The sequence below is a fragment of the Tachypleus tridentatus genome, chromosome 13 (assembly GCF_004210375.1).
Source record: "Tachypleus tridentatus isolate NWPU-2018 chromosome 13, ASM421037v1, whole genome shotgun sequence".
NCBI classification, from domain to species: Eukaryota; Metazoa; Arthropoda; class Merostomata; order Xiphosura; family Limulidae; genus Tachypleus; species Tachypleus tridentatus.
The window spans coordinates 69,320,328-69,464,506 of record NC_134837.1 but is presented as its reverse complement, the minus strand read 5'-3'; the positions used below and the strand labels follow the sequence as shown (position 1 = coordinate 69,464,506).

Sequence of the window (144,179 nt, the reverse complement as noted above, 5' to 3'; positions counted from 1 at the left end):
GTAAGTTTACGGATCTGTTTGTCCTTTAAGAACAAAGCTGTAAGCTTACACTTCCATTTGTCAGTCAAACACAATGTTCCAAGTCTACGTGTATTCTTATTATTTATTCTAGTAACAATTTTGTTCAGGAACTAACATACAGAAGCTATGTTCACCTTCTGATTATTAAGATATCAGATGAAGATAACACTTAAATCGCAATTGATATTTCGTTCATTGTAGATAATTCTGTACGAGCCATATAATATTTCAGTCGACTGGTGGGCCTATGGAGTTCTTTTGTACGAAATGCTAGTCGGTCAGGTAGGTTTTGGTTTTCATTGTTATAAAATTGTACCCCATATTTCTACAATGTAAACAGTGGTCAAAAGGTGATTAGTCCCCCCCCCAACTCACACACGCATAGAAAGCCTCCAAGAGATATGAAGCAAGAAGGCAAAAGAAATTAAAACAACCTTATAGAATACATATTATGATGGTATTTATAAGAATACATATTCAAAGTTTTGTTTGTTCGTGTTGAATTTCGGGCAAAGCTACACGAGGGTTATCTACGCTAGCCGTAATTTAGCGGAGTAAGATTAGAGGGAAGGCAGTTAGTCATTACTACCACCGCCAATTCTTGTGCTACTCTTTTACCAATAAATAGTGGGGTTGACCGTAACATTATAACACCCACGGCTGAAAGGACGAACAGGTTTGGTGCGACAGGGATTTGAACCCGCGACCCTCGCACTACGGGCATGCCGGACCCTGTTAAAAGTAGTCTTCAGTGGTGAAAATAGACTCTACAAGTAGGGATCTGTGAGTGTTGGGTGTATTTACCTTTCTACCTTATCATCAAAGGTTGTACGATTCTGGTTGTTGTCAAAACTGCTGGTGACGTTTCCATGGTTACAGTACATATTTAATAAAAGTTTATAGTACGTAATCGATTCTATTAAAAGAAATTATCTAGGTGGTTAGGTTCTCGCCCTCTCCTCCCAGCTGAGTATTTCCACTTTAATCACTGATTGTAATAGATTTATTTACCAAAATCCTTGAAAATGCAACTGATAGATTTTCTGTAATTTAAATCTACTTATAATAAAATATTTTAGAATATTAGTGCTGCTCACCTGGTGTTGAACAATTAAACTTATAAGTAGCTATTTATATAAAGATTATATTTATCTGGTAGAGTTTAAACTTGGCGAACTTAAAACAAGTTACTCCCTCCGTTTTCTTTTTCACCGATAGGGGTACTTATTAATATAAAATTTGGGATAAATGTTTGTCACATCACGTTACATATTCTTTTTACATTGAATAAAAACAGTTAAACAGTATAATTAAATATATGTAAAACAGTGTAAAGATGATAAGCGTCAGCTTCTTTATCAGCCTCCCTTCGATGGAGAAGATGAAGAAGACTTATTTGCTTCCATCATTGACCAGAATGTCTCGTACCCAAAGTTTTTATCAAAAGAAGCCAAGGATATCTGTAAAGGAGTAAGTTAATGTGTGTGTGAGAAACGTTCTGAACCTGATTGAATATTTCCAGATTTTTTTAAAATATTTTACCCAAAGATACAGAATTTAAAATAAAATAATATGAAATTTACACTGTAAGAAACAACACAAAAATTACCAGTATCCGTTCCTTAATTTCAAGGTGTTAAACCACTGTGGTCTTCGCGCCCTCTTTCATTTTCTTTAATTTCTAAATCTTAAACCACTGTTATTTGTGCTTCTCTTTCATTAGAAACCGCTAATAATTCGTTGTTAGTTTCAAGATATCAAACCACTTTGTTAATATGTAACAAATTATCATTTTTTTCTTTGGTTTTAACAAGCTTGTTTGTAATTTAGTTTTTAACGAAAACTCCTTTGAAGAGATTGGGATGTGGGCCTACTGGGAAAGAAGATGTTCGTAATCATCCCTTCTTCAGGAGGATAGATTGGCAGAAGATTGAAGATCAAGAAATTCAGCCTCCGTTTAAACCTAAGATTGTAAGTTCTGAAAATGAACAGATGACTGAGGGAGGTGTAGCTTTATTTGAAACATTGAGTTAGGATTTAGTTTGGTTTGGTTTGAATTTCGCGCAAAGCTACAAGAGGGCTGTCTGCACTAGTCGTCCCTAAGTTAGCAGTGTAAGACTAGAGGGAAGGCAGCTAATCATTATCACCCACCGCCAACTCTTGGACTACTCTTTCACCAACGAATAATGGGATTAACCGTCGCTTTATTACGCTCCCATGGCTGAAAGGGCGAGCATGTTTGGTGTGACGGGGATTCAGACCTGCGACCCTCAGGTTATGAGTCGAGTGTCTTAACCACCTGGCCATGCCGGGCCTTTGGGTTAGGGTATTGTACAATTAGACAAAAGTAAACAATCCACTATACGCTAAACCTAACACTATCATATTTTAGAAATATCAAAACCTAAATAAAGATGTGAAAAGACCCTGCATTAAAACATAATTATTCATTACTTGATACTTCAGACAATAATCTAAAATTTAGTTATTTAAAATAAATTTTAAAATAGAAGTGAGAAACTTCTTTGTAAACAAGATTGATAAGAAGCAAAGTGATTGATATCTCATTTAAATTTCAGGCATTTATTGTAGAAAGTGACTTTATGTACAGAATCCTACCATTAGTTTTTAGCACGTTTCAATCTACTGGAATTTATAAAGTAGAATATTTGTAAGTTAAAAATATATACAGAAATCACAATACTTACTTGAAGGAGATGACTTAATAATAGATAAAGATATACATACAGTCTGACTCTGCTGCTACTTCATAGTTACATTCAAACATGAAACTCGTCCCATCACACTCCTGCAGTTTGAACTTGGAACAGTCTGGTTATATCACTTCGTTCCACATTGCTTCAATCCATTCAACATGTCCTTTGATCCAGTTGAACTTCATCTTGTTAGTGAGGGTGGGGGGTCTTAGTTGGCTGTCTTGCTGGGAAACTGATTGAACACAGGTAAGACCGCACAATGTCGCAGTGACAGTGAACCCTGGTGTTTCGTGCCATGCTGTTTTGAAGCCAGTCAAATATATCTACAGCCTCATATATTTCAGAACACGATTTAAGGAAGCTTTTTCCTATTCCTTCTCTCCTACTCTCTACACAGCCAGCCTCTCAAAGCTGCTCGTAGTAGCCTTATTAAATGTATTTCTTACAGCAATGTGTCTTGTCAAAAGCTGACCTCTTCTACAAGAAACAATGAGTGCTTTCTTCTACGGAATTAATTCTCAACCTCTGTCCGTCGTACTGTTACCCATACACGTTATAGCAGATAAGATTCTAAACTGACTCTTAATACGAATTTATATTTATGAGTCACAAAACAGCTGATGCAATGCCGAACAGCCTATAAACCTGTTGATGTAAAAATTAGAAAGTACTGCATCGTCCACGTAATATACTTGCACCTATGCACCTACATGCGTTAGGGCCTAAAACAGGCCTGAAGATTGTGCAAAATTGGGTTATTCAATAAATATTTCCCACCACTGTAAATAATGTTTCGACCACAACAGTGTTTGTTGTATCCTCTCTGGCGTGACGAGCTCTGTGTTGAGTGAAACGCGTCGTCGACAATGAATATAGCAGACTTAGTGTATTGAAATACCAACATGCGTTCTTGATTTTCATTGAAAAACCCTCAGGGATTGAATTAGCGATGTAGTGTTAAAAATATAATAAGAGTAATGCCAGTGCTTTATGGTGAGTATAATTAATTATAACTATGCTTCGCTGGCTTGGAAAAGGAGTTCACGTTATGGAAATTAAGATATTTTTTAATTTATTGTAAATAATGAAAACACACAAAAACAAATTATTACATTCGACTACAAAATTAGAAATATATTTGAAATAATAATAATTCTCTCTTGCAGTAATTGATCATCAACTGTGATAAACTGATCCACTTAGATATTCTCTTCAAACTGTTCAGTAACCAAGCGTGTTAAGGCGTGCGACTCGTAATCCGAAGGTCGCGGGTTCGAATCCCCGTCGCCTCAAACATGCTCGCTCTTTCAGTCGTGGGAGCGTTATAATGTTACGGTCAATCCAACTATTCGTTGGTAAAAGAGTAGCCCAAGAGTTGGCGGCGGGTGGTGATGACTAGCTGCCTTCCCTCTACTCTGACACTGCTAAATTAGAGACGGCTAGCGCAGATAGACATCGAGTAGCTTTGTGCGAAATTAAAAAACAACAAAAAACAAACTGTACTGGCACTCTAGTATGTCTTCTAATTATCCGTCCTCGGGTGGAACGGTGGTAAATCTACGAAATTACAAGGTATTATGAAGTAAAGTTTAATGGTGATTAATATTGTAGGCAGTATAACATCAAATATTGCTGTTGTTTGCATTGTTTATATTAATATAAGAAAAGTACCGCTGCAATCAGTATGTATACATATTGTTTTGTTTGACTAATCCAGAAAAAAAAAAATCCTAAATATTTTTCAGCATTTTTATAATACCTGTTAGCACTGTATCAGTGTTGATAATATTTTCATTTTTATAATACCTGTTAGCACTGTATCAGTGTTAATAATATTTTCTTTTCTTAGAAAAATCCAAAAGCTGGGGAGAACTTTGATCCAACCTTCACTAATGCTAAGGTCACTTTGACCCCTGCTGACCCTGTGGTGATCAACAACTTGACCGGAAGCGAGTTTGAAGGCTTTACATTTGTTAACCCTTACTTCAGTAAATGCCAGTAGCTCTCATATTTTACGCTTTAAGTGTTTGTTTGTTGTGTGAGTGATATATTTACATACCCACACAAATATATATATATATATATGTATGTTTATGAACTTTTGCTATTATTCTTATTTGTACAGTAATCTAATTATTTTTCAGTGAGGTAACTGTCGTAATATTTGTTATACAACTAATTTCTTGTCATAACATTTTGGTGTCTGTCTCTGCCAGTACAGCTTTAAACGTTAAAATCGACTTACTTCAGGTGCTCAATATTTAAATTAAATTTAAATTATTTGCGTCTTGCGTCATCTATCATTATATTTTTTGTGTAAAATCTTTATTTCATTTTTAATTTAGTACGTAATATATTATTAAAAAGTATTTTGCTTTAACTATTACTTTTGTTGTTCAGGTTGTCAGTACTGAGACAATCATAAAAATGTTATTTATTTTCCAACACATTACAATTTACAACTTTACAATTTAATTCACAGATGGCAATAAGCAACACAGTGAGTTTACACGCTTTTAGACAAACAATGCTAACAAGGTTGAACAAATGTAAAAAATAAAATAAAGGTAAATATTTATAATACCTGACCAAAAAGTTCAAGATCCAAGTAGGTGAAACGTTTTTTATATAACTCTGTAACATAAACAGGAAGGCGACATTTTAGTTTATTCAGTTTAGGCTAATAATTTCATACTAACTGAAAACAAAAATTTATCATACTTGAAGTTTAGACCTAGAATTTTAATAATGTATTAAAATTAAGGAAGTAATAGGAAATAGTGAAGATTTTATCTAAATTATTGGACAACAGCTTGTTAGTTTTTAACCAAATGTTTATTATTCCAAAATATCTTAGAAATTTTGATTGGAACTTGGAAAGAAATTTTGGTAAAATATGACATAAAAAAACATTTTGTACTGAATCACGTACACTAATGGTCTTATTAAACACAGAAATGTTTGAATTATTATTTTTTCTTTTTATTTTGTGTGTGATAGAAAGAAATGACGAGACAAAAGAATGTTTTGTATTTCACTTAAAACGGCTATTCTCTTCAGTGTCATTATTTCCTTTTGGTATTTAGCGTATGAGAATATATAGTATTTTGTTTTGCCTCTTAAACCCTACGCCATACAAATAGTTTTCACTTCAGTTTTCAAAACCAAAACTTGTTAATATAAGGAATTTTATTTTGGTGCAAAACTGCTTCACTGTATTTAATAAGCGATAGTCGTGAATAGGAGTGGTGCTGACTTAAGTTATTTTATTACATGGTTTTAGGCTTAACATGAACAGTCGTGTACGATGCATTTAAGTTCATATTATTTGTTAAAAGTACTTTCTTATCAGGAAAAAGATCTAGCGTTTAAAAAGGTTACATGGAATAAGAAGCCTAAGCAATGTAATGTATAATTTGTCCGTGTTCTTAAAAACTTGTGTTGTTTAGAAAACAGTCAAATGTTAGGTTAAGCTAAATTGTATCAAATATCACATCAACATTTTTTGAAAGCATGTTTGTTTTGTTTATAGTTAAGTAGTTTTTTTCCTATTTGATTAAATAAATATTTCCAAAATATACGCTTGAAAACTTGGATACTTGTAACGTTAAGTTCATATAATTTATAGGTACTTTAATGAACACTTTCAGGCTCCCTTTAATAAGTGACATGAACTCTTATTATGATGAAGATTTAAACATTATTATGAAATTAAGAAATGCTTTGCTATTACGTCCCAAAGTTGTACCTAGGGCTATAACTTGCAAGAAAGAAAAAAAGTATATGCTGTTTAATAAAGGTTAATGTTTCGATTCTTATCGTTTTGATTGAATAAGTATATAACTAATAATGTTTTAAATCAAGTCATTATCTCTAATTTGTTACATACTCATTTAGTGTTCTAAGTCCCTTTTATTTGCCTGGCATGGCCAGAAGGTTAGGAGCTCGACTCCCTAATCTGTGGGTTTCAGGTTCGAATCCCTATCACACCAAACTTGCCCGCCTTTTTTAGTCGTAAGGGCGTTATAATGTTACGGTCAATCCTACTGTTCGTTGGTAAAAGAGTAGACCAAGAGTTAACGGTGAATGGTGAAGACTAGCTGCCTTCCCTCTAGTCATACACTTCTAAATTTGGGACGGCTAGCGCAGATAGCCTTCGTGTAGCTTTGTGCGAAATTCAAACACAACAACAACCCTATTTTATTTTGTTGTTGTTGTTAGTTGCTTGTTTAACAAAACAAGCTACAGAATTTTGAATATAAAAGTTATTAAAGATCAAAGGTTAAACATTCCAGCGACGTGTGGAATTAAATTGTACAATAACTATAATCAGAGCTTAATTTGTAGAAAATGAAGGTACCAGATCCTGTTAGTGGGTATGAAGGGATTTTGAGTCCTGACAGACAATTTAACCGTTATTGAGCTATTATTTGAGATGGGACTCGAGTGTAGCGATGTAGTTAGTTTACTACATTGGTCGAATATCAGTCGCAATGCAGCAGAGGAAAACGTAAATTTAAGTATAATGTGTCAGTCTTTAAATAAATGAGAAAAAAAAGTCCAAACAAGTTTTGTATCTCGGGCCCTGGGAGATCTAATGGATAGTATGCAATGAATTTAATCACTTTCTAACTGCAGACCCGAGACTGTCTAAACTGCTTCTGATAACCACGACATGAAATTTAGTTTAGAAAAATGGCATAAAGCAAGTTTTTAAATGGAGTATTCTCTTATGCATAATTGAAGTAATTAATCCAGAAACCTGAGATATGTTTGTCATCATTGGATGTGTGAAAACAAGTGTACTGGAGTTTAAAAATGAATTTTTTGTGAAATACAAAACAATATATATGTATACAGTTTTCCTAAATCTATAACATTTTGAATTATTCTAATACACATGAATCAATGTTTTGAAAATGTATATTATATAACTTTGTAAGATTTACTTGAGGAATAGTTGATTGTTATATTCAACAATAATCAGTTTTAAAGACCTCTGAAGGTTATGTCAGATACCTAGAGGTCAGTTTAAGGTATATGACGTGATCTAGACCTCTAAAAAAGTATTATTTTTAAACATCGATTAAAAGCATGTTAATTAAAGTTTCTGAAAATTCCACTCAAACAATAGTACTTGATAAATCAGATTTAATAAATTGTATTATCAGCTCTGATGTTGTCTATTGTTTACTGTTATTTAAGTCTGAAATTTGTACATGTTTAGCGTAGCACAACAAATCACATATCACGTGAATACCTATTTACACTGCAACAAAAAATTGTTATAATCTATATTTTAATGCTGGAATTTGTTTGTTAGTTAGAGGCCATATAATGCCTAGAAAGTTATACGGACGTGACGTTAAATTTACCTGGTATATTCTAAGCTAGATTATAAGTACGATATAGTTGTGGAGCGTATAAACGTTTTTGCAAGATAGTTAAATTCAGCAGTTTTTGTGAGGTATTTGGGCCTGTTTTATCGCACTTAAAGAATTACTTTGTGCAACTACATTAATTTGATTCGATCAATCAACATCCTTTGTACCTAGGCCTACAGCAATTTGTGTTAAAGGAGTAGGTAAACTAATTTATTATTATTATGTTGACTCGACGTTCGAGTATTGTCATCAGATAATTTGATAAAAACTGCCAATGAAAGAAAAACGTTAAGGTGTTACTTGATTAAAACAATGCCAATCCACGTAACGATAACGAATTGATTTATTTCTTCAATAACGTTTGCTATAAGCTATATGGGTTCACTTTGTCGCAAGTCGTAGGCTTAGGTTCACAAAAACAACAACAAAAAACTTCAAAATAAACAAGTTTAACCTTACTGATGGTGCCCCTAACTCTCAAAATAAAATTATTTACAGAATTTCCTCACTGATAAATGCGATAAATTTCACTATTAACACCGACCTGAATTATAACTAGATACGTCTCAGAAACTTATGAACACTTCACTCGTATTCATTACACAAATTTTGCAGATTATAACGTCTTGTGTACCCTAGCAATCACTTGAGTTAAATCATTAAAAATATAGCATACATTAATATATATAGAGAGACACACATAAATTTTAAAGTTGCAGTTTTAAAATCGTTACTACAATCACTTGTGCTGCCAATTTTACTTCACTATCGATTTCTCAAGAGTGGTGGTGATCGGTGTTCTCTTTGAGCTACGTGGTTGCACAACAACCAATCAAATGTCGCGCAGATCCTCAGTAATGATGAGGGATCTTAACACGTTGACGTCCTTAAAAACAATGGCAGTCGATAGGCCTAAAGCCCAAATAACCACCTGGTAGCATTGTAAAGGCCCTAATGATCCAATATGGTCGATGATTTTAAGATATCCCCCCTAAAAAAACGTGGTAGCACACATACGCACATTGCTTTGATACTGGTGCACATTAAAATAATTCATTCTGCATATATAATGAAAAAATTGGAGGGAACGTTGCTGGTAATAGTTCCACCCAGCTCATAGCCAGGAAAGCATCCATGAGAATAATTACCGTATTTTACGCCTTGTCAGACGCTACATCGTGGAAGACGCACCCTAATTTTGGAAAGAAAATTCTGAGAAAAAAAATATTTTGACCCATTAACCAACACTTTGATGTAACCTTGACTTTTTTTCAACCTACTGAGTAAATACACAGTCAAATAATCATATTCCTCACAGTATATCGACAATATTAGCTAAAATGAATGTTTTATGCAATTGAAAATACTTGTAATTAGTAAGTAATGAGATTACGATCTGTATGAGAGGCCATTTTGAGTAGACTCAAAGCTAACCTCTTTCCCTTAACCCACCACTTTTCTCTTGGAAGACGTATGGGGATTTTTCAAGGTATTTTTAAAGAAAAAAGTGTGTCTTGCAAGGCATAAAATAATGCATGCATACGGTTACAACATTTTGCAGGTTATTGGTAAACATAACAAGGTTTTCGTATACAAAATATCAGGTTTTAAATTAAGTATTAGGATTTTTTTTAATTGTTTGTTTTAGATTTCGCCCAAAACTACAAAGGGCTATCTGCACTTGCCATCTCTAATTTAACAGTAGAAGACTAGAGGGAAGGCAGCTAGTTATCACTACCAACCGCCAACTTTTGCGCTACTCTTTTACGAACGAATAGTGGGACTGATCGGAACATTATAACACCCCACAGCTGAAAGGGCGAGTACGTTTGATGTGAAAAGGATTAGAACCCGCAACCATCATTACGAATCGAGCGCCCTAATCACCTGGTCATTGTGTCGTTGATATTTACTGAACTTTCAGCCATGCTTGGGTGGCATTACAGAAGTTACTATGATGTGGTGCACGTGCATTCATGTTACTGTATCCAAGAGTATAAATCTGGTCTTTATAAAATGACCTGCCTTGGCTGGTTTAGCGGACTAGTATTTCGTAAAATATTGTGGCATTTAAGTTATAAGACATTATATATGTACATATATTATTATTTACAAATAAGTTCTTACATTTCAGTTATCTTCCTAAACACACAGAACAGTAAATACAGAATTTTAGAAAAGAATTATATCTACCAGTTACGAACTTTGTACTCGTTTGCTGCTTGCCGAAAATTGCTAAGCCTTACCAATAATTTCACACGTAGAGGCTATATAACGAAATAATTTTGTATGTTTTATATATGCATTTTGAAATAACCAAAAATCATAAATTATCCTTTTAAATCCACGGGATACCACTATAATTCATCATTCAGTAACTAGATATTTAGGCCTAAAAATGTGAAATTTCGAGCTAACTGAATGTTTACCTTTCTCCTTCAAATTTAGCATTAAAATAACGAGTTGGTCCCCGAATACTTCAAAAGGCTGAAAAAACAAAACAAAAAACATTAGAGTACTTTCTGAATTTTGATTGGTTATTCTTTCGTTATAGATAAATTAATATATGCAAGTTTTTCCAAATATGGACAGAGGGGGTGAAGCTACTGTGTTTGATTCAGTAAATTTAGTGTTATCTCAGCAAATCGAAAAGATAGAATGTTCTTATTTTATATTCTAGCGTGTCAATATTGTTAATTTAAGCTCCTAATTCGTAATAAACTATATACTTTGTGTTTCAATAGCACAAATGTCTAATTTGAACCAATGCTGCATTCAACACACCTAGAAGACACACAAAAATTGATATGTAGGATTATTTATTTACTTTTAAATTAAAACAAAAATTAACTAATCTATAATAATAGTATTTGAATTATAATCTACAATTTGATACCAAACTTATTTGCATACATTCATAAAATAGTAATTTAATAAAATTTTGAACGTGAGTATACAAAAACGATGACATGACATTTGACCCGTGACCATAGGAAGACCCTTAGTGGTAAGGAGCTTAATAACTAGCTTTGTTAGATAGTCAAACATGTAACTCGCCTAGCAACTGAATAACAAAACAAACTTTCACCAAATAAGCAATTACCAAACTTTTCTACTGGTCTTAAAGTGTCCATAACCTTGTTCCTATATACTTCACACAGCCTCTTGACTGTTACATCATCATTACCAGTGACGACTTCTCCAACAATTAACTAAATTAAAACACTGAAAACTTTGCTTGAAACAGCATCTTACAGTACTTAAAAATTTGATTCAAACAAGGTTTCAGATTAATGAAACTGTCTTTTGAACAGCATTATACAGTAGTGAAATTGTGTTGAACAGTTCTTTAGATTAGTGACACTAGCGTTTGAACAATTTTTCAGATGTAATACTGTTTTTGACTATTATTTTTCTGTGGTGACACTATTATCTTGGACATTAGAGAATTAAATTATTATTTTAACAATATTTTTCAGTCGTAAAATTATCACTTGTTGAACATTCGACATTATAAGCATTGTAAACCGAAACAATACTTTTCAGGCATAAGATTTGTTTTGAATGACACGTTTCACGGAAGTGGTAACAGATGAGCTACATTCAATGTACTGGTTCCTGTACAGACAGCTAGCAGCATTAACCCTAACAGTTATCTTTCTAAAGTGGGATGAAGTCCCGTTGTTATTCAGCAATTATGATATGGTCGTCGCATGGTAACCAAAACCAGCATACTTCTCATATTGGTTTCACCTGATTTTTAAGTAAGTACAGTTACTAACATCTGAAATCAATATTCGACATAGGTGAGACTGATAAAAACAGTTTGAACTAAATACAGTGAAAGCAACTCAGTTACTTGTTTATAGAATGTGATATCAGATAGCAGATTTGGCTGAACGACTGTAATACAACATCACATGCACACAAATAATGCACATCCAATCACGAAAATATCATTCTGGTTTCCTTGAAGCTCTAGAAGTGTAGCCAGTGTTAGGATATAGTGGATGTTAAAGGATGGAACCATAGAGCTTTTGGAGAGCGCTTGGTCATCTCCAGTAATAAATGTAAGAAGATACGCCTAGGCCATTTATTGATTTTAGTTAAGTTAACATAGTAACTCACATGGACACCTTTCCCTAACCACAAAGAGTTGAATGTCTTGATACCTTGGAAAGTTTTTGTTCATTCAACATTTTAAACTTAAAAACCAACTATAAGCAAGACGCCCCCTCGCTGGTACAGCGGTAAGTCTACGGATTTACAACACTAAAATCAGAGGTTCGATTCCCCTCGGTGAGCTCAGTAGATAGCCCGATATGGCTTTCCTATAAAAAAAACACACACACATTAGCAAGACGAGATGGATTATATAAATAGGCTTAAAACTGTAGGATTGTTTATATGAATTTGTGTTATGTCTTTCAGCCTTTGTAACACACCCCCACTTTGAAGAAGTTAATGTAGTTTATAGAAAAGAGTTGTAAAGGAAGGAGTGCCTGATCTGTGTTAGTGATATTTTGGTGTTTTGTCACATGCTCGAGCCTGTGGCTAAGAATCTGAAAATTCAGCAAAAAAAATAATAAGCTGGAATGAAAGTCAAACCAGTGTTTTCTCGTGCATTAAAGTGAAATCTCTCGATCACGTTATGTGTTGAAATAGAATTTCCATGGTTTATGTCAAAATAGAAGTGGTGCAAGATTAGTCTTAGTTTATAACCAACTAAGAAGTCTGCAATTTCCTCAGTTTGCATCATGTTATTAATAGCTTGTGACTATCTTTTCCAAGATTGTCACATCTTTACGGCTCTCACAAAAATTGAGATGCAGAAGAATTAAAGAATCATTCGAGTCCCTGAAACATGTGTCAGTAAAAGTTACAGTATTAAAGACAAGACTTTGAATTCAACTTTGAATTGGCAGTGATAGTGGAATTTCAGCAGCGTTACAAGAGTTCCTTGATAGAGTGTGTGATAATGTGGTAAGTATTATCTATAATACAGTGTTGTTAAAACCTGTATTATAAAAGTGCCAATTAATTATATTGTCTTTTAGCGAGACCATCTCCATCTGGAAAAAGTCATGACCCTAGACACTGTGTAAGACTTGAAATCATTTGTGCGTGTGAGTGACAAATCTTACTATAGAAGATTATACTGGTGAAAGAATGTCATAATTATTACTTTAGAATCTCTGGAAAGAGCAACTGGAAGACTTCGATCTGAGTATGGACATCCATTTTTATGCAGTTAGGTAAAGAAAGCCCCATCATCTCAGAATGAAGAGTGTAATGCGGATACACAAACAAGAGTTCAGAGGGGTGTGATGTAACATTGTTATTAATCATCAAGTCAGGGTTTTCAACCTGGATGCATCTAATGGTCCCCAGAGTTGATTCTTCAATCTGTGTATAACAGAAAGACTGCAGGATTATTTATGATAATATACAACAGTCATTTTACTGATAATAATACAAGTTGAAACACTCAGCATGGACCATCCAGAGAAAAAGCCAACCTAAAGAGGGTAAACTCTAGCAGATAATTATTGGTATTTCTCCTGGATATCACTGGTCTGCTTCCAGTTTTAAAGAAGATTGTAGTTGAAAATGGGAATAGATGACACTCCTTACAACCAATATGCCTAGCTGACCTTCTGACAAATTGGAAATTATCTGATTTTATATTTTCAGTCCAGGTTCTCTATCTTATTTTTCAACTTGTCAGTAGTATTTATCAAGTTCTATCAAGTCTGACCCTTTGTTCTCAGTTACCACATGATGAAAAATAGTATGAGAAAAACCAGTATGCCAAAGTTCTCTCTGGCATATGCATTCAACTCAGTATTCTCTGTGCTGGACTGTCATTAAACACAGTATAGTCCACGTGTTGTTTTCCAGCATATCTAAAGTGCAAGACCTTGCTGCATCAGTTCTTGAAATAACGATGATGTCTACTAGAGCCAGAAAAGCCTCATTAACCATGGACTAACCAGTTAAGATCACATATGGTTTGCCCATGGGTGTATGCCTTTAAAGCTGTACATTGTCCTCTAGTCATAGGAAACTAGTTAAAAACTAATTTGACTTTGAATAGGCATGATCAATCACATAAGTAGCGCTAGTTACTCTGGGTAAGTCTGGCGTTATAAAATTATTTTATCAAGTTAATAAATCAGTTAGGTAGAAGTTATCATCGAGTGTAACCTGGAGAGAGAACAACTCATACCCAGCGTCCAAACAAGCACGTAAAAACTGTGTTTGTATTTAAAATAAGAATTGTTTATTATGTTTTACATTCTGTTCGTTCTCTGTACTTATTTTATTGGAACGTAGGAAACTCCAAATTGGTTGTATCAGTCAGGTCAAACATTTCAGTAAAGATCTTCTTTTTTGTTGTTAGACTAGACATTTAAATAAAAACCTCCTCTTTCTTTGTTGAATCAAATATTTAAATAAATACCTTATCTTTCTTCCATGGATCAAATAAATATGTAAATATATTCTCATTCGTGATGAGGTCAAACCTTTAAATAAATATTTTCTCTCTTTTTTCTCGATAAAACAAGTGATTAAATAACATCCTCTCTTTTATCTTGTCTTTCATACTTCTGCCCGTTTGAAAGAACAAGTTTGGAACACATTGAGTTAACTTACAACTGAGAGTCACATCAACCATTAAGTATTAGTAGTTGTCTTATCCAACAGGTTTGAACCATCATGCAAGAAAGAAGTGTGCAGAGTAATGTTCTTAAACAGGATAAGGTGAAAATAATTATCTTAACTAGACACTCTTTGTGTAGTGGTGGATTCGTTGGCACGTGATAATTTATAGTCACCATAACAGACGAAAATATGATAATTTGGCTACATCAAAGTTGCTGTACATCCTTAAAGGAACTCTGCAGCTAGAGAGGGAAATAAAATCCATGAAGTCTCAGAAAAATGGCAAAGAACATCATTTTCGAGTTACGTTACTGTTAGGTTTAAGTGTTTTTTAAAACACCAGTTCCTACTGATGATAGAAGAACTACAATGACTAATTAGACAACTTCTCACACAATTATAACAACAAGAAGTGCTTCAACTGTAACTTCAAAGGAGGTATCTTCATAAAATGCAGTCTGAAGCTTTAAAGGAATAACAACTTGTTTCACATGATACCAGAAAGAGAGAATGGTTATACATGTGGGAAACCTGGTCTTTAAAGTCTAGTCTATAAGGAATCCATAGTTGTTAAGACATCAAGTAGACAACACCCAAATGATGAGTCTTTGAAAATCAGAAAAAGGACGAAACAGATATCGGGAATCATGAATTATTTGAACTTATGCAGCAAAATTTAGTTGCAAATATCCTACCTGCTTCAAATCAGATAAAAAGTTCATAGCTGATTGGCGCTGGTTCTACAGCTGCAATAGTTTGATCCAATTTTGTAATGATATGTGAACAAACGTTTTTAAAGAAGAATAAAGAACAAGGAGTAATTGGAAGAGCAAGTGGACATAAGGTTCCAGCAAGAATGTAATTATAAATAACCCTACTGTAGGAAACGTATGTACACTTCACGATGTGCTGTTAATTAACATTGAAGAAGAGTAGTTATTACAGACATGGAAGTGGTAAGACTAGCTTCAATCAGCTTCACATTCTATAACAATTCCTACACCATAGGTCGAACTTTTTGTGTCAACAAGGAGGACAGTCATGGCAACACACTAATAAATGAAACACTCGCATTACGACTTATTAAACATAAACTTCCATCTAGTGACTAAACCATAATATAACCAAGCATTCCTGATGGATTAATGATTGGTAGAACACTCATGGATTTGAAGAATAAAGATGTCATCATTAGAGCCATGAACACAACGAACCATGAAATTTGAGTTAAAACTGAATGGTGCATTGCAAGATGTGTGGCTGTACAATTAATACTTCCACATCAAAAAACATTGGCAGTAGTTGCCTTTGGGAAACAATGTAGGAAGTCTAATGTCAAACATCTGCATAAAAATGGCTTAATATCTCATTTGCAAGAGCTGTATGGCCAAAGCTGTGGTTCTACAACTGATCAGCTTCAGCAGATAAATAGTTTGTTTATAGCTTTCTCAAGGAGAACTCTTAACATGTATAGAACAACATATCTCCTAGGGTTGATACTTGAAATGAAACCCAGTGATTTATCTTTGTAAAACAGATAGAAACTATGGAAGTACAAGGAGATAAAATTAAGTAATGGTCTTCGTTTATTTCCCAAACTGAGGAGAATAGATCCAAAAGGTTCTATGTGGATTATCACAAGGCAAATGAAGTTAAAAAGAAGGATTCACACCTATTGTTAAAGACTGACTATACTCTGGATGCTACATTTGGATCAAAGTGGTTTTCAACATTGGATCTGAAAAGTGCAAGTCGACAAAACAAGTTGGTAGAAAACAGTCTTTGTAGTAAGAAGTCGACTGTGGCTACTTTTTCATGTGTTGCATATTGTAATTTATCTCAGACAAGTCTCCAATTTATTATATTATGTACGTTACATATTATGATTTCAAATATCCGTGAATGTTCATTTGTATCTGGAAGTTCATTGAATATTAATATGTATCAGATTTATGATATGGCCAACAAAACCGATACACACAATTTCCTTTCTTAATACACATATATTTTTAATGTATAAACAACAATATAAGTTATGATGACGATTATTACAAATAATTATTTACACACAAAACGTTTTATAAACTCACAAATAGTAGTAAGTCTCCAATCTGGTCTGGAACTGAAAATTTTATCGACGATTCACGACGAATGAATAATTTTATGTTGTTATTGTTACACTTCGCTTTAATGACTAGCCTCACCCCGTTTACAAACTGACCCTTCTCCTACGAAAAAATACTAAGGTCTGAAGTTAAACTATTTGTAATATTCGAACTCTATAAACTTTCCTGATCAAACATTTGTGGTTTTCCGATTAATAAGCGTTTATCACAGTTATAGCTTCCGAGTATTATATTATATTGACTGTAGCCACCCAACAATATATTAAAACTGCCTCTCTGCATGTCGACTTATAAACTGTAAGGAGAAGTTCTCGAAAGTTCATTTGGCAACAATACTGGCAGTCATTATTATTACACACACACCTAGTAGATTATTCATTCTTATGCTCGAACATCTTCTATAAATTTAAAGAATAGGCGGGACTTTCGCAATACACCTTTAAGAGTATAAAGTTACATGCATTTCCAAATATATATCAAACTGAAACATACGTAGATATTGAAATAAATATATAATATTAAATCCTTTGTACGTGTTACTATTTCAATTATGTAATGCTTCTGTTACATTCCAACAATTAATGTGTTGTCTGAACTACACTGGAACATTATACTGATATACTTGGACTATAAAATAACATATTGAAAGACCTTTGATAATGTTTATGAATGGCTAAAGAAGGACTTGGATTGGTTGAGGAAGGTTAACCTTTAGCTAAATTGCAAGTGAACTATTCCATTAACGGATGATTTTTACAAATATGCAGCAGAGAGAAGGTGTCTACAGATCCACTAAATATTGCTTCTGTTCTGGTCAACATCATCTACCTGCATGAGTTAAGAGGATTTCTTGGACTGTACTCATTTTGTAAAGTTTTCCTTGACACAACTGATCCTCCAAACAAATTATTGTTGAATCTGAACAAGTATCCAACAACAATATTTTAACTCTGGAAGGTCCACTCATCTTACCTACATATGCAAGTTAGTTTGTAGTATGAACAGTTTTGTCACAAGTAGAACACGTGAAAATGTATAACTCAAAAAAAAGAACTACTCGGTGTTTGTTGAGCCCTGAGTCACTTCCATCGTTATTTGTATGAATAAACATTTATGTTTTGGATATATTATGTATCATTCAAATGGTTGATGAATGTTTACAATCCAGAAGACCAGATAAAAAGATGGCTCCAGAAACTAAGGAAAATGACCTTGGTATCATGTATCATGCTGAATGGAACCGTGAAAATGTTGATGCATTATCTCAAAGAACTTGTTTTAATGAAAAGTGTTAAACTATAAGAGGAAAGAACAGGATAGAAAATGCTATCGCATTAAAGTACATCATGATGTTAGAAAAACACGTAGGTTCAAGAAGTCTTGATAGAAATGAAATAGAAACCTTATAACCCGATCGCTTTCGAAAAGTCCACATTAAAGTACAGTGATGATGAGTCATTGAAGTCACCCAACATTCATCTGTTGTTCAGGCAAAATTTGAAAAAGTTTTAAAGTTTAAAACCCATTATTCAATGGCTCAAGCACAACACAGAAAGACCTCTTTGTCTCTGCATGAAACAAAGATATATTGGACATAGTGAGATTCCTTACGCTGATAAGAATGTTTATAGTGTCATAAATGGAAAGATACCATTGATTAGAAACAGTGACTACAGTTAGTAAGAGAGAACTTATGTAGGTTTGATTCTATAAAGTTTGGTGTAAAATATGAGTTTTTTTTTTTCTGTGAGGAAAGAGGTTTGTGAAAGAAACATTACATGCAGCTACGGTATATTGTTGGAGTACCATTAAAGAGATCTCCTGTTAACGTGTCATAGAGTAACAATGGGAATGGATACATCATGGTTTACTGGAGTATTTCACCAAATGATCTGAAACGTGTTGTTTTTAACCATCAAGCAGAAACTCTTGTAAAAACCTGTCAGTTAACGTTGTTTTCAAGATCTGGTGTACCTAGGGGCTTAACCAGGAAGAACTCTCCCAGCGAAAGGCAACAAAAGACAATGTCATTCCATCCATAAACCACCAAAAAGGCTTGATTATTGGACAATTCGATGTAGTGTTTTATTTTAATTTTTGTATTAGAGTTATTCGTGGGAATTCACGAGCCAGACAAGGGACAGTCTTATAACCTATATTTGTAATGTTGAAATTTTTCTGTTAGCTAGAGGGATAATATCGTTTAGATAAAATAAGACCGCGGGAGTAGGCCTAAAATATTCAAAACTGACGTCACGGAAACCAAGTGACTTTGCAAAAATACCAAGAACAAATGTTAGTAGTGAATACAGGTGAGTCAATCAGTAATGAAGTGAACTTGCAGAGTGAATCAGTAGAGTTTTTTGTTTTCATTTATTTGATAGATCAACAATGCAGTTGTGTAATAAAGTTTGTTTTCGTTTACATTGGTTGAGGTATTTCCGTTTCAGAATAACTGGTAAAATTACGCACACGACAGCTAACAAGTTATAAAGAGTACAAGTCTGTAAAGAAATAAGCTGATTTGTTATTATTACATGGACTGGACTTTGTATTATTTCTTCCAGATAAAAATAAAACAAAAACCATCAACGAAAAAATAAAGTTTAAATAAATATGTTTTATTTCGTAGTTGGATCGTACATTTAAACAGCATTTTCGCCCACTGGTAGTTCAGTGGTAAGTCTGAGGGTTTGTTTGTTTTTGAATTTCGCACAAAGCTACTTGAGGGCTATCTGTGCTAGCCGTCCCTAATTTAGCAGTGTAAGACTAGAGGGAAGGCAGCTCGTCATCACCACCCACCGCCAACTCTTGGGCTACTCTTTTTACCAACGAATAGTGGGATTGACCGTCACATTATAACACCCCCACGGTTGAAAGGGCGAGCATGTTTGGCGCGACGGGGATGCGAACCCGCGACCCTCAGATTACGAGTCGCACGCCTTAACCACCTGCCCATGCCGGGCCAAGTCTGAGGGATTATAATGCTAGAAACATAGTTTCGATACTGACGATGAGTACAGTGCAGATAGTTCACGGTATAGCTCTCTGTTTAATAACAAACAATATATTTCTTGAATAGATTAAATATGTAACTGTATCTTTTTTAGATGATATATTATCTTTATTGAGCAGATTAAACCTTTATTTAGAATATTCGAATTCACTGGTTACAAATTTATAAAACAATAGTGTCGTGTATTTCTACTGTTTTATAATGTGTGCGACTTCCTCAACGATTTAACATTCGAATGTTGCCTAGCAACCGCAGTGAATTGTGCTGTTAGCTTCCAGGGCCTCTAGCTGATGACGTCACACAGCGCGCATGCAGTTTCTGAACACGAGCAGAAAATTCACTTGGCAGAAGAACACTTGTCAAGCTGTAACTTGAGGTTGAGTTAGGATGAGGTTCGCCGCGTATTTTTTATTTATCTTTCTGATATAACGAGTGAACGCTGACAGGGAAAGTGGACCCGTTTGAACAATGAGTTGTTTATTTTCCTTGTTGCAAGTTTGTATATTCCTGTGAATTTCCCAAGGAAATATCTGACTGGTTTACCAATGAGAATTCAGTCACATAAACGGCAGGTTGGTTGTAAAGAGTCTCGGGCTGACACACAGGTGGGATGTGGTGTCATGCCAACCAGTGAGTCAGGGAAAACAACACTGGAGATGGAAAGACGAAGAAGTTTTAGTGGAATCAATAAGTATTTTCCATAATTTAATTTTGTTTCCCGTTATAAACGATATTACTCGATTGAAGTGTATAATAAACTTAAGCCTTTTAGGAACAATAAAATGGTTATATAGGGACAAAGTTGTAGATTTTAGGTAAGGAGCTGGTATGATTATGATAATATCTTAAAACGAAGCCGTGTATTTAGATTTTATAATCAACTGTAATGCAGTCAACGTGTAAAACTCCAATGCTGCTGTCCATACCGAATAAGATAGCTAGACGTCAAAGATCGATTAGAAACAGAAAACTCTCGGTACCAGGAGCTTTCAATGAATGCGGAAGCTGAAAGCTATCTTAAGTTTCGTGTTCGCATGCTCAACTCATTTAAAGTCCCCAAAACTGTGGATTTACTTTACAGTGCAGAAAGATTACGTGAAAATTACGATAATTCGCTCCGTGTGATAAGTTACAAATAATGGGGGCTACCGTGGGTAAAGGAGTTTCCCTGTTAGAAAATTTGCCTCCAAATCAGTCCTTACACATTGTAATGCTCGGGTTAGATTCTGCGGGTAAAACTACGGTTTTGTACCGTTTAAAGTTTGACCAGTATCTAAGCACTGTTCCAACAATTGGTTTCAACTGTGAGAAAATAAAAGGAACAACGGGTAGGGCCAAAGGAACCAGCTTTCTTATCTGGGATGTTGGAGGCCAGGACAAACTACGGCCACTTTGGCGATCTTATACAAGGTGCACAGATGGAATTGTGTTTGTGTTAGACAGTGTCGACGTTGAACGTTTAGAAGAAGCCAGGATGGAACTGTTTAGGACCGCAAGAAGTCCAGAGAATTCCGGCGTACCTATTTTAGTGCTAGCTAACAAACAGGACCTGCCTGGAGCGAAGGATCCTAGTGACATTGAAAGGCTGTTAGGACTAAACGATTTAGGACCGAACCATCTCTGGCATGTCCAACCAGCATGCGCAATTATAGGCGAAGGACTTGATGAAGGCTTAGATGCGTTATATGAAATGATATTAAAACGGAAAAGACTCTTAAAACAGTCCAAAAAAAAGACAAGATAGATTTATTGTCTTCTGTTCTCAGATGAAATGACAGCTAGTAAAGTGAAAAATGCAAATTATGTTACGTCATACGTTTACATGTTTTATCGTATTGTGACAGAAGAATAATTATGTAGTGTTTGAAGTTGTTTCTACGCCTTGTGACTTCAATATAACTTCATTTAACAGAGCATTGTTTTTTGCAATGTTATATTAACACTCAGTACAGTTGTTAATAGTACTTTGTTAGAATCTAGGCAACAAGACGGTGGTATTGTTAAGTATATTTGTTGACGTGAATAGTTATTACTTACAAAGGTGAATAGTTATATTTAACATTGCGTCGTTAATTTTCATGCCATATGTTTTCGAATGGCAAGTTTACTGGCAGGTTACAGGAGCATTGAAACATACTGTAAAACAGTGCACTGTTATTCTATCTTCTAACAAAGGTCTCACTTCTCTAGTTATTTAAATTTATAATAAATTATTCCTCTCGTTGTAGTAGAATATTTGAAAGATATTAAAGTTCTCAAGTTGAAAGTATTTGGTTAGTACAAGTTGTCGTTTGTGTCTCAAGTTACGTAGATTAAACGTTTTTGTACTTTTGTTCCAACTTTGTCGCCTTTAGTGTGTTGAACTTGGATCAGTGGTTGGTGTACTGGGCTATGAACCTGAGGACGGTGGTTCTCTCCCTATTGCTGCCAAAAACAAAAAGTGAGTATATTTGCCTGGCACGGTCTAGTGTGTAGGACAAATGGGTCTCGGATTCGAATCTCGTCCACGAACCTTTTTTTTTTTTTTTTCAGCTGTGGGGAATTATGATGTAACGGTAAATCTCACTGTTCGTTAGTAAAAGAGTAGCCAAAGAGTTGGCGCGTGGGTGGTGTTGATTCGTTGTGTCTCACTAGCTTAATTAAGGACGGCTAGTAAAGCAGTCCTCGAGTAAGTTTGTTTAGTTTCAACAAATAACTTCACTTCCTGTCGTACTGAATCAATAGTAAAATAATATCAGCATGAGACAGTTTTGACACGTTTCGCAAAGGTTTAGTGTCTCAAAAACAATATTAAGTTTGACCTTCTTAAAATGACATTCACTCTATTATTTGTTTAAACGTTCAAATACACATTTCTTAAAAGGTCTGGTAAAATCACTCGAATATATCTAATTTCAAACTAAGTACTGGATTGTTATTACTGTATCATTGAATGTGACAAACTTGGAGCTAATGGTAACATCGGGGCTAACACGAACGTGTAGACTACTTTCTCATTTGTCATTTTAGTAAGTTTGTAACAGTAAAATGATTTATATTTTGTCATTACCATATTAATCTAATGTGCATTTGGTTCAAAAAATGATAACAAACTTACCCTTTTTTTCGTTTTGTTCTTATATCGAGTCACTAACTAACAAACAAGTTTGTAGCAATATAACGCTTTAGAAGTTATGCACTTTAATTGTAAGTTTCATAACACTTAAAAAATTAAGAAACAATGTACTGTTAACTTTATACCGCTGTAATAACTTTATCAATATTGTAACAAATTAAAAAATTAAGAAACAATGTACTGTTAACTTTATACCGCTGTAATAACTTTATCAATATTGTAACACTAACACAGCTAGAAGTTACGTACTATAATTTATCTCGGACTAGTCTCCGATTTATGTATCACGTACACCATGTAATGTACCAAATTTATGATATTTGCCAACAAGATTGATACAAACAACTTCCTTTCTTATTACAAATATATTTAAATACAATTTATAATAACGGTTATTACAAATAATATTTTAAATACAAGAGTTTGACAAGCTAACAAACAATAGTGAGTCGTATATCTGGTCTGGAACTAAGCCTTTTATCGACGTTCACGGAGATCGAATTATATCTGTGTTGATACACAGGTACGTTCCCCTTGACGGCTGAAAACGCACATCAGTTTTCAACCGACAACAATATATAATGTCCTCCTAGAAGTGAGTGTTTCTCTTATAGCAAAACCACATCGGACTACCTGCGGAGCCCACGAAGAGGAAGCGAACCCCTAATTTTAGTGTTATAAATCCGTAGACTTACCGCTGTACTAGCGGGGAGGGGCCTCGTAGAAATAGTAACGTCTGAAGTTAATTCATTGAAATTGAAAGATTCGTAATATTCGAAATACATAAACTTTCTGGTCAAATTTCTGTAGTTTTCCGATTAAAGAATTTATCACAGTTATAGCTTCCGAGGTTTATAGTATACTGACTGTAGCAGACCAACAATATTAAACTGTCTCTCGGCGCATCTGTTTATAATTTTTTTCATGAGACTTTCTCAATAGTTCAGTTAGCAACAATACTGGTAATCCCTAGTATTTAACACATATACCCAGTACATTGTTGATTCTTACACTCGAGAATCTTCTGCAAATATAGAGATGGGACAATACACAATTAATAGTATACGTAACATATATTAAACTGAAACAAACGTAGATATTAAAATAAATGTATAAGAGTAAATCCGATACATATGCCATAACAATTATAATTATTGGTGTTATAACATTAAAAGAGCTAGAAGTAACGTACGCGTATTATTACATCACAATTATAATTACAATCATCAGTGTTGTAACAATTAAAAATTCTAGAAGTTGCGTGCATTATAATAATAACTAGTCTTCATGCTAAGCGAAAAATACAATTATTACAACATGGAATCATCAGAATAAAATAGTTTTCCCATAACAGTACACTCGAGACAACGTTGAAATATATTTCGAACATTTCAGACTAGAATTACAATTTCATCCGTTAAGTTGCTACTTGTTAAAAAAACCAACAAAAAAAAAAACCTTCGCACTAGACCGAGAAAGGGAGTGTGAACCCCAGAGGGTTAAAGGTCAAACACAACAGTTCGACAATGTCTGGAACCACGTTCTTCGTTTCCTCACGGACTGACGCAGGGACTAAACGAGCCGTTAAGTCGGACAAGTTATCTTTCTAGTCTTACGTTACGTCTCTCAAATGTTGAAAGTCAAAATGAACGTTTCGGAGCGAAACCAGAAGAAAATAAAACAGCAGTTTCCACGTGGTTGCATAGAAATTACCAGTTACATAATTTCAAGTGATTAACATATTTTTTATGTATCCAGAGAAAACGAAATTTTTTAGTTCACTATAACATGTCTTTGTTGTTTGTTTTTATCTTTCACCGTTTTGTTGTTTGTTTTCTTAACAAACTCGCCATGACTGAATATGTTCTATTTGTTTAGATATACTTTAATAGTAAAACTAACTTTTACTGGTTCTCTTCTGTTTATTTAGATATACTTTAATAACAAAATTAACCTTTACTGGTTGTGTTCTGCTTGATTAAATACACTTCAGTAATAAATCTCATCTTTACAAGTTGTGTTCTGTTTATTTAGATGTACTTTAATAATAAAACTATCCTTTACTAGTTGCGTTATGTTTGTTTAAATGCACTTTAATAACACTATGTAAGAAATTTTTTACATTTTCTTGTTCCTGGGCAGAAAGTGATTTTTCCGAATTGCTTTCGCCTAAAGTAAATGGAAAAGACCTATTTTTCTCTTCAAACTTTGCTTTTGTGATTTGGGTAATGAAATTTTCAAATCTACCCATTTTCCAGAACATTCCAGTTAGATTCAGTGCTGAGTAGCTGGTAGAAAATTATCTCGAACTTACAGGAATTTTCAGGAACTTTTCAGAATGTTGTTTAACTTACAAGAATTTTGAAGATCCTTTTAGAATTTTCTAGAACATTCCATAGTAATATATATACAGGGACTCACCACTTCAGTTTAGTTTTAGCTGCCTAAGTTAACACATAAATCTATCTGATTTTATCAGAGATGGCATCAAGAAGCTGCAAACATTCTCTAGACCCATTCTGCTATGTATGTGGCCAATTTATCAAGACAAGAGCGAAAAAGCATTCTGTGGCAGCATCTCCTCAAATGTGTGAAGCGTACAAGGCATATTTCAGCATGTCTGTCAGGGATCAAGACAAACCCTGGGCACCTCATTTTACCTGCAAGCACTGCAAAAAAACTCTAGAAGGTAAGACGGACAATTTTTGCTTGCTTAAATAGTGGGATTTTAAAATATACAAATTTTAGACCTTTTTAAAACTTAAATATCTTTTTTTATTTCCAATAGTATAGAAAAAATATCACAAATAAAATACTTTGTATGAACCTCTTATACATTCGTTGTGGATGAAATAAATTTATATTTCATAATAACACTTTTATTTTGTTCTTTTGCAGGATGGTACAGAGGGGAAAAGAGAGCCATGAAGTTCGCTATTCTAAGAATTTGGTGTGAACCTACTGATCACTCAAGTAATTGCTACTTCTGCATGGTGGACCCTTCCAAACGTTGAGCTGGCAAGAATGCATCTACTATCATGTATGCAGACCTTCCATCATCCATCGCCCCAGTGCTACACTGCCCTGAGCTCCCTGTACCCACTCCGCCAAAGAGAAAGCAGCCATCCTCAGAAGAGAGCAGCAAATCAGAAGAGAATGTAGACGTTGAAGATCCAGCTTACAATTTCTGAGGTGCAGCTGGTGAGAGAAACCCCCATACTACCTCAACCAAAGAGATCTCAATGACTTGATCAGATATCTTGGTCTAACAAATTCGAATTCCGAGTTTTTGACATCTAAGCTCAAGGAGGGGGATTTGTTAAATGAAAGTGTGCAAGTCGCAAATCAGAGGAAGCATCACCGACATTTTTCAAGCTTATTCACTCGTCAAGATGGGCTTTGCTACAATGTATCCGATCTGTACGAGGCAATTGGAATTGTCTGCAACCAGAACGAATGGCGCCTCTTTACTGATAGCTCATCCAGAAGCCTCAGACCTGTGCTGCTCCATAACGAGAATAGGTATCCGTCTCTTCCCTTGGCTAATTCGGTGCACCTCAAAGAGGAATACAAGAGCGTCAAGATCTTGCTAGAAGCCTTGAAGTGTGATGAGTATGGCTGGGAGGTTATCGGAGACTTCAAAATGGTGACATTCCTGATGGGTCTTCAAGGAGGCTTTACCAAGTTTTCCTGTTATCTTTGCCTTTGTGACAGCAGGGACACCGCAGAGCACTACAACAGGGAGCACTGGCCCAAAAGGACCGAGTTTTCTGTGGGAAGGCACAATGTCAAGTGTGAGCCACTAGTGGACCTCCATAAGTTGTTGTTCCCACCATTGCACGTAAAATTAGGTCTTATGAAACAATTTGTCACAGCTCTTGATAAGGAGTCTGCAGCCTTCAAGTACCTTCGAGACTTCTTCCCTAAGTTGTTTGAGGCGAAGGTCAAAGCTAGTGTCTTCGTTGGACCACAAATAAAGAAGATCCTGGAGTGCACAGAATTCCCCAAGAAGCTTAGTAGGAAGGAAAAAAGCTTGGGACAGCTCAGTCGCAGTGGTTCGGGGCTTCTTGGGCAACCACAAGGCTGAAAATTATGTGGAACTGGTCGAGGCTCTGGTGAAGAACTACGGCAAAATGGGCTGCAGGATGTCCCTGAAAGTCCATATCCTTGACGCTCATCTTGATAAATTCAAGGAGAACATGGGAGCATACTCAGAGGAGCAAGGAGAGCGCTTCCACCAAGATATACTGGACTTTGAACACCGCTGCCAAGGAGCGTATAACGAAAACATGATGTGATTTACATTACCGTCGCAAATCTCGAAAAACTACTCACTTCTAAGCATTTTTGAATAACTTTAGTATAAATACATGTAAATCTTGATTCATGTGTCGTTTTATTCAGACCTTATGTAAATGAAAATTTGCAAGTTTGTCGTTTTTACATGGAAGATAGGTTAATTTCTAAATTTCATTATCCAGGTCACAAAAGCAAAGTTTGAAGGGAATAGTGGCCATTTTCTGTATTTTTACAACATAAGCAATTAATAAATAACAAATACTATCCAGGAACAAGATTTGTGTTACATAGCGTAATAAAACTAACCTTTACTGGTTGTGTTCTGTTTACTATTTCGATATGCGATAAAGAACGTCAAAGAATGGTTTTTAACAATATTATTGATTGTTTTATTTTACTTTACAGAATTCATATAAGGTCAAAAAGAAGTTGTATTTTATTTAGCACGAAATCTAGTGACTGTATTCACTAACTACACTAGTAGAGAGAGAAAAAAAACGTAAAAACTGCGTCTACCACAAGTTCAGTGAAGAAAACAGGTGAATTTTCAGGGTTAGGAAACGAACAGGTGACGTTGACTATACTAAAAGCGAACACAGCGATCGTGCTTGCTGCTTGCTCACATATTAGACCGGTTTACTTCACGTCTATTGAGAAAGAGCGAAATTGTGGCGGTAACGTTTGTTTACTGCCGGCAGCCACATAGGCGGAACCTCTTGGAAAGAGATATGGAAACCCCTAACCTAGCTTACTGTCGGAAAACAATTATTCTAACGTTATTGGTTGTGATATAAATATACATAATCGTATGACAGAAACATAAAACTTCATCATAATATTTATTTAAAATACGTTAAAATGGACATATAAATGTAGTAATTAATACGGAACGTTAAACCTCTATCAAGTGTTCATATGACGACATTTCGACTGTATCATGTAAAATAACATATCTGGACGCTGTTTCTTTCCTAGATCGAATTAAATTCTCCCTAATTTAATAGAAAAGTAAACAAATTTCACTGTAAGCACATATATAGGCTCCACACTGGCATATGTGCGGTCTTACAACTCTAGAAAAAACCCATTGAGTAGCTTTCTGTTTATCTTCAAAGTCGAAATAAACTATTCACGAGCGTGCAGTGCTCTCTATCGTCATTATTTTGTCTCAGAAAACGCCTGCTTATTTAATCATTCGTATTTCTTCATCCACCCAATGTTTTGACAACGAACTTAAATACTAACATCACACGACACTGCAACGAGTTGAACTCTGAAACAGAGCGACAGTTTTGGCGTTTCGGTTACTCCAGCGTTGGTAGGTGTCGAATAATTTAGAATAACTATTGAAATGCAGAGTCACGTAACTTATCGTTTAATAATTTCGGTCACTTTATTTGAAATAGTAATAATTTAATTCAAACTTTAAACAACAAGTAAATATACAAAACCTTCTATTCCTCATTTAAATGAACAATTCGCTATTGGGTTAAAGCTGGAACAGGAAATTTTATACTGATTGAAACTGTTAGTCCTAACTAATCGTATATCACAAAACACCGAGTCGAAATTAGGTGTCTTTGTTTCATCTGTCGTACTTTAACGACAGGGAAAAAATTATATTTGTGGTTGCCAGAGGAAGATGCGACCTGATTATAACACGTCACTGTGACCAACAACCGTTGTCAGTTTTAAAGCAGCCAGAAGTTACCCTATATACATGGACTGTATTGTTCTGTTTCATCCATCATTAGTTACTAGAAAGTGATTATCGTAACAGATGACTGAAATAAACCGATTGATTATAGTGGTTCTGTTTTACCACGACGAGTCTCGAACAATAGCTGTACCACCCTCATGAATCGTGCTGTTCCATTTGTAGCCCATTTCTTTATAAGGGGCGTTGCAGTTGAAACATTCCTCGTGAGAACTTATTGGTCTTAAGCCCAACAAAAAGTTTCTTTGTTTGTGTTTTTAATTTCGCGCAAAGCTACTCGAGAGCTATCTGCACTAGCTGTCTCTAATTTAGCAGTGTAAGACTAGAGGGAAGGCAGCTAGTCATCACCACCTACCACCAACTCTTGGGCTACTCTTTTATCCAAGAATAGTGGGATTGCTCAAACATTATAATGCCCCCACGGCTGATAGGGCGAGCATGTTTGGTGTGACGGGGATTCGAAGCCGCGACCCTCGGATTACGAGTCGATTGTCTTAACCACCTTGTCATACCGGGCCTGCTGCAAAAAGAAATATAACGCGTTAATTAGGTTCGTGATATATGTAGTTTTGTTAAGGGTATCTGACGTGTTGATTAGGTTCGTGATATATGTAGTTTAGTTAAGGGTATCTGACATGTTGATTAGATTCGTGATATATGTAGTTTAGTTAAGGGTATCTGACGTGTTGATAAGGTTTTGTGATATATGTAGTTTTGTTAAGGGTATCTGACGTGTTGATTAGATTCGTGATATATGTGGTTTTGTTAAGAGGATATAACGTGTTGGTTAGGTTTGTGATATATGTGGTTTTGTTAAGAGGATATAATGTGTTGGTTAGGTTTGTGATATATGTGGTTTTGTTAAGAGGATATAACGTGTTGGTTAGGTTTGTGATATATGTAGTTTTGTTAAGGGTATCTGACGTGTTGATTAGATTCGTGATATATGTAGTTTAGTTAAGAGGATATAACGTGTTGGTTAGGTTCGTGATATATGTAGTTTTGTTAAGGGTATCTGACATGTTGATAAGGTTTTGTGATATATGTAGTTTTGTTGAAGGTATCTGACGTGTTGATTAGGTTCGTGATGTATGTAGTTTTGTTGAGGATATCTGACATGTTGATCAGGTTTGTGATATATGTAGTTTAGTTAAGAAGATATAACGTGTTGGTTAGGTTCGTGACATATGTGGTTTTGTTAAGGGTATCTGACGTGTTGACAAGGTTTGTTATATATGTAGTTTTGTTAAGGGGATGTAACGTGTTGATTAGGATCGTGATATATGTAGTTTTGTTAAGACTGAAATAAATATAGAATTATTTATTTGGTCATTAGTATTGCTATAGTGTCCTAAATCAAGTGCCGTTTATTTATTTTTACTGCTGGAAAGAAAAACACAAAATTAGTTTTTGTCTTATTAGATACCTTAAAAGTAGTGAAGTTGTCTCAGCAGGTTCATCAGTCGTACATTAACATACAAGGAGATCTTCGAGTCACGGATCTCGCGTCACGTGATTATTTGTAGGTGGTGCTGTAGGCAGGAGCACGAACCAGCATGGCCAGATTGTAGCTACGGATAAATATGGCGGCCACTAAAAACTGTGGACGTGAAGTCCCTGTCTCTATACGATAAGTTACTTTAAGTTTAAGTTTAAAGTTTACGAGAGAAAGCCTCGTAAGATACTTGGATTTAATTAACTACAGGACTCAGTTTAAGATGTTCGAGTAAACGTAAACTTTTATCGTGTTTATCCAATAAAACATTTGTAAGCATTGCGTTTGTTTATTCAACTTACGCTTTAACTTGGTTAACGTCACATGCTCGTGCTACTTGCCACCGTATAACCTATAACAGAATAATGGAATTAGATTTATTTGCTTGATTGTTTGCTGCTAAATGCAGGGCTCACAATGGGCTATCTGTGCTCTGCCCACCGCGCACCCCAGTAGCTCAGCAGTAAGTCTTATGGCTTATAACTTTAAAAATCTGGTTTAGATGCTCGTGGTTTATACAGTACACATAGACTGTCGTGTAACTTTGCACTTAGCAATAAACAAACTCTTTCCACCGTGGAAAATTCCAAAATCCGATGTTTAGCGTTATTAGCCCTCTGACATACCGCTAAGCTACCGGCAGAGGAGAAACAGAACTAATTCCTACCTTTAGTTATTAATTTTTTTCCACACATTTATTCAAAGTAATCATAACAGACATGTACGAAACGAGAGCTGTTAGTTTAGTTCGTATACTAACCATAAGTATTGTCCACTACTGGCGCTAGATAATGCTGCAGTTAAAATCACATACATATATACACACACTATTGGGTCGAAATTTATGTTAGCAGTACCATGAGTTTAAGGCCCCAATCATGTATAATTAAATTCAACAGTATCACTAATTTTAGGCTCCCATCATTAAATTCAACGATACTCCCAGTGTAAGGCCCTAACTATGTACAGTTAAATTTAGTAATAATGGAAGTTTGAGGTCCTTATTTCCTGTCGGCCCGGTATGGATACATGATTAGAGTGCTTGACTCCCCTTCTAAGGATCGCGGGTTCGAATCCCCTCTCACCAAAGATGCTTGCTCTTTCAGCCGTGGAGTGTTATAATGTGACGGTCTATTCGTTGGCAAAACTCTTCCACTATTGAATTAGGGAGAGCTATCACTAGTGTAACTTTGCGCGAAATTCAAAACAAGGATAATCTTTTATGGTAGAATTAAATTGAACATTAGCACAAGTCTAAGTTGATCTAATCATTATGTAATCACATTAGACGTGCACTTAACAGTGGTATCGGTTTCTTTATAACATAAGTACAACGAATTCCTTGTGGTTTCGCTCACTGAATCAATACCATTCAAAACTAAATCAATTATATTAGTACCATCAGTTCTTCCATACGGAAATATTTGATAAATCGTGTATTCCATCAACTGAATCCATTGTAGCGGTTATTAAAACAATTAAAAATGAATTTAACGTGCTGGTTGTAAAATTTATGTGGATGAAAACTTGCTATGTTGTGGAGCAACGTCTATTTAGAGAACATTTATCACTCAAACTAATGTTTGTTGATGAGCTCAAAGCTACACAAGGTTGTGTCCGTCAACGGTATCGAAACCTACTTTTTAACGTCTTAAGCCGTCAGAAATCCCTCTGAGCCACTTACTGTAGCCCGGCATGGCAAGATTGTTAAGGCACTCGACTCGTAATCTCAGGGTCGCAGGTTCGAATCCCCGTCACACCAAACAGGCTTGCCCTTTCAGCCGTGTAGGCGTTATAATGTGATGATCAATCCCACTATTCGTTGGTAAAAGAGTAGCCCAAGAGTTGGCGGTGGGTGGTGATGACTAGGTGCCTTTCCTCTAGTCTTACACTGCTAAATTACGGATGGCTAGCGCAGGTAGTGTAGCTTTACGCGAAATTTAAAAACAAACTATTCAGAGCTTCTACATCACTCTCTAGCGCCATCTACCTTCTAAATGACCGTTCTTTTTAACTACTGGTACACAATACATGATCTCTTTCAACCGTTTAAAAGCAAATTTCATATTAACCTTAAAGCCAAAGCAATCTTCGTGAATTAAGGGCTGTGATGTTTAAAATAAAATTACAAATATTACGTTCCTGAAAGAAATTACTAGATGATTATATATTTGTCAATAAAACTACTATGTACGTTGCCCCCCGCTAGTACAGCAGTATGTCACCGGATTTACAACACTAAAATCAGGTAGTTCGATTCTCCTCGGGGGCTGAGCAAATAGCCCTTTGTGGCTTTGCTACACGAAAAACACACACACACTATGTACGTTTCTTAGTGGAACTATCAATTTATCTTTTCTTATAAAATGACTAAATCTTCAGTTGTTCGTCAATCTACATTTTTGGGCATTGAATAATTTTATTATTTCATACAATCAAGACTGAGAGATGTCAGTGTTTGAAGAAACTCCATAAATATAAAATGTACGAAACCATGGTCGTGATAAATGAAACGTCGACCATCTGTGTTTTCCTCAGTTTTGTTATATTATTTCGTGTTTTCTCTTCCTTTATGATCTGGCATTTTTATCTACGAGTGTTATTGAATGGAAATTATTTACTACAAGTTCTAAGTTTTGTCAAAACCTAAACGTAGGATACAGCCAAATGTAATATTTACAGTTGGGAATAATAAAATTTGTTGCTAATTTATAAGTAAGAAAAGTTCAGCAGGTAAAAAGAGGTCAGTTACCTTAAATCAAGAAAGTGAAAGTCATTTGTTCCTGTTACTGGCAGAGCAGAAGAAAGGTTATTTAGAACTCAAAGCCGTTAGTTCTAATGGTCCAGACACTCCTATTCGACTCCTGTCAGATTTACAACTGAAATCGATGCTCAGTCCTTGAACGCATGTCAACTGGACGCGGTAACAACACGAAGCCACGTTCAAGAGTGTAATAACTATGCTTTCTACACTTGTTCAGGCATAGCCCGGAGCGAAATCCATTGAAAAGAAGGTGGTGGATAAGGGTGGAAGGAACAAGCTGTCCCCTGAAACTTCTGTGGTAACCCGAGATTTCTTCAGGCTGGCAACCCAACATCTAATATTCTTACCAACACAACAAAGAGTTCTAGAAATAGAGCCACATGGACCGAGATAGGTTTGAATTGAACTTTTTAAAAATAACTAAAAGTGTTAGGTTAAACGAGTTTGATGAGCGGGTGTTGACAACTAAGTAAAAAGAGGAAATTACTTATTCTGCGATGAAAATTTACTTGTGTGTCTTGATCCGACCAGTGTGAAGAGTATACGGAACACCAGTATCACCGTTTCCATTAACACAGTGGAACACAACTTTATTTGTTGTGTTAAAACAGTCTGTTTATACGTGGAATGTAACTTTATTTGTTCCGTATTAAAACAGTCTGTTTATACGTGGAACGCGACTTTACTTGTTCTGTGTTAAAACTGTTTGTTTGTTACGTGTTGCATAATCTTATTTTTGTGTGTGTTAAAGCAGCTTCTTAGATGTAGCACAAGTTTATTCGTTTCAATTAGTTTCTAAATTTCATCATGAATAGGCGTTATTAGACAACTTTTATAAGATTTATATTAGCTCCTTAGATTACGTTTTAAATTAAGACTGTAATACTTTTTTTCATACAGGTCGTAGACTTAAGATGGAATATTCCCTATAAACGTAGACACCAGGTCACGGTTTAGTCTATGGTTGTCACTCGCCTCTACCTCAGCCTACATATCTAAGTAATTTGAAGATTTTCAAGGTGTTTGTCAATGAAAGAATTACACACAGACCAATCCATTTACCATTACGTCACCAGGACATGACGTGGTACTTAGTTTATCCAGTGTTATAATGTAGGATGGAATGAATTAGTGTGACGTATTGATTTAAGCTTCTTACAGAAAGACCTACATAGATGTGCATCACCTTATACCAGGCGTGGACGAAGTAGAATCGATGTCCCATAAGGACGACTCTGCAGCAGTGTTTGTTAGAAAATGTCATAACCTCATCTGGTTAACACAGATGTCACCGCATGTTATAGTCGCCATTTTTTTAAATGAATTACTTGCTAATCTCGTCTGTTAATAACACTAATTTTACTCTCTGAAGAAGAAGTAGAGTTAATAAAAAGTTCAGTATCTTACCATAATATGGTTCGACTTGAACTTCTAACCGGACGTTTTATATTACATAAACCACTACACAATGCTTGTTTGTTTGTTTGTTTGTTTTGAATTTCGCACAAAGCTACTCGAGGGCTAGCTTTGCTAGCCGTCCCTAATTTAGTAGTATAAGACAAGAGGGAAGACAGCTAGTCATCACCATCCACCGCCAACTCTTATGCTACTCTTTTACCAACGAATAGTGGGATTGACCCTCACGTTATAACGCCTCTTAACTGCACAAGTAACACCTGTAATAAATGTACACCGTATCTCTTTAAATAGCAAAGGCAATACCAGTTAAAACAATGCACTATACTTACATTCTAAAAGTACAGTAACACCTGTCAACACAGTGTACTGTTCTCGTCTCCTAACATCACAGGTAACATTCGTCAACACAGTGTACTGTTCTCGTGTCCTAACACCACAGGTAACACCTGTCTTCAAAGTGTACTGTTCTCGTCTCCTAACATCACTGGTAACACCTGTCAACATAGTGTAATGTTTTCGTGTCCTAACACCACAGGTAACATCTGTCCACATATACAGCAATGCTGAATATACGTAAATCGTTCTATGATTGGCTGTGTCTATTTTTCAAACATTGGTTGTTTTATTCCACAATTTCCGAATGAAAAGTTAGACAATGACCACATTACTAGTTTTGAACTCCTAGACTGGATGTCAGAAAGGTAGCAATGCTCACCTCCGACTCTTACGTCATTTTTATTTAACCAAATAGCAAGATTTGATTGTAATTTTATAGCGAAACCACGCCCCCAGAAGTGTGGAGCCCATTTCTTCAGCAATAGTTCGGGTACCATAAATTCTAAGAATCACTATTCCGATAACTCCAAATACTACGATACGACCAGCCACAAACATTGTATTAATTATCAGAGTTAAATCAAGAATAATATGAAGTCTAACCTAGTTATACTACAGATATATCATACAGAATACGAAACAAACACAAAACTTAATAATCAGAGGACTGGGCCTCTTTTCTTCAGCCCCACGGCAGTACGTTTAGACTTACAACGCTAAAATACAGGCGCGATTATCCGTGGTAAACACAGCAGACAGCTCAACACTAAAACAACCAACCAAGTAGCTTTTTTGCAGGAGTGAACACTAGTTAGTATAGTAGACCTTTCTTTACAGGGATCAGGTCCATCTCTATCGTATCGCAGCTTTACTGGAATCTTAGTAGTGGGATCAGATATAATGTTTTACTTCTCTGTCCCTCATGAACTGGTAAAGGGTGAGCATCACCAGAAAGAATATGTTGATATTACTACAAGTGAACGACATGATTTCAATATTCCTACCATGTTATTTCGTGTTATACGTTCATCATTTATAGTAATTTACATTGTATTTTATTTGGAATGCTAGAGTCTCGTATACTTCCAACAGTCCCATATATTCCAGTACTTGTTCATTTTGGAGCATATGTATTGACATATAACCATTTTTAATACACAATGTATAAATCAGATAAATGATATATTAGGTAAGTCTAGCGGTAGGTGGCTAGTTGCTATACTTAGTCTTAGAGTATATGTTTATGGGTGAAATGCACTTAGGCTAACCTCCAGAAGGTCCTCGTGCTAAAATAGCCACTTTATGCGTGAATGAGATTCAACGCATGCGCATATCAAATTATATAATAAAGAACAACTTGAATATATATACATGTATTTATATATTTCAATACTTAAAAAATTAATTTATTTTGTGTCTTTAGTTTCCAACTGTTCTGTACAGAAGTATAACGTGTAATGCAAACTACACATTCACAACCCGATTTAAACTTTAAATGTAAAAAAACACCTTTTTTAAGTATGATGAAATATTATTTCTGTGTATTAAATTATTTTGTTAGCATTCTACATAGTGTGATACATTTTGAGATAGAAGTTCAATGTAGAATGTGGAGAATTTGGTATTTTCAGCCTGAACGGTACACGTTGGCCTAGCATGGCCAGGTGGTTAAGGCACTCGACTCGTACTCTGAAGGTCGCGGGTTTGAATCTCCGTCACACCAAACATGCTCGCCCTTTCAGCCGAAAGGGCGTTATAATGTGACGGTCAATCCCACTATTCGTTAGTAAAAGAGTAGCCCACGAGTTGGCAGTGGGTGGTGATGACTAGCTGCCTTCCCTCTAATCTTTCACTGCAAAATTAGGGGCAGATAGCGCTCTTGTAACTTTGCGCTAAATTCAAAAACAAACAAACAAACGCTGCGCTTTCATGCGCCAAACTGTCAACTTAGTGATCCCTACTATTGTAGAGGTATGGACAACCCTAACTTTGAGCTACTGCCTATAGGGAAGCCAGTAAGCAGTAGTCGCCGTCGTACATGCTTTGTTCGACTCTTTTGTTTGCCATTTTTATAACACCATCACAGCTGAAAGAATGGAGTATTTTCGGCGATATTACGTTTCGAAAACTGGATTCCTTTAGATAGAACGATAGTAAATATTACACATTTCCTTCACATTTCTTCTTTTATTATTTTCATCTCGTAATGTCACACTCAAGAGTTACACAAGTGTAACAGTGTAAAACCCATAGCTACTGTTATACATGTGATTAAAGCCACTTCCACCATATTTAATATAACACCTGGTCCTCACGCCAGATCAGACAGGTCTAGAACTACACCACGTAAATTAGCTAACGTGGGATTGTTTGTTTGTTTTTGAATTTCGCACAAAGCTACTCGAGGGCTATCTGTGCTAGCCGTTCCTAATTTAGCGGTGTAAGACTAGAGGGAATGCAGCTAGTCATCACCACCCACCGCCAACTCATGGACTACTCTTTTACCAACGAATAGTGGGATTGACAGTAACATTATAACGCCCCCACGGCTGAAAGGGCGAGCATCTTTGGCTCAACGGGGATGCGGACACGCGACCCTCAGATTACGAGACGCGCGCCTTAACACGCTTGGCCATGCCGGGCCAGATAACGTGGTAAAAACTTCATTCGCGCAGTAAATTATCACACGTGAGTGATGGGGTATTCGAAAGAAAGAGAAGGGTGTCAAACATAAAAAACTGTTTCTTATGTGTGACACCCTTCTCTTCTCTAATTCTAGGCTCACATTTCTAGAAGGGAACCTTATACCGACAGTTTTAAGTCTGTACGTTTGTTAGTATACGAGAACTGGTCGCACTCAAGTTTCTAGTTTCTTAAAAAAATATTCTTTCTACTTTGGTAATTATGTTAGTCTGAGCCCAAATACGGTTTCGAACCAGCGACTCACTGATTGCTAATTGAACCATGCTAAGTTTATAAGTCTTAACAAGAGAATGACGGTTTCATTCGTAGTTTTGTATATCCGCTTCTAGGGGCCTATGACGTCTGTTTGTTTTTTAATTTCGCGCAATACTGCACGAGGACTATCTGCGCTAGTCATCACCACCCACAGCCAACTATTGGGATACTCTTTTACCAACGAATAGTGAGATTGACCGTAACATTATAACGCCCCTACGACTTAAATGGCAAGCATGTTTGGTATAACGGGGATTCGAACCCCCGACCCTCGGATAACGAGTTGAGTGTCTTAACCATGTGACCATGCCGGGCCCCAGTGAATGACTCAGAGGGATGTCTTAAAACGATAAAAAATAGGTTTTGACACCCGTAACGGGCACAACCTTGTGTAGCTTTGAGCTTATAAACAAACGAATAAACCAGTCAAAGTTTTAAACATTAGTTTGACTGATAAATGTTCTCAAACTGAGATTCCTACTAGTACAGTTCCCTCAAGTTGATCAGGAGTTAGTTTACGGATTTACAAGGTATAAGTCAGAGGTTCGATTCACCTTGGTGAACTGAGTGCAGATAACCAATTGTATCGCTTTGTATAACAACATAGTAGACGCCTCAACAACTTTAGTGCTACAGGCGACGTATTGTTGGTTTGTTTTGTTATTATGGACAAAGATACACAAAGGGCTGTCTGTGTTCTGCCCACCATGGCTATCGGAGCCTGGTTTCTAGCAAACATACTGCTGTGTCACTGTGGACACTGAAAGACAAGATACTTTGTTTATATCAACAATGGGCTTACAAATTTTCTAGGCAGACATTCCATTACGAAAGGCCTTGACCATCTCTTTCTTGAGGCCGGTTGTACCTATTAATCAGTGTTAAAAGTCGAATTTCCTACCAATAAAAACTTAAAAAGTTATTTTCCTATCAATCAAAGCTTTAAAGTCAAGTTTCCAACAAACCAAAGTTTTGAAATTGAATGAGGTGGAATTAAAATTAAATCACACTAACTGCATTTTTTATAAATAAAATATTTTTTCCCTTCTACAAATATATACATCTTTAGAAATAAACGCCCATGACGAACTCTTTTTTTTTTTCAAATTCAAAACCGATTTTTTTGTTTTAGAGCAAAACCACATTAGGCTAGCTGTCGTATACACCGCGGGGAATTGAGCCCTGGATTTTAGCGTTGTACGCCCGTAAAAATACCACTTTTCCACTAGGAGAACTAAAGAAAAGTAGGTTTTGGTAAGACATTCGTTACCCTTAATGACATATCCTCACGAGATATTTAAACACCAATGAAACAAAAACAAAAAGAGTCACGGAATGCTTGGTCTTCAATACACATCACTCTTTCTTTCCAATTACTTCGTCTGACTAACAATAAGGAAATTAAAAGTTTCAATGATTAATCATGCTTAAGATTAATCTACTAATAGACAAGACTATAACAGATTGATATAATTAAACTAGTTTATAAACCAGTAATGTTTTATTTTTAGTAGCTTCTCGTGTCCTCAGAATGAAAGTCCATTAACTCTTTTATAATCTCAACAATTAATCAGTTGCTTATATTTTATTTTAAATAAATACAAATCGGCTAACGTGCAGCCTTTCTGTATAGTGAAATCTTTATTGCATAAATATTGACACCGAGAAAAAATAAACCTGCTATAAAAACTAACGATTTCATAGTGAAATGGTGAATAGAACTATGAAACGTATTACAAATATTTTAAAATGCTAATCCTTAAAAATACACAAAATAAATTAATAAATATTTTAAAACAAAGAATTGACCAAAAGATGGAGACACATTCTACCCAAATATTTCTATTAATCCTAGAATTACTACACTAAACCCCCCTTTTTTTATAGGGTTTTCTAAAGTGTTTAAGAACTAAATTACTTGAGGACCAGTAGTTGTTTTTTTTTTTACGTGGTCTCTAACAACACATAGTAACACTAATAATATTTAACCAAAAATCCATAGGTGTTGCAATTAATTATACTAATTATTGTTGGACATCCTTAGCCTTTAACAGAATGAGTGAGTGACTTCAGCAAATATTTTCTATCCATTCTTTTAACTGAATATTGTAACAGACAAAAAGATAACTTGCTTAATACTAAATACATAAAACCGACCACAGAATCTGAAATACTTTATACTGCTACAGGTAGCACCACACTTAATTAAATCCCTTGTCTCATTATTTAAACAGTAAAATAAAGCAAATAAGAAATATTAGGATTACATTTATTTTAGAAATAAAAACAGTCCAAAACATCCAAGTACATAGTAGAATTGTGATAACAACATTGAAACATGTATTTCTCTTCCAAAATCTATAACACTGAAATATGAATCATTTCCAAAACCTATAGCAATGAACACGATTTTCATTTCCAAAACCTAACACCAAAACATGAATTGCTTCCAAAACCTATAACACTCGAACATGAATCATGTCCGAAACTTCACTGAACATGATAACCTATAACACCAAATCATGAATCACTTCTAAAACCTTTAATTTTTAAAATCACATACTATGGTTTCAATTACATTCACTGAAACATGAATATCTTTGTTCTCCATTTCTGTATGCTGTGTAAAATTACAGTTTTGAAAGCTAATTATCTTTCTTATGTGACTTATTTGCAGCCATTACACTGTACACTATCCATAAAACAGCTATCACAGTGACTATTGTAGTAACAACTAACACTGAAGGTTTGTCTTGAGTGCAGCCAACTGGAACTTCAACAGTGCACTCTTCTCCATCCTGAAAATATATATCATTTAATAAACAAAAATTTCAAACAATTATATATTAAATCAGCACATATCTTATACAACTTTGTATAAGTGAAAAGTATTAAGTAGCAGTGAATATCAAGGTGTAGAAGACAAAGTTTCATAAAGTAATTATTTTTACCAAAGTTCTAGTTAACCCATAAAATATGGTTATAAAGTCTGTGTTTCTGTTGTACATAGTTATATATGGTTAATATTGTTCTGTAACACATGGTTACATAGCTTATGTTGTTCTGTTATACATGGTTCAAAGGTTTATGTTGTCCTATTACACATTATTATACATTTATGTTATCCTTCTATAAATAGTTATATGGTTTATATTGTCCTGTTACATATACAGTCATGTGAAAAAGTTAGGACACCCTATGAAAGCCTGTGTATTTTTGTAACATTTTTGGATATATAGATATTTAATCTCAATTTCAACAATACTGAGAGATTATAGGAATATAACTAAACAATTAAAACTGAAGAAAAGAATTTTCAAGATCTTCTGTAAATGTAATTTTACAAAAATGCATATTCTAACTGAGGAAAAAGTTAGGACACCCTACCCCCTAATAGCTAGTGTTACCCCCTTTGGCTGAAATAACTGCAGTGAGACGCTTCTTGTAGCCATTTACCAGTCTCTGACATTGGTCTGAAGACAGTTTGCCCCAGTCCTCATTGCAGAATTCTTTCAGCTGTGAGATGTTTGAGGGGTTTCTTGCATGTGCAGCCTGTTTCAAGTCACCCCACAGAATCTCAATGGGATTAAGATCTGGGCTTTGACTTGGCCATTCCAGGACACTCCATTTCTTAGCTTTCAGCCAGTCCTTGGTAGATTTACTGTTATGTTTTGGGTCATTGTCGTGTTGCAGGGTCCAGTTCTGCTTCAGCTTTAATTTCCTTACAGATGGACTCACATGTTCCTCAAGCACCCTCTGATACACAGTAGAATTCATGGTGGATTCTATGATTGTGAGCTGTCCAGGTCCTGCTGTAGCAAAGCAGCCCCAAACCATGACTCTTCCACCTCCATACTTCACAGTTGGTATGAGGTTCTTTTCCTGGAATGCTGTATTTGGTTTATGCCAAACATATCTTCTGTTCTGGTGTCAAAATAATTCAATTTTGGACTCATCTGTCCAAAGAACATTATTCCAGAAATCCCGGTCTTTGTCTACATCCTCTCTGGCAAACTTCAGTCTGGCCTTGATGTTTCTCTTAGAGAGCAAAGGTTTCCTCCTTGCACACCTCCCATGCAAGTTAAACTTGTACAGTCTCTTTCTGATTGTAGAGGCATGCACTTTCACATCAACAGTAGCCAGAGCATGCTGTAGGTCCCGTGATGACATGTTAGGGTGTTTGGAAACCTCTTTTAGCATCTTGCGGCCTGCTCTTGGGGTGAACTTGCTTGGATGACCAAACCTGGGCATGTTGGCAGTTGTTTTGAAAGACCTCCACTTGTTGACTATTTTCAGGACAGTGGAATGGCTGATTTCAAAATCTTTTGGGATCTTTTTAAACCTCTTACCAGACTCATAAGCTGCTACAATTTTCTTTCTGAAGGCCTCAGACAGCTTGTTTGCTCTCACCATGGTGCTCACTCTCACTTCAACAGTCAGGAGCACACCAAACTAAATGTCTGAGGTTTAAATAGGGCAAGCCTCATTCAAAATGCTGAGTAATGATTTTCTAATCATGTGCACCTGGTGTGATACACCTGTGTATGAGTTGAGCCATTTTAAGTGGGAATAAATGTGGGGGTGTCCTAACTTTTCCTCAGTTAAAATATGCATTTTTGTAGAATTACATTTACAGAAGATCTTGAAAAGTCTTTTCTTCAGTTTTAATTGTTTAGTTATATTCCTTTTATCTCTCAGTTTTGTTGAAATTGAGATTAAATATCTATATATCCAAAAATGTTACAAAAATACACAGGCTTTCATAGTATGTCCTAATTTTTCACATGACTGTAATTATAAGGTTAATTCAGTTATGTTGTACAATTACAAGGCAAATGTGATATTTCCTCTACTGCTCAAGTAGTTAAATTTTATGCTATTTGTATACAGTTACACCTAACTTACAAAAATGTACTTCATATAAAACTTAACTGCTTTAAAACTGAAGTGATTTCATCTATTAACTTTTTAAAACATTGTAATTCTTCAGTTGTTAGATCTAAACAGTAAAAACATGTTTAACAAGTCAGTTTCCGATACACGTTTACTTTTTCACAATATTAAATCATGAAATTTATCACAGGTCTAAATTTAGGAGTTATATTAAACCTTCACAATAAGCTCTATATATATACAGCACCTAATGAAGAGGACCAGAAATTGTAAAACATGTGCTCCAATCTTCAATATTCAGATGAATATAATTACAAAAATTACTGTCTTGATGAAGTATGCTATAAGTCAAGATAGTTTGAACCTGAGTTTAATAATCAGCATGGCAGTTAATCAGAGGACAGAAATGCTGCAGTAGTGCCTGTAATTAAAGTGGTGCAAAAATTATTACATCATCTGATCTACTGACACTTTTCCTCAGAATCATTGTCTGTTTTTATGTCCTAATACAGGTAGGTGCAAATATGTTCCTGTGAAGAATGCAATACTGTCTAATTATTACATCAGCAGATTTATATATATAGTTCTTACTGAGTTAGTCTAGAAGATAACTTACGATGCTACGATGGCCAAGGGTGGCATGTTAATTCTACGGAAAGAGTAGTCACTATTTCTTTGGGCAAAGAGGAACTTTTAACAATGGAAATTGTTCAAAAAATTAAATTTAACCATTATACTTAAGCCATCTGGTGCAGAGATATAGAGAAATTGGCTGTGTAGAACAGCAGAATGGAAGGAGTAGGAAGAAAGGTTCCCTAAATAGTGTTCTGAAATTCATAAATTTCTAGAATATTTGACTGTGACCCACAGGCTTCAAAACAACATGGCACAAAACACCAGGGTTCATTGTCAATGCAACAATTTCCAGTCTCACCTACATCACTGGTCTCCCAGCAAGATGGCCAAGAAATACCCCTCCCACACACACACACTAAAAAGATGAAGTTCAACTGGACCAAAGAACATGTTGAATGGATTGAAGCACTGAAGAACGAAGTGATATTTTCAGACTGTTCCAAGTTCAAACTACAGGGGTGTGATGGGAAGCATTCTGCATGATGCTCATGTGTAGTAGAGTTTCATGCAGGGTGTTCGAATGTAACTGTGAAGTGCCTGCAGAGTAAGGTGGTATGGGTATACATCCATTGGCAGAATGTTGAACCACCTACATTTTATGTAAGGCATTGTCAATGCCAACAAGATCCTCAACTCCTGGTTAAAGCCAATAATTCATGGCTACTTTTTGGTGGAACTGACCAGTGCCCATTCCAGAATGACCCTATTCTGTGTCACAGGGCTAGAAAGGTTGGTAATGTTCATGTACTCTATGCACTAGAAATGAAATAAAGAGGGAATTTCATGCTAGTTGTATTAAAAAGATATCTTCAGTATTGTTTCAATGCATCAAGTGAAGGAATATCTTTGAAAAGAAAAGATCAAGACACTATACTGGTCAGGCAACAACTTCCATCTTAACCCTATCAAAAACTGTAGGAAGCCCTTATTTGCATGTTGTATCATAAACTCCTTCTGCCAAAATACAGTCCTTCATGCACTCTACACCATGGTAATTTCAAGAATTTATCAAAGCCAGAGGAGATACAACCTAATATTAAAATAAGAAACAGACACTGTGCCCCATTTCAGACAATCACATAAGTAGAGTTTAACTTTGAATCTAAGTTTTTTTACTCAGAACATTTTAGTATATTTGTATTTTTTTTACTCAGAAAACATTTCATGTTTGCCAAGTATTTATTGATTATTTGCTGTAATATGTTTATCGTGGTTGGTTTGTTAATAAAGAGGCATGATAGTGTTTTAATGACTGAAGCGTGAATTAGTTTACACCAGAAAATGTCCATAATTATTTTACAATACTTCCATAGTGCACAACATCATAAAAAATACATGAAAAACAATGGGTGGTGTAATATTTTTTTCCACAACCATATTTACAGAGAGAATTCCTCATTAAACAAAGTTAGAAACTTTCACACAACTTGTTTAAAATTTATGAAGTTTTGTAATTTAAATTTACACCTTGTTTTATTTCAATTTCACAAATTCAGAGACCAAAAGATATTGTACCAATAGACTGATATAGCATCATAATAAACCACCAGTTCACAATCGGAAATAACAAAGTCATTTAGTTTATAAACAATCCATTCAAAGTTTTTCATCCAAAGTTTGGAGATCTTATTAGAGGTTTTCACATTTCAATAAACTGTCATGACAAGGCAGAAATGATAAGAAAACAAATAATAGGAATACTTGTCCACCTCTAACATTTTCAAAAACCATAGCTTCAAACAATATGAAGTGACATAACACCTCCAAGAACCATGATATCAGATAACATGAAGTAACATAACACCTTCAAGAACCACAATTTTCAGAGAACATGAAGCAATACAACACCTCCAAGAACCATGAAGCAACACAACACCTTCAAGAACCACAATTTCAGATAACATGAAGCAATACAACACCTCCAAGAACCATGATTTCAAAGACGAAGTGGCATAACACATTTAAGAACCATCACTTTAAATACAATGTGACCCTACATCTTGAGGAACCATGAATTAAGATATGGAATGGCAATACATTTTTAAAAGCAATGACCACAGACATGAAGTGACACTACACCTTCAATTACAATAACTTAATATCTGAGAAAGTCCTGGGAGAAATAGAGTTTTTATTCATTATTTAAGTTTGTGTAGCTTTACTAATTATTAATTTTGGGAAGTTTATGTGGTTAAATTTTTCTCCATCTTAAAAAACTATATAGGCATTTACAATAAAAACCTTGATTTCATCTTCCCATGTTATTCAACTGCAGTAAAATGTCAAATCAGGCCCTCTCAGTGTGGCAGAAAATATAATGTAGACTTCAAAGAACCATATGGTTATGGTTGTCATGTGAAATTTATATCACATTAAAATCACAAATAATTATTTCAGCAAGCAAAAAAGGAAGAAAGTTAACATTTATTAATTGAGGAATTGAAAACTGAGATTAGAACAATGCATTAAAAAGATAAAGTGACAAACTATTAAGCAGATATTTTGAAAATAATAACATGAATTGATATTTAAACAGAGAATTCAGTATTCATGGTGACATCAAGAACTATACTACTAGCTTCAATGCAGTTAAGACAGTGCAGTATTTTTTGTCCACATACTAATTATTAGAGTCCAAACAGGAATCAAGTTGAAGGTTTGAACATGAACCAGTTAAAGGAAAGTGAATCTTCGAGACCAATTATAAATGTTGAAATGAAAATCACTGGACAATACTAAATGTAACAAAACAGCAGCAGAACTACAAATGAATTCATATTCTCTGCATTGTTATCAAAACTTACAAAGTAGCAAACACTATATACTGTCAAGATTCATTAAATTATCAAATAATTTCATCACAAACAAACCACCAAGAGACACAGAGTTAAAGGAATGCAGTAAAAATGTAAATAATTAAAATAAAAAATGTTTTAGCTCACAGGAACGATCAGCAGTGGATACCAATGGCACAATGATGTATTTTTACTATCACATGGAGCATCTATTCGTCCCACACATGGACTTCTATCAACTGAAAAAATATGAAAAAGAAATGTACATGAGAAACTTAATTGACACAATTTCTGGTTTGGTTCAAGTAACTTTATAATAAGTAATAACCAACTCACACCAGTAATTATGGAGTAAGTGAGTTTTACATTAAAAATAAATACAACTGTGAACTTCCAAGATGCAAACAACTTATCTTATTTTTTCAATGTTTCTACTTCACACTTTCATCTGTAGGACACAGTTTCAAATTTCAGTAATTAAACAAGCTGTATATTCTTAATAAAAATATAAAACTGAAACATAGAGCACAAAAACAGTCTGTAACATATTCTGGTAGTCACAGTTGTTCTGTTTATTCATAATTAAGTCTACTATGTTCTAGTTAGCATTACAAAAATCAAAATACGTAAAAACAATTTCCTTTATAATTTTAATATCCAAAAAGTTCATATGCCACAAATACTCTGTACCAACTCAGTTATACATAATATCTTTTGGAATAGCTTTCAAGGTAAACAGAAAGTATTTAAACAGTAATTTAGATGGCTAAACCAATTCAAAAAATAAACTGTGTATTCCTAACATAGAACATCATAACCACTAATTCATACCATCAAGTTAATGTTTAAAAACTGTCTATTCCTCACAAAGAACACCATAACCACTGATTCATACCATCAAGCCAATGTTTAAAAACTGTCTATTTGTAATAAAGAACACCATAACCACTGATTCATACCATCAAGTCAATGTTTAAAAACTGTCTATTCATAATAAAGAACACCATAACCACTGATTCATACCATAAAGTCAATGTTTAAAAACTGTCTATTCATAATAAAGAACACCATAACCACTGATTCATACCATAAAATCAATGTTTAAAAACTGTTTATTCCTATGAATTTATAAAATGCAGAATGTAAACGTCTTCAGGAAATACAGATAAAATTATAATAGAAGTAAAAATATAGGGATGAAGAGATTATCATATTTCATAGATATCTTAACATGTTTTAATACTTTCAGTGCTGACTAAAGGATGAAAACGTTTTTCACTGATGATAACAAACTTCAGATACATGTTTATTTATTCTACCCAACTTCTGGATTATAACTTTATCTAGGGTCTGTGAACATCACAGGCTAGTAAACAAATTATATTGATAATGTTGGAAAAAAACTCAAAACTACAACTATGTAATGGAATGGTGCATACTAAAAGCACTGCTGACCAGATTATAGTCTCCATATGTAACCCTCCAAAGACATCTTTGTCTTAGCAACTCATAAAGCTACTTTTTCTTCTCATCAACAATATCCCTTCACATCTAAGTACCATCAATGACTTTATCAACACATTATGAGAGATGTTTACAGAGAAGTTAAAACACTGGCCGATTTACTCATGATGTCATATCTATACCCTTTCATTCCCATAAAAGAAAGTATGAGCTAGGTTGTAAAACTTATTAGATCAGCTACACTTTCTACCATCAATGATATCCCTACAAAACTTGTGAAAATGCTCTCATATTTACTCTCAACAACAGTTACTTTCAATGCAATTCTGCTCTCACATATCTCAAGACAGCTGGTATGGGTATTAAAACCTTTATTAAAATAGAGAACAATGATTTGACCTTCTCAGGTCATCTTCAGATTAACCTGAGGATGACATAAGAAGGTTGAAACGTTGTTCTATACTCTATTTTAATAAAACTTTTAATACCCATACGAGCTGTCTTGAAATGCATTTTTACTTCAAGCAGGTTTCTTGCCACCACGAATTCAACTGTAAATAATAAACCACAGGTATTGCTATGGAACACATTACTGCTGTTGTTTTAGCCTCTATTGTTATGCATTTCTTTGAATTATTAGCTCTTACTCAGTGGAATGTTTAAACTGATCTTGAACTAGCTAAGTGGTACAGATACACTGATGACATTTACCGTATATGGAATCATGAACTCCATTACTTAAAGCCAACATTGATAATGTCCAGAAGTCTATATCCTTTCTTGATGTCATAATCACTATTGAAAATAGTAAACTTATTACCACAGTTATTACAAACCATGTGTTAAATCCATCAGTATACACTAATACACATCATCCACTAGCTAAGAAATGAAGTTTCATTATTGGTCAATTTAATAGAATTGAAAAAAATCTGCAACACCATGGCCAGTATGATGCAAGCCATGATAAAACATCAAAAGCTATTGTTGTCCAACAGCTGCTATCTATATAATCACATTACTAAGACGTGCCACAATTTTCACACACAGGATTCCAATAAATGACAGCAAAAACTATTTGTTTTCATCAAACAATTATAAGATCTAGTTTAACATTCACATTGTGCAAAAACCTTATAAGAAAATGGTTTTATTACTTATTATTTTTAATAATTATTTTTTGACAAGAACCTCTAACATGTTCAACTATATTTTTAGTGTGGTTCACCAAGAATCACTCTAATATATTGTTTTCGCTTACTATCATTTGAATCTGTTTTGTCACTTGCAGCATTCAGAGACCCTTGATAAAGGCACAAATCAAAAAGACAGGTAGAATAAATAACATTTAACTGAAACTGTTTATAATCTCCATTGTAAATATCTCTCAAGTATTTATACTTTCAACATGATTTGAAATATTTCCATGATAGGAAATCTTCATCAAAATATGATGCATAAATTTAAACTACACATACTGTAGTGATAATACTTTCATATGAGCTTATCTCAAGTGTCTATTTTTACGGATGATGTCCATTTTTAGTTTATACTATACAGTAGGTTATATGGACAACTATAAAACCATTTTTTACTTTCTTGCCCAAATCTTTACACTCTGTATAAACCAAGAACACTTTTCAGTGCCTTATAAGGCACATGTTCAAACATATCATATAATGATACATAGTGTTCAAATTATTCACAAAAACAAAGCTGATAAGTACACAAAGATGTTTTAACCTCAAGGAAATAGAACTGAAAACTTTTAAACAGAGATGACTAGTAAAGGTCGAGGATGCTTAAACCTGAAAGAAGCAGTGTTGAAGACTGTTATACAAAGATGACCAGTAAAGGTAGAGAATGTTTTAACCTTAAAGAAACAGAGCTGAAAACTGTTGTACAAAGATAACCAGATTACATGGAAGCAAAGGGTATATAAAGTGGGAGAACAGAGCTCCCACAGGACAAAATGTGGCATCATAAAAAAATCCACCCAAACACCTAAAATGGCTAGTCCTAACAAAGGAAGAACCTTTAATGTTAATGAGAGGGCAGGAAAGAGAAAAAGAAGTCCACAAGAATGTAGATAATAAGAAACCTAGCATGATCCAAAGGCAAGAAACCACAGAAAAAAAACAGCATCACAAGACAGAAGACCAGGAGAGAAAATTAGGTAAGTGAATGTCAGGTAGGAAGACAACTTAATGAAGTACATCCCAAAAACAAAGAAACTAAATTAACTGGGACAAAATGAAAGAATGAGGGCAAGGTGAAAAAAAAAAAGTCTGTGAGCTGTTTAGTAAAAGTGAAAAGGTCATAATGCAAAAACCTTGAAAAGAAGGTAAAGTTAAAAAATGAAAATAAAATTAGTAAGAGTCTCAAAAGTACATATTTTAGTAAAAGAAAACCAAACTAAAGACAAAATAAAACTACTAGTTACAAGGTTTAAAATGTGGCACTACTGAAGAAAGTTAAGAAAGATAAGACAACTAAAACAATGGTAACAAAGTGTGCAGGAACTTACACAGCAATGCACATGAACTAATAGCTTTTTCTAACTTTCCAAAAAAAATATTAATATAAAAAGGTTATATTTCTTTAAGGGAAAACTAAGGAAATCTAAAATTAACTGCTACTGAATTATTCTTTGCATAATTATTTCTTCAATAAAACATGATTACATTTGTTACCCAAATATTCACTTGGTAACAGTAGTAATTATCCACAGTACTCAAAGTATAAATTCATAACCTATTTCGACACTTATATGAGATTCTAGCTTTGATGAATATTCAAAATGGATGAAATAAAGAATGTCACTTTGCTAAGCATACCAGACTTCTTCCACCTGATGAATGCTTGAGGAAGATGAAGTGTGACACTAACAAAATATCCTCGAGTCTCACAGTCGTGTGGGCTCTGGTACCTAAAGTGAACAGGAATCTGAAGCTTTGTGGTATCTTTTATCAAAGGCATAAATTCATACACTGTCAGTTCAGGAGAAGTCCTTGCTGGTTTCTCTACATCAACAGCTGAACTCACAAGCACCTAAAATAGAAAAAAATGCCTGCTACAACAGTTATTAGACTATTCCAATTTAAACAATTATAATCTTTCCACTTACTTGTTTCATTTCCTAATCAGAAGAGAACAATTTTACAGAGGTCATCAATAATTCAACTCCTTCTTGATTTATCAACAATCTACTGAAGTGGCTAGTGAACCATTTTAGCTTAACTTATAATAAAATCTTATATTAAATGTTGCAGTAAGTTATCACTTCCTCTGATGAACAAGAACCAGTTATATTAATAATCCAATGAACACTCCCTTTCCAAACTGTTAGAAGGGTCCAATAATTGTTCCTTACTCTGATTAACACAATACAATTAGATTAATAGTTCAGTAAATTGTTCCTTTCTGACTAACAAGAAACTGTCAGACATTTATGAGAGAAAGCTGTCTTCACATTAATAAAAGGTTACATACATGCTATAGTAAGTCTTTTCTTTTTCATCAAAATGAAACAATTAGACACTTTTTAGATCTAATTATTTATTTAACTGATTAAAAAGCTACTTGTTACAATGTGTCTTTTTTTCCTGTGATTATAAAAATTTCAAATTAAATGTCAATAAAAGTGAGACTACATGAAAGAAACTCATAGTATGTAACACTTACAAGTGAGAAAAACTACTGAGTCACTAGAGATCAAACTATAAAATACATTTATAATTTCTTTTCTAGGACAGTTATAGCTGTAATAGGTTGTTACAAGAAAAGTACTTAAAACCAAATATATTAATTAATCAGATTCAACTTTTTGCTGTTTTTAACAAATATCTCACTTTTAGAATACATAAATTTTATAGTTTAATACTAAACCTATAAATATGCAATATCTATTTTAAAAATTAAATTGGAAGGAAAAGGCTGCAAAAGGGAGATTAATTTTAAAGGACTAACATACAAAGTAAATACTCATTTGTGAAAGGACTAGCATACAAAGTAGACTCATTTGTGAAACAATTAACATACAAACTAAAGATTTATTTATGAAACAACTAGTACAAAAAAGTAAAGATTCATTTGTGAAAGGGCTAACATATAAAGTAAAGACTCATTTGTGAAAGGACTAACATATAAAGTAAAGACTCATTTGTGAAAGGACTAAGATACAAAGTAAAGACTCATTTGTGAAAGGACTAAGATACAAAGTAAAGACTCATTTGTGAAAGGACTAAGATACAAAGTAAAGACTCATTTGTGAAAGGACTAACATACAAAGTAAACATTCATTTGTGAAAGGACTAACGTACAAAGTAAAGATTAATTTGTGAAAGCACTAACATGCAAAGTAAAGATTAATTTATGAAGGGACTAATATACCAAGTAAAGATTAATTTGTGAAAGCACTAACATGCAAAGTAAAGATTAATTTATGAAGGGACTAACATACCAAGTAAAGATTCATTTTAGAAAGGACTAACATACAAAGCAAAAACACATTTGTGAAAGGACTGACATACAAAGTAAAGATTTATTTATGAAACAACTAGTACAAAAAGTAAAGATTAATTTATGAAGGGACTAACATACCAAGTAAAGATTCATTTTATAAAGGACTAACATACAAAGCAAAAACACATTTGTGAAAGGACTAACATACAAAGCAAAAACACATTTGTGAAAGGACTAACATACAAAGTAAAGATTTATTTATGAAACAACTAGTACAAAAAGTAAAGATTCATTTGTGAAAGGACTAACATACAAAGTAAAGATTAATTTGTAAAAGGACTAACATACAAAGTAAAGATTCATTTGTGAAAGGACTAACATACAAAGTAAAGATTAATTTGTGAAAGCACTAACATGCAAAGTAAAGATTAATTTATGAAGGGACAAACATACCAAGTAAAGATTCATTTTAGAAAGAACTAACATACAAAGCAAAAACGCATTTGTGAAAGGACTAACATACAAAGTAGACTCATCTGTGAAACAATTAACATACAAAGTAAAGATTTATTTATGAAACAACTAGTACAAAAAGTAAAGATTCATTTGTGAAAGGACTAACATACAAAGTAAAGATGCATTCACGAAAGGACTAACATACAAAGTAGAGATGCATCTGTGAAACAATTAACATACAAAGTAAAGTTTTATTTATGAAACAACTAGTATAAAAAGTAAAGATTCATTTGTGAAAGGATTAACACAAAGTATAGATTCATTTGTGAAAGCACTAATATGCAAAGTAAAGATTCATTTGAGAAAGGACTAACATACAAAGTAAAGATTCATTTGAGAAAGGACTAACATACAAAGTAAAGATTAATTTATGAAAGGACTAACATACAAAGTAAAGATTCATTTGTGAAAGTACTAACATACAAAGTAGACTCATTTGTGAAACAATTAACTTACAAAGTAAAGATTTATTTATGAAACAACTAACATAAAAAGTAGATTCATTTGTGAAAGGACTAACATACAAAGTAAAGAATCATTCGCGAAAGGACTAACATACAAAGTAAAGATTCATTTGTGAAAGGACTAACATACAAAGTAAAGATTCATTTGTGAAAGGACTAACATACAAAGTAAAAACTCATTTGTGAAAGCACTAACATACAAAGTATAGATGCATTCACGAAGGGACTAACATGCGAAGTAAAGACTTGTTTGTGAAAGGACTACCATACAAAGTATAGATGCATTCACAAAGGACTAACATACAAAGTAAAGGCTCATTTGTGAAAGGACTAACATACAAAGTATAGATGCATTCACAAAAGGACTAACATACTGTTTAAAGACTCATTTGTGAAAGGACTAACATACAAAGTATAGATGCATTCACAAAAGGACTAACATACAAAGTAAAGACTCGTTTCTGAAAGGACTAACATATAAAGTAAAGATTAATTTGTGATAGGACTAACTTACAAAGTAAAGATTCATTTCTGAAAGGACTAACATTAAGTAGACTCATTGGTGAAACAATTAACATACAAAGTAAAGATTTATTTATGAAACAACTATTATAAAAAGTACAGATTCATTTGTGAAAAGAGTAACATACAAAGTAAAGATTCATTTGTAAAAGGACTAACATACAAAGTAAAGACTCATTAATGTCAAGGGTAATTTATTCTTACTGGTTATGCTTTGAATTTACTGTTGAAGAAGTTCTTTTGAAAAAGATAATTATTTATACTGACTGATTTCAAAATAAATATTTGTTTTTTCTGCATGTTTTTAGATTAGTAGAAGACAAACATCAATGAAACAGAAGTATGATCATTGTATGAAGCACTACAAAAATTAACAATATAGTTTTATACTGAACAAAACTCATCTATTTAAATAAATTACACAAAGTAAACTTTCATTAGTTCTGAAGGCCTGCACTGCTTGTAACAAACCTCAGGAAATCCAGACTCCTGAAGAAACCCAAGCTGATAAGGATCCACATACACACTTGATGGAAATGTCTCTACTACAAGAAAATGTGTTCTACCCAGAAGATTATCTTTGTCAAGATCTGTATTGTTCCAATGTAGTTCTGTCACCAAATTTCTGTAGAGAAAAGGAATGCATATATTTTAATAAAAATTACCAAATACTATAAAAAAAAACTTTAATTTGAGAATTAGATATGCAATGATTTATTCACTGAGTTACAACAGGGACAACCAGATATCTTCACCAAATTTCTGTAAAGAAAAGGAATGTATATATTTATAGCTTAAATAAAAATTCTTAAAGACCAAAAGAAAATTAAATTTGAAGTTCATACATGCAATGATTTATTAACCCATTCTTTACAAAAAAGTATATAATTAAAGGAGAGTAGTTACACAGTAATCCTCAATGCCATAAGAATATTAAGTTTGAAAATAAAGCATTCATCAAACTATTATACAAGATAGAATAGTAACAGAGATTGAGACACATGGTTCAGGAGTATAAAGGATCATACACTTAATATATATCTATAAAACCAGCCTTAGTACAATATCAAGCTTCAGAATTAACAATTTGGTTTCATATGTGCTTAGGATATCATGTATTGATTCAACTGCCTATAACTTCTTATAACAGTTACTTTCAAGAACTTTATATAACTAGTACTGAAAAATAAATTCATTAAACTTTGAACTAACAAGTTTGTTAATACATGTTCTCTTTTTTATTAAATTGTAACATTTTAATGTTTACTGTTGACTGTTTTATATTAAAATATAAGTTATAATTGTCCATCTGAGTGAAGTTTGAAAATCTATTTCCAATAAATACCTTTCTGCACCATTTTACATGTAATATTAAATAACTTCCTGTGAATGCCACAAGTCATAAATAAAGTTCACACCCCTACACATTTCAATATTTATTTAACCTGTCTATCATGTAATCATCACTAGACTATAGCTCTCCACCAGCAGAAGATCAAACATTCCTCATGTAATCTCCATGAGCACTAGCACATGAACACAGACTCATTCTTGACAAGGCATGCACCTGGTGTTGTTGGTTTTTCTTTTGTTAAATACAAAATAATATGAAAGATACATATAGACTATGTTGCAGCAAAAAAAACACACATTTTAACCCTTTTGCTTTGGGTTCATTACAATATTCACAAGTTAATCTACACATTTCCACATGTTAAGCATTTTCACTATAACTTTTGATACAGCAGGTACACAAAATCTGGTAGACTTTTAGTAAAAATTACAAGTATTTCAAATACATAAAATTAGATTTTTTAATGAAATATTTTTACTAAAGATTTATTTGTGAAAATAGTCTGTTTCATTATTAGCATGAGTAAAAAGTGATTTTATGTAATGATTAAAAAACTATTCTTCATCCCAAAAATCTCGAGTATAATTAACATAATCTCTAAAACTTCCTAAATACATTTCAAACATTTGTTTATTTTATGTTATTTTCCATACACTAATTATGAAGGGTCAGTCACTTGACCAATAATGTATCCATCATAAAAAATTAGGAAATAAATATAAATTATGCTTTTTTCATGCTAGAATGACTACATACTATAACATGAAAATACAAATGTTTAGTCAAAGTAGCTTAAGTCTCATAACATCATACATGAACATATATATTTATTATATTGGTCTTCCAGTCATGACTACCTAACATTACATAACTTCCATTGACATGGCACACATGATTCAAGCCATGTATCCAGTAATATAAAACTATCATTTTGTCTTCTTTGTCTTGGTTGTGTTTTAGTAGACAAGTATTTTGTAATATTCAGTCACATTATTATACATTATATATTTGTATATAGATTATTGTATATAGAAATAAATGATTAAACTAATTTTTCTTAAAATATAGAATAATAAATCAAGAAGTAAAGCAAACAGATATCTCTTCTCACTTCGACCTTTGTACTCTGTTATGGCTAGACATAAGTTGCTAAGCCTTTTAAAATTTCACATGTTAAAGATACCAAACAAAATTATTTTTAGGTTTAATATCCATACAGTTGAATAACCAGAAAATTATAAATATCTACACTGATACCACAGTATTCCACTATAATTTATTAAGTTTAGTAACTAAGATTTATTTAGATTTTAAAAAATATAAAACATCAAGCAGATTAAAGATATAACTTATTTCATTGAAATCTTGGACTGAAAGAACATGGTAGACTTTTTAAAGATTAAAATGACTGAGAAAACCACTCTAAAGATATTCTAAGATGTTGATTGGTTATTCACATCATATACTTTAGTAAGAATATATAAGGGACTGTTTCAAAAAATTAAAAAGAGTTGAATGAGGTCACTGTGTTTGATTCAGTACATAAACCATATCTCAGCAAAATAAAAAGATATGAGATTGTTATTTCATATTCCAGCTTAATAATATAAGTAATTTGAGTTCCTAATTTGTATGAAACTATAGACTTAGTATTTTGACATCACTAACATCTAATTTTAAACATAACACAACTCATTAAAATCTATATTTGGATGTGTTCTTTTAATATTTACTTTTAAATAAAGAAATTAACTCAAATACATTATTAAAGTTTGAATTATAATCTACAATCTGATTTCAAACTTACTGAAATAAATTTATAAAATAATAGTTCAATAAAATTTCGAATATGCATCAACAAACAAACACAATGAGATGACCTTTGAACCATGACCTGTCACAAAAGGGTTAACAGAACATTAATATTGTAAGATGGTTCATGATCCTAGAGTCAATGTATGTTAATGGAACATTAATTATTGTGTCATGACTGATGGTCTTAGAGTTGATGTATGCCAACAGAATATTAATCAGAATATTGTGTCAGGGTGAATGTGTAAAGGTGGTTCATATCCCTAACAGGAGAAAGATGATGACCGGAGAGATGAAACATTCCTATGGTGTAAATAATAACACAATAATGTGTAAAGGTTGTTCACATCTCCAACAACAGAATACCTGTGATGGCTAACTCTCAAACGGAGTAACAACAACAAGAAGAAACAGGAGAGGAGGGTACTCCCACAGTGTTGTATAGAATGAGAAGCCTTGTAGGGCCCTGGTTCCAAAGGCAAGAAATCAAAGAGTAATTGTATCAGTTCAATAAACTAATATATAAGGAATGCCCCCTCCAAGAAAAAATAAAGAGAAAATCACAAAGAAAGGGTTAAAGACAAGGTTCCTGAAGAGAAGATTGAGAATGTGAAGTAATACAACCTGACACAGTACACCTTAGAAATAAAGAAACCAAAATAACTGGGACCATATGAAAGAACACTGAGATTACAGTGAAAAACAGGCACTTGCAAACTGTCCCAGGTGAGGTGATAATGATAGGAAACCTTCAGAACAATATGAAGCAATAGAACAAATAAAGTACAATACAATAATACAATGTAAAATTAGGCGAGAGCCTCGAGGCATGTGAATATTGTGCATATAAAGGGCAGCACAAATTGAGAAAAGCTATTATGTGAGAGGAAGTAAGGTGTCATATTGAAATTAAGTGTTACTTTGGATAGTCTTTTACTTCTGAACCATCTATTGAAAATAATCAATTTTTTCTAGGGTCAAGAGCTATACTTAATTTATTACACCATGAAGTGCTTTGCTTAAGCAAACAATAGGCTTTGTTTACAGCAATCAGGGGATCCTGTTATCTGCTCCATATGGCTACATCATTGGCAAACTGTGATGATGTACATATCAACAAATCAACTGGAGTTTTCAGCTTACCAAAAAAAAGCAATTGTGGAATACAAGTACTGAATGGCAAAAGTTGGTCTACCTGATTCAGGTCAGGAAGAGAAAACAATAAACAAATGTAAGCAGAAAAATAAAAGTGGGGAATGCAAGATGAGACAGGCTCAACTGAAGTAATAGAAACTGCGGGTTGGAAATCCTGGATCCAAGATCAGAATGCAACAAGCCACAGGATGCACAAGGAAGTTATATCAGTTGTCATAACAATATTGAATGACTCCTATGAAGGAATGTTAAAAATATTGGGAATTAATTAAAACATAACAACACAAATGCATAGTCAAGTTAACCCAGGAAACTGATATTACAATGAATTAATCTTGTAAGATGCATAGACTTTTTTTTGTTATATTTATTACAAAAACATCAGCTCGGTACAGCAACAGTGCTTAGGCTTAATTATGCCTTTAAAAAGAATTGGTGAAACACTTATGTTAGATAAAAACAAAGGGAAAAGAGAATTAAAACATATCCAACAAATAATTATGAAAGGTCAAAACAACAAGAGCAATGCTTCCTCTAAATGTGATGAAAAATAAGTCTGAAGACAAGCAGTGTTGAGAAATGTTGGTTGGTTAATTTAGTGGTTTATGGCACAAAGCAGCTAGGCTATCTGCACCAAACATCTGGTAAAAGTAAAGTAAATGTAGTAAAATTCATAAAAGGAAATGAAGGTAAAACAAAACAGAGTTTAAAAACATAAATAGCATAAAACCAATGTTTACATCTAGTCTACAATGTTAAGAGAGAAACTACAGTAAAAGAAGTTGTAAAGGAATTTCTGTAGCATAATGGTAATGATCATAACCTGCCAGGAAGACTAACAGGTAAGTACAACCACCATCGTCAGTCACCTGAAGTTGGCCTTTCCAGTCCTGGTTCCGAGTTATGTGTCATTATGACCATTTTCAAAAAGTAAAGTAATAAAAGTTTTAAAAGATGTATAGCAAAATTTTAATAATAATTCACCAGGATGACTAATGGGTAGTTCAAATGGATAATTCAAACAGCAGCGTAAGTCACCTGAAGTTGGCCTTTCCAGTCCTGGTGTCGAGTTATTTAATGTTATGGCCATTTTCTAATTTCAAATTGAACTAGAGAGACTATGATTCTTAAAAGGGAACCACATTAAAAAAGGTTTAATGTATAAATTAAAAAACTTAAATGGCATTAAAATATTAATGGCTTTTAAAAAACTAAAAACTTTATCAAGGTGGACAGTGTCACCATCACCAATAACACTGTCTAACATTATGGACAAACCTTGGGACAGAACATGTTTCAAATGGTGCCGTCATTGAGAGTCGTAACGACAGTAAGAAAGGAAAATGTGGCTTATTGTGACCTAAGCGTTACACAGACTACACACTGGTTCATCAGTTCCAGATAAAAGAAAACACGTTAAAAAACTGTGACCAATGCGTAGTCTAGTTAGAACAACTTCCTCCTTCCAATCCTTACGGAAGCAAGATGACCAAAGTCCAATGTAGCTTTTATTTGGAAAAGCTTGTTTTCGCATTGCTCACTCCAAGTCGACTGCCAGCTGGCAGGGAGCCGAGCCTTGAATACACGACCATAGTCCATGTATGGTACAGACACAATGGTGATAGTGCCAGAGCAGATAGATTTACCTGCAGTGTCAGTAACCTCATTCCCATGAATACCAGCATGGCCTGGTTTCCAGAAAAACTGGATAGAAGAAGGTTTTAAAGAGAAATGTGGCAGTCGGTTTTGAATATCAGCGAGAACAGAGTGTGAACCAACATGAAGCAATTCCAGGGCTAGAAGAAAACTAAATGAGTCAGTATAAATAATGCAGTTGGAGTTCTGCTTAGCTTCTGTGTAATCTAGGGCACGAGAAATGGCATAAAGTTCAGCAGTGAACACAGAAGCTGTAGAGGGGGATTCTCCATGCAACCACCAAATCACAACAAACCATGGCAGAGCCCACAGAATCACCTGATTTTAAACCATCCATTTAAATAGGAATGGAAAGATTGTTCAAAAAAATGTTAAGTAAATAAAAGACAGTACTACCAATCGGGAGTATCTGTTTTTCTCAGATGACTGGCTGACCAGTGGATACTGCAATGTTAACCGAGGACAAACCCAATGCATCCAACTGCATTTGGATATAAAGGCCAAAAGGAGCAATGGCAGACCATCTGTTCTGAAAAAGCAGGGCCCACCGAGAAAGGAAAACACAACCCCAGGTGGAAGGCTTTGATAAGGAATGAAGTTTCGAAGCATATAGTAAAGACAGTTCCAAATGGTGGAGGTGTAAAGAAGGTTCATGAGACTCTATGTATAAGCTCTGAACTGGGGAGGTGCAGAAAGCCCCAGTGCAGTGCCGAAGTCCTTGATGATGAATAGGGTCCAGCATCTTTAAGGCTGAGGCCCTGGCAGAGCCATAGACCAGTGATCCATAGTCGAGTTTTGATTGAATAAGAGCACAATATATCTTTAACATAAAACATCGATCCGCTCTCCAACTGGTGGTAGAGAGGACATGGAGGATGTTCACTGCTCTCGTGCATTTGACCCGTAGCTGCTTAATGTGTGATATAAAGGTCAGCTTACAGTCAAAGATAAGCCTCAAGAACTTGGCCTCAGGGACCACAGGCAGCAAAACTTCACCAATACGGAGTTCAGGATCAGGGTGAATAATCTGTTGGTGGCAAAAGTGCATGCAAACAGTTTTAGAGAGAGAGAAATTAAAGCTGTTTGCCGTGGTCCACTTCAGTACACAATCGAGGGCAGTTTGTAGTTGTCTCTCAATATATCTCATGTCAGTTGTCGACATAGAGCCCATTTGCAACAGTGAGAGGGGGTTGTTCAGTGATGGCATTAATCTTTATACTGAAAACTGTGACACTCAAAACACAGCCCTGAGAGACTCCAAGTTCCTGTGGAAAAGTACGGGAAAGTGTCGAACCGATACAAACTTGGAATTTCCTGTCCATTAAAAATTTTTAATAAAAATGGGTAAATGGCCACATAACCCGTATATATGGAGGTCTTGCAAAATGCCATACCTCCATGTTGTGTCATAAGCCTTCTCAATGTCAATGAATATTGATACAAGATGTTGTTGTTTGAGAAAGGCTTCTCTGATCGATGTTTCAAATCAAATCAGGTGGTCCATGGTGGAGTACTGTCGTTGGAACCTACACTGGGTGGATGAGAGGATGTTGTTTGATTCGAAGAACCAAACAAGACGAACATTAACCATCCTCTCTAAAGTCTTACAGACAGCTCGTCAAAGCAATTAGACGGTAGTTTGAAGGAATCTTGGGATCCTTCCCAGGCTTAGAGAAAGGTAGGTCATTAGCCTGGCACCAAGCATCAAGAAAAACATTCTCCTGCCAGATCCAGTTAAAAAACAATTAAAAGAATAGCAAAAGAAGCAGGAGATAGATGGCGCAGCATGTCACAGTGTACATCATCTGGTCCAACTAATGTACTGCCAGACTGATGAAGGGCCAGTTTCAGATCCACCAGTGTAAAGGGATGATTAGAGCCATACTGCCATGCAGTTGTCTATTGATGGCTGACAGATGATGGCATGATGAAGTTCTGCAAGAGCAGTGAAAGTGGGCCAGTCTGCCTGATCCAGCTTCCACCGGGGCACTCGGGTTGGGTGGCATAGACCACAGCCAGTCTCTCTCAAAATTATAGGAAAATGATCACTGCCTTGTGAATTATTGTCAACCCTCCAAGAAAATTGGGAGAATAATAAAGGGAAGCAAACTGAGAGATCAATAGCAGTAAAGGACTGACTAAGTGCGTGAAAATAAGTTAAAAAAAACAGTATTGAAAAGAGTTGTGATCAGAGAGCATACCCTCTACAGAGCAACCCCTCCTATCAATAACAGCACTTCCCCAGAGGGAATGATGTCCATTAAAGTCCCCCAGGATTAAAAAGGGAGACAGCAACTGTTTTGGTTTGAGAACAATTGTTTTGGAGGCACAGAGAGATCTGTCTGCACTCCCACTGTAGTTGTGGAACAAAGTGTAGCAGCATACGTCCAAGATGAAGCAGAGGACAGTAATTTTCGAGCCTCAGGATAAGTAATGTTATGAATTGTTTTCAAATGCTGCACATCTTTTTCTTCCAACTATTTAGGACAAAATTTAGGACACGGTTTTGTGAGCACTATACCCAAACACTAGCATCAGACACAATGTCCACAACACCTGTTGAGAACTTCCAACACTGGTACTTGGTTGACCCTAGCCCAAGTGGACCAGCCGATTGACCCAAGGGGGGCCACCACAAGGCTGCTCATCTATAAGAATTCAAGGCCAAAGTGGTGTGTTAGGGTTGGACCCCTCAACCATGAGAATCCTCTCCTCCTCTTTATGGGTCGCCATGCACGGCAAACACGTGGGTGGATGTTTAGATTTCAGAGGAGGTAAACTGAAAGAATAGAACCTTCCCTGGGAGGTCCCCCTCACTACGTACAGGAATCCACCCCAAGGGGTGCTGAGAAAGAATTTGACCTTTGATCAAGTGCTAGTTTTCATGGAAATCTATACATGGAGAATGTGTTGCCCTCCTGTTGGTGATTACTCATGATGATTACATGTTCACAAATGCAAGAGTGGGAAGTTTTTTACATCAAAGCTTATGTTATGTACAAAAATTTACAAAACAGTACATGCTAAATAATACCTCTTTGTTGTTCAAGGTCAGAAACATTTCTACATTCACAATATCTTTATGAAAATCTGTAAGAAGGAGTACAGAAGGTACCATAACTATGACATTTCATTTATAAAGTATAATATTTTTCTCTAATTACATAGTACCTACAATATGATAAAACTACTGTATTTTCTACATATTAAATGAACTCATTTGTGTGGAGTTACAGATTTTACTAGTAAGTGTTTAGTACCATTATGACACACTCAACATTAAATTTTCATGTCTGGGGATAGACCTGTATATCTTACCGATGATACCCTGAAGGTTCCAACTTTCTCCTCACATATACACTATAATAAACACACTGACTGTTCTCCTGGTTATGAAGGACTCCTGAATCTTTCTGTGCTGATATGAATGAGTTCTGCAAAAGAAGAAAAACAATATTAGAAAACCACATGTACAAGACACTCAAAAACACTGATGAATGATAACAAGATATTACACAGAATAATGGCAAAGAGTTATTTTAAAAAGTGTTAATGAGACACATATTCAACTGACATCTTAAGTAACACTTTAGAAACTCCAACTTTCTTGCACATGTGCCTGTCTTAATGTTGACACAAACATATCTGCTTGTCAGTGACCTCAGAAAAGTGTGTAAAATAGAAGAAATTGCATTCAAAGAAATATCCAACAAAATGTTCCACAATATCCCCACAAACTATCACTCTTTAAACCTAACACTCATATATTTATAGTGATGATAGAACCACAAGACAAAACAAACAAATTATTTATATTACAGAAACTAACATAATAGATAATGGTGTGAAAAAAGTTAATGCAATGTAACAAAAATGAGTAACCTAAACAATGTTATTAACATTGGCAAAACACTTTGAATAAAACAGCTCTTAACAAAGCACTTGTACTCCTACTTACTTATTCAGAGCTTAAAGTAGCTCACTGCTAAACATTTTTTTAACTTTAAAACTACTTATTACATGTCGTATATGAAGTTCTGCCTGTCTCAGTCATCTTAAAACTCATAATGAACCCAAGCTACTCACCTATTAACATTTATATTTTCCTTTCTTTGATGATGACCTCTGATCATATTATTGTTTTTGTAAAACTGTGCAAACATTCAGAAGTAACATTTTCAAACTTATCAGAGGATATTTACCACAGATGTTTATTTCTAACAATAATAAAAGAACTAATATGCATTTTGGAATTTTTTTTGTCCCTTGGCTATAATGTTACACATGGAATGAGTTCCATACTTTGTAACAAGAATCCTTCATTTCCAGACCTTGTTACAGCCCTGATCCTTTCATCCTATTACATTAAGAATAAACTAAATAAACCAGAAACATTTAGCTTGCTGATTCCTCAGATAATCTTGTAAAATTATTATTTATTAAGCCTCAGATTTAACCATCATAACACTTTCTTAAATTTTTTTAAACTCAGCCTTTATAGTGCTTAAGTCTTTAAATGTCATATCAAAACTTAAGTCTTTATCTTTCATTTCTATTGATCTAAACAGCTCTTTTCACTCTGAGAAATAATACAATGCTATATAACTGACCTACAGATATCTGTAATATATCTTATACAGGAATGTCTTCACTAATATAACTATTACTTTTAAGATGTTTTCTCCTGGTCTTCCATTTTATCACAAGTACTTAAAAACAAGAAAACTGATCTGTTTAAGTCTCTATAGCATCAAGGTAATGAAGAGTTTTCACCACCAAAGTAAAACAATTAACAATAATTGTCTTTTACTAATGTAGGTGGATTAAAGTGAAAAGTAATTAATTCATTTAAATACAGAAAAATTAAGTTTGATAATCAGGTGAAGCAACATCAGATACATATAATTTAATAACTTACATCCTTGATAATGTAATTTATTTACACATATCCCCAAAAACATAATTTAACATGTATTCTCAGGAATGTAATTTATTAACATGTATCCCTAATAACATAATTTAACACATGTATTCTCAGTAATGTAATTCATTAATACATATTCCTGATAATGTAATTTAACATGTATTCCTGACAACAGTATTCACTCAGGAATATCCCTGATAATGTAATCTTTAATAATTCCATTGTATTTTTAAATGAAATTGAAAAAGATTATCTTAGCTCTTGAATGGAACTTCACTACAGGTTTTCAAAAGTCTCAAGTATTCAGATATTTTTACCCTTTGAGTATTCATCAACTTTTGATCAGAAAGTAATGAAAATAATACAGTTTGGGTAAATCCATCAAATATACTGTTCTTATTCTCATATACAATTTGGATAGTTTTAAACTAAAGTATATAATTAAAATTTACTTTAAATCTAAAATAGTAGCATTGAAATTTTTTACCAGACTCACATGATTAAACAGACAAATATCAAGGTAGATATTTAAAATGTGACATATACAGAATTATTTATTTGAATTATCACAAACTTGGAATCAGGTTTAGTAATGAGTACAGTGTCCATTTAAAAAAGGGTTGCTTATTTACACAAATCATCTCAACTGTAAATATATCAACATATATTCAAGTTAAAATTTGTGGTTTGGTTCAATCTATAGTTTAAAATGTTTACATGTATTTCAAAGATTGAACAATATACTAAAAGATGAATTATTTATTTAACTTTACATACAGATAAATATATGTTGTTTGATATTCAAAACCACTCCTTGTGGTCAAATGTAATATTCTTCCTTTTTCTCCTGAATAAATTGGCTTGGACTCATTTTAAAGTTATTTATTACTAAATAGTTTTTGTTAAGACAGGTACATATCACATAATTAACTGACACATAATAATCCTAATAATCGTAAGACAGAGATTTTACTTCCAACTGTAACATTCAAATGTTAAATGCAAAACTAATTGGAAAATGATATAAAGAAATGATTCATTATTTTGAAGTAGGAACATTGCAGCCTAATGAGCATGACTGCAAAAATCATACATTTCAGATTGTAAAGTTAGTTACACCTTAAAATGTTTGAAATATACTTTCTCTAATCCGAGTGTTTCCGTTTTAATATTTGTTAAAACAAGAAGTAAGTTATACATATATTTTACCACTGGTTATTAATACTATATTAAGATATTACACTTGGTTACACTTTACAGTATAAAAGTATGATTACACCTTTGCTTTTAAGGGTATACGCGTATTTAGTAAGTTAATAAACTTCTTGAATCGTAATCTAAATTAACTTTAATATCCATGCCTTACTTTTACCTAGTCACACTGTCTAATAATCGTGTCCCCACTGGGATAGCGGTAAATGTACTTATTTAAAACGCTAAAATCAGGGGTTTAATCGCTTCGGTGGATACAGTAGTTAGCCCAATGTCGCTTTGCTATAGGAAAAACACGCACACAAGTTATATTATGTTGAACCCAATTAACATTTATAAATTATAATTTGTTAAATAAGAATAATGAAAGACGGCCTTTCCGTCATTAAAAACTGTAGAACTCTAAAAATAAATTACACAATCAACAAAGAAATGATTAAATTTAAGTAACATCAAAATTAAACTGAGCTCAACTGTATACTATGGATAGGCTTAATAAACCCTACAGAAAAAAGAAAAATATATATTACCAATGAATAAGGGTTTCCTTCTATAATCATATAGAAAAATATTAAAGAAATATTGTACTTTATTGGCATACTAGTAATCTCTAATTTGGTGTAAATCCTCCATGAATGAATGTTTGTCAGTGAAATGATGTTATTATTATTTTAACATTAAGATACTGCGTCCTAAAATATTTTCACCCTACAGTTTCGGTTTCTTAACTCATTTTTTGTTTTTTTTCTCATTGTTATGTAAACTTCATAGAGATACTTTTATTGAACTAAAAATTAAAATAAACAGGTCATACCATAACTAATGCCCGAAAATTTAATACAGAAAATGCATCATCATTTCTCTCTTTGTAGAAGGCTTTAATGGCTAAAATATGTAGTAGAACGTGTATAAAAATGTTCAGACAAATAAACGAAACTGACCTAAGTCCACTTTTTCAGATCATTAATCAAATAAACTCTTAAAATTTGTTTGTTTGTTTGTTTTGGAATTTTGCACAAAGCTACTCGAGGGCTATCTGTGCTAGCCGTCCCTAATTTTGCAGTGTAAGACCAGAGGGAAGGCAGCTAGTTATCACCACCCACCGCCAACTCTTGGGCTACTCTTTTACCAACGAATAGTTGGATTGACCGTCACATTATACGCCCCCACGACTGGGAGGGCGAGCATGTTTGGCGCGACGCGAGCGTGAACCCGCAACCTTCGGATTACGAGTCGCACGCCTTACGCGCTTGGCCATGCCAGGTCCAACTCTTAAAAGGATGGATGTGTTTGAGCAGCACATTAGGCATATAATGTTTTATGGGTTTTAAAGGCAGTGCAGCAGAAACTACACGAAACATTCAAAATGTTCATGGCGTGAAGTCTCTCAACGAAAGAAAATGTCCGTGGTGGTTCCAAAAGTTCAGGTCAGGTGACTGAATTTTATAGAAGTGGCATTTAGAAGTTTGTCAATCCAAACAGTTTTCTCTCTTTAAAACTATTTGGATGCACTTTTGCTGCCAATGGGGAATTCACCCTGTTGGCAGGAAGTAATTAATAATAATGGAACATACATTACTGATCAAATAACATTAAAAGCGTTTGAAATCCTTTCTCTTTTTCTGAACCGAAAATCGGACATTACTTAAGGAATGACCTGATATTATATTTATTCGCAATGAAAGAAAATGTCGATGATGGTTTCAGAAGTTCAGATCAGGTCACTACAACTTAAGTGATGCGCCACGTACAGGTCGCCTTGTTGAGTTTAATGATGACTTGTTGCTGGCTGCACTTGATGAAGATTGTCCTGCGACACTTGAAGAACTAGTACAGAAGCTTAATTCAACCCATTCAACAGTCCACCGTTATCTGCAACAGCTTGAAAAGGTGTCAAAACTTGGAAAATGGGTCGCCCACGATTTGATAAAAGCCAACCTTAGAGCAAGAGCGAACATTTGCACTTCTCTGCACTCTCGTGAACGTAACTCGCCTTTTTTGGACAGGTTAGTGACTAGAAATGAACAATTGTTATTTTATAAAAATTTTAAGTGCCGCAGATAATGGCTCAGTGCAGATCAACTGGCTAAAGCACATCCCATAATGGACCTCCACTCTAGGAAAGTCTTGTTAAGCATTCGGTGAGATATTGTTGATGTGATCCACTTTGAGTTGCTGCCACTCAATGTAACTATTACATCAGACTTCTATTATCAACAGTTAGAGCGCTTGAATGTTGCACTGAAAGAAAAGAGGCCTGCTTTGATCAGTCATAAGGGTGTTATGTTACACCAGGATAATGCACGGCCCCACACAGCAAGGAGCACATCTGCAAACATTGAAGAGTTAGACTGGGAAAAACTTCCACATTCTTCTTATTCTCCAGACCTTGCCTCATCTGATTATCATCTATATTGAAATTTGTAGAACTATCTTGATGTAAAAGAGCTTGGAACACATGAAGATGTCAAAAATACTCATTTACATTCTTTTCTTCTAAACCCCAGGCCCGGCATGGCCAAGCGTGTTAAGGCGTTCGAGTCGTAATCCGAGGGTCGCGGGTTCGAATCCCGGTCGCACCATACATGCTCGCTCTTTTAGCCGTGGGGGCGTTATAATGTGGGTGGTGATGACTAGCTGCTTTTCCCTCTAGTGTTACACTGCTAAATTAGGGACAACTAATGCCCATGTAGCTCGTGTAGCTTTGCGTAAAATTCCAAACAAACTAAACTTTAGCTTTACCAGAATAACCTACCTTCTGATACCAAAGTTGTAAAGATTTCTACCCGTGGCAGTGTTTATTTTTGGTTCATTTGTATAAAAAAATGTAATAAAAAGTTCAGTATACTTATTAATGGTAACAAAAGCATTTAATTTTTTTCAGTTAACATTCACCAATTGGCTTAAATTCACAAATATATTATGTCTAATATAATTTCTATTCCATTGCAAATATCGTATTTTTAGCTGTTTGACGAAATGTTATTCAAAATATTTACAGCAGTGAAGTAACTGACTATCTGGCTAACAGAGGGAAAGTGACTAAACCATGCTATGATTATCATTACTAAGTAACGTGTTTCCCTTGCCAACGTTATCATGAGGAAAATTGTGGTAGGTGGCTCTTGATTTAAACTGCCTGTCTTTTGGATTTCATAAACCGTATCATTGATATTTTACTTCTAGCATAGAGACAAACATCTCATATTTAGCGATAGTCTTCTACAGTGACGTAGATTGTATGGTCATACCATGTCACCATGATGAAATTTAGTCTTATCAGCATTAACATAAGAATGACTTTTCATTTTCTTATGTTAATTTAAGTCTTTCCTGAGTAAAGTCATGAATGGCATAAACTATCCTCCGTAGATTTACTCTATAATCTGTGTAAGATTATCTTGAGTGGCTGTTTTCTGGGTGTGAGTACAGAAGACAAAATTGCTCCTCTAAATTATCTTCTAAACATCAGTAATGCTGGTATGTTACCTGTAGCTTCATGTATTGATGTTTAATAACTCAAGAGTGAAATAGCTCGATTGAACTTTCTCTGGTGTTCGTCCAAAAAATGGCTAATTTTCTGAAAAATGTACAGTCACATCTTTCTATCACAAGAGGAATAAGGAGCTGTTGTCTTTATTTATTTAATCCTAAAAATTTAAACATATGTGCAAACAAAGTTGATATAAAGTTACGTTCCTAATACAAATGAAGTTCCATAACACTATGTAACAAGATTTTCACTTTTTTTTTGTTCTTGGACAGAAAGTGTCATTTCCCTATTGCATCTGCCTAAAGTAAATTGAAAAGATCTATTTTTCAAATTTACCCATTTTCCAGAACATTCGAGGGAGATTCAGTGTTCAGCAGCTGATAGAGAATTTTCTCGAACTTACAAGAATTTTCAAGAACTTTCTAGAATGTTGTAGAATTTTCCATAGTAATATATATATATACAGGGGCTTACCACTCAGCACTTCAGTTAAGTTCTAGCTACCTAAGTGAACACAGACCTATCTGATTTTATCAGAGATGGCATCAAGAAGCTGCAAGCATTCTCCAGACGCATTCTGGTATGTATGTGGCCAACTTATCAAGACAAGTACTCTATGACAGTATCTGCTAAAATATGTGAAGCCCACAAGGCATATTTCAGCATGTCTGTCGGGGATCAAAACAAACCCTGGGCACCCCATTTTACATGCGAGCATTGCAAAACAAAAACTATAAAAGGTAAGACGAACAATTTTGGCTTGCTTGAATGGTAAGGTTTTATATTATACAAATTTTAGACCTTTTAAAATTTAAATATCTTTTTTATTTCCAATAGTATAAAAATATCACATGTAAAATATTTTGCATGAACCTCTTACACATTAGTTGTGGATGAAATAAATCTATTCTTCATAATAACAATTTTATTTTTATCTTTTGCAAGATGGTACAGAGGGGAAAAGAGAGCCATGAAGTTCGCTATTCTAAGAATTTGGCGTGGACTCACTGGTCACTTAAGCAGTTGCGACTTCTGCATGGTGGACAGTTCCAAACGTTGAGCTGGCAAGAATGCATCTGCTATCATGTATCCGGACCTTCTATCATCCATCGCCCCTGTGCCACACTGCCCTGAGCTCCCTATCGCCACTCTGCCAGAGACAAAGCAGCCATCCTCAGATGAGAGCAGCAAATCAGAAGAGGAGGTAGACGTTGAAGATCCAGCTTACAATTTCAGAGGTGCAGCTGGTGAAAGAAACCCAAAGAGACCTCAATGACTTGATCAGAGATCTTCGTCTAACAAAGTCGAATTCCGAGCTTTTGACATCTAGGCTCAAGGAGTGGGATTTGTTAGATGAAAGTGTGCAAGTCGCAAGTCAGAGAAAGCATCACCGACATTTTTCAAGCTTATTCACTCGTCAAGATGGGCTCTGTTTCTGCCCCAATGAATCCGGTCTGTGCAAGGCAATTGGGATAGCCGAACGAGAGGCGCCACTTCATTGATAGCTCATCCAGAAGCCTCAAAGCTGTACTGCTCCATATCGGTAATAAGTATTAGTCTCTTCCCCTGACTCATTCGGTGCACCTCAAAGAACAAGGCGAGCGCTTCCACCGACACATACTGGACTTTGAACGCCATTATCAAGGAGCGTATAACGAAAACATGATAGGAGACAATATCTAGGGGCTGATACGTGAAAGTGATTTACAGTACAGTCGCAAATCTCGAAAAACTACTCACTTCTAAACATTTTTGCATAACTTCAGCATAAATACATGTAAATCTTCGTTAATATGCTGTTTTATTGAGGCCTTATGTAAATGAAAATGTGCAAATTTGCCCGTTTTTTACATAGAAAATAGGTTAATTTCTTAATTTCACTATCCAGGTCACAAAAGCAAAGTTTGAAGGAAATAATTGACATTTTCTGTACTTTTACAACATAAACAATTAAGAAATAACACATACAATCCAGGAACAAAATTTGTGTTGCATCGTGTAATTACCCTTAATCATTGAAAACAAATTCAATGACAAGGTTCCTCGTCATACCTTCTACTTCCTGATTAGATACAGAAGATCTTTCTGGCCATTTGATGAATTAGGTCATCACCATCATCAAGGTGTCTCCATTTAATTCTGTAAATCTGCAGTACAGGACCACGAACCTTTCTCAAGTGACACATCAATACAGTACAGAAATCATACTCTTAAGGTTTCCGAATCCATATTGCTATCCAGCTTCCGGATTGTGGGATTTTCTCAACCATTTAAATATTCCATGATCTGTCTGTAGTGTAAATATTGGTTCATTTAAATAGCGATAGAAAAGACTCAAATAACACTGAACAGTTATATTGAGGTTTACAATATTTTCTTTAAAATTTAATAACTTGCTGTAACAGGGGATCCACGCTTTTATTCCCATGCTGTATTTATAATAACACCGTTCACACTGAAAAGTCATTTAACCTGTACGTATTGTGAGTTAGTCTAAAAATATTAGAGTTGTGGTTATTTCTTTCTTCAGTTCATTGAATGTTTGGTACTGTTCATCAGTGCAGTAAAACATTTTCTAGTAGTTTATTTAGTAAACAAACAAATAATGATTTTATAAAACGGTGACAGTAAAAGTACAATACAATAAATTATCTTACCCAGGGATCACATAAAATTATTTGTTTGTTTTGAATTTCGCGCAAAGTTACACGAGGACTATCTGCGTTAGCCGTCTCTAATTTAGCAGTGTAAGACTAGAGTGAGGCGGCTAGTCATCATCAACCATTGCCAACTCTTAACTACTCTTTTACTAACGAATAGTGGGATTGCTCATAACATATACGCCCTCACGGATGAAAGAACGATCATGTTTGGTGTAATGGAGATTCGAACCCCTGACCACCTGACCATGCTGAGCTCAACATGATCTGTACAGTTACTGAAGGTTGACTACCTGGCCATGCTGGCCCCAACATGATCTGTGCAGTTATTGAAGGTCTGATCATTTAGCATTTGCACTTTTAGTTTTTGCTTTCGCTTGGTTATTTGTAGTTGAACACAAAGCTACACAAGGGGTTATCTGTGCTACAAACACCACGATAATTCAAAACCAATTCTTAGTGTGATAAGATGGCAGACTTACCCCTGTATCAACTGGGAGGTAGGGCTTTTGATATAAGTTAGTTATGGATGCTCAGTACTCGCTAAACCTAAATAAGCTTACCTGGTGTCTTGTCGTAGAAGAATTTTGTAATAGCTTTAAAGTAGACATTTCACATTAAAATATTTTTAATAAATAAAAGAATGTCTAAAGAAACTGTTGAAATCCAAGATCTATGGTTATTCCTAACTCTTTTAAACCTGCAATTAGGTTATTTTATCCAATCCTAGGAGTGTCATTTAGTCACTCCACTATCCAGCACCAAGAAAAACAAAACAAAAAAATAACTACTCATATCACTTTCATTAGTCTATATTGATGACATCGGTTTCTAATCTGTTATATTCTATCATCTTTAAATGCTACCTATAGTTACTTTCAAATCCGTATTTCATTTGTATTTGTTCATACCACATGATATGAAAATAACAGAAGGTACAAATAAAGTTATAGTAATAAAATCACTACTGAAGAGGTAAATCATATTATGAACGAGACATGCAGAACCATATTTTCGAGGATAATAGTTTCTTTGCAGATGTTAATCTATGGTTTAAGATGGGCGGAAAATAAGCATTTCTTTTGCATTTTTCTTTGCGAATTGCACTAAATAAATGTTAGAAAATAACAAATTGTCAATTTTAATCATTTTTGAAACAGAATTATAATTATTATTTTTATTGACATTTGTTGTGAAGATGTTCACTTTATACCTTAGTACTTACCAGCTTGAAAAGGGTTAATGTATAAATGTCCCTTTAATATTCAAATACTCATAGTGTAGTATCAGCTCACTTGGTATATCAACGCTAGAAACCGTGTTTCGATAACCATGGTGGGCAGATTGCAGATAGCCAATTATGTAGCTTTGTGCTTAATTACAAACAAACTCTTGGTAGACATTTCAAAAACTTACCCATAAGGATACATTCGTTATTTGTAGCTGTAATGCCAGATATTTCTTTGCATGCAGTCATCCCCGATTTTCCATTGGTCTCTCTATCGATCAAAATATGTATGCAAATCAGTTATTGCTTTCCTGACATTGAGCTGACATTTGTTCATGTATTTAATCGAGTCAAGTGCTCTCCCATCTATAAAAAGCATCAATCATTATCATACGTTCTTGAGTCAAACTGTTCTAGGCAGTTTACTGCCCAGAACATTTAAAGAAGTGGTGTAGATTTTCCTTACCAGTATCCTTGAATATTGGGTAAGTTATTTCATTTCGCCGGCAGAGAACTGTAGCTGATGAAACAATAAATCTCTAGTGATGTCTCTGAGAATACAAGGCTGACACACTATTAACGCAATGGATACAGATTTGTACTGGAGATCGGAAACTCGTGGTCTAGAACCTCCATTGGCAATATGGCAAATCATAAGTTAACTCTGCACGATCTCAAGCTATGAAATGATCCCATGTTGTTTTGGTAATTCTTAGAATAAAGATAGTTCATTCTTTAGCTTTGTTTTTGACAAGAAATAAACAAACGAATTATCTTAATAACTGGAACAAGTAAAGTATTTTAGTTTTCCTAAAAATATTAATTTATCTTAAGAGATGGCGCTCAATATTACTTCTTAAGATGGCGTTGCAGCGGGAAATTGATTATTCACGTGGTGTAAGTATTTGTATATTACTAAAACTATAAAGAATGTTTAATGTTAATCTTTATTATAAAAGCTAATTTATTTGATTTCATTGAATTTTATTTGGACGCAATATATTTGTTGATTTCAAGTTACGAGTTTGAATTCTCAAGCGCCTACTCAAGCGAGAGTCAGGCTGTCTGAAAATTATTTGCACCCTGTGTAACACTATTATTAGCACTACAACATATATTCGTATATAGTACGTAGTACAATTAATATTAGTTAATCAGTAGAAACTAGTATTAGTAGAATGTTAACATTAGTTTCAACAACTGTTGTATAAAGTAATAGTTTGTTGGGCATTTCCATCTGTCCACTCCCTTTATGTCGTAACAAATTGAAAAATATTTGCTCTCCTTTGAGGTTTAAAACCTTCAGAAAAAATATGGTTTTGGTGCTTTATTTTGTGTATTTTACTTACCACCAAGGGATTAGTAAGGTATAATTCAGGTTAATTTCAATATTTTGAAAAGGATTTAAATAGTCTGTAATATCACTAACATCTTTCTATGTAAACACACACAACAAAATATTTAAAGGCTTAGTTACAGATTCTGATTTTAATTTTTGAAGAGTATTAAATCGTTGCTAGTTGTTTAACACAATAAAATAATATTTAAGAAAAACAAGGGACCTGTTGGTCCATCTTGGCTGTCCCATCCTTCATGCCAAACTGAAACAATTAAATAAATATATTAACAAATTTTAAAGTCAGCCCTTATAATTCATATATCTATTAAGTTTTCATTTAAACTCCCTCAAATTTACTGCCTCTGTAATTTGAAGGCAACCCATTCCAAAGTCCAACAACTGTTTTAACAATAAAACTGTCTCAGCCGAAGATGACTCTTACCCTGCTAAAATTTATACTTGTGTCTCCTCGTCCTACTATTTTCACTATTAAATATAAAAAAAAGATTATTCATTATCACTATCAATTCCTTTTAGTCTTAAACACCTCAGTTAGATCTCTCATAATTGTTGTTTTTGGTTTTTTTTTCCAAGAGTGGGGCATGTTAACAAGCTGCCTTTTCTGTAGTCTATCATTGCTAAATTATGGATGACTAATGCAGATAGCTTTCAAGTAGTTTTATGTGAAATTCAAAACCAACCAAACCTTTAGTTCTTCCCTTGATCTATGAAGCTAGGCTTACTGTTTACATGTTCAAAGTATAATTAGTAGTAGATTCAGTGGGTAGACACTGAACTGCTTTTATTTCATTTTTGCATAACTTTCTCTGCTTTCTTTAAATGAGTGTCAGTCTGGAGTACATCACTTTTATCATGTTTTATTGTTGTGTTATTAAATTTCTCTCTCTACTCTGCTTATTGTTTTTTACCACACAAAACACCTAATATTCTATCTCTGTCATAACATTTTGGGACAACTTTTAACCTCTTGGTTCATCTTGACTTTTTCATCTTCTACACTAAAATAATTTTAAAAACCCAATACAAAATCATAAAGCCAGCCTTAATCATTTATATATTTATCAAGCTTCTTTCTAAATTCACTTTAATTTACTCTCTCTATAACATCTGAAGGCAACCCATACCAAAGACCAACCACTTTGTTTGAAAATGAAACTGTTTTAGCTGAAGACTGCTCCTACATTGCCTAAATTTATATTGGTGTCCTTTATCATTACCATTCTCATTATTAAAACATGAAAGAAGATTATGTGTGAATACTTTTAATTCCTCTTACAATTTTAAACACCTCAATCAGATTCTTCCTATCTTTTTTCAAAAGAAAACAATATGAGAGATTTCAGTTTCATATGATAACCTTTCCATCCCACATACCATTTGAATAACCCTCCTCAAAACCCTTTTTCACAATTCAATGTCTTTCCTGAAGTAAGAAGTCCAAGACTAAACATGATACCCCAAATAAGACAACAACTAGAAACTCAAAACTTAACTTGAGTATCATAATTAATTATTCCATATACTAAATGTTGATGAATATCCTGTTTACATGTGTAAGTCTTTACTCATATTTTCTTTACAGATTTCTAACCGTGCTGCATGCAAAACCAGAGGATGACATAATAAGTCAAACTGATGCTGGCTTACTTATGTAATGATTGTCTTGGCACCTAATCAAATGATTTAAAGCTACAGTCTTGCTGTTTCTATTTCCTGACACCTAGCCTAAGTTTGCCACCCAGATTAAATAGGGATCATATCTCTAGCATAGCACTGGGAAGTGAAACAGTTTTGTTAATTACAATTACAGTAATCTTCTGTACTTAGAATCTTACAGCGTAAATTACTAAAATGCACATATCATGGGTGTATTGATGTTCAGCGATAAGTGTACAAAACAACTTTTTCTATTGCCTGCTAAGTTTTACAAACAAAACTGTAACAATAAGCAGAAATTGTTCAGTTTTCTAACACTACTTTTGAAACCTTGATGCATTTTATAGTTTTGAACAAGCCATCAGTATCCTTTAAGAGCCAATCAATCACCACATTAACATTCTATTTATTCTTAAAATATTTTTTAAACATCTTTGCTTTCTTAAAATGGTCATTAGTCTGAATTTTGTAAACCTTTTTTGATTTATATATGTATATTTTTAAATCAAATTCCATGCTTCTGTCCTATCTGCTAATTTAAACTTGTTAACACTCCTACGAAAAGACGTTTCTAGTCCTGATTTCTCCAAGCCCGTTTCCCTGGCTGTGGTTTCGCTAGATAGTAGATAGGGATAGTGGGAATCTCGTTAATCCATTCATTAATGGATTTAAATGGCAATTTCATTTAAATACAAAATTATTAGCCTAATATTAATAACCTTTTAAGTTGCTCTGGGGCCTATTAGGCCCCACTTTTTGTAGGAGTGTTAAACATGAGGTGTTTGTCCTTCACTTTCTCCTTTGTGCTTTAGATAGCCAATTATGTTTAATATTCTGTTATCCTGTCCTCTTTTTCTCTCGATGTGGATTCCTGTACATGGTGAGGGGACCTCCCTGAGAAGGTTCTGTTCTTACAGTTTACCTTCTCTGGGATCTAAACATCCACTTGCGTGTTTGCCATGCATAGTAACCCAAGAAGGGGAGGAGAGAATCCTGGTGGTTGATGGATCCAACTCCAACACACCACTTTGGCATTGAATTCCTATAAGGGCAGTCTTCAGGTGAACCCCCATCCCCCCAGGATCAATCGGGTAGTCCATTTGGGTCAGTGCCATCTAAGTACCAGCATAGGACATCCACAAAGGGTGTTGTGAACATTGTGCCTGACACTGATGTTCAGGTATTGTGCTCACGAAACCCTGGCTTTGCTGCAGTGCCCTTAAGGTACTATAGTATGTCTCTTTGTAGGGATCCATGGTGGGTGGGGTCAGAGGGCACCGAAACATTTTCAATTTATTATGAATATTCCTAAAACAAAAAAATAACACAACTTGAAACCATCGAGAAAAACCCAACTACTGGAAATGACCACACAGCCTAACTCACTACTTGAATCTGTCCTGTGATTCTTAACTTTGCATTCCTTAAGTGACAAACCTTTAGTACAGATGTCCCCATTTTTTATTCAGAAGGGCTTGCTAGCTCCCCAAAATTGGTAAAAAAGCTACATTTGGGAGACATGTTAGTGGCAACATCTTCATCACAGCATTCTAAACTCCTCTTGACATCAAAGGGCTTGGAGGATGTACCCATTGAAGTTATTCCTCATTCCACTTTGAATACTTCCAGAGGAGTCATAGTTGAAAGAGACTTAAGGATTGTCACCAAATTGGAGATCCTCACAGGTGTCACAGCAGTACACTAAATCTTCACTCGAACAGATGGAATTCTAGAACCAACAAATGTTCTAATACTAACATTTACTGTACCATGTCCTCCCACCACAATAAAAGCAGGATATCTGAATTGTAAGGTGAGACCTTATATTCCAAATCCTGTACAATGTTTCCATTGTCAACGATATGGTCATTCAAAACAATCTTGTCGTGGTTCCTTGACCTGTGCCCGTTGTGGTGGTAAAGACCATAATGCCAACTTGAACCACATTGTATAAACTGTAATGGTATGCATCTTTCTTATTTTACCTCTTGTCCTAAATGGGTAGAACAAAATGAAGTATAACGTCTCAAGACAGTTAACAATCTCACTGTTATCACTTATTCCATCCTGAACTTATGCTGCTGTAACCCATTTTACTACTACAGTAGGAGTCCAAACACACCTTACCCTATCCCCTACACAGTCTTCATCAGCAAATCTTAATGAAATACTTCCCAAAATCAACACAGTTCACGAATCAGTGTCTCCTGACCACACCTTCCAGTCATTGCCAAACTTCACCTTGTTCATGTTGAGATGTTTCCATGGGATCTCCCTCTCTTGATACCCTAAAAATTAAACAAACTACTCATCCGTGCCCTCAATCATTGGTACATGTACCGATAAATTCAGACCTGACCATTTGAGCTAGAGCAGGATCCATGGAAGGCAAAAGATCCACATCCAATAAAGAAAAAAAATGTGGTCGCAATCAGGACTCTTTACCTTCTTCTCCTCTGAAATAATTACACATGGCCACACTAATCCAATGGAACTGTCAAGGTTTCCAATCAAATGTGACTGACATCAAAGATCTGATCATCCCATACATCTTTCTTTGCAGGAAACATTTCTACAGCCTACAAATACAGTTACTATGCGACACTTCATTATACCAGAACAACAGGCTATGTATAGGACAGGGATGTGAGGGAGTTGCATTGCTGGTTGATCAGCATGTGCCCACCCAGTCCCTGTCATTGATCACGCCTTTGGAGGCTGTAGCCATCCGTGTCTCCTTGGGTTGTTCCATCACTATTTGCTCTCTATACCTTACACCTGAAACACATTATAATCAATTAGACCTCGATACTCTCATTGAGCAACTGCCAACCCTCTTTTTAATCCTGGGAGATTTCAATGGGTATAATCCTCTGGGATGGCTCCCATATTGATATGAGAGGGTGTGCCATAGAGCATATGCTCCTGAACCACAACCTGGCTCAATTCAATACTGGCTCTTACACATATTTTCATGTATCTAGTTAGTCATTTACAGCTATAAATGTTTCCGTCTGTTCCCCTTTGCTACTCACTCACTTTTCCTGGGAGGTTGACATGAATCCACGAGGTAGTGATTATTTTCCCATCTTCTTACGAGAGATTGGCTGTGATCAGTATCACCCAATCCATGTACCTCAGTTGAAGTTGGTCCAGGCCAACTGACTTTCTTTCAGTACTCTCTTGGAACTTGATCCTGCCATCTTATGTAAATCATCCATAGATGATTGTATAGCAGCAGTAACCAACAGTATTATACAAGCTGCTACTCGATGCATCCCTAAAATCTCTACATGTTCCCTATGGCATCCCTGCCCTTGGTGGAATTCTGCCTGTTCTATAACAATAAAACATGCTTGGGATAAATTTTGAAGATACCCCATGCTCTCAAACCGCATTGCATTTCAGCAAGCCCGTTTGCACGGGCTTGGCAAATTAGACGTCAAAGCCAGAAGGAATCTTGGATTAAATACACCTCCAGCATTTCTTCAGTCATCAGCACAAAAGTTATATGGGATAAGATCAGGAAGGTGAGTGGAAGATATACTTCTGCCCCCCTCTCTATCTTAATATCTGATGGCCATGAAGTTCCAGATGTACAGAGCATTACCAATACTCTTGGGGACTTCTTTCGTGTATTTAGCTCTTCAAATTTATTCCCTTCCTTTTTAGCCATTAAAACACAGGCAGAGCATCTGCCTCTTTTGTTTTCAACTGACCATTCATATGACTACAATTGCCCTCTTACACTGATGGAACTCAAACTTGCAATTTATTGGTCTGGTAATACATCAGTCGGACTTGATAATATACATTATGAGATGTGATGCCACCTTTCCCAGAACTCTCTTACTATTCTCCTAGCTGTCTTTAATTGGATATGGCAGGAAAATGTCTATCCAGATGCTTGGAGATAAGCTATCATACTCCCTATTCTGAAACCTGGGAAGGATCCAATGATTCCTTCGAATTACTGTCCCATTACTTTGACAAGTTGTCTCAGTAAGATCTTAGAGAGGATAATCAATGCCTGCCTCATTTGGTTTCTTGAATCAAACAACCTCCTCTCACCTACTTAGTGTGGGTTCCAAAGACAACGCTCTATGATAGATCACTTAATTTGCCTTGAAACATCAATCAGAGAAGCCTTTTTAAGGTGACAACATCTTGTTACTGTTTTTTTTAATTTAGAAAAAGCTTACGATACAACATGCAGATATGGCATCTTATAAGATCTTCACTCGTATGGATTGCGTGGCCACTTACCCCTTTTCATTCAACAATTCTTAATGAAGCACTGATTCCAAGTCCATGTGGGCTTAACACTTTCTCATTTTTTTTCACAGGAACTTGAAGTCCCTCAGGGATGTATTCTGAGTGTCACACTTTTCATTATAAAGAATAATGCCATCAGTGAACAGCTACCCATTACAGTTGCAAACGGTCTTTTTGTTGATGTCTTGTACATCTCATGTCAGTCATCAAACATGAGGTTCATTGAATGGCAACTACAAACTGCAATCAATCAGATACTGAAGTGGACCATGGCATATGGTTTTAAACTATCACCCTCTAAAACCGTTTGTATACATTTCTGCCTCAAACGGGAATCTACCTAGATCCAGAACTCCGTGTTGATGATGTATTTCCTATCATCCCTGAAGCAAAGTTCTTAGGTCTTATATTTGATTGTAAATTAAATTTTATATCCCATGCCAAGCAACTTTGTATCAAATGTTTAAAAGCATTGAACATTCTCCATGTCCTCTCTTCTACTTCTTGGATAATTGGATTTCTCCTTGAATAACATTGCAGTTTCTTCAAATCAGCCTATTACTATCTCCAATTGTAACCTATCTTTGAGTCATCTGAGGAAAGCAGATACACGCATTTGGAAATATCACTCTTTCTTTGCTGAACATCTTTCATATGATCCATCCAATCCTATATATACAGATGGTTCAAAAACAGGTGACTCAGTGGGCTCAGCCATGGTTTGTGACAGTTCGATTGTGGGACATAGACTCCCTCCTACAGTTTCTGTTTTCACTGCCGAACTGTATGCCATCTCTCTTGCCCTAAATCATGTTGAGCTAATGCAATATACAAATTGTACAATATATACCGACTCACTCAGCTGTCTATTGGCCATGGAATAATTCCATGACAGTCACCACCCTCTTCTCATTAATATCGAAAACAAACTGGCCCATTTTTCTCTCTCATCTGTATACTTCCAATTCTTTTGGATACCGAGTCCTATTGGTATTTGTTGGAATGAGCTGGCCGACAGAGCAGCGAAGTCTGTCTGTTCTGGATCTATCATCCCAATACCCATTGTCGTTGTAGTGTTTGTATTGTAAATATTAGTATAATTTATTGAGTTGATTCAGTGGATATTATTTGAAGATAATTTATGGATGGGTGGGTGGGTGGGTATATATATATGAGTACACACATGACATGCTGTTTCAGTGTAACAGCTCACTGAGGTTCTATTAAGCTTTACAAAAATTTTAAACATATGAATACATGATAAACTTATGACTTTCATATTTTGTTTAAGAAACAGATAATATTCTAGCATTATTGTCTTTCTATTTAGAATTATTTACAGAGATTTATGAAGCATGTATTCTGTGTGTAGCTGAAGCATTTGTTAGTGTACACTTGTTTTCAACTGGATCTGTTGTTATTTAAAGGTGTTTATAAATAGTCCCCCTGTTCTTTGTTCTCTGTCATTACATTTATATGAAAAGTTTTATTCATTAATAGCTATCACAACCAAAACTATAAGAACCACTACCTGAGAATAATTTCTTTTCTTTCTCCTACTGTCTCTCCTTGACAGTTGTGAAGTTGTCATTCATCTCTGTCACTACCTTTGTTTCAAAAGTTTCTAACTTTATCATTTTACCCCTACTTCAGAAGTTTCTCATTCATCTTTATCATTACCTCTTCTTCAGTGGTTTGTCTTTCATCTTTATCATTAACTCTAATTCAGTGGTTTGTTTGCCAATTTATCATTACCTCTACTTCAGTTGTTTGCCTTTCATCTTTATCATCCCCTTGGTGTGGATTGCTGTATGTGGTGAGGGGACCTCCCAGGGAAAGTTCTAAACATTCACCATTGTGTTTGCTGTGCGTGGCAACCTGTGAAGGGGAGGAGGGGATCCTGGTGGTTGAGGGGTCCAACCCTAACACGTCACTTTGGCCTTGAATTCCTGTAGATGGGCAGCCTAGGGGTGGCCACCCTTGGGTCTGTTGGCTGGTCCATTTGGGCTAGGGTCAAACAAGTACCAGTGTTGGATGTTCTTAACAGGTGTTGTGGACATTGTATCTGATGCTGCTGTTTGGGTATAGTGCTCACGAAACCTTGGCATTGCTGCAGTGTCCTTGTTTGACATTGTAGTGCTTCCCCTCGTAGGGTTCCATGGTGGGTGAAGTCAGTGAGCACCAAAATTTCCCTTTTTTATTATGAATACTCCAATTAAAAATCTTATTAAAATAGTGAAAGAACAGTCTATAGGTAAACGACCACATCTTAAAGATCCTGAGCAGCAAATCTCACCATCTTTACCACCTGTTGTAAGTCATTTTCTTATATTGCATTCACTTTCAGACAAATCTTTAGGGCAAATGTCTCCCTTTATCATTCAGAAGGGACTAGAGGTTCTTGCTAGCTCTCCAAAGTCAGTAAAGAAGCTTCAATCTGGAGACATATTGGTGGAGACATCCACATCTCAACACAGTGAACTCCTGTTGCATTCAAAGGCCATTGGGGATATACCTATTGAGGTTACACCTCGTGCTACTTTGAATTCATCACGAGGAGTTATTGTTGAGAGAGATTTGAAGAACATCCCAGAGTCAGAATTTTTTGCTGGTAATTTCTTGGTGGAAACTCCACCCAAGGAGTTTCTGCAGTGAGGCATATATCCACATGCAAAGATGGAATTATGGTGCCGACCAATGTCTTCATTCTGACATTTATGTCACTACATCTGCCCGCCATCATCAAGACAGGTTATCTTAATTGCAGAGTACGGCCCTACATTTCAAACCCTCTCTGATGTTTCCAGTGTCATTGGTTCAGTCACTCGAAGATGTCATGTCGTGGTTCCTTGATGTGTGCTCATTGCAGCTGCAAGGACCACAATGCCTACGAGTGTGAAATGGACCCTCATTGCATTTATTGTAATGGCTCTCACCTATATTACTTTTATTCTTGCCCTAAATGGTTGGAAGAAAAAGAGGTGCAGCATTTGAAAACAATTCATAACATTATTTATCCTGAGGCTCGAAAATTGCTGCTCACCACCTCACCTCGGATATGCTGCTACACATTGTTCCACAACTACAGTGTGAGTGCAGACAGATCTCTCTGTGCTTCGAAACAAATGAAAAGTCTTTTGATCTCCATGGTTAAAAATGTTGATGAATCAACTTCAGGACCTATCTCTGTTCCTTACATGCATTCCAACAAACCCCAAGATCCATATCCTTTGGTTCCAGAGACAGGTATTTTCTCAGATACATTTTCTGCTCCCACCCCAAGGTGCAAAATGATCATTTGTTCACGTCCTTAGTTACTGGAATCCCCTTCCAACAGCAAAGAGCTGTCTAATCGACCCAGGGAAGGATCCATGGAGGTTGATCAACCTCCCTCAAATAAGGACAGTAAGGAAAAAAGACGTGATCATAAACAGAAGGGTTCTCCATCCAATTCCCCTAAACATAAATAAAAATGGCCACCTTGATACAATGGAACTGTCGAGGTTTACGTTCTAATTTGGATGACATCAAAACACTGATTGCTTCCTATCATCCTGTATGTCAGATCAAGACTCGGGCAGAGCAATCATCTCTTTCCTTTCAAGCTGATTGTCTCTATAACTATAAATCATCCCTTTACACTGGTGGAACTCAAACTGGTCCTTCATCGGTCTGACAGTACACCAGTTGGACCTGATGATATACACTGTGACATGCTGTGCCATCTATCTTCTTCTCTTGTTATTCTTCTGATTGTTTTTAACTGGATCTGGCAGAAGAATGTTTTTCCTGATGCCTAGCACCAGGCTATTGTCCTACCTTTCACTAAGCCTGGAAAGGATCCCAAGATTCCTTCAAACTACCATCTAATTGTTTTGACGAGCTGTCTCTGTAAGACCTTAGAAAGGATGGTTAATGCTCATCTTGTTTGGCTCTTCAAATCAAACTCACTCCTCCACCCAGTGTGGGTTCCGACGACAGTGCTACACCATGGACCGCCTGATTCGACTTGAAACATCAATCAGAGAAGCCTTTCTCAAACGACAACATCTTGTATCAATATTTTTTGACATTAAGAAGGCTTATGATACAACATGGAGGTATGGCATTTTGCGAGACCTTCATATATATGGGTTATGTGGCCATTTGCCCATTTTTATTGAAATTTTTTTAATGGACAGGAGATTCCAAGTTTGTGTGGGTTTGACACTTTCCTGTTCTTTCCTGCAGGAACTTGGAGCCCCTCAGGGCTGTGTTCTGAGTATCACATTTTTTAGTATTAAAATTAATGCCATCATTGAACAACTCCCTCTCACTATTGCAAATGGGCTCTATGTTGACAACTTTCACATTTCATGTCAGTCATTGAACATGAGGTATGTTGAGTGGGAGCTACAGACTGTTCTCAATCATTTACTGAAGTGGAACACAGCAAATGGCTTCTCTCTCTCTCTAAATCCGTTTGCATACACTTTTTCTGCCAATGGGGTATTCACCCTGAACCTGAACTCTGTATCGGTGAAGTTGTGTTGCCTGTGGTCCCTGACACAAAGTTCTTGGGGCTTATCTTTGACCATAAGCTGACCTTTATACCACATATCAAGCAGTTGCAGGTCAAATGTACAAAAGCACTGAACATCCTCCATGTCCTCTCTTATACCACTTGGGGAGTGGATCGACATTCTATGCTAAAGATATATTGTGCTCTTATTCGATCGAAACCCGACTATGGATCACTGGTCTATGGCTCTGCCTTAAAGATGCTAGACCCTATTTATCATTAAGGACTTCTGCTCTGCACTGGGGCTTTCCACACTTCTCCAGTTCAGAGATTATACATAGAGTCTTATGAACCTTCTTTGCACCTCTGCCATTTGCAACTGTCTTTACTATATGCTTTGAAACTTCATTCCTTACTGAAGCATACCACCTGGGGTTGTGTTTTCCTTTCTCGGTGGGCCCTGCCTTTTCAGAACAGATGGTCTGCCATTGCTCCTTTTGACCTTTATATCCAAATGCAGTTGGATGAATTGGGTCTGTCCTTGGATAACATTGCTGTATCCACTGGTCAGCCCATCCCACCATGGCTTCTTACAGTTCCCAAATGTGACCTATCTTTAAGTCATCTGAGAAAAGTAGACACTCCTGATTGGAAATACTGTCTGCTATTTGCTGAACATCTTATGAATCATCCTTCTATTCCTGTTTATATAGATGGTTTGAAATCAGGTGACTGTGTGGGCTCTGCCATGGTTTTTTTTGGTTCGGTGGTTGCCCGCAGAATCCCCTTTACAGCTTCTTTGTTCACTGCTGAACTGTACACCATTTCTCTTGCTCTGGATCACATAGAAGCTAAGCATTACTCAAACTGCACTATTTATACCGACTCGCTTAGTTCTTTACTGGCCCTGGAATTGCTTCACATAGGTTCACACCCTGTTCTCGCCAATATTCAAAACCAACTGGCCAATATCTCTTTAACATCTACTTCTATCCAGTTTTTCTGGATACCAGACCACATTGGTATTCTTGTCCCATACATGGACTATGGATCTGTATTCAAGGCTCGGCTCCCTGCCAGCTGGCAGGTGACTTGAAGTGAGCAATGTGAAAACAAGCTTTTCCAACTAAAACCCTGTATTGGACTTTGGCCATCTTGCTTCTGTAAGGATCAGAAGGAGGAGGTTGTTCTAACTAGACTACGCATTGGTCACAGATTTTTAACTCATCTTTTTGCTTTATCTGGAACTGATGCACTGGTGTGTAGTTTGTGTAACACTCGGATCACAATAAGCCACATTTTACTTTCTTGTCATCGTTATGACTCTCAATGATGGCACCATTTTAAACATGTTTTGTCCCAAAATTTGTCTATAAGGTTAGACAGTGTTATTGGTGATGGTGGCACTGTCAACTTTGGTAATGTTTTTAGTTTTTTTAAAGGCCAATAATATTTTTAATACCATTTAAGTTTTTTAATTTATACATTACACCATTTTAATGTTGCTCCCTTTTAAAAATCACAGTTCATCTAGTTCAATTTGAAATTAGAAACTGGGCGTAACATTAAATAACTTGAAACCAGGAATGAAAAGGCCAACTTCAGGTGACTTATGCTGCTGTTTGAACTATCCATTTGAACTACTCATTAGTCATCCTGGTGAGTTATTATTATAATTTTGCTACACATCTTCTAAAACCTTTTTATTACTTTCCTTTTTGAAAATGGCCATAAGGTTAAATAACTCAGAACCAGGACTGGAAAGGCCAACTTCAGGTGACTGATGGTGGTTTTTGTACTAACCTGTTAGTCTACCTGGCGAGTTATGATAATTACAGTTACACTACAGAAAGTCCATTACAACTTGTATTACTGTAGTTTTTCTCTTAACGTTGTAAACTATATGTAAACATTGAATTTATGCTATTTGTGTTTTTGTTTTACCTTAATTTCCTTCTATGAATTTTACTAAATTTATTTTTAACTTTTTATTGGATGTTTGGCACAGATAGCCTAGCTGCCTTGTGCCATAAAACACTAAATCAACCAACCATTTTTATCATTACCTCTACTTCAGTAGTTTGTCTTTCATCTCTATCATTACTGTTAGTTCTGAAGTTTGTCTTTCATCTCTTTTGTTACCTCTACTTTATAGTAGTTTGTTTTTAATCATTCCTTCTACTTCATGAGTTTATCATTCTTGCTATCACTGTCTTTCATCTTTATAATAGTTTGTCATTCATATCTATTATTACCTTTGCTGTAGAAGAGCTCTTTCATTTCTGTGTTGTATGTGTTAATTCTTTGGCTTTTGAGTTGTTTTTATCCTTTGAATTTTAGGTTTAGAAATAATGTTGCTAATTCACTTTTTTTTTTATAAACGTTAAATATATTTTAGACTTCTTACCTTAGACGGTTTTGTTTGTCTTATTTTTTATTTGAAATTCTATTATTTGTTTATTTATTTACGCATTAGGAGAGATCAACAGTTTTCAAAGCATAGACTATTGAACAAAACATTTACATCTGTGAAAAATACATTTGAAACAATTTTAATCTTGTTTCATTTTGAACCAGAATACAACATCACAGATTTACTCAGAAATATTTATTGGTCTGTTTTTAGTTATGACCCACTTTTCTTGGTTAGGGCAGTTTCGTGGTATTTGAACGTAACTGAATTAAGTTATCCAGGAATTTTTAGGAAATGAAGAAGGGCATGAAACATTTTACCTCACATTAAGTAAACAAAGAATTGAAACCTTTAGTAGCTGTATGAGCTTTCTTCAGTAGAGTAATAAGAAATTGCTTTTAATAGAGTAAGTTTGATATAGTGATAATAAAATGTTTCTGTCCATTATATGTAGTGCAAATGATAGAATTTTTAAGTTTACAAAATTAAACTGAAATAATGTGAGTTCTTTATTTTGTTTCTTTTAGCAGTTGGAATGGTTGAAATATAAACCTATCTGTAATTTGTATTTGTAAATTTATGCTAGTGAGTCAAATCCCACTAGTTTAATTATGAATTCCAACATGGTACTTTATCTTGACCCACATAAATAGGTATTCTTGTTCACTCCTGCTCTCTACATGCAAATGAAATATTCTTAAGCATTCCACAAGCCTTTTATCTCCCTTGTATTGGAAATGACCAATTCCAATACATCTGTTGTACATTAACTCTTGACCAGTAACAGTGTAACATATTCTTCTGACCCATGTGACTCGCTATTCAATTCACCTCACTTCTCATTTGACATTGTTCATACTTAGATTATTTTATTTTTAGTGCTCTTTCAGTGAATCAATTTTGTAATTTTAATAGTTTAATTTCTGAAATGGGTTTCTTTCTTATTTTTTATCTTTAATTTCTCAGTCATTTTTTCCCTCACACTCTCATATTTTGCATTAAACCCTTTTGTGTATGTATTTCTACAATAAATTTTGAGGTTCATGATCCCACTTCAGATATAATACCTCTAGCTGTCTTTCACAAGCTGTGGGTAGGGGAGACTGTGAGATTGATCATTATATTAGTCAACTTTCTCCTCCTGAACTTGCCTTGCTAATCCATCTGAACACGCCAAACTTGTTTGAGCCAATGGCAATTTTATAGCCCTTTTTACACCACTTGATTTTGCATGTATTCTAATATTATTCCTGTAAAAATCAGCTGGATGAAGTATGGTATTTTTCTACATAATTTCTCAGGTATGTTATCTTTTTTCCACTTCCTCACTTTTCTATGATTCTTTATTACCTCCCTATTGGCTTGTTTGTCATCTCCTGCTCTCACTTTATGTGTGAGGTTTCATATTTGATGGGATCTTTTGGGTTGAGATGCAACCTTTTCCTTGGTTCATTTGCTGCCTCTTTCCTTTAGGGAGTGATGGATGGCCCTTCTTCTTTGGCAATATGTTTTGGATCATGTATCTGAGACTTTGGAATTGTGTGTAATCTATGCATCAACACGTTATCCTTTCTTCTTTGGTTGCACTTTTGTTGCAGTTGGAACCACAACATGCCCCTTTTCCTTTTTTCCATCCTGGTCCTTATCTACTTTTCTCTGTTCTTCCTTACCAGGGTTTTTCATCTCATCATTTTATTCACCATATGAGTATGTTACCAACAGTACCAAAGACTTACCAGTGAGTTCTGATCCAGTTGGAGCTTGACTTTGTTACCTTTTGGCAATGTTTCACTACAGAACCATGGGTTATTCAGATCTTACCAGAGGGACTTGCTTTACCATTTTTATCCCAACTCTTTCATTTTAGATGTCTTTTTCCTTCCCCATACTTGGCTATCCTGTCTCAAGAGGCCATTGCATGTCTTCATAGTCTTTTGCCAGGCTGTTTGTTGTCTGTAAGGTAAAATGGAGACTGACAGCCTGCACCAGGTTTATTCTCCTTCAGTATCATTTTCAATCTGCCCCATGTTACCTTAGAATTGTTTTTCCCCCTTAGAATGTTTTTTTTTTTTCTCCAGGTTTATAAATAATAAAGAATGTTGCAAATGCATTTTTGCATACCTCAATATCTTGTCACTTGTAACCTTCTATTTAGTTTCTATTTAGGTGACTTATCTGTCTTGTGCATTGCTCTTTGGATTTGCTTTAGCCCTGTATATTTTATCAGGTGGTCATAGCATTAGTTAATGATTTACATGCTCTTGGGTTGCACTTTCTTCTCTCTTTGGATGACTGGCTACTGTTAGCTCATTCCAGGACTTTGCCTACTATCCTTATCAGTTGCTTTGGAAGGTGGCTAATCAAATTTGAGAAGTGCTTACTGCAGCCTAATCAATATTTTGTTTATCTGGATGTTTTTCTTTTTCTCCACCCATGTTTATGGACTTTCCAGATCTGTTATAGCTTGTGAGGTTCTATTTCTTTGTCCTATTATATTTGGCTTATATGTGGGCTCTTCAAGGTCAGTGGAATCTCAGTATGGATCTTTTATCAACTCTTATTACCCTTGTCAATGAGTTGGATTGATGTTTAGACATAACTAGCACATTGGTAGGTGCCCTCCTTTCTCCTTATCTGATTTAACAAATTTCATAGATGTATTCCTTCAGGGATGGGGCATGTTGGTCATTCAAGAGGATGCTTTGGTGTTTTGGCCTGAGAGGTTTTATCACTATCCTGGAATTTTTCACTGTAAGTTGTATTTTTCTCCAGCTGGCCAGAAATCATCTGATAACAATCCATTCTGATGTTTCTTCTCTGGTTGCTTAACTCAATCACCATGGCAGTACCTATTTTTGATCCCTTTGTATTCAGTTGTTGGAATTTTTGGGGTCCCCATGCTCAGTATTCATATTATTGCATGTAATGTTCTGGGTTCTTTCACTATTGTTACAAAATCTATCTGATGGAATGAGCTCTCAATCTTTTTGTTCATTAGTGACTTTGACTTCACATCAAAGCTTTTGCTATTTCTTTTAACCCCAAATTGCCTTGGTTTTGGTCTCTGCTCTGTTTATCAATGTTTATTGCCAAAATTATATCCAAACATTTGTCTATTCTCCCATTCTTCTTCTTATCCAGATAATCTTAATTTTCCTTGACACTCCATGTTCAGTACTTCTGGTAACTCCTTCCTGACTTTCTCAGCTTTGGTTTCTGTGGCTTTTCCAGTGCCAGTTTCCTCCTCCATTATGTCTTCCTCTGACTCTCTTCATTCTTTGTCACCCTCAGTCATTGGTGTTTCATCCAGACCATCATGTCCTATGTTTTGATGCCTGGTTTTCATTTGGTTTTTGGTGAGGAGTTCTGGCTTCTCCTGATGGTGAGCTTCTTTTCTGGCTTGTTTCATTCACCCTTCCTTCTATGGAAATTTTTCAATGCAAATGTAACATTTTCCATTGGTTTCTGGGCCCATTGTTCCTCATTATGTAGATTTCTTCACTTGACTTTTGAATTGGGATTCTTCTGTCTCTTCAATCTTGAATTTTGGGTGACCATGTCCCCCATGCCTTATGTTTTCTCGATATTGCAGGTATTTATCTCCTACATTTTACTTGATGTGTTCCTTCTAAATTTGTCATCTGCTGTAGCAGAGCTCTCTTCCAGAAAGGGTTATTCATGTGGTCTTACAGTGCTTCACTTTCCTGCACTCTGCCAGTGCTCCTTGTTCCACCTTGCCCTTACTTCTTCCTTCTGTTCACTCATGGATGTTGATTGTTTATTTGCTATTGATGTTTCACATAATTTTTAATCTTTTATTTATTTTCTTCTTTATCCAGATCATTTCTTCTCCCTAAGTATTTGGTGGTTAATGAGGATAGATCCTCTGTTTAGCTGCTTTCCCTTCCTTCTCTGTCCCACATTCATTCTTGGCTTGATTCAGTACATACTCTTCTCTGTTACATTGTTCACATGGTTTCCATCTGTAGTGCTCATTCCCACATCTTTTTTTTTTTTCTTGGCAGCCATCTTCTGTTTATGATTTTTTCCTTCCACCTTTGTCAGTTGGATTCAACTCTTAATTTGATTGGCTTATTCTTCTTTCTTGTCTTTTTCCTATACTTTGTTTAGGTTGCATTCTTATCCAATTTGACACCATACCTTTTCATTGGCATTTTGTCTTCTTCAATTAGGCATGTCAACTACCCATATGTTCATCTCTCACTGTTTGCATTGGGTCATGGTTTCTCCCTCTTTGGGCTGATATCTTTCACCTGTATTCATGATTACAGAAAAACACATGGGTTCAATACATCTTGATACAAAATGATGAAAATCATTTAACCAGAACACTTTCAAAAGGTAGACCTGTCTTCTTTGCATCTGAACTACTTTCTTTAACAGCAGCAGTGTAAAGGCACGTGGACTACATTCTTTAACATCAGCACTGTAGGGCATGTGGACTACATTCTCTAACATCAGCACACTAAGGGCATGTTGACTACAGATTATATTTCCATCCCAGTACAGCATACACTGCAGAGATGGGGCATTCCACAAGATTGCTTGTAGGTTTATTCTTGTGATGGGTTTTTTAATAGAAAATTTGCTGGTCCCAGATTGTACTCATTCATGGACTATATGGATAAAGCAGAAAGGAATAGCTGCCTATCCTTGACATGCTTTGTATTGAATAAATCAGTATGGCTGCTATTGAAAATAGTATTTTATGGGCACACATTACACTGTTTCAGATGTTATTCCTGTAGACTTTCCACTGCATTTTTCTTCCCTTTTCTAATTAGAGTAGAGTTTGAGAGTCCTTACCTGCTGAATGGGTTTAATGAATATAAAATACAAACAAAGTATAGATGCAAAAACGGCTCGTTTGGGCTGAGAAAACACTTTACATAGAAGAGCGAACAACGTTTCGACCTTCTTCGGTCATCGTCAGGTTCACAAAGAAAGAGGTAACTGACGGAAGCTGACCACATGTTTGAAAGGGTTGTGTAACTGTGTGTCGAAATGTAGAGGCGGTATTAGATGTTTGAATATATAATTTTATTTATTATATTAATATAGGTATAAAGGCGTTCCTTTATATTGGTTTATTTTGGGTTTAAGTTGTTGTATAAGTAAGGCTTCTTTAATTTTACGTTTGTTTATGTTTGTTTCTTTATTTAGTATTTGAGTGTTTTCTATGGTTATGTTGTGTTTATTTGACTTGCAGTGTTCGGCGTGTGAAGGTGACTTTTATGTTCTTTGAATCTGGTTTCCATTTTCTACTTGTTTCTCAATATAGAAGTCGTGGCAGTTATCACCTTGTATTTTATAAATAATGTTGGTGTGGTGTTTGTCAGTGTAGTTTTACATAGTATAGACCTCAGTTTTGTGCGGGTTTTGAATAAATTTGGTATTAATTGGAATGTCATATTTTGTTACTAATTTTTTGCCAAATGTTGGTTATGTGTTTGCTGATGTCGGGAATATATGGTATACAGCAGTATATGGTTTCATGGTTTTTTGATTAAGTGAGCTGTATTTACTTTAGTTGGTTGATTTTGCTTTCTGTCTAGGTGTGTCGCATTATAATGTTTTCTACGGTTTGTGGAGAAACTTATTGATGTTGGTGAAGTATTGTTTTATTTTGTCTAATTCATCGTTAATTTTATCTGGTGAGCATAGTTTTATGGCTGTGTTTATTTGGTTTCTTAGTATGTTGAGTTTTGTTTTGTTTCATGTGCTGAGTCCCAAGGAATGTATAGTCCAGTATGGGTGATTTTTTGGGTGGATTTCTGTTTGAAATTGTGTATCAGTTCTTGTAATTTTGAGGTTAAGAAATGATATTTGATTGTTTTCTTCCTGTTCACATGTGAAGTTGATGTTGGGATGTATAGAGTTAATGTGATTGAAAAAATTAAGTATGTGTTCTGTAGATTTGAATCCCAAGAACCGTGTCATCTACATATCTATACCAGTATAGTGGTGGATGTAATGCTGTGTTAATTGCTTGTGTTTCAACTTGTGTCATAAAATATTGGCTAGAACTGGTGATACTGGGTTGCCCATGCTTAGGCCGTTTGTTTGTATATAGTTTTGGTTGTTGAACATGAAGTTTGTCTTTATCGTGGTGAATTCTATGAGGGTTGCTAACTGGTTACTGGGAATTTCTATAGTTGGGTTAGGGTCTGGGATATAGAGTTCTAAGGCTATCTTGCAGGCTTCAGTGGTTGGAACTTCTGTAAAGAGGGATATAACATCGAAACTGGCCATTAAGGCTTTATGATTAAGTTGATTTAGATTAGACTTGAAATTAAAAGAGTCTTTGATAAATGAGCTGGCTGATGTTACATATTTGGAGAATGCCCATGCTATGTATTTACCAAGGTTGTAATTAAGCGATTCATATGTGGACATTATTGGTGCGTAATGGACAATCTGGTTTATGAGGTTTGGGGATGCCGTATATTTGCGGTGTCGCGTGAGTCGGTTTTATGTAGGTAGGAATAAAGTGTTTGTGAAATTGTGTTGGCTTTTTTCATTTGTAGTAGTAATTTGTTCAGTTGCGTCTCGTGTGTCTTTGTTGGATTTGTGTGTATTGGTTTAAATTTGTTAGGTGTCTGATAGGATGTTATTCATTTTTTGGATGTATTCATTACGTGTTCATTATGACTATAAGCGTTACCTTTATCTGCTTTTAGAATTTTTATGTTTTTTGTCTTGTTTTAGGTTTTTTATGCAATTAATGTCTCTTTTGTAAGGTTGTTTTCAGTTTTCTGTTTTGTGAAATTATGTTGATGGTTTTGTGAGAAAATTCTTTGAAAAAATCGTTTAAGATGTTGTTTTTAGGTGTTTCTGGAAAATATAAATTTGTAATTTTTTTTACCTGGGAAGGTTGGCTGTTGGATGTCAATAAAATTATCTAAGTTGTCTTCTTTCTGTTGGTCGTTTTTGGTTGTTTCCTTGTTTTTGTTCTCTGTAGAAAGTATCACAAGTCTCCTGGCTAGGTCTTCTAAACATGTTTTGATTTCTATGGTTGGAATGTACCTAGGTGCTATAGCGAAGTTGAGTCCTTTGTTAAGTAGATGTATCTCGTCTGTGTTTAATTGACCGGTCGGATCTGTTAATTATGAGGTTAGTCAGCGGTTTGTCGTTTGGGTGTCTTTTCTGTTGTTTGCATCTTAGTTTTTCTAGTTTTTTGTTGTGGCAGATCTTTTTGTCTCTGTCGTTTTTAGTATTGATTTGGTTTATGTTTCGTTGTATAAGTCCGTAAATCTCTGGTTTAATGCAGCATGCCAGTTGATAATCTAGATTCATTTTTTGTTTTTGTAAGTAATGTAGTTCTTTGTATTTTGTGTTCAACATGGCTTTCAGTAGTTTTTTCTGTAAATTTTGGATAATACTTGTATTATGTTAAATGGCTGTATCATGAAACCCTTTCCGGTATAGACCAAAAACAATAATTGCTTTACGTAGGCACTTCTTTAGTATTGTAGACTATGATAATATTAAAATCAAGATCATTATACAACAACTGAGTTGAGAGCAGGACAGTGATGTTCTACTGGTGTAGATAATGTGAATACCTTCATGAAGAAATAAATATAAATGGGAGTAAGCCATTAAAATTGCAGTTCTCCAACTGAGTTGAGAGCAGGACAGTTGTTTTATTGTAGATGGGATCTTCATGAAGAAATAAATATAAATGGGAGTAAGCCATCTTGCCCCTTGCCCCATGTAGATATCAGTTCCCAGTAGTTGGGTTTTGGATTTAAAGTTGAACCAGTCAACTTGAGCTCTCACATGTGTATTACAGATGTCTATATTCCACCTTTAGTTATACTCTTATTACTTCATCAGTATTGTGGGCCACAATAGGTGTACTTGTACATTATAACAGCTCTTCCACTTCCTCTATCTCTTGATGCTTATTAGTTCAAAGGTGTTAATGGACTTGCTGTTGTTCTGTTCATATTCACTTTTAAGGAAGATGGTCTACATTACTGAGACATCTTTTCAGTACTTGATGTTGGGTTCTAGAATTGATCTGTCAGCATTATTAGCATATGTCCATTCATGGGTCTCTGAGTTCTGATTCCCTTTGGCCTCATGAACTTGAGGTGAAAATGGTATGATCATCTTTCCTACCCCCACTAGATGGCTGGGTTTTGGATCATAGTTGACCTACCACCAGTATCACTGGAGGGGAGATAAAAAGCTTGTGGCATGCATTTAAGATTTTTTGCATATTTAAGGCAGCACTAAATGAGAATAGCTATTTATGTGAGGGGATATGATAAGTAAATATTCAATGTAGAAATTTTCAATGTAAAAACATTATAACTTTTAAGACACACACAAACGATTATGAAATAGTATTCCTTTGTGTGTATTACCTCTTAAAATCATTATATGTGGCTGTTACAAGATCTTATGCAAGTCTTATCATGGGTTTGGATTTCGTCCATTTTCCAGATATTCCAGAACAATCCAGTTTTATATAAAAAATTTGTAAATCATCGATTATGTGGTTTATCGTTCCTTACATTCACATATATTTTGTATTTAAAAATAAAATTTTCTTAAAGCATTTACTTTCATATTTTTGTTAATCTGCTGCATGTAGAATATAATATCATGTAGAGAAGGTTTTAAATAAGTTAAAACATTTGTCATAAAGAGTTATTTATATGTAAAGGTATCACTATGTAAGAGTGAATATTTGTGTCATGCATACCTTTATTTTTGAAGCCTAATAGAATTTTGTTTTAATATTTTTAAGTAATACATAAATGTTATTTTTAAATGAAAACTAATAGGTATGAAAACTAAGAGTATTTACAGTTCACTGTTCTGTAACTTAGGTAATTCCAGACTGGTCACTGTCAGAGGGAGGGAAGTTTGAATGGGGAAGAGGTAATCACCTGCTTGTGTATGGATCTTCTGTATGTAGAAAACCACAATCAGGTAATATAGTGTTGTTACCTACTATTGTTCATTCTTAGAAATTAAAACAGTCATTATAAATCATGTATTTAAAACCTCATTTCAAAACATGTATACCTCCTATCACAAATATTATATTATCAGGCCTTTTACCTTTTGTCCATCTGTACGTTGGTCTGAATTTTTTCACTTGTTCCAGTCCTTATTACCCCACTTAATTACACTGGTAATATTTGTATCATGACACTATGTCAATGTGCCTTCTATCCTGGCACTGTATATAAGCACCACATCCAGATAATGTTACTAATTTTCCTTGACAAAGCATTGCTAATGGGTTTCCTGGTGTTACCATCATTTGGAGATACCTAGTTGATTTTGTAAAATTAAAATTGATAATAATATATATGTTTTTCTGTTTGGCTTGCCAATTTATGGTATGAAGAATATTATTTATTGTATAGAGACAAATAAGGTCTCTCCTATCCCACCTCTGATATCTAGCATTGCACAAAAACTGGAGGGAAAGGAGGGAATCTGTCTCATTTGAGACTGTTGGTAATCTTATTTATAGTAAGATGGAAACATGGTGTTCCTCTGAGGGCCTCCAATGCTGCAATTGAGGGCAATCCTCAACATTCTGGAAACAATTTAAGTTTACTTTTTGTGCACCTTCTTTTAGCATGTTCACTTTTGAGCCCACCCATGGGATAGCCATGGGTTTACAGACTTGCTAGAATCCAAGGTTTGATTACTTATAATGGACACATCAAATAGCCCAACGTTGTTTTACTGTAAAAAAACAAACCTGTTGTTTCAATCAATAATAACCAAGACAGTCTTGATATTTAACAAAAGAAAAAAAAAAAAAAAGGATGGCACTTTGGGATTAAGTTGCCTTTGATTAGTTTTTTTGGTTGGTTCTATGAAAGTTTGATGTTTTTGGTTTTTCCCTACTTGCTTTACACGTTGGCTAAATATTTAGTTTCCTCTTCATCCACAGACATTGGGGTTTATGTAGGGAGATTTATTTCTGAGTAAAAAAGACAGTCTAATTTGCCATGATTATCAGAACTTCATGATTTAGCCTACCACTGCTTGGTGGAAGCATATCCAGACTCTTGAATAATACATCTGCTCCTTGAATTTAGGGATCTAAGACAGAGTTTGTAGTTAACCTGTATAGACAAATCAATGTCCCTTGAGGGGACAGGATACATCTTCAGACTTGCAACTCTAAAATCCAATGCTTTGTTTTCCTTACACTACACCTTAGAAGACTTTCAGGATCACCAAGTTCATTTATGATGAGCTGGAACAATTGTTAGCATACACATCAGTTCACTTGTTGGCTTTTGTTTTCCTCCCTTTTATCAATGGCATCTTAAATTTCATTGGCTCCTAGAGGGAATCATAGTTCCACCCCTGTTTAAGGGTTCCAACATCAGCCTCTTGGTACCCAGAATATATTCTGTCTATATTCAAGGGTTAAACTACTTGGTTGGATTGCTGCCAGTGATGTTGGTGATTATTGTGTGTCTTCAATGTCTGTGGGTCTTGGCTTCAGGAACTTCTGGATGTGTGGTAAGCTTAATTACAGATTTATTAGTACCATAGGTCCTTAAGTCAGGATTAGTCATCCTTTCCACTATTATCCACTCAACCTGTAGGATTTCTGTCTCCCACAAATCCTTGGGATTTGGAACTTATTTCTAGGGCTATCACAGTTTGGTTGTTTTTGAGAGTGGTGAGAGAGTCATGTTAGTTCTTCCAGGGTTTTATTTGCATTAGTTATTGGGTCTAACAAGATATGAGAGTGGTGTTCAATCATCAGTCTTTATTGTTTGTATTAATTCTCCAGAGTTCACAAGTTGCTCATTCCTCAATCTCATTTTTACTGGGATTGTGGATGGCATCACACTAATATCATCATTGTTTGTGCACATGAGTCAGTTCAGGGCTTTTTATCTTCCAACTAGAATTGACTTCATGTGGGTTCTGTCAAATAGTACTAGTTTTTCCCTCATCACCTCCATTCTATACTACCGTGCACACATCATTACATCAAGACTCATTACTGTTGGTATCATCTAGTTAACTGTCAGAACAGCATACTCTGATTCTACTTTCAGAAATAATCAAGGCAAACTTCATTCTTAGAGCATCTGTCTGTTCTTGTTTCAGTTCAGATGGGACAGGATTACAGTGTTAGGCCTTACCTTCAGTAATTTGTTCCAACCTGTTGTTGGGTTCTGTTGACAATACTTTATTGGCAGCTACATCCTGGTTTCTATTTCTGTGTGATGGACATTTGGCAGTGGAAATGACATGCACACATACTGGCAATGGTGTATTAAGAGGAGGCTAAACCTACTTTGATCAGGAGTGCCAACCATAACTCATTTGTGATCTGGTCCTTTGTCAAGAATTTTTGCATCCTGCACAATAGTCCTGTATCAGGTGGTCTTATCAATTGCTGTTAGATAATCATGACAGTTCTCTGGATGTTTGTTTTTCTCAGATGTCGGTAAGCATCAGCCTACATGGGAGCATACTGTTAATACTAGTTCAGATCTGATGCTTAGTTAATGGGTTGAGTTGAGCATGGCCCCTCTTTTTGATCACTATTAGTTTAGTACATTGTTCTTGCTAGTCAATCTATTATCTTGTATTTCTGAATGCAGAGTGGTCCCATTCTGGCTCCTTAGTTGAGCATGGTTTGTTATATGTCCTCTTCATAATTCTGGGGGCAAGTGCAGTTTATCTTAATGTTCATATCTCCCGACTGGATTGAATTCTGTTTCCTCAGGTTGAGTAAGACATAGACGATTTCATCATTCCCTGTCTGTGGTGTTACTGTTTGAACTTCATCAGGTTTAGAAGGTTTGTCCACTTCAGAGTTGCTTACCTTCTTGTTGTTATTCCAGTTGCTTGGAACACATCATTCTATGGTTACAGGTTGGAATTTGCTCATGTGTGTGTGTGTGTCAGTATAGGGACCATGACCCTGAGTAGTGGAATCTTGGCTATCTGATTATGGCCTGACCAGTAATGATGACAAATCATATAAGATTTCATCCACTGTACATTAATCATATTCTGGGTGAAGAGCATACCTGTTCTAGATGTTGTGTGGTACCCCTAACTCAGGTTCCAGTCTTCTGTTGCACACCTATGATTTATGCAAATGCTCTTCATATGGGTAATGCCTTCACTGGCCCCTCCACCTTATCAGTGTGAGATTCTAACTATAAGTGGAAGATGAGTTATGTTTTGGAAGTTAACATATTCTTAAATTGAAAATGTATTTCCAATAAAACTTTACAAACTCCTGCTTTTCCTCTACACATAGAGTTGGGGTCAGAAAAGTGATAATATTATCTAATTAGGAAGCTCCTATACAGCACATTGACATAGGTAGAAAACATCACAAGACAATTAAAGTGGGATATAAAAACTGGAGCAAGTGAGAAAAAAATTAGAAAAATGCTAAGATGGCTAAAGTAAGAAACCCTGACAGTTGAGCAATAGCTGTAAGTGTGAAAGTAGGTAATTTGTGATGTCAAGAAAATCCACTTTTAGTAAAATGTATTATCAAGATGGCTGGAATGGGTATTAAGACTTTAATTGAAATAAAGTACAGAACAACATTTTAACCTTCTTAGGTCATCTTCAAGTTGGCAATAAAGAAGACCTAAGATACATTATTCTGAACTTTAATTTAATAATAAATTTTTAACACCCATACCAGCTGTCCTGAGAATACAAAGGAGGTAATTATTATTTGAAATACATTTCCAATTTAAGAAATTGTTAATTTATGAAGTAAGCAGTAATTTTGATAAACTTAAACTCAAATGTAATGTGATAAAGCTGAGCCCAATGTTGTGAGAATTTGTTAAGGACAAACCTACCTTACATTTTTTTATTGCTGAAACATTTTATTTATACTTTAAATTTCAAAAGCTGGCTCATTACTTGAAAATGACTAGACCTTAAAAATTTTTTAAAAATACCATCCTCTGACACTAGCTGTTCTTAGACATTGACTTTGTCCATCTAAGCATTGGTCTCCATGCACCAGTCTTTTATACACCAATTAAATACAATTGTGCCCTCTATCCTGGCACTTGATATAAGCACTTTGCTCAGATAATATAATCACTTTTATTGATAAAGCTTTGGTTATTAAGGTTTTTTCTGATGAAATACTGCATATAGTTCTGTTATAGATTGGGGTTTTTACATTACCTTGTAGACTTTTGTATGATTATAATTTCCTTATAATTATATAAAAATAAATCTGTTGTATGCATGTATGAATTACAATATTACTGTTATTAACACAATGGCTCATCCCACCTCTTCTATTCCTCCTTTCTTACTTAGCATTTCCTTACGGTTAGGGGAGGGGGTCACTCTCAGTTGAAGCTGGATGGAGACACATGTTCGGCCCTGAGATATTTTCTTCTAGGGCTTCTTAAATTGCCTTTTGTTGATTCTGGAGAGAATTTGGACTTTTTTTCTTCTGACAGTTTTCTTTAGTCATTCAGCTTCTCACAAAGTCCATTTTGAGTCAAACTCCTTTCATTCAATTAGCCACTTGGGTTTTTGAGATTTTAGGGCTTTTGTCTTTCCTGCTTGAGTCTACTCCTTTCTTGTTGATGTAAAGGTCAGAGGGGGACTGTTTAGTTTCTTGCTTCACCTGATTTTCTTGGTTCATGTTAGGAGATTCACTGCTTTATTATATGATGAGATAGATAAACCTTGTATCCTCATTACTAACTATTCTACTAACTTCTATCTTGGTTAGATTGACTTTATCTGTTCCTTTTATAGAGATACCTCAGTGGAGGGAGTTTGTCTATCTGCTGTAATTGCTGTGCATTACATGCTTTTTTTGTCACTTCATATTCATGGGTGTCCTAGAGGCATTTTAATCACAAATTGATCTCATCTGTTTGCTTTTTTTTATTGTTGACCTATAGACTTTCTTTGGTCTCTAGCAGCTGACTAGTTTCAGACTTTAGTTTCAAGGCCTCTCCATTTGGGTTGACCAACAGCATTGGTATCTGCCTAAGTGTCTGTAAGGGTCAGTTATAGTGAGTTGCAACAATTTGTGGACACCTAGTATTCCTTCATTGAAGATCTATAGGTGCTTCAGGTTTTGATATTGAAGTTCATCTTTCATTTAGTTATCCACCATCATTATCCTCCCAACAAAAATAGTTTTGTGTAGGTATTTGTTTCATGGCTTTCAGAACTACTGGTCAAGGGGTGGTAGTGAAAGTTGACCATGTTCTTCTGGGATGTTATTCCTATTTCTTTGTCATGTCTGGGACAAAGAGAATTTGGTAGATGATTATCATTCTTTCTTACCACAGCACATATTTTGATCCTCCCAGATTCTCAATGGTGTACTTTCTCACCCCCATTGACATTCTTAACCAAGTTTGTGGATGTCCAAATATGAGCTTGATGAGATATTTATCCATATTTTCATAGTTAGTCATTTTGCCTTTAATTATTTTTTTTGGGTACAGGGATCACATTCTACAGTTCAGGGATCTAGCCTTTGGTCTTGTATCAGTACCACATGGCTTCTGCAAGGTTGTACAAGATTTAACCATGTTTTAAGACCAGCTTAGTCACCTTCCATTCATCTCCAGTCTGTGAAATGGATGGTTTAGGATTTAAGATGAATGTTTATTATTCCAGACTGGATGAGTTCTGTTCCTTTGGTTGAGTAAGACATACACAATCCTATCATTCCGAGTTTGTGTGTTGCCCTTCAAACTTATTCAGGTTGAGGAGAAGGCTTGTTCTCTTCAGTGTTGCTTACTGTCTCATCATGATTCCAATGGTTTGGGATGCTTCACTCCAAGGCTGCAAGTTGGAATCTGATCATACTTATATCTATATCTAATATTGCAGTCCAATAGTCTTAGTCAGCAATGTGAGATATAGGGACCATGACCCTTTAATTCCAATGTGATTAGTGGAACCTGGGCTATCCAGTTGGAGCTGGTCTATAGTAATAGTTACTCGTGTACTATTTCCACCCTTGATACAAGAACTAGGAACCAGGTGAAGAACATACCTGTTCTGGATGGAATGTTGTTACCCTACTCAGATACCACTATCTTGGTAAATCTTTGATTTCTGTATGGATAACGTCCACACTGGCCCCTCCACCTTCTCACTGTGAAATTCTCACTGTTTGTGTTAGCGGATGGTAAATATGTTTACAAGTTAGTAGTTTCCTAAATTAAAAATGTATTTCCAATAATACGTATCCCCACTAACACTCTCCTGGCCTTCTTCTCTACCAAGAGCTGGTGTTAGTGACAGAGATGGTTTTACTCTCAAAAAAAGTGTTTTTTGCATTATCTGAGTGAGATGATTATATATAGTGCCAGGATAGAGGGTGCATTTATGAGGGTGGAGAGATTTGCAAACTAGATATTGCCAAAGGCATTTAAGTCAGGTATAAAATACTGAAACTTTCTAGACCAATGTTTATATAGCCAGAGCCAGTATTGAAGAATAGTTGTTGTTTCAGCAGAGGTATTATTGCAAATACATTTTCATTATTTTCATCTTAATTTATTCACTGCATTTGGAAGTCATATCTGTCTTTTGTCTCCCACATGTCAATACCCAATAAGCTTTTTGTTTTGTAAGAGAATTCATTTGTTGGGTTGTTGGATGGTGAGGTGCAATAGCTCCAATGAAACAGTATTGATAGAAGCAGTATAACACTTTAAAAGTTATGATTTAAATGCTGATTTTGAATAGAAGTTAACACATTACTAAGAATTTGTTGGGTTATCAGCAGTTAACTTAGTTTTAAAGCAAATTTTAAATTATTCCACACCTTTATATATGTATATAAGGTTGTGTCATGTCAATTTTGTTTAATATTAATATAAGCAAATAGTTACATATGATGCTAAGGAAATTAGGAATGTTTAGTTTATAGAGAATTTTGTTTCATTCTCAGTAAAACAGACTTTTTATTTGTAAAACATCTGTCTTGACTTGGATTTTATGGTTTTAATTATTTTATAAGTTGAACTTGACACTCAACTTCTCTATGTGACTGTTACATACTTATTTTAAGCAAAACATATTAACATCTGTTGTAGATAGGCCAAGTAAGTTTTCACCATGTTCCCCAAAAATTCACCAGATAAAGTGGGACACGTCGTTGCAGAACCCAGCTACAAGAAAGCTCGTCAATGAATCTCATGGTAATAAAATATTTGTACTAAGTATATTACATGAATCTCATGGTAATCAGAAGTTTGTATTGAGTGTATTGCTGCTTTTAAGATTATATTTGTGAAAGTGTTTGAAAGTTTTCCATCTCTAATTATAAAATTTTCATTTATATGTGAACTCTTTTATGAGCAGTTGATGTTTAAAACATTTTGGTCAGTTAAGGTTTAAGAGGTAAGTAAAATGATTTGAGCCAAATTTATCACAAACAACAAGAAGAAACTGATAAAAAATACCTTCTAGTTCCTATAAAGGAAGAACCTGATAACAATATATTTAATTAGTTATATTCTTTACCAGTTTTATTTTTAGTTATGGCCTGTGTAATTAGACTTAGTGAATTATGTATTCTTGTAACCCATTAAAGTTTAATGATCTGTATTCTGCAACTTCGATGATTACTTCATTTATCTGATTAATTCTTCTGTGCAGTTTAACAGATTTCAAGAAGCTGTGTGGCATGAAAAACCTCAGCTCAAATATGGTGTCTAAAATGTCTTGGAAAAGTACTTTGTGAAGTTATAAATGAGTGTTGGAAAAACTGTGGTTTTAAAAGATTGCAACAAATACATATTTATTTTGTTTAGAAATTTAACATCAAAATGTGAAATATTACATCATTACTAAGTAATAGAATTACTCTTTATGGTCAAGAGTGGAGGTCAAATCCTGATGTTTAGTCAGAGTAGTCCAAAAGTTGATGGTGGGTATCTAGTTATCTTTTCCTGATTTAGGGACAGCTAGCATTGGTTGCCTGTGTGTAATTCTGCAGGAATATCTGAAACAATAAACCAGTCCACATATTTCAGGTAACACAGATTAAGATTCTCTGGTGTTAGTTTGTTTGAGTGCATGTAAATGCACAGACTTTATACTTACTGGATATTAAGTGTATGTGAGCATACTTGGAGTGTCCAGTAATCCATCTCATATTTAGTCCAGTGCTCAGTACAATATTTTAAGAGACTTATTAAATTATTGAAAGTTTTCCAATTATTTTGATAAATAAAGCAGTAAGAGTAGTCAAATATTATAGTTCTAAATTGTGTTTATCATCTCAAAAAATAGTAAGGTAATATTACAAAATATACAACCATGAAAGGTAAGTTAAGTATAATGGCTCTTTATTACATTAAATTATGAAAAGAAGCTTGTTATACTTGTGTTTGTGTTGTCTTATTATTTATGTTTAACATTGAGTATTCATTTTATTATATTATTTGATTAGCTATATTTGAAATAGTGATATATATGTATATGAATTTTCTATAGTATGTTATTTGATTACCACGTTTTTATAGAGCAGTGTTATCACAGTATGAGCCCAGCATGGCCAGGTGATTAGGGTGCTCAACTTGTAGTCTGAGGGTTATGGGTTTGAGTCCCCATGATGTCAAAACATGCTCATCTTTTCAGCTTTGTGGAATTATAATGTGATGGTCAATCCCACTATTCATTGGTAAAAGAGTAGTCCAAGAGTTGGCGGTAGATGGTGATGACTAGCTGCCTTTTTTCTAGTCTTACACTGTTAAGTTAGGAACAGCAAGTGCAGATAGCCCTTATGTAGCTTTGCATGAAAATTTAAAAATTTAAATGAGAACATGTGTATCTTTATTTGAAGTTATTTCCACTTATAAATGTTGTGGTGTTTTTACCTGTTGGTAAATCAATACAAGATTGAATAATTTCAGAAATGTTAAAACAATTGTCGTTATTCCCTTGTGTGTATATATGAAACAAAAATAATATGGTTTTCTATTTTTCTAAACATTTTTATTGCATTTCATAGAATGGTTGAATTACCATGTTTCTGAAAAATTACACTTGAGCAAGTAATAACTGTTATATATCTACTAAAACTAACAATTCATATTTGTTATGTTACTGACACTACAAAATAAAATAGTTCCACAAGTACTGTTGCCACTAACAGTTTTGTAACTGTTGTTGACACTAATAATTTTATGACTATTGACACTAAGAGTTCTTTATCGGTTAACAGTAACAGATATGTTACTGCTGTTGATACATCTCTGTTAATTTCTGCAGCATTTCAATTTATTTTAAAAATTTGAATTCTTTCTCTCACAATTAGCTAAATATCATAGTTGTTTAAAAGTGTATAATACAGAGTGGACGTTGCATTAGATTTTGATCATTTGAATAATTGGTCTTGTAATAGTATTATCTTTGGAATTTTTTTTATGATTATGAATACCTATGTTCTTCTTTCAGCAATATTTCTTACTCTGCAGAAACTAGTCACAGAAGTCAAAGATAATGCCTTAAAAGAACAGTAAGTGGTTTTGTTAAATTCTAAATATCAAACCAGCTGTTGTAATGATACTCTTCTGTAAGCAGGGCAATAACAATTAAGCATACAGTTACAATTGGTTTTCTCTTATCCCAGCATAACAGAATTAGATATAAATTTTTGTTTTCAGGCCTGAAGCTTTTTTTTTTTTTTTCAACCACAGAAGATATAAAGTCACAGTTAGACATTGTTTGGCATTTTATAGGTGGTATTATGATAATGAAAAATTGATTGCTTTTGGGAATAATGTAACAGCTCTTTACTAAACAAAATAACCATACACTGAGATTATGAAGATGTATTCAGAGTGTGGAATATTTCAAGATCAAGATATTGCTTGTATTTAATGGAAAATGAAGGAATATGGATCAGTTTGGAATTTCAGGACCATCTATATAGAAATCTGCAACAAGTTGCACATAAATTATAGTAAGTAAAGTACAGTAGCTCCTGGAGAGTGAGAAGCCATGGAAACAAAGGTTAATGGCAAGAGCCATTCACATGTCTTAGGCAACATAATCAAGAAGAATCTATAACTGAAAACTAAGCCAACAAAGAACGTGGTCATCATGATAAGACTACCTCTTATATTTTGTATTCATCCTTTGTGTACCTCAAGAAGGTGAAGAATAAACCAGGAGGTGTTAATAATATTCCACATGAAGATGTACTGATCAAGTTGTTAGATGCAGCTTGTTTGGGCTTGTGTCTGATAGAACTGTTAAAATGGGTGCTAAGAACAGTTGCTCTTATACACCAGATGAAGTAAGGAAATTATACATTGCACTGGTTACAATATGGACTGCAATAATAGGTTGAGGCTTCAAAATCACTTAAAAGTAGTGTGCTTGACTTCTGTTAGTGTGGAGGATTGTACTTATGATTAACAATATCTTTTAAACAAATTTAATAAAAACCTCTTGAGAGTAAAAGGGACTTTAATGCTCATGTCTATTGTTAAAGAAATACATAAAAATATTGATATAGAATTTATATAACTTTTAAGTTGTCTATTTCTTTCCATCCCCAGGCTTGTTAAGATAAGCCGCAGATACCGGTCTGTCCTTAGTGCTTGTGTAGAAAACCTTCAGAATGATGCTGGTACGTATTTATTGTAATGGGCTGGGTTTGAAGTGGCTGCTTATGATATCCAATAAGAAATTGTACATATTAGAAATTATTTATTGAAAATCAATTTCTACATGTTTCAAGCTTTGTCAAATTCATATGGTATTGATACAGATTATAATCACTTGTTTTTGTTGTATTTGATAATGGTTTGTAATTTTCACACACTTAAAGTTATTGTAATGAGTTACTTTATAACAATACCATCTTAACATTTTTACAGCTCTACTTTATTTTAAATATCATTGTCAAGCTATGTTTTTGATGCAAAGGTATGTTTCATTCATTACTGCTGTTCCACATATTTTTTGAAGTAGCTGATCCCTCCCTCATGTAGTAAAGTATAATTTTATTCTTGTAATCTCACAGGGATGTTGAACTACCATCCTAAATAACTTATAATAGTAAGTAGGGTTTGCTTCTCTGTCTCATATCTAACCACAATATAACATGAACGTTTAACTACCATCCAGAATAACTTGTAATAATAACTAGGGTTACTTTCTCATTTGAAGAGAATTGCCATCTGGGTAACTTATAATAGTAACAAGAGTTACTTTCTCACTAATATCAAATCACAATCTGACAGAAATGCTGAACTACCAATAATTTATGACAATAACTAGGACTACCTTCTCACTTATATCCAACCATGACATTCTTTTCCCTAACATGATTAGTGAACTAATCTAACTGGGTACAGTCTGTCCTGATCATTTATTTTATATGTGATTTGTTATTGAAACTGGTTTCTCTAGTGAATGGTACAAGTACTTTCTTAACATTAAAACATTTTGCAAACTATATTTCTAATATTTTTGTAAAGTTGTATTACTACTATGAAAACGTTTAAGCCAAAAGCACCATTTTTTAAAATTTAGTTTAATGAATTTAAAATATTTTTGCTACAATTGCAGATTCTGCCCATGATGGTGAAACAAAAAATGAATATATTTTACAGGTTAGTAGAGGTTTCTGTTAAGGTATTTATATAACATATATATGTAAATACAACTTTTAACAAATTCTGTCTGTGATTTCATTGTGCAAACTGGCTTTACCAGATGCATTTCTGTTTTTTAATCTTGCTAATTAAAATGCATTTTTAAACATTTTTTTCTTTAGTGTAGCAGTACTAGAACTATATGTTCCAAATCATACCTACACTGGCACTGTAGGTATTTCCTGATCTTTGGGGTTTTTGTTCTTTACCCATTTGAATATTGAGAATGCATACTTCAACATACAGCTGTTAGTTCTAGAAAATTAAAAACCTTTTTAGTTACTCCACTTGTTTTGCTAGTAGTATTGAGTTTTCATGTTGATGGACAATTTGCATGTAACCCACTATAGCAGCATCGTTTATTCTTTGTGTGGAACTTTTTGTAATCTTGCTACATAGTTTCAAAACCACTGAAGTTGATTGTTTATGATTTCATAATAGAATTATTTGTTTTTGTGATGTCACATTCCGTTACCATTTAGCAATCTAAAATTGCTTGCATGATGTTTTTAGTCTTACTTCTCTCAGTAATGCACCGTATTCATACTTTACAAGCATCCTGTATTCAAAACTTGTGTGGATAAATCTTTGGGTATTCGCTTATTCACTACATTGATATTTTTTGAATGATTGTGAAGAATATTTTTGTTAGAAATGAAAGCATAGTTGATTATGTTTTCTGTTGTCTTTATTTTGTTTAAGCAGCAATTTAAAACTGCAAAGTGGTGTCAATGTCTCTATAGATTAATTGTTATGTTTGATTCTGACCACTTTACAGCTGTGGCTCATATTTCCACAGCTACACTCAGTTGGGATCCTCATGTTTCTCTGCTTGGCTGCCTTCACTCTTCTGGCAAGCCATTTTTTCATCTGAAATGGGTTTATTATGTGATGGACTGGTTTCTTCTTTCTTTGATTTTACTCACTTGGCATTTGGTAATTTGTCCCTCATATTGGTACATTTACCTCCTTTCACCAATTAGTTTGGTCTCATGTTCTCCATCATCAGGTTTTGGTTATGGCTGCATTTGCTTGGATTTGGTCAAACATGTTCACTTTTGTTTATACTTTTCTTTGATTACTTTGTCTTCCTCCTTCTTAATACTCCATTCTTGGTCCTTCCTGGCCTACTCATACATGCTATTCTCTTACTCCAGTTTCATTTATTTCTCCCCTACCTCTCTCCTTGTTCCTTTTATGATTGCTGTTGCTAATTATACATCCTGTTCTTCATATTCATCCCTAACTACTATCTGGTCCCTGGCTGCATGGTCTGGTTATCATATTAGGTGTCATTTCCTTTTCCTCATTACATTCATTCTTTGTTACCACATCTTTCCTTCCCCTGTTCTTACCCTTTATTCCATTCTTTCCAGATGCATTATCTACTTCTCTGTTTCAGAGTCTTCAGATTGGATGTTCATGTTGTACTCCATTCCATTACTTTATCTCTGTTTGTTCTCTCGCCTTATGTTCCTTATTTCTCCTCTCCTTCATGACCTGCAGAGGGTGTCAGTCATATATATTTGCTACGCCATCCCTTCAGTGCTGCACTCCAGTCCATCTCCTCTTCTATTTTCAGTTCATTCTTTCTTTCTTTGTCTTCAGCTGTCCATGACTTAATTCCTTTTGGCCTAATTTCCTTTCTCTTCTTATATCCACATCAAAATTTGAATGTACTTTAAGTTCAGTACATGCTCTTGTTTGTTATATTGCCCATTAAGCTTCCTATAATAGTTCCTATTCTTGGTTACTTATTCCCATGCAACCCTTTTCCTTCAGGGATCTTTTTCTCTCTACTCTTCTCAGTTAAGTTCATTGTTTCATTCATTGGTTTATTTCTCATGTTGCATTCCCATCTTCCATTTTTCCCTCACTTTCCATCTGTCTCTTCACTTTTTTCCCTTGCTCTCCTCTAGATTGGTCGTGAAGGAGATTCTTCATTTCTGGCATGTTGTCCACTACCCCAGTGTTCATTTCCTGTAATCTCTATTGCTTGACAGTTTCTGTAGTCTTGGGGTATTATCAGCTGTCAGTGGCTATACTTTATTTACATTTTAGTGTGGTATGGAGACTAGGTAAAGGTTTGTTAATGCTTTCTTTTCTGCTAGGGGTCTTTGCTCACTTTAATCTCTTGGATCCCATTCCATGGCAAGTGGTGCCTGACTAGGAATTCTTTCACAATTAAATCCACACAGTACATCTTGTTAACCACCATTTTTGTACATGGCTTTGCAAGGTGATCGTAGAGATGGGATGTTCCACAAAATTGCTTGTTGGTAAATAACCTTGCAATAGTTGCTTCACAAATATTTCTGTTTCAAACTATATCACACATGGTTGACAGATGTCTGCCCATCCTTATATGTCTTGAGTGAAGAATTCTGTAGGATCTGCTTTTCTAAGTTTCATGGTCATTAATTGCACTGTCTGTGGTGATGACAATCCTCTGGACTTCTCAACATATTATTTTTTCCCTTCTTCAAGTGGAGTATGGGAGTCCTTGCCACTTTCCAGTTCCAAGCTGCTGGGGTGGTGGAACTTCTGGATGAGCTCCACACAGATGGCTCTAACCATTCAGTTGAGAGTAGAGTGGTGGTGTTCTGGTGGTAAAAAAGAAGACAAAACAAAACGTGGCCTCTACTAGTGCTGCATGTACAGATTGGGTGTTCTTATTCTACTCTTGTGAGATGTTGGTTCCTCACAGAGGAAATTTTGTATTAAAGTGAATCAATCCAACTTTCCTTGCATGATTAAAAATATCCTGTAATTGGTGCAGATCCTAATATCTAATTCTTGGGTTAGAGTTGAAGTAGACATGGTTTTCATCTTTGTGGGATTTTGGTTCCCTGTAGAGGATGTATTTGATGTTGTGTGCCTGCCATGTATGGTCTGAAGCATCCTAGCCACATTACAACTCATGTTTTCTGCCTTTGTGTTTTTTGAATGATACAGAAATGTGAAGAGTATACCTGGTTCAGAAGTGGTGAGAGCCCCCCTATTTTCTCTCACGATCAGAGGTATCCTTCAGATAGTTTTGGGAGTATCTCTGTCTCTCCTTTACATTTGTCCCTCCTCCATTTCAGTATGGGATTCTAGCTAATCTTATGAGATGAGGTAAACGCCATAACAGAAGTTGTAATTTTCCAACATTGAAAATGTATTTCCAGTAGGTACTTACTTCAACTCCCACCTCCACTCTCCACTACTACTAGTTCTCACTCCTTATGCCGAATTTTAAAGTGAGAGTTAGATAGGAGAGTGTGGAGAGAGCCACATGCTTCCATTGGTTAACAAGTAATACATGCTGATTTGCAGGAAAAACATGTTTGAATTTTGAATTTTCCAGTTCCAACAAGGGGGAGTGTAAATGTAATTATAGTGTGCCTAATGTTCAAATACAAAGTCTAAAATTTTATTAATTAGGAACTAAAATTACAAGCTAGAATATAAAAGCAAAACATCATGTCTTTTCTATTTCCTGAGATATAGCTATATTTACTGACTCAAACACAGTTGGTCCCACAAACCTCTGCCAATTTTTGGAAATACTTGCTTATATACACCTGTTTCTGTGTATGACATGTGAATAGCCAATTGAAAGATAAGTAAGAATGTCCCCTTAGTGGCTTTCTTAGTGTTTTTTTTAATATTTGGACAGCAAATTCTTTGTTTTTATGCTAGGTTCCAAGCAGTAAGGTAAAACTTTAGTGAATTCAAAATTTCATATCTTTTAGACCCAAATACAGTTTAGTCACTAAGCTAGGTAAATTAAGTGGCATTGTATTTTTATGGTGTAATAATTTATGATTTTTGGTTATTTCAAAATGTGTGTATAAAAAAAAAAAAGTTATGTATGTTACCACATATGAAATTTGATGAGGCTTAGCAACTTACGGCAAGCAGCAAATGAGTACGAAGTTCATAATAGGAAAGGTAATTGTTTGATATACTACCTTATTTACTGTTCTGTGTGTAAGATAAATAAGACTTTTTGTAAATAGTAATAATGTATATACGTATATAACATAAATGTATTTTATAAAGTTCTAGTCTGCTAAACCACAGCCAAGACAGATCACTTTGTGAAGGCCAGTTTTATATTCTTGATTATGGTAACATGAATAGAAGTGCAAATAAATGGTATACTCATTTTAAGAATATTACCTATATATTCAACATATTTAGAACTGGCTAATGTGCCATCCACTAAATATAAGTACAGATAAATACTATACCCAGTACTATAAAATACTATAAATACTATACATTACCTACATATTCAACATATTCAGAACTAGTTAATACACCATCCACTAAATATAAGTACAGATAAATATACCCAGTTTAAGAACATTATCTACATATTCAACATACCAAGAACTGGTTAATGTGCCATCCATTTAATATAAGAACAGATAAATACTATACCCAGTTTAAGAACATTATCTACATATTCAACATACCAAGAACTGGTTAATGTGCCATCCATTTAATATAAGAACAGATAAATACTATACCCAGTTTAAGAACATTATCTACATATTCAACATACCAAGAATTGGTTAATGTGCCATCCACTTAATATAAGAACAGGTAAATACTATACCCAGTTTGAGATATGTCTTAAGTTACATGATCTAAAGAGCATCAGCTGTGTTAAGAAGCATCTTAAAACATGTTAGAAATGAATACTTTTTGCTGTTTTACCATTTCTAGCCCATCTCTTTTTTCCATATTAAACTTAGCATTTTTAATAAGGATTTGTGTTTGATAAATGTTATTTATATGAATATTTAATGGATCACACAGTTCATATTATTTTGTGAGTTCTCATATTCAATAAAATATTTTCTTTTGCCCCTGTAGAGTGAATTATTTTACAAATTGGAGCTGATATGGAACTTGTGTGAAATTCTATTCATCGACATTAAGCCAGGTACGTTTTAAGTTTTACAATGTGTCAGTAATTCTTCAAGAAAGATTTCTCAGTCAAATTGGCTTTGTGTATTGCAGTTAAATATCTTGCTAAAATCACATGTTAGCTATGTAAGGATCACATGCATGTTAGAAACCCACCTTCATATCGAAGGATGTAATAAAAAATTAACCAAATTCCAAATGTGGTATGTGTGTTGGTCTGTATGATATGTTTGAGTGCAACTGCTGTACTTGTTTTGTTTGTCATCATACAGTAACGAACAAGGTCTGGGTCAGTTTTCATGCAGCGTTATAAGTAAAACATACAGCAGTTAAAAATAAAAGACTGGGTTTGAACTAATTCACAAACTTATAAGCAAGATACTCTGTGTATTGGTCAGTCAGTCAAAAACAATAACAGTCTGTGCACTGACCAGTGTATTTTGTTTTCTTGTTATTGAGCCAGTATAGACCAGGATGTTTTGTTTGTTAGCTGATGAGCCAGTATTGACTGTGTGTGTTGATTTGTCGCTGGTGAGTCAATACAGACCAGTGTGAGTTGATTGGTTACTGATGAGTCAGTACAGACCAGCATGTGTTGGTTGGTTGCTGGTGAGCAAGTATTGACCAATGTGCGTAGGTTGTTTACTGCTGAGTCATTTCAGACCAGTGTATCGTGGTTTTTATTGGTGAGCCAGTATTGAGAACAGTGTGTTGGTTGGTTGCTGGTGAGCCAGTGTTTACTATAACATATTTGTTAATTTAATACTGAGTCTTTATTGACCAATATAATTTGATCACTTTCTGGTATATCCACATCAGTTCTCAATGTGCTATAGATATACTATGTGACCTTTCCATTTTTTTAATCTGACACTGTAAACTAGGCAAGTACATGCATAAATAAAAAGGTAACTTAAGGATATCTAATGTCAAATAGGTTTGAAACTGACTTTCATTTGTTTAAAAGTTAACAAAGTAATTCAATTTCTTAAAAAAATACTATCTTTCCAGCAGAACCAAGTTAGTCACATTTCTGTTGTTTTTTAACCCCTTTGTGTTATGGCCATAGGTTTTTCTCTTATGAAGTCTTTACTGAATAAGTAATGCAGTTCCAACGATACTACTTGCATCTTCCCAAAATATGACAAGCTTTTAGTAAAACATCTTATTTGTTAATGAAGTATTTGCACCCGATACATGTTTGTGAACTAATGACGTCACTCTGACTCAGAGCCCGAGAAGGTTGTAGTGATATTCATGTGAAGGATAAAAGTACTTTTTCCACTGTAAGTTAGCATTTGCGTAACATCTAGAGCCTCAGAAATGAATATTTGCAGCTTTATCAGTAACCCTATGTGCTGTTTCTGTTACTCATTCTGGGATTAAGTAAATATATATAGACCCGCCCCAATCTAAAACACTCTTAAGAATTTGTATCAACATGAAGAAAGGATATTCCCCCTTATAATTTCTTGAAGTTGACCAGTTTCAAATAAATAATGAAAAAGTAAGACATTTATTTTATTACTTTTTTCATTAAGTATTTAAAAGAAATATGGCATTGAAATTTTTTTGTTTTTAAACATGGCAGTGAAAGATTTTATGAAATTGCTTATGTCTCAGTAAAATTAAAAAATTAACTAGGCTCTAATTGTTTGTGCTCATTTTTACTACACCAATTATAGTTGTAGGTTATGAAAAAAAAATCTATATTTCAATCTTTATTTATTTTTAACACTTTTGCAGCTGGGCAGAGTTCAAAGGCCATGTCATCAAGTTTGTTGACTTCCATTCAAAACTTTACTGAACTACTATTTTTATGAATTTATGTCAATAAATTTGGGATCAAACTGTAAATTATAATTCAAACTTTAATGTTGTATATGAATTAATTTATTAATTTCAGAGTAAATATTAAAAGAACACATTTAAATATATATTTTAGTGAGTTACGTGGTATGTTGAATGCAGCGCTGTTTAAAATGAGGTGTTTGTGATGTTGAAATACTAAATATAGAGTTCCTAATTTGTACAAAACTAAAATTGTTGAAATTTTACAAAATTGTCCTTTATATCCACTTACTTCAATATATGACATGTGAATAAGCAATAAACAGCTTAGAATGTTTCCAGTATGATTTTCCCCACCATTTTAATATTTGAAAATGCTACAACATTCTTTTGATCCAAGATTTCAATAAGGTAAATGTTGTCTTTAGTCTACTTGAAGTTTCATATTTTTTAATATCTAAATACATCCCAGCTGCTAAACTTAAAAAAATTATAGTGGAGTTCTGTGGTATCAGTGTAGTTATTTATAATTTCTTGGTTATTCAACTGTATATATAAAACCTAAAAAGTTTTTCATTTTTGATATCTTCCATGTGCAAAATTTTAAAAGGCTTAGCAACCTATGTTCAGCAGTAACCATGCACCAAGGTCTTAGCAAGAAGAGATAATTGTTTGCTTTACTTCTTGATTTACTGTTTGTATTTTAAGAAAATATGTCAATAATTTATTTCTAAATAGTAATAATCTATATACATATATATAATATATATTAATTGAAATGTGACTGTATATTACAAAATACTAGTCTAATAAAAGACAACCTAGACAAGAAAGATCGAAGATCTGTTAATTTTTTATTACTGGATATGCCACACAAGTGCATGTGCACTACATCAATACAAGTTATGTAATATTAGGTAGGCATTACTGGAAGGTTAATAATAATAAAAATTATGAATATATATAGAAATATCAGGTCATCCCGTAATTAATGTGTGAAAATTTAACACAGGAAGTGCATCATTATTTCTGTCTTTGTAGAAGGCTTTAATGACTAAAATATGCTTTGTAGAAGGCTTTAATGACTAAAATATGTAGTAGGACGTGTATAAAAATGTTCAGACAAATAAAAGAAACTAACTCAAGCCCACTTTTTCAGATCATTAATCAAATAAACCCTTATGAAGATGGATGTGTCTGAGGAGGACATTAGACATATAATGCTTTATGGGTTTAAAAAAAGCAATAGTGCAGTAGAAACTACATGAAACACTCAAGGTGTTTATAGTGTGGAGTCTCAATGAAAGAAAATGTTGAAGGTGGTTTCAAAAGTGCAAATTAGGTGACTAGAGCTTAAGTGATGTGCCATGATCAGGTCGTTCTGTTGAGTTTACTATGACTTGCTGCTGGCTGCACTTAATGAAGATTGTGTTGTGACAGGTGAAGAATTAGTACAGAAGCTTAATTCAACCCATTCAACAGTCCACCATCATCTGCAACAGCTTGGAAAGGTGTCAAAACTTGGAAAGTGAGTCACCCATGATTTGATAAAAGCCAACCTTAGAGGAAGAGCAAACATATACACTTCTCTGCACTCTCGTGAATGTAACTCACCTTTTTTGGACAGGTTAGTGACTGAGGATGAAAAATGGATATGTTGTAAAAATGTTAAGTGCCACAGACAATAGCTCAGTGCAGGTAAACTGGCTAAAGCACATCCCAAAATGAACCTCCACCCTAGGAAAGTTTTGGTAAATATTTGGTTGAATATTGTTGGTGTGATCCACTTTGAGTTGCTGCCACTCAGTGTAATGATTACGTCAGACTACTGTTGTCAACAGTTAGAATGCTGGAATGTTGCACTGAAAGAAAAGAGGCCTGCTTTGATCAGTCATAAATGTGTTGTGTTGCACCAAAATAATGCTTGGCCCCATACAGCAAGGATCACATCTGCAAAGATTGAAGAGCTAGATTGGGAAAAACTTCCACATCCTCCTTATTCTCCAGACCTTGCCCAATTCTGATTCTCATCTATTCCAAAGTTTGCATAACTATTTTGTTGGAAAAGAGCGTGGAATACATGTCAAAACTACCCTCTCTATGTTCTTTTTGTCCAAACCCCAAGAATTTTACAGAAATGGCATTCAGAAGCTTGTGAATTGTTGGCAGGAAGTAATTAATAATATTGGAACATACATTATTGGTTAAATATCATTAAAAGTGGATGAAATCTTTTCTCTTTTTCTGAACCTAAAATCAGACATTACTTAAGGGATCACCTGATATATATATATATATATATAATATTATGAGACTTAAGCTACTTAGACTAAACATTTTTATATTATGATATGTAACAAAAACAATTTATATTAATTTTCTACTTTGTTTTGAGAGCTACATAATTGATCAAGTGACTAACACAGAGTATAGAAAATAACAAAATATTAATTCTTACTGAAAATGAACATTTGTGAATATATTTTGGAGGTTTTAGAGATTATGCTAATAATATTTGAGGTTTTGGGGATGAAGAATACTTTTAAACATAATATGAAATAACTTTGCACTCTGACTAGTAATGAAACAGACTCTGTTTTCACAAACAAATCTTTACTAAAAATATTCACTGAACAAAATCTGATTTTATGTTTACAAAATAGTTGTAATCTTTACTAAAAATCTACCTAATTTTGTGCAGGTACATATGGTGTATAAAAAATTATAGTGCAAATACTTAACACGTGCAAATGTGTAGAAGAGCTTGTGTATATTATACTGAGCTGATTGTGAAAGGGTGAAAGGAAGATATCTTTAACTGTAATAATTTAGTTTTTATTTATGCTGTCATAATTTCTGAATAATGATCAAACATAGCATGTGATGAACATCTGCACTAAAGTTGATTTATATATATATATATATATATAAAATATTAACAAGTATTTGGGATTTGTTTTAGGATATCATAATCTGACAATTTGATAATTAACAGCTGTCTGTGTTAATGTCTATTTGTGATTGGTTACTAAAACTTTCCAAAGCATCAGTCAGGACAAATGTTTAGTTTATTAAAATCTTTGGTAAATAATAAAAGATATGAAAAAAAAATCAGTGTAAGGAAAGTAAATTCTGATTAGTGTTTCAAGCTAGTTAATTGTTAACCAGTGAAAGGGGATGTTTGATACAGAAAATAGATAATTTCTATTACCATGTTCAGTGTGAAGTCCAATATCAAAGCAAAAAATTGAATTACAGATTATGCAAGACTTTATCATATATTTCTTGTTAAAGATGATATATTTGCATAATAATAAATAAACATGATTTAATTCCATGAGTTTTGGTTTTTAGGTGGTGTTATCCTGTGCCAGTTACTAGAATGGATTCGACTTCATTTTACAGAGGGCGACAGAAAAATGGAAGTTGTTTTGGAGCAGGAAAACCCTTGGGAACAACAAGAGGCCTGGGATGCTGTACGTGTTTGAATGTTTAAAACAGAAGATGCTGACAATTCTATTTAAAGTTTTGTTTGTCTGAAATTTGTGCTGTAGTTTTCTGGTTTTTGAACCTCATTCATAGTTTGTGGTATCCTGAAATGTATACTTTGTAAATAGGTATCTTTTTTAATCATCTGTCAGCTATGTTTATTAGTTGTAATAATAATGTTTTTAATCTTGTTTTCCGTGAATATCAGATTTTTCACTGAACCGCATATTCATAATATATTCTTGCCCCTTATTTTAATATTTTGTCTTCAACATATGACAGAAAATATTCAGTTGGTTATATTGGAAGCATCTAAATATTTTCAGGTCTTCTGCTTTGTATTTCAAGGACGCACAGAAGACGCTCGTAAGCTACTTCAAACCCATCCAAATTCATCACGAGATGACTTCAGCAGCATGGATGAGTTATTAAGAAAAATGCCATTTTATCAGGTAACTCACTCATGGAAAGCATTTTTATAAATTTTAGAGTTACTGGAATGGGGAAACACCACACCAACATTATTTATAAAATACAATGTGATAAATGCCACGACTTCTATATTGGAGAGACAAGTAGAAAAATGGAAACCAGATTCAAAGAACACAAAAAGTCACCTTCACACATTTTCGAACGCTGCAACTCAAATAAACACACCATAACCATAGAAAACACCCAAATACTAAATAAAGAAAGAAACATAAACGAATGCAAAATTAAAAAAAACCTTATACAACAACTCAAGCCCAAAATAAACCAATACAAAGGAACACTTTTATACCTATATTACTATATAATCAAACATCTAAACACACCCTCTACATTCCTACACTCAATTACACTACCACCTTCAAACAAGTGGTCAGCTATTGGTCAGTTACCTCTTTCTTTCTTTGTGAACCTGACAATGACCAAAGAAGGTCAAAACGTTGTTCGTTCCTTTACTAGAGTTTTCTCTACCCATACCAGCCATTTTTACATACATATAAGTGGTAACTTAACCCAACAAAATTAGCATTAAGATCTTGTCCATCCGTTTTCTTCCCCATATGAGAGGACTTTTGTATTTTAAGTTTCTGGAATACCTTTCACTGATTGGATATTACTACTTAACCCTTTTCATATTGTCAGTTATATAGTATTCTTGGGGAAAAGTGAAGCCAACAGCTGTTTATTCAGTTTGCAGTGCAAGAGGTTTTGAAAGATTTACTTCTGGGAAAATGAATAATATGAGACAAGTAAGGGGGAAAACCTTTATTTCTTACATAGGTTATGCTAGGTTCTTGTAACTGGCCAGCTTTCATGTTATTAAAAGTTTATAACTAATGGATCAGGAGAAAGAAATATTTGTTTGTAGTGATGGCAGAAAATATTTTTTGTACCTCACTTTCAATTTCTAAAACTATATCATATGAATCTATAGTATCTTCATCAGTGATCATTATGATTACACACATTCAAGAAGAAATTGTCTCCTTGGTTGTACTTATGTACAAACCTCAAAACCATCTCTTCTTTGAAGCATGACTTACACCCTAGGGAGAGGTAGAGATGTAGAAACTTATACAAGCAAGTTAAAAGCATGTAACAAGCTTATGTTAATTCTGCTCATATCAATGAATTATTATCAATTTTTCGTTGCTGTTGTGTTTTTGTTCTGGTGGAATATTTTTACCTGTAACTTTTGTGCCATGTTAAAGTGAGTAACTCATGTGGTAACTCTAGACTAAAAGTTTTTAGCATCACTTACAATGAAAGCTTCTATGAACTGTTTTTAATGTGTGCATGTAGGCTTTTTTGATTCTTTGCTAGTCAGTTACCACCTATTCTCTTACTGAGTTCAAGCTTAGATGGCATCACTGGCAGGATGAATGCAGGTGCCGTCTCCAAGATGGAGAATTTGCTGCTGTTGATGGACTTGAAGCTACTTGTAAGGTTAGTGTATCTTCTGATATTCGTGCACAACTTAATAATTGAAGAAATGCAGATAGAAGAAAGGTGAATTTTGTAGTTGGCTTTTTTTATGGAAAAATCTTGAATTATATTCTGAAATGAGAGAACAGTTGAATTATGAATTAATATTACAAACTTACCAATAGTTGTAGATATTCTTTTTAAGTGTTTTCAACATATTTTGTACCATTTCATGCATCATCGATTTGAAACTTTATGGTATAATGTTACTTTAAACATTTTCCTAAGCTTTGACTTTGTAAGGTGGGTTGAAATAGTTTGTGTGTTCTTAATGTATGCTTTGTTATAAACTGGCAGTGTTTAACTCTCAAAATGGGTTTAGTCATTTTGAATTATCACATGACCTGTTTGTACTCATGTAAAGTCTTTATAGGTTTAATATTTCTAACATTTAACATCACATGTATATCTTCACAAAATTTGGCAGGTTTTCACGTATCATTATAAATCTTCTACATACAAAAATGTTATTTTTTAGTTAAGTATTTTTAATAAACTAAAATAAATGTTTGTCTCTGAATATAACAAATATTTGTTTTAAATAAGTCCTTGTGTAAAGTCATTTTTCATGTCAAGATTGAAAATACTTTTTCTCATCTCAAAAATCTCAAATTTCATTTGTGTAATAATCTCTAAAATATTCTTAATACATTTCAAATAGTTCTTCTTTCAGTAAAACTATATTTTATCAGTTATTTTCTCTACCCTAAAATCAAACAGGGTCTGTCAATTTGACTCACCTTGTAACCACCAAAAAAAAAATTTAAACTATTGTTTTTTCTTTCTAGAATGACTTTAACTTATAACGTGAAACCACATTCATTTATACTAAATAGCTTTAAGCTCAAAACAGCATGCATCTATTTATAATAATTTTTTATTAATTTTTTTGTCTTTTGAGTGCTTTTTGAACTGTCTAACTTCTATCTGTGCCATTACAAGTTCTAAATAATTCATTATGCTATTGATTTGTATTACCAACATGCTGTTTCCATGTATGTATCATGAAGCATTTTTATTATATTGTTATTACTTGGTTTACCTGACCTAAAAGTATCCATATTTTTACATTTTAGTCACTTTTGTAATAATAAACGATAAACATTTAAAAACAAGAAATAAAGTACTTACCAGTATCGTCTTTTTTTTTTCTTGTCATAGATTATCAAGGTCAATTAAGCCTACTTTTTATAATAATGGTGGTAATGCACTCAATAATTTTTATTTAATTACATAATACACCATAGAACATAAACTGATAATGTGCAAAAAAGTAAACAGTTTCTTCTAACTCAATATTTGTGGCCTAAATATGTGATAAAAGCCATTACAGACTCATCCAAGCTAGTCATTAAGTTTCTCACTGGAATGTTGTTTATACTCTGAATGAAATGGACTGTTATCTATTTAGAACACATCATTATGCAGTATGTCATCTGATAGATGGAAACCTTGACTTTCTATCACCTGTATTTTATGTATAATTAAACATAAAAGATAACTTTTAACATGTCCTGAAAGAAAGGATGCAACAGGAGGGATCTTATTTTCTACTGATACCTGTGTAACCAAACAAAGTTTAACTCTATAAAAATTTTGGTTTGTCTGAGCAATGGCAATTATGTAGTGGGTAATGAACATTTAATTTCTTACTCTTTGAATGGTTGGTAGAAAAAATAGAGAACAAAAAATGTCTAGAGAAAATGTGTGTCATACTAGGAAAAATTCGGGATTTTAAAGAAATATTTCCTTGCTGAATTACGAACATAAACCTTGTATACTATTAAGATTTGGATAACTAGCTAAGAGTTTGTCATGCTAATTGGTATAACATAAAAGTAGTTTGATAAAGTTTTGAATGTAAGACATTAAAACTTTGTCATGTCTAGTAAATGATACCCAGAGAAGAAGTGTCAAGGTATTTTTACTTTAAACAGTAGAGTTTAATGGTTAGTGGTGAAGAGTGTATTACAAGAATGCAGTACTTGTTGAAGTTTTAATTTTGTTTATTTATTGTGAATCTTCTAGATCCTTTGTGGTGATTGGGAGATGTTCCAGGAGCTGAGGTAAGGACTAAGAAAAAAAAAAGTATATTTCTGAAATGATTAAATAATTGATAGTCTTGAGTATTGGTATAAATTGTTGGAAGTGTTTAACTTTAGTTTATCAAAAGAATAAAACTAAACAATTTTACTGTAAAATTGGTTGGTAACTATCCTGTAACCAGGAAGCTAAGTACCTACACACACACACACACATACATATTGTAAGTGTATTTATTCAATGTATATTCTTGAAATTCTGCAAGATTTTAGAAAAAATTACAAATATCTTGTGCACATAAAATCATACTTTATAGTAATTGTTTCTGAAAACGTTTTTGTTTCTTGTTATAATTTTGTAATTTTATTTCCTCCACCCCAACATTAACCGTCGTTTTTGACATTCTTTCCATAACTTCATATTACATATTATAACATGAAACTACATTTCTGTATCTTAATTATATCTTAATTTTGTAACATCTATTTATAATAAAATTTTATTGTTTTATTGCCCTTTGAACTGTGACAAACTACTACCTGCATGCTTATAAGTTGTAAATCATTCAGGGAATGTGCAGTTCACATTATGCTGTCGAATTACATTACCCATGAGTTACTGCAGCTAGTACAAGCAGATTGAGTGTGTGCCTCATGAAATATTTTTATGGCCTGGCATGGTCAGGTGATTAAGACACTTTACTCATAATCCGAGGGTCATGGGTTCAAATCCGTGTCACACCACACATGTTTGCCCTTTCAGCTGTGGGGTTGTTATAATGGGATGTTCAATCCCACTATTAGTTGGTAAAAGAGTAGCTCAAGAGTTTGTGGTGATGACTAGGTACCTTCCCTCTAGTCTTACACTGCTAAATTAGGGATGGCTAGTGCAGATAACCCTCATGTACCTTTGCACAAAATTCAGAAACAAACAAAACATTTTTATTATATCATTATTTATTTTACTTAATGTAATCTTAACTAACCTAAAAATATCTTTATTTTTACATTTTAGTTGTTTTTATAATTATACATAAAGAATAAATATGAAAGACAAGAAATAAAATACTAATCAAGTCTTATTTTTTTCTTGCTCTTGGTTGTTGAAGAAAGTTAACCCTAATTTTTTTTATACTGCTCATCGTATTGTAGTTAATAATTTTTATTTAATTAAATAATGCTCTAAACAATATAGACTAATAACATGCAAAAAGTAGACAAATACCTTTACCTTGCAAAAATGTTCTGGCTTCCTAACTCTGCAACAAGAGTTGTTACAAATTCACTCAAGCTAGTTGTTAAGTTTCTCATAGGACTTTTGTTCATACACTGAAGAAACTTGACTATCATCTCTTCAGGACATAACTTTATGTAACATGTCATTTGATAGATGAAAACCTTGAGTTTCTATTGGTTGTAAGTCATATATAATTAAATGTAAGAGTGAACTATTAAAGAATTATAAAAGAGAGGATGTAGCAGGAGGGATTTGATTCTTTATTTGATAAGTCAGTAGCCAAACAAAGTTGAACACTCTAATAAATGTGGTTTATTTGAGCAATGATGAGTTTATGGAGATTAATTTGCATTTAATTTCATACTTCTTTGAGGGGAAGTGGATAAAAAAGGGTTGATGACATGCTAAGAAAAAAAATGTGTTGCACTAGGGTAAATTCAGGATTTTTAAAAATATCGCCTTGTAGAATTAATAACATAAAACTTATATACCATTAAAATATGTATTATTAGCTGAGATTTTATTCTATTCTAATTGGAATAACATAAACAATGTTGTTTAATAAAATTTTTAATGTAAGACATTAAAACTTTGTGTCATCTGCAGTAAAAAATTCCCAAATGGATAGGGTTAACATTGTTTCTTCTGGCCATACCAACATAGTTAATATTGTACTTTAGTCAAGATTAACATGGTTTGTCTGAGCCATACTGATAGAGTTAATATTGTACTTTAGTCAAGATTAACATGGTCTGTCTGAGCCATACTGATAGAGTTAATATTGTACTTTAGTTATGATGAATGCTGCATCTTTTTGTTTCTTTCACAGTGAGCTTTGCGAAACTTGGTATCATTTGATGGTTTCAAGGTTGCTGTACACTGACCCTACAGTCAAAGCTCATGACCTCTTTAGCATAGCTCAGGTAAATATGATATTTGTTGATATCTCTATACTGACCCTAATGTTCACTTTTACCTCAAGCTTCATGACTTTTATAGAATTGGTCTAGTGAATAGAATCTTTTAATACTTTTGAATACTGACCATAGTGTCAAGTATCATGAGTTTTTATTATAAGTCATGTAAGTAAAGCTGACACTTCAATTCTGTCCTCCTTGTGAAAGTTCATGACCTTTACAGTGTAGCAGGACTAAGTAAGCTTTAAAGAGACTATTGGACAGTTCTTGGTGAGACATTTAAAGTGTATTACTTTTGCTCTAGTTTTATTCATATTATTGTGCTGAAGTTGTGGTTTTTATTGTGCAATTAGTGTTTAAGGTCTAAATATCGGACATTAATGGGAGTTGCTAAATGATACAGGGACACTTTTCTTGTTATGCAGCTTAAGAATGTGGAAGCTGTAAAAATATACAATAAATCTTAATTTATGTTTAAAAATAATTTATATATGAAAGTTAAGCATAACAACTATTTTTTGGTATTATTTAAGCTTAGAATGAGTTTAATTTTTCTTCTAAGATGGTTGACTTTTTAGTAAATTGCTTTTGTTACACGATTTCAAGACATCTCAGTTTTTTTTTAACTTGAGGCTATATATCAACATGTTTGACTCTGAATTTAATGACTCACCTGGAAAATATCCATTTCAGGAATGTATCACTATGTTTGACTCAGTTAATCAGATGACTCATCTGGACAATACCCTGTTGGCAGCTATGGAGTTTGATCTTCAGCAAGTTATTAGAGAATGTGGGTTCGTGTCATCCTTAGGAAAATTAGAAGTCATCATTTTCCTGTACCCAAGAAAGGAAATTTAATGATATATCTCTAAGCATGATTACTCTCTTTCACTCCATTATTTGATGATACAGATATCATGGTTCAATTCGCTTGTATAAAAACCAGAAAATATTTTCTGTTCCACTTTTGTGAGAAACATTGTTTCCAATTACACATGCACATGTATACATATATAAACATCTCCCTTTCATCATCCGTTGAACAGAATTTTGAATTATTAATTAATCTCTATGTTATGGAATAAACATCTCCAATTGGTAAAGAAACCTTCTACTTATAAGAAAGTTTCTATCCATCCTTGTTTTGGGTCATTGTGGCTCTTGTAAAGGAAAAGCTCTCTTCATGGAACAGTTCATGCATGTAACATATACACTAGCTAACAGTATATAACTAAGTTATTTTTATTATTTTTTTACATGTGAATGTTAAATTCTGTAAAATATGGTATCATATTTGTAAAATAATTTAATTTTTTTTCTTATATCTGTCTTTAACACAATAACCATGTTTGTGAGAACTTCCACATTTTGTGAAAAATAAAAACAGAAAGCTCAGTTATGCACTTTCTTTTGGTTATATCCGAGTGCATGATGAAATTGAAAGTGGAAATTGTGGTTTGTATACACTATCTAGAAATATTTCAAGAATTTATTAACAGGATCTGTCAGTTGTTTTTTTTAATAACTGAACTGTTTGCATATGCTGTAGGAGCATGAAGGTTGGTTGGACACAGAATTTTATCATTTGTTTTGATGAAGTGTCATGTTCATCTATTGTCTCATAGATTAGAAAACATTTTTAAAATAAATGACAATTTTTGATTTGGTAGCATTGTGATTTATTTGTAATGTTTTCTCACCTGCAATAAGACAAAAAAACAAAAACTCAACCAACTATTTAAGTTTTATTAAAGATCAAGATAATCTTTTACGTTTAGTGTACAAGAGGGTTGATTTCTCCAGGAATATTTCTTGACAGTATAAAAGCAAATCCTGTGTTGTTCTCTTCCACTTCCTATTTTGTTTACTGTGATTGTAACTCTTAATTTTGCTAAAGGTTTTACTTTATTTTACATAAATATAGTATTTTCCAACATTTTAATATAATGTTAAAGGAATGTTTAAGAATGTACATACAAATATACCTTTAAACACAGTCTTTGTGCCACACAGCTTAGAAGCATGAAGTCCAGTAATTGAACCTGTGTTTAACCTTTACCATATGCAGTTCAGTATCTTGATGTGAATCATTTTTATTTCTGTTGGTGTTTAATTTCTGCATACGATTGCAAAGTAGACTTACTGTGTATGATTATCTGGTTTAGGCTTTACCTTGACAGCTGGTGGTTTGTTGCCCATCTTACAGACCTGTTGCATCATGGGGGTCAGTTAGACCTTCAGCAGCTCAGGTAAGTCAGAATTACTGTTCACATACTAATAATCTTGATAATAGATCTGTAAAATTAGCAAAACCAAATCAGTTTTTGTCAGTACTGCTATAGACTGGCAATCTGCCAACAGTCTTCATGTTTTAGTAACACTGGGAAATCCTGAACAAAATGTTTAGTTTTTTACACAACGAATATATAAGTTTGCTGCTGATTAAAATTGTTAATCTGATTTTATGAAACTTGCACTTCATAATAAAAAATATCTTGTGTTCTATGTAAATGTAGCATCTTTTAGATTTTGTAAAATAAACTATGGCTGTGGGATTATTTGTAAAAAATGTTTCTTATTTTTCAAGGTCATTTACATGTTAATTTGTAAATGTCTCATCTCACAGTTGTTTTAAAAATCAACCTTGATTGTTACATAGTCTGTAAAAACATTTCAAGTAAATCTCAGTTAATGTATATTTCAACTTTTCCATCCCAGGTTTCAGTAGTCAAATGGAGTAGATTAATTTTATTTTATTACCACAAACAGAAGCTTTATGAGAACTATGTTTCATTAGCTACTTACCTAAGTTTTAATAACATGTAAAGTTGATCAAATGGTGTTCATCTAATCAGAGCTATATCTCAGTGGTTGGAATTAGGTCTGTAGACTTATAATGTTAAATTTCAAGGTGAAATTCACCATGATGAACATAACAGATAGTTTATTGTGGGTTTGCTTTAAAAACAAACAAATGTACAAGTAATTGATGCTTCATAGATCTATTGGTACAGGTTAAAATATTGGTTCTTAAACTCTTTTAGTCTGATTCTTCCTTGATGTGAATAAAATGTTTGAGGCCCCACCAACCTGTAAAAACAGTTATATCTACTTTTGACACACTGTATCATTTGATTAATTTAACATAACTTTTATTAGCTTTATGTTTACTTAGAATTAAAATTAATTTAGAATACTTTTAGGAAATATTTTTTATGCAATGAAAATTGTTAGGCTTAGTCAGATCACCTTGAATTTGTCAAGTTTAGTTTTTCCAACAAGGCTGCCATTGATGACGCTATGTTTTCATTAGGCCTGAGTTTCTATTTAAATCAGTGAACAAGATCATCAAACAAAAGTAAATGTAATTAAGATATATATATATATATATACAATGTTCTTAAAACTTGTTCAATAAATTAAATTAAACCTTGATAAACATTTTAAAAAATCTGCTTCTAATTTTGGCATGGTAGAACAAAGTTGTTTTTATTATATGTCATTGTAATTTGAGTGAAATTGTATAGGTTTTTCTGATTAAATCAAAATAAAATTTACAGTTTTATAAAATAAAACTTATTGTGAATACTTGCAATAAGATAACAAAACACAAAAATCTGGAATTGAAATTCACACATATGGTAAAGATTTTTTAAAACTGATTCTTTAAAAGTGTATAAGAAATATTTCAAAAACTTTTAAAGCTGGGAATGAATGAAATGTTATGTATAAAAATAATTTACTTTATTTTATGGTAGTTACATAATCTTTAGAATGATTATCTTAAGTTATAAACAGTTTCATCCAGTTCAGTGATGTCGAGAAAACCCACTTGTAGAGAAAAATATATATGTAAAAATGGCTCATTTGGGTTGAGGTTCGTGAACCTGACGATGACCAAAGAAGGTCGAAATGTTGTTCGCTGCTCTACGTAAAATATTTTCTCAACCCAAATGAGCTGTTTTTACATATATAAGCTTCATCCAGTTGTTTTTTTCTGCAGTGCAGTAGAAACTATTCAACAGATGCATTGAATCAATGCATCCAAGATCTCAGAGTTAAGTTTATAAGTACTAAAATGATTTAAGGTGTGTATTGAAAAATAATAGAAAAAACAGAGAAGGATTTATTTATAATTCTAATAAAGCATGTGACATCTTTAACACTAACATGTTGATATGAATGTTTTATCTTTAGTATGTGGTTATTATTAATTGATTAGCCTACAGCACAAGCACATCTCAGTATTGTTCTCTGTTTGTTATGATTCAATAATAGTTTCTTCATTCTTTCTTTTGTTGTTTCTATGTTTAATATTGGAATAAATTAATGGTATTAAATATATGATCCATATAAACTTTACTATTAAATACACAATGTATATATGGTTCTTTTTGTAATGATGTGTTTCTTTTCTTCTTTTCTTTTTTTTTTTTTTAATTTCATAGCTACTCTAAAAACCTTCGAGAATTCCAGCTTATAGACTATGCATCTTCCTTAATGTCTCATCAGAGGTAAGATGGTTCATTTTGACTTAATACAACTATTCATACGCATAAGTAACTCCTACCTGCTAATACAGAACTACATTGCTTTGCGACTGGCCTCTACCTACTAATACAGAACTACGTTACTTTCTGACGAACCTCTCTTTACTAATACAGAACTACATTACTTTGTGACTAGCCTCACCCTATAAATACAGAACTACGTTACTTTTTAACTGGCCTTTACCTACTAATACAAAACTACTTTACTTTGTGGCTGACATCTCCTTACTAATACAAAATTACATTACTTTGTGACTAACCTCTCCCTACTAATACAGAACTACGTTACTTTGTGACTGGCCTCTCTAATTTGTGCTGTAAATTATATTATTGCTAATATTTTGTGATAGTATACTACAATATTTTCTGTCTAGTTCTACAAGTACCTTGTAAAAATAAGTGCCTTGGTTTTTCACATGGCTATTCAAACAGGGTTCTTTGGATTCCTCAGTTTCAGGTTATCAGGCAAACCAGGTTATCCCATTCCTTTAATTTTCCTGTTTCATCAAGGTTTTTCTCTCCCCCATCTTTACAATGTTAATCCATTTCTTCCAGTTTTGTTGAACTCTGTCACAACATGCCCTTCCAGATTATGATATCAGTATGGTCCTCCACTCCCTTACTTTACTACTGATTGAACCTATATTCATTGTGTTCTTTATTTTATCCCTTAAAGTGTATTTTCTTCTGGCATGTGGACATCAATGGTCTGACTTGTTGGTTGTCGGTGTTACATGCACACATTACTACCATACCTGTCTCATCATTTATCTAGATTGTTTCTTCCTCCCAAAAACCTCAGTGGCTTGTGAAGGTAACTCTTCCTTTTTACCTATTACCATTCCCTCTGTTTCACATCTCAACCCCACCTTCTTGATCTGTATAAGCTTCTATGTCCTGTGCATACTCTTTATTGATATATTATCCACATAGCTTTCTTCCATGGTTCCTTTCTCTTTATTCCTTGACATCCCTCTTTGTCCAGAGATCTCTTTCCTTTTACACTCACCAAGTTGGTTCATTGTTTGATTCAATTGGCTTATTTCTCCATGTCCCTTTCCCCCAACTTACTTTGTACTGTGTTACCTCTAATCAGATCTGACACCTCATCTTTTCTCTCGCTTCTCATCTTTGTTGACCTCTGGAAGAGATCCTGCAGTCAAGCATATTGGCAAATTCTAACGCATTCAGCTCCCATTATTTACATTATGTTGCTGTTTTGGTTTCCTCTGGTTTCTGTCTTCCATTTTTATACTCCATTCTTCAGTGCAACATGACACTGACATGGGGCAAATCTTTAATTAATACTTTATTTTCTTTCAAGGACCCAGTTTTCATACCTTGATTACTTGGATCCCATTCTTTGATGAGCAGTGCCTGACCAAGTGTTATTTAACTCAGTCTGCTTTCTATGACTTTTCACATAAAGCTTTCTTTTCCATGGCTTCTCTCACTCATCTTTGGGTGTTTTTATAAGATTACTTGTAGGTGAAAACTTTGTGATATTTGTTTCATAAATTGGTCTGTTACAGACCATACAACCCATGGATTTCATGGTTAGAGCAGAAAGGTATTACTACCCATTCTTGCCAAACCTTGATTGAATAAATTGGTATGATAGATATGTGGCATGCATAATAAAAATGTTTGCACTAAGAGAGCACCAACAAACAGGAATAGTTAATCTTATGAGTGGAGGGAATACTTGTTGGAAATAATTTTCAGTTTAATAAAATTATAACACCTGGCTAGTTTTTTCCAATGATAAGCTGCACTATATTATGGCTAGTTTTTTTTTCTAATGATAAGCTACACTATATTATGGCTAGTTTTTTCCAATGATAAGCTACACTATATTATGGCTAGTTTTTTCCAATGATAAGCTGCACTATATTATGGCTAGTTTTTTCCAATGATAAGCTACACTATATTATGGCTAGTTTTTTCCAATGATAAGCTACACTATATTATGGCTAGTTTTTTTTTCTAATGATAAGCTACACTATATTATGGCTAGTTTTTCCAATGATAAGCTACACTATATTATGGCTAGTTTTTCCAATGATAAGCTACACTATATTATGGCTAGTTTTTTCCAATGATAAGCTACACTATATTATGGCTAGTTTTTTCCAATGATAAGCTACACTATATTATGGCTAGTTTTTTTTTCTAATGATAAGCTACACTATATTATGGCTAGTTTTTTCCAATGATAAGCTACACTATATTATGGCTAGTTTTTTCCAATGATAAGCTACACTATATTATGGCTAGTTTTTTTTTCTAATGATAAGCTACACTATATTATGGCTAGTTTTTTCCAATGATAAGCTACACTATATTATGGCTAGTTTTTCCAATGATAAGCTACACTATATTATGGCTAGTTTTTTTTCTAATGATAAGCTACACTATATTATGGCTAGTTTTTTCAATGATAAGCTACACTATATTATGGCTAGTTTTTTCCAATGATAAGCTACACTATATTATGGCTAGTTTTTTCCAATGATAAGCTGCACTATATTATGGCTAGTTTTTTTTTCTAATGATAAGCTACACTATATTATGGCTAGTTTTTTCCAATGATAAGCTACACTATATTATGGCTAGTTTTTTTTTCTAATGATAAGCTACACTATATTATGGCTAGTTTTTTCCAATGATAAGCTACACTATATTATGGCTAGTTTTTTCCAATGATAAGCTACACTATATTATGGCTAGTTTTTTCCAATGATAAGCTACACTATATTATGGCTAGTTTTTTCCAATGATAAGCTACACTATATTATGGCTAGTTTTTTTCTAATGATAAGCTACACTATATTATGGCTAGTTTTTCCAATGATAAGCTACACTATATTATGGCTAGTTTTTTTTTCTAATGATAAGCTACACTATATTATGGCTAGTTTTTTCCAATGATAAGCTGCACTATATTATGGCTAGTTTTTTTTTCTAATGATAAGCTACACTATATTATGGCTAGTTTTTTCCAATGATAAGCTACACTATATTATGGCTAGTTTTTTCCAATGATAAGCTACACTATATTATGGCTAGTTTTTTTTTCTAATGATAAGCTACACTATATTATGGCTAGTTTTTTCCAATGATAAGCTACACTATATTATGGCTAGTTTTTTCTAATAATAAACTACACTATATTATGGCTAGTTTTTTCTAATGATAAGCTACACTATATTATGGCTAGTTTTTTCCAATGATAAGCTGCACTATATTATGGCTAGTTTTTTCCAATGATAAGCTACACTATATTATGGCTAGTTTTTTTTTCTAATGATAAGCTACACTATATTATGGCTAGTTTTTTCCAATGATAAGCTACACTATATTATGGCTAGTTTTTTCCAATGATAAGCTACACTATATTATGGCTAGTTTTTTTTTCTAATGATAAGCTACACTATATTATGGCTAGTTTTTTCCAATGATAAGCTACACTATATTATGGCTAGTTTTTTCTAATAATAAACTACACTATATTATGGCTAGTTTTTCTAATATTAAATTACACTATATTATGGTTAGTTTTTCTAATAATAAAATACACTGTATTATGGCAAGTTTTTCTAATAATAAACTACACTATATTATGGCTTATTGTTCTGATAATAAAATACACTATATTATGGCAAGTTTTTCTAATAATAAACTACACTACATTTTAGCGAGTGTTAGGACTAAATTGAACTTCATGATCCAACTGACTTGTCAATAAACTCAAACTGTATATATATATATATATAGTTTTTATTTCTTTTGTTGTAGTCTGTGGCAGATAGGAGTAGACTATTTTGATCACTGCCCTGTGCTTGGAAGGTAAGAATTCTGTGCATGATTGGATTGCATTTCTAATATTATATTGGTATCACTAAAATTATGGATTTCAGTGAAAAAGTAATGAGAAGCATTTTCTCTCATTCATTTAGTCTGTTTTGAAGAAGGTCACTTGTAATCATAAAGGCTGTAATGGACCACTGGCTCTTATTTTATCTTTATTGTTAAATTTTAGTATGGATCTAGTACTTAGTTTTCAACTCGGGTTGTGATGTCTGGTGATTTTCAAACCACTTACTTAATTTGTGGATTTAGAGTTCAATATTTTATTAGCTTCCTGTGGAATTATATTTGTTTACTTTACTTGATATTTTGTCTTTCTTAAGCATATTTGATTTCATTTCCTTTAATAAACCTGTTTGTTGTAGACAGTACTTGGAACTTTTTCTTGAACGCATTCCTCTCACCTCTGAAATCAAGACCCGGAAGGTATTGGCACTTGCTGAGAAAAGAGAAATGTTTCATTTAGGTGAGAAACTAAACCTCTATTGTGGCATTAATTGTTTCAGTATACACATCAATATCAAATATATTAAATTTTTTCTGCTTCACCTTTGAAACTAAACTTTGGAATTTGGTTAATGTTTGAGTGATCCTTTAAAGTTGTGGAAGTAAAGGCTAAAGAGTGATAATTTAGACTTTGCACATTTCTGGTAGATTAATATAAACTTGAAGGAAAGAAATTATTTCACTGCACTTTTTCAGAATGTATGTTTTGTTAGGAACAGTTTAAGTGATAGTAAAATGCATAGCATTTACTTTATAACAAAAACACATTTGTAGACTGATGCAAGTATTTAGGCATTTTCTGAATATCTTAAAAATAACATAAAAGTGAGACCATTCAATAGTATTGTAAGGTGCATCAAGAAGCCTTTTGTATTAGAAACTACACTATTGGGCTATTGATTCATGATCATCAGATAGACTATGACTAGACATAGAAACATGAACTATAATAACATCATGAGTTCTAAAGGTTTTTTATTATTTGATATTTGTAAGTTAACTTTGCCATTATGTGGATTGTCTTCCATGCCAAGTTAGGATTATTATAACTAGGAATGGTGGTCCTACCCAGTTTGTGCCAAACTTTCTCATAGTGGCTACTAGCAGTGTATTAGTTTTTTTTTGATGTTATGATGCAGCTAAACAAAAGTGAGGTCTTAATTCTTATAAGAATTATTTGAAATTAAAGCTTCAGAGTTTGTGAAAGTACTTAAATAGGTTTGGCCCAAACATTTCCTAATTATCTTTTTTGTAAAGTATTGATTGCTAGAGGTAGAAAAATGATCTTGAATACAGTATTTATTTGAAAATTTACAATTATGAAATATTTATCAGCTTATGGCACAAAATGAAGTTTAATAATAATATACACGTGAAATACTGAAAACAGTTAAATACCTCCTATGCTGAGATGATACTCCAACTAGTTTGGCACAAACAGAAGAGAATAGCGAGACATTCCCTCTGGACAAGGTGAATCTTCATCACAGATTAAACCCCCAATTAACAGCTATGTTTTATTAGTAGACTATAAAGTGTGAGGTCAACTGTCTTGCTCAAGAACACAACAACATGACACAGACCAGCCTTGAACTTGCATCATCCTACTACAAGTCTAAAGCTGCTAAGCCATGCTGCCCAGTATACACATTGCTACAATTAGAGTCTTTACCACTTTAGTAAAAGCAGTCCTCCGCTGCTACAGCAGTAAGTCTACGGATTTACAATTCTAAAATCAGGGGTTCAGTTCCCCTTGTGGACTTGGCTGATAGCCTCATGTGGCTTTGCTATAAGAAAACAGACACAGTAAAAGCAGTCCAGTTGTCTCACTACTTGTAGTTTAGTATTCAAGTGTTAAAACTTTCAAGTCCGGATTTCAAATGTGTGATAAAAACTTGAGTTAAATACGAGTTATTGAACTGTTAACTCCTGCTTGTTCAGAATATTAGTGCTAATGCAACAGTTATATATTTTTATCCCTCCAAATGTTCATAAGTATTACATGCTGTCTTCTTTTTCTTTGTTGATAAACAAAAATATACATACAGTACTATGAGGAGTACATATCTTGTTCTTATTAAAAATCAATCCCTCTTGTTATGTATTTTGCAACTAATAGAGATACAAAGTAATGAAGTATCTTGGATTGCAGCTCGAAGCATTGCTAAAATAAAAGGAATGAATGCTTTAAGGAATGGAATGCTAGGAACAGCATTAACTTGGGCTGTCAAGTCTAAGGTATGATATTTATTATTAATATTTTAATGTAGAAGTATACTGGAGAATGTATATAGTGGAGTATATAGAAATGAGGACCACTAGAAATAGAACTATTGGTGAAAGTTATTGTATCTAGCAATGATATTGTGTAAGTAAGTTTATTTGTGAGTTGCGATTAATCTCACAAAAATTTTTAAAACATTGTTTGTGAATTTATGCCTACATAATAAGTCAAAATGAATATCGTATATAACAAACATTGGTCAGAAGTACATTAATTAGTTTCCTTAAGTAGGCTAGACTTGGTATTATATTTACTAAATAATCCAAAATAGCCTGCCTAATGAAAAAAAAACAACACATTATGATAATTTGGATAAGTTGTAGAGCTGTGTACTTGATTTGGTATGTTCAGTTATATATGTGCAGCAGTTATGTTAATTAGTGCCATATAAACTTATTGATTAATAAAGATTCCAGTTAAATCAGTTAATTTCACAAAAAATTAACAACTAATCAAAATCATTGTTTCTGATTATTCCAATTTTCATGAAAATAACAATCTAAATTAGCTGCTCCAGTTGCTGTTTCTATTTCATCAATCAGTTAGTTGAAGTTATGACTGAATTGGTTGCCAGTAATATAACCAACTAGATGAAATTAGGGTTTTCAGTTATTCCTGCTATCCAAGTAATTAACATATTATCATTGTGTTTGATTTTTGAAACACAAAGTTGCATGTAAATGGGGGGCTCATAATTTGAGGTTTGATTCTCATTATCACTGTTTACTTGTCATTGCAAAGCTGCTAAGGCTGATCATCTGGTTAGTGAAGAATAAATTTACTGTTTGTTTTATTTTTTTCAATGTGTTTTCTGATTTTGATTGCACAAGTGTTATTTAATATTGTATAAGCAGGTACAAATCTATAACAGTAGTTTACAGGATATTTTTTCCACAACCTTTTTCTTAAAATTAATAAGTGTTTTTTAATGTTTTATAAACATTTTGCCTCCCTCAATTTTTTAAGAAATTACATTTTTTTTATTATGAATAGATAGGAGCAGGTTTCTAAACCATATTTCTTTCCACTGTTTTCCAAATTTAATAATAAAATATTGATTTTTGCCACATTACTCTAGAGTATTAAAAAGAAACTTTACATGTCATCTTTTTTTATTTGACTGAGCTGTTAATTACCTTAGCATATTTTAAAATGTTTTATCAAGTCAATACAGCTGAAGTCTACAACTGCCCAGCCGAGGCCTTAACCAATTACTGACTATTTGTACACTAATACGAATGTCAATTAAAACCATACAACAACCTAGCGAAGGCCTTAGCCAATCACTGACTATTTGTACACTAATACAACGAGTGTCAATTAAAACCATACAACAACCCAGCCAAGGCCTTAACCAGTTACTGATTATTTGTACACTAATACAATGACTGTCAATTAAATACAAATAATGTTACTAGAAATATAGGTATAAGCTTTGAAACCAATAGACTTGATATATCCAACTGAGTTAATAATTTGCAGAATATATTAATTCTCTTGCTAGGTCATAACCTAGGTCATGAATCCAAATTGACATTTAAGAGTTTCCATTCTATAAATTTTAATATGTTTTGTACATTTTTATGAAATTTCAATGAGATTTACAAATCTTTAGTAGACAAAGAAATCAGAATTTTCAATGAATTATGCTTATCAATCATTTTACCATATGGAGTAAAAGTGTTGACTGCTTTGAATGCAAAGTGATTTTCATATTTAGATTAAAAAATACTTTTCTTTATCTGAAAATCTCTAAAACCTCCCAAACAAATACCAAACATTTTTAAAAATTAAAACTGTATTTTACTCATTTTCTCTACCTTAACTGTATAAGGTAAGTTTGACCAACCCTGTAATTACCATAAAAAATATTAAATCTAAATTACCTTTTTCTGTTTCTAGAATGCCTGTATGTTATAACAGAAAACTACAGTTGTTTATTCAAAATAGGCTCAACATGGCCAGGTGGTTAAGGCACTCGACTTGCAATTCGTGGGTTGCAGGTTTGAATCCTTGTCCCACCAAACATGCTCGCCCCTTCAACTGTGAGGGCATTATAATGTTAAGGTCAATCCCACTATTTGTTGCTAAAAGAGTAGCCCAAGAGTTGGCAGTAGGTGGTGATGACTAGCTGCCTTCCCTCTAGTCTTACATTGCTGAATTAGGGACGGCTAGTTCAGATAGCCCTCGTGTAGCTTTGCACAAAATTAAAAATAAACCAAATTATCCTAAATAACTTAAAGCTCATAACAGTATATATCTGTTTCTAATATAATGTTGTTCTATTGTTTTTTGAGTTGTATCTGACTAATAATCCCACCACAAAAAATTGTAAGTGAATGAGTAGATCACATTATCAAATTACATAACACAAGAGCTACTTGAGAGCATACCTTGTAAATAATTTTAATTATTATTAATACTTTATCTAAACTAAAAAGTTTCTAAATATTACATTTCAGTTAATCTTATAATAATAAAGAATATACATGAAAAACACAAAATATAATGCTTACTTGGCTATTATTTTTGTTGCTGCTAATTTTTGACAATAATTAAGTCTACTTTTTCTACTAATGGCACTACTCCACTCAATTTTTATTTATTTAAATAATGCATTTACGAACACGATATCAACATGCAAAAAAGCACTTAATGTCCTGTAACCATAATTTTTCTAACTGTGCAGTAAGAACTTTTAAAATATTCAGTTAAATTGGTGTGTGTGATTTCTATGAGAACATTTAAAATTAAACCAGAAAATAAGGCTATTCTTTGTAGAGAAAATGTAATATAATATTTCTATTGGTTATAAATAACAAAATATAAAACATCCAAGAGAACTACGGCAATCTTTGAAAAGAGGATGTGATAGATGGGTGTGGAAAGTGGGTTTTATTTTGTAGTTTATGGCTCTGTAAACAAATAGGATAGAAGGCTATAAACTTAGGCTTTGCCCAAGTGGTAACTATATTATAATGAATAATTATGTTCCATACTTCTTGAAAGGGTAGTAAATAAATTAAAGAAGATGGTAGACCCAGAGAGCAAATGTCACTATTCTCATACAAGGAGGATTTTGTAAGTATTTCTGCACCAAATTAAAACTTGTATTGGTATTTGATTTCAAGTTTATTCATATACAATGATGATAAAGTAGTTAATTATGTCGAAATGTTATAACGAAGTCTGACAGTAATTCAGCTTGTGATGGAAATTCCTCACCAATTCTAGTCAAGAATGCTATAACCAAGGAGAAGTGGTAGATGTAGTATGTGTCATTCACTGGGACCACACTGTGTTTGACATTTGAACTAAGATGTATTAAGTAAGGGCATTGTAACTAGATTTGATTGTTGTACATATGTATTTCTGGTCATTGACCGTAAAGCTATATAAGCAAGCCAAACCTTACATTCACATTTCCTCATGAAGTCGGTTGTCATTATACATTCTTCCCTGACACCAATTACCCACAAACCATGAAGTACTGACAATTATCTCCTTTGCTCAAACTTGATGTCCACTCGTTCTCATTGACTCCTCTTCTTTCTTCATCTTTTCGAGAAAGTTTTCCAACTTTTATTAACAAATTGGCTCAAACAGTAATAGCTACAAGATCGTTCTTCATCAGTAAGTTGCATGGTTTTTCATCAATAAATTCATGGATTTGTGAACAGTTTTCCTCAGATAGTAAGTTTTTTTTCTCACTTGCAACAGATAGAGCTTTCCTAAGTGTTGACTCCCTGAAGTGTCAGCTGTAATGGCTATGTTTCCCACATCAATAACAGTAACCTCTTTCTGATCTTCTTCGAGAGGGGTTCTTATTCCATATAGGCTTTTGTCCCCAGTTCCCATCAAACACCTATTTATTGTCTTTGGGTTCATTTCATCTGTTTAGTGTAACTAGTTGTCTAACTAATCGTTCAGTTCTTCTAAACTATTGTCAGTGTAAATTGACATTCAAATATTACTAGATCTGTCAACCTCATAACTTGAATGTGGCATCTTTAATATTTTATCTGCAACTTTAACTAATTCTAGTTCAACTGCAGAGCTTTAACAATGCCTGCCTTCTCTGCTTTGGCCTGGTCCTCATTCCCCTGTCTGTTATGACAGATATAAATTAGTCATTTGCCAAGGATTCTTATCATTTCATAAGGAGACTCTAGAAATGAGAGATGACAATCCTTTTCAAATCTTCTGTAAGTTTGGTTAATGTCTCTTCCAGAATTTTGTTCTTGATGTTTCTCTCTGGTGCAGGTTTTTGGACTGTTAAACAGGAAAACTACCAAAGCTCGGTACCTCTTACATCTGTTAACAGGAAGATTGCTTAATATTATCAAAGTTAGTCCCTTCAGATGGATGGCTTGTTGTTCACTTTAACTAATCACTAAGTTCTATTTAGTTATCAGTAAATAAAAATACAAAACTGCTTTCTACTAACAAGTTTAAGTTTATAATGGTAGGTTAGATTATGCATCAGGAGTGCTTTAGCAGCTTCAGTTGGAGTGTTTTTAATGTCAAATCTTGCATTAAAATTGAAGGAAGTTTAAACTTCGGGAATGGCTAGTGATGAAATAGATACTTGATATATTTCTCAAAAATATGAACATTCACTGTGGATCTACAGATAATAGCAATTGCTAAAACAAATTTCTAGAATAACTTAGTTTTCAGTACTTCCTCCAAAGCTTTGGGAACATTTAACTTAAGCATCTCCTTGTAATTAGGTTTCTTTACATAGAGCTTTGAATAGTTGTAGTTTTACATCTACTAAATTGAACTTAATAGTAGACATAGTCAGATGAAAACATTTTCTTATTGCTTTAATCAAATATCTACACTGTAGACAAAGTTTCAAAATATTCTTTGGGTGTTGGACCAGTCAAACTATATAGTTCTTTATAACATTAAAAGTAAAAAAAGGTTATTCCAGAGATTACCCATTTTGATTGGGCATTTTTTAAAAATTGGATACTATTTGCTATGCTTTTCTTCAGTTTTATAATATATTTTTTATGTAATTAAATATATATATGCATGTGTGTGTGTTAATTTCGTTTTCATGTCATTCTTGTAATTTATATTCATTATGTTCATTTACATTGGACACCAAGGTTGTTGTTAGTGTTTTAAAATGTTTAAGTAATTTATTTATTTGTAGACTCTTTTAAGTTGTCTAAATAATTGTATCTGGTTTTTAGTTTTACTTGTATACCACACCACAGCTCATCCTATTTATGGATTCTTTTTTTTTTCTCTCTCTTATAAAGCCATACTAATGTTCAAACATTTGGTATAGATTTCACTTACATATTTGTATTCATAAGGTTAACAGTTTCTGTAGTTCTTAGATATAAAAAATTATTGTCAATCTTGCTTTTTAAATTATTGTTGGTTATTTAAGTATCATGATATTAATAAACTGAATCATGTAAATATCATAGCTTGTTTAATTTACAGGATGCTTGTTTTGCCTCAGTTCTTGCAGACAAGTACGTATTAGTTTTGGTTTTAAACTTCTTTAAACATTATATATGTAAAATTATATGTCCTATAAAAACTTATTTTGTCAGAATAAAACTAACATGGACAAATTAAGGTATAACAATCATTAAATTACTTTAAAAGTTTAATTTTCTGGAAAGTTTTATGTTAAATACAGCTGATAAAAACGTTATATTTAACCTGTGTTAAACAATGTTTCAAGAAGAATCTATACACATCCATGATTTACCTTCCCAGATTTCTTGTTGAATACAGTGAAAGTGGTCAATTTACAAGTCCGGACTTGTTGGACAACTTAGGCTCTTGTATGTTAGTCAGTGATCGTCTAACTTTTTTGGGTAAGTTTTTAATTTAATGTTAATTGATGTGACTGTAAGATTCACTTCATTTATTCTGTTTTTAAATGTTTATAAATTATGCATTTTATCACTAAACAATGATTTCTTTGGATTTAATGGATGCTTTATGAAAGGAAGTATTATTACATGTAAGAAATGAAAGTTTATATGTTAAAAAAGTTACTTTCTAGATTTTTTTTAAACAGGAAAATACCGTGAATTTCACAAGATGTACGAGGAGAAGGAATTCAAGGAAGCATCAGCTCTCTTAGTGTCTTTATTAGCCTCCCGTCTGGCTCCTAAATAGTATGTAACGTAATACATTGTTATGTTGAATAAGAAACAAAATATGTATGTTAATTAGTCTTATCTTATATTAATTAAAAACATTCTACAGGTTTAAATAAAGGTTCAGAGGTACAGGTTTTTATTGGATTATTTTTTTGTTTAACCTTATAATGTTTCAACCACTCATGTAGCCATCATTTGGTGACCTGAGTTGTGACCATACTCCACTCGAAAGCTGTGCCTCTGGACAAGTTCTACAGGTGTAACAAATATTTATGGTACATATTCCAGCCAGTCTGATCTAACAATAATTTTTTCATGTCTAGTTTCTGGGTGACCTTATTATTTGATGCCTTACCGCTGCTAGAAAGTGAAGAAGTTGTTTTTAGTAGCAGACAGACCTTCCAGCTGATGTATTGCTTAGAAGAGTTACAGCAAAAAACAGACAAGGTAGGTTTAGTTCTGAGAAAACCTGTTAGGTGAACTGTGTTATGTTCGGTCACAAGCAGGTGTTCCAGCTGGTGAAAAGGCATGTCACACTACTAATCTAAGTTTCATTTAATGTTGGTTTCAAGAGAATTCTCTGGTCTGTGTATTGTTAGCACTGTACAAGATGTGTATGTTTATACTGCTTAACTGTTGTATTCTACAGGGTTTCTTTTTTCCTTAAGCACATTATACTGCAATGTACGTATTATATAAATACATGGAATTGACCAGTGACTAATGTCCCAGAACAGCTCTACAGCTCAAGATATCTTACATAGATATAGCAAAATTAATTGGAATATTGTAGTTTGGTGTCTGATGTAAAATTAACTGGAGTTGTCAAATCTGTTGTTCGTTGCAAACAGGGATGAGTTTCATCTACATAATAAAGAGTTTTCAGAATACGGTAACTTAGTACAGCATCCAGTGTAAACTGCCATTTTGTGTACTGGTTTTTACCCATAGAATTATCTTGATGAGTTTTTGTATAATTAGTTCCTCATTTCTCCATTATCCACAGTGCTATCTTAATGCATTTTGTTTATTTGTTCCTTATATATCTAGTACATTTAGAATAATCTAAAAGTGTTTTTTACATCATTTGTTTCACATTTCTTTAGTATCTACTTTCATTCAATAGTGAATACAACTGAACCCTACTGCTGAACTGCAGGGTCCATTTTTTTATTTTGTGTTGCTTAATGCTTTTATGTAAACTGTTTAGTGTTAAATATCGTCCATATATCAAAATGTTATGTATAGGTTATAGAAGTGTGTATTCTTGATTTTAATGAATACTTGATATGGTACACAAAACAAATTTGTTTTATACCCATTACCTGGACAGTTATGGATATATTGCTGTATGACCTGTATATTAGGGATCTGGTGATGTATATTCCCATTACCTTGGTAGTTAGTGATCTGTCATTGTAGATCCATTATTAGAGTAGTTAGTGATCTGTTGTTGTAGATCTATTGCTAGGATCTAAAATTATACTTATTTCATTTTATTTTAATTACTTAATGAAATATAAGTACCAAATTACAGAATAATAAATACATTACACAAGGAGTTGGACTCTAAGAACTTGGGTCAAACCAAGAAACATCAAGGATACACAAACACTGAACAATGAACTTTTTCCCTTGATGTAGAAATGTACATGTCAGTGTACTACCTTAATGATGTTAGCATCTAGTTTTTTCTGTATTACATTTTTGTGTTATGAAAGTGTACCTACCTTATTAATATCTTACATAGATATTAATAATCAACTATTTATAGTTGATGTTGGTAATTTTTCTCTAACATGCAAAGAAGTAAGACAGTATCTCTTGTTTGGTTTGCAGCCACCAGGGTTAAAAGAGAAAGAAGACTTGTTACGGTTGGCTTTAACAAGGAATTTAGCAAGAGCATTTATTAGTGAAGGAAGCCAAGATCTGTGACACTTGTATGGTCATGTCTGTTTCACTGCCATAATACATCATAGTCCAATGAAACTTTTCTTTTGTATCTTGTTCTGATTGTCATATTTTGTACATATATTAAAAGAATAATGTAATCTGCAACAGATAAAGAAATTTTGTACTTAAATTCTTGATAATGTATTTCAAACTTTCAGTTTATTACAGTTTTTTTTGTATTGAATCATCTTGTGTAACATATTATGGACATTAAAAAAAATGCCTTATTGTAGAAATGTAACTCTGTGTCTATCATACATCTGTTTTATATCTTGTATTGAACTTCTGATTAGTTTATTGTTAGCATTTCTGCTACTTTGAGAAATTGGTTAGCTTCATACAGTTGTACTTAAGCCTGCAGGTAGATGTTAAACAATAAAGTTGAAACCTAGAAGTATGTTAGAAATAGTCCAAAACTAGGACTGATTTTAAACAACAAATATTCATCCTTGGTAAATGATTCAGTTCATTAACACTGTATTCATATTTTCAATAAAATCATCCATCCACATCTTTCCATTAAAATACTATAGCAAACCTATATTACACATTTCTGCCTTTTGTTATCCCAAGTATGGAATCAAACTCCCACCTTCATTTTTAGTTTATCAGCAAAACATCATACAACTCCCTCTAGTGTTTGAAACATTAACCTTTTTATCTGTTTTATCACTATAATAAAATTACAATTTCAAGCATCAACAATTATTTGTTCAACACCTCTATCATATTTTTCAATGTTATAAAAGCCCTGTATTAAAACAACAGATAAATCATATAAATGTGTGTGAAAAATATACTTTCTTTAAAATCTGGAAGATCATACTTAGCATGTGGGAAAT

The 144,179-nt window shown here is 33.9% G+C and overlaps 4 protein-coding genes across 6 annotated transcripts in view; 3 read left to right on the top strand and 1 right to left on the bottom strand.

Annotated features, from left to right (window-relative positions):
- LOC143236178 (protein kinase C, brain isozyme-like) overlaps positions 1-4,876 on the top strand; it is a 67,090-nt gene extending 62,214 nt beyond the window's left edge. The window contains exons 11-14 of the mRNA XM_076474465.1: positions 223-303; positions 1,384-1,491; positions 1,852-1,992; positions 4,588-4,876. Coding sequence (XP_076330580.1) covers positions 223-303; positions 1,384-1,491; positions 1,852-1,992; positions 4,588-4,740 — 483 coding nt within the window. The 3' untranslated portion in view covers positions 4,741-4,876. The remainder of the gene's footprint in view (positions 1-222; positions 304-1,383; positions 1,492-1,851; positions 1,993-4,587) is intronic.
- Positions 4,877-20,747: 15,871 nt separating this feature from the next.
- Positions 20,748-22,199, top strand: LOC143238691 (ADP-ribosylation factor-like protein 4C). The gene has a single exon (XM_076479147.1). It carries the CDS (start codon positions 21,069-21,071, stop codon positions 21,672-21,674), a length of 606 nt encoding a protein of 201 aa, XP_076335262.1. The 5' UTR covers positions 20,748-21,068; the 3' UTR covers positions 21,675-22,199.
- An 18,089-nt stretch (positions 22,200-40,288) lies between these two features.
- On the bottom strand, positions 40,289-66,619 carry PIG-X (Phosphatidylinositol glycan anchor biosynthesis class X). 2 transcript variants are annotated; one of them, XM_076475790.1, is made up of 7 exons: positions 66,431-66,619; positions 63,083-63,198; positions 54,259-54,412; positions 50,659-50,872; positions 48,533-48,616; positions 46,505-46,596; positions 40,289-40,831 (listed from the first exon to the last, which is right to left on the bottom strand). In XM_076475790.1, the coding sequence occupies exons 1-7, from the start codon at positions 66,497-66,499 to the stop codon at positions 40,679-40,681; spliced, it is 882 nt and encodes a 293-aa protein (XP_076331905.1). In that variant the 5' UTR covers positions 66,500-66,619; the 3' UTR covers positions 40,289-40,678. The 2 variants fall into 2 exon arrangements, with proteins under 2 accessions (XP_076331905.1, XP_076331906.1); XM_076475791.1 differs by lacking the exon at positions 48,533-48,616 and having other exon boundaries at positions 66,431-66,613.
- Positions 66,620-74,124: 7,505 nt separating this feature from the next.
- On the top strand, positions 74,125-143,575 carry Nup75 (nuclear pore complex protein Nup75). Of its 2 annotated transcripts, none has more exons than XM_076482363.1 (23): positions 74,125-74,178; positions 96,351-96,453; positions 103,581-103,685; positions 105,949-106,009; positions 107,058-107,128; positions 108,073-108,116; positions 113,028-113,097; positions 118,227-118,348; positions 118,688-118,813; positions 120,174-120,296; positions 122,364-122,401; positions 124,444-124,537; positions 125,225-125,328; positions 126,700-126,783; positions 128,983-129,048; positions 132,883-132,933; positions 133,320-133,420; positions 135,113-135,198; positions 140,711-140,742; positions 140,993-141,093; positions 141,300-141,399; positions 141,708-141,831; positions 143,224-143,575. In XM_076482363.1, the coding sequence occupies exons 1-23, from the start codon at positions 74,143-74,145 to the stop codon at positions 143,317-143,319; spliced, it is 1,938 nt and encodes a 645-aa protein (XP_076338478.1). In that variant the 5' UTR covers positions 74,125-74,142; the 3' UTR covers positions 143,320-143,575. The 2 variants fall into 2 exon arrangements, with proteins under 2 accessions (XP_076338478.1, XP_076338477.1); XM_076482362.1 differs by having other exon boundaries at positions 135,080-135,198.
- Positions 143,576-144,179: the final 604 nt, after the last annotated feature.

What these genes read in the sequence shown, in the direction of transcription:
- LOC143238691 (XM_076479147.1), top strand. Translation starts at nt 21,069, where the DNA reads ATGGGGGCTACCGTGGGTAAAGGAGTTTCCCTGTTAGAAAATTTGCCT.
- Nup75 (XM_076482362.1), top strand. Translation starts at nt 74,143, where the DNA reads ATGGCGTTGCAGCGGGAAATTGATTATTCACGTGGT. An exon ending in AAATTGATTATTCACGTGGT is followed by an intron (nt 74,179 to 96,350) that starts GTAAGTATTTGT and finishes TCTGTAACTTAG; the next exon opens with GTAATTCCAGACTGGTCACT. An exon ending in TCCTTAATGTCTCATCAGAG is followed by an intron (nt 129,049 to 132,882) that starts GTAAGATGGTTC and finishes CTTTTGTTGTAG; the next exon opens with TCTGTGGCAGATAGGAGTAG.
- PIG-X (XM_076475790.1), bottom strand. Translation starts at nt 66,499, where the DNA reads ATGCCAATAAAGTACAATATTTCTTTAATATTTTTCTATATGATTATA. An exon ending in AGGAGTCTGGATTTCCTGAG is followed by an intron (nt 50,873 to 54,258) that starts GTTTGTTACAAG and finishes TTTCTATTTTAG; the next exon opens with GTGCTTGTGAGTTCAGCTGT. An exon ending in CATCAGGTGGAAGAAGTCTG is followed by an intron (nt 48,617 to 50,658) that starts GTATGCTTAGCA and finishes TATTTTCAATAG; the next exon opens with TGATTATGACATCAAGAAAG.